A 144179-nucleotide genomic window follows, 5' to 3' on the forward strand; every position below is an offset into this window, starting at 1 on the left:
TATTGCCAACCCAGACAGTCTTTCCTGAGACATGGTGCATTATAGGCCTACAGTGAGGGGGAAAAGTATTTGATCCCCTGCTGCTTTTGTACATTTGCCCACTGACAAAGACATGATCAGTCTATACTTTTAATGGTAGGTTTATTTGAACAGTGAGAGACAGAATAACAAACAAAAAAATCCAGAAAATAGCATGTCAAAAATGTTATAAATTGATTTGCATTTTAATGAGGGAAATAAGTATTTGACCCCCTCTCAATCAGAAAGATTACTGGCTCCCAGGTGTCTTTTATTCAGGTAACGAGCTGAGATTAGGAGCACACTCTTAAAGGGAGTGCTCCTAATCTCAGCTTGTTACCTGTATAAAAGACACCTGTCCACAGAAGTAATCAATCAATCAGATTCCAAACTCTCCACCATGGCCAAGACCAAAGAGCTCTCCAAGGATGTCAGGGACAAGATGAAGGCTATTCCATGCGAGAAATTGCCAAGAAACTGAAGATCTCGTACAACTCTGTGTACTACTCCCTTCACAGAACAGCGCAAACTGGCTCTAACTAGAATAGAAAGAGGAGTGGGAGGCCCCGGTGCACAACTGAGCAAGAGGACAAATACATTAGTGTCTAGTTTGAGAAACAGATGCCTTACAGGTCCTCAACTGGCAGCTTCATTAAATAGTACCCGCAAAACATATCTGGAGCATCAGCAATTGTCTCAAAACACCAGTCTCAACGTCAACAGGAAGAGTGACTCGGATGCTGAGCCTCTAGGCAGAGTTGCGAAAAGCCATATCTCAGACTGCCCATCTAAAATATTTTATTTTTATTGGCCAGTCTGAGATATGGCTTTTTCTTTACAACTCTGCCTAGAAGGTCAGCATCCCGGAGTCGCCTCTTCACTGTTGACGTTGAGACTGGTGTTTTGAGACAATTGCTGATGCTCCAGATTCTCAACTAGTCTAAAAAAGGCCAGTTGTATTGCTTCTTTAATCAGCACAACTGTTTTCAGCTGTGTTAACATAATTGCAAAAGGGTTTTCTAATGATCAATTAGCCTTTTAAAATGATAAACTTGGATTAGCAAACACAACGTGCCATTGGAACACAGGACTGATGGTTGCTGATAATGGGCCTCTGTACGCCTATGTAGATATTCCATAAAAAATCAGCCGTGTCCAGCTACAATAGCCATTTACAACATTAACAATGTCTACACTGTATTTCTGATCAATTTGATGTTATTTTAATGGACAAAAAAAATTGCTTTTCTTTAGAAAATAAGGACATTTCTAAGTGACCCCAAACTTTTTAACGGTAGTGTGTGTGTATATATATATATATATATATATATATATATACACACACACACACAAGGCCTGAGGCACTTTTTCATTCACATTCCTGAAGCCCAACAAACAAACACTTTTGCTTCCTAGTACATACCTATGGAAATTAAAATGTTAATATGAAATACTTTTTTGAGGGATACTGTCAAAATGATTGCTTAAATTAAAGAAAATAGACAGACTACTTTGAGCCAGGAGAGACTGACATACATGTTGTTGATGTTAGCCCTCCTTGTACATTTAAGGGCCAGACATGCTACTCTGTTCTGGGCCAACTGTACTTTGCCTATGTCCTTCTTTTCAGCACTTGACCATATAACTGGTATGAATCGTATCAACCTTCATCAATTTTTAAGGTATAAAGCAAGCAGCTGTCTCAGTGGATGGTTAACCATTGATATTCTCTCATGTCTCCTGTTAGGTTCCTGATGATAAACTACACGAACCTACCATTTACTCATTCAGGACACAGGAGCAGGACACCGCAGCCACGGGCTTCCAGCGCTTCCTCAATGTCCTCAACAAAGGGGTGGACATCAACAAGTTCTCAAAGATTGTCAACAACGTGAATGAATTACCCCCTATGCAGGAGGGCCATCCAAAGACTACCTACAGGAGTGAGAATAAGGGGGCCCCAGCACAGAGCTCTCAGGATTGCTTGGGTCCCCACAGTAGAGCTCTGCCACAGGACCACAGTCACTCACACATTCGTGGAGAAAGGAGGCCGGGTCTCCCACACGGCCAGCTCCAGAGCCTGCTGGAATCCATCGGGCTAGACCTGGGGGTGGAGGAGTTGGGCCGACTGTCAGACCGGACCAAGGAGAGGCTGTACGGGATGAAGAGAGACCAGGAGAGGAGTCCCTTGACGTCAGACAGATCCAGCCCCTTCCCCCTTCGCCACCAGCACTCAAATCTGACCTTTGATTACAGCCATTTTAGTACCAGAGACTGGGATAGAGAGGGAGACAGAGACAACTCTGATAGAGACCGAGACAAATATATGAGAGACAGGGAGGGAGACAGGAATAGGCACTCTAGTACTAGAGACTGGGACAGAGAACGAGACGAGGACACAGAGAGGGACGAATCTAAGAGAAACAGAGACCGGGACAGAGACTGGGCCAGTTCTGAGAGAGACCGAGAGAGAGACGGGGACAAATCTGAGAGAGAGAGGGACAGGCGCTCAAGTACCAGAGACAGGGACAGGCACTCTGGTACCAGGGACAAGCGCTCTGGTACCAGAGACAAGGACAGGCACTCAGGTGCCAGAGACAGCGACAGGGACAGGCGCTCTAGTACCAGGGACAGCGAGAGAGACAGGCACTCTGGTACCAGGGACAGGCGCTCTAGTACCAGGGACAGAGACGGGGACAGGGACAGGCGCTCTAGTACCAGGGACAGAGACAGGCGCTCTAGTACCAGGGACAGAGACAGGCGCTCTAGTACCAGGGACAGGGACAGGCGCTCTAGTACCAGAGACAGGGACAGGCGCTCTAGTACCAGGGACAGGCGCTCTAGTACCAGGGACAGAGACAGGCGCTCTAGTACCAGGGACAGAGACAGGGACAGGCGCTCTAGTAACAGGGACAGGCGCTCTAGTACCAGAGACAGGGACAGGCGCTCTAGTACCAGAGACAGGGACAGGCGCTCTAGTAACAGGGACAGGCTCTCTAGTGCTAGGGACAGAGACAGGCGCTGTAGTACCAGGGACTGGCACAGAGATGGCGACTGGGACGAAGAAAGCGACAGGGATAGGTATAGGGACAAGTCCAGGGAAAGCTCAGTTGAGCTCAACACATACTCCAAGGACCCTATGTATCCTTTTTCCCACCCCCCTAATGCATCTATGATGGCAACCTTCTCCACCACCCAGTTCTCTCTGTATACCAGCAGCCCCTACGCCAATGCCTTCCCTCCAGGTTGGGGTTATCCCCCTGGCATTATGCCCCCTGGTACCATGCACCCTGGTATTATGCCCCCTAGCCGCATGCCCCCTGGTATTATGCCCCCTGGTACCATGCCCCCAAACCTTATGCCCCCTGGTATCATGCCCCCTCCCCCTGGTATTATGCCCCCTTCCCCTGGTATTATGCCCCCTCCCCCTGGTATTATGCCCCCTGGTACCATACCCCCTGGTATTATGCCCCCTCCCCCTGGTATTATGCCCCCTGGTACCATGCCCCCTGGTATTATGCCCCCTGGTAACATGCCCCCTGGTACCATGCCTCCCTTCCCATACCCCCCCCCTGGGTATCTACCTTACCCCAGCGCCCCACCGCATTACTCTAATAGCACAGCAGCCTTAAGCCAGACATACACATATACCCAGCCTACTAGCAACCTCCAGCGCTCATCTACCCAGCCTGCCAGAAACCACCAGTTAACATATATCCCGCTCACAAACAACCAGCCTACTGGCACCCTCCAGCAGCTAAACACCAAGTCCACTGGCAACCTGCTCCAGCTCATGAACCTCCAACTCCCAAACAGCAAGCCCGCTAGCACCCGCCAGCTTACATACATCCAGCCAGCTAGCAACCCCCAGGTCAAATCTACCCAGTCTGGTGGGACCCGCCAGCTTACATACATCCAGCCCGCTAGCAACCCCCAGGTCACATCTACCAAGCCCGCTAGCACCCGCCAGCTTACATACATCCAGCCTGCTAGCAACCCACAGGTCACATCTACCCAGCCCGATAGCGAACTCAAGTTCACAAGCTCGGCTGTACTCACGCCAGCACTGAAAGTGTTGACCCCAGACCCAATCTCCTTGAGCAAGGCCCAACAACTGAAGGAGCCGTCACACCCCCGCTGTCTGCAGTACGTTAAGACGGTGGTGCCCAAGGGCGGCAACCGCCGCGTAAGACGGCTCACCAAGTCAAGAGTCAAGAGAAACAGCCAGGCATTTGGAGAAAGGTGTAAGAAATACAGGAAAGAGGTTCTGAGAAAGAGGAGAATATATCGAGATCTCCAAGAGAAGAGAGATGGACTGATTGCAAGAGCTGCAGCGAAGGTGGCCGCTCAGGTGGCTGCAAAGTATCCCAGGGCCCTCTCTGAAGCGGAAGCAGAGAGCGATGTTGAAGGGGACAAAAAACCAATGCCAGAAGAAGCGATTAAGGGGAAACTAAAGAAAAAGGTTTGTGTAATTACTTCTGGAAGTACAGTATTATCTTTGGTATGAAAGACCTTTGCTTACTTTTATGCTGTTCTCACTTTGTCATTATTGCTTGTCTTTTTACTAATGATATTATACACCATTCAGTCATATTTGTATTGACATGCGAGTGTATACCCTTTCTCAGCTTGAAGAGTTCAACCTGAAGATGAAGCGGAAATCGACACAACAAACACCAACATAAACTCAAAGGCAGTTTGTTGTAAGTAAAAGCAGTATAAATACTCCATCTATTTCAGAATGCGTATTCACTCCACTTTGGTGAATTTTGGAAAATGGAGTTAAGTTAATGAGCCTGGAATATTTTATTAGGGTCAGTTATGCAATGATTCTCTTATCAAATCAAGAATTATTGTTTTTCTATCATAGCGAGTCATTGGTCTGAACTCTTTCTCTTTTCTGCAGATCTTCACTGGGCATCATGAGCTCATCTCCCACTAGACTAGAACCTTCTGCTGACCCATCCAGACCCTATGGACATCAGTTGGCTTACATTCTTAGCTAGCAACCATTTATAGATTTGTAATGACACTAGCAAAGGATTTGTTATCATCCTTTAAGACTACATATTGAAGATTTTTTTTCAGTGTATGTTCAGATTGGATTTATCTGTACTAGCATGGGTACGGCCAGGGGCTTTTCTTGACGACTTGATCTGACTAGCAAAAATGATTGCCTATATAGGCTTTAATTAGGGCCTGAAGGTTTTCCTAGGCTGGTCATTTGGTCAGGAAAAACTCCTAACCCATTTCTGTGGATCCTCTTTCACTGTGTATATATACAAATAAATAGTTATTTTATTTCTTTCTTTTTCTCAATAAAAAGTAACTTCAATATGGAAGTCATGCTGATGCTCGTCACTATGCTTCACACTCCATCCTGTTGGGGCAGTATTGGAATTTCAATCATAAGAAGGTGAAAAAATTATACTACAGAAGCAGGTACAGCAGAAAAATACAATACTTTTTGTCTTTGGCTAGCTAGATAGTTGCTTTTGTACTAGCTAATGTATATATTTTTATGCAATTGTATTTCAAGTCAAGCACTCTGTCAGTCTTTGGTAGCGTGCGTGGAACTTGACGCCTCAAAATCCAAAATGACATAGCGAACATAATGAGATGGTACCATCTTTCAGGCCTAAGACAAGAGCGCGGGTGAGGTTGCAGACGGGAGGTAAACAATCGTTTTATAGTCACTGCTTGCACATTATTTTAAAGAATAAGGTAATGTGTTTGGTTATGATAAAAAAAAAAAAGGGCTATATGCTTCTGTCACGCTCACAGCCTGTTCTGAAAATGACATAGCTAAAAGCAAACGTTATCTACCTAGCTTAGTAGCAGAGGTTCTGCATCAGATTCATGCAGCTTTGGTATTCTGATCATAGTTATGATCATGGAATTCTGAACGCGTCATGCATCTACACCTACATTTAAGTGCCCACAGTGTGTCCGGATTCCCTTTTCCTACGCTATATTCAAATGCAAGTATGCATTCTACAAACGGTGGAATAGGCAACATGATAACACAACAACTAATTACTGAAGCTAGCTAAAGGGATTGCAAACAAGTTAGCATAACTCTAGCCAAACAAAAAATAGCTGTCTAGCATTTATGTGGCAAGTAATCACGTTCCTCACATGCTAGGAACGTATTTCCTCCAACGTTATAATGAAAAAGTGCCCGTCGGCCCCAAAACACAAATTTTATGGAGACAGTGGTAGGAGTACTGATGACGTCGCCCACTGTATGCGCTTTCGGTAACCTGATTGCGTCCAGACTGAGGTCCGCAATGCAGCCCTGACCACGTCCTGAAGTGGTCAGCCAGATCTGAACACAATCAAACCACAAAGCGAATTTTGTGCGTCTAGACCCGTCTTCCCAACGCGATCTTCGTATTCTAATCGCCAGGGGCGCAACTTTGCTTTTAGAAGTGAGGGGGGATATAACCTGGCGGGGGGTCCTCCCTCAGCATTTTTTGGGACATCTAAAACTCATTTCCTGCATTTCTACACAATCTAATACGACCCTTTTGGGGTCATTTTGTGGTCACTTATTGTAAATAATAATAGAATACAATATCGACACGATACATTATTTACCAATTCATTTCTATTGGGCACAAAATAATCTGAAACAAACAGCAAATGCATCCAACAAATGTGTAGAGTCACAAGCTTGATGTAGTCATTGCGTGCTATGAATGTGGGGACCAAATACTTCACTTTTTACTACTTTAATACACATAAGTGAATTTGTCCCAAGTCTTTTGGTCCCCTAAAATGGGGGGACTATGTACAAAAAGGGTTGTCATTTCTAAACAGTTCACCCGATATGGATAAAAAATAACCTCAAATGAATGCTGACAGTCTGCACTTTAACTTCATAGTCATTGTTTGATTTAAAATCCAAACTTTTGGAGTATAGAGCCAAAATAAGAAAAAATGCTTCACTGTCCCAATAATTACTGAGGGCACTGTAATACTTATCTTCTGACATATTTTCATTTTTATAAGCGAATTCATACTTTCTCATCTTTTGGTTTGCTAAAGACGCGACCCCGTCGTTCATTTCGATTAGTTTGATATTTACAGAGCGTCCTACTCATTCATTCTTTATGTTCTGTTGCCATGCTCTGTGGCAACGTTCTTATCCCTTGCTTGCTGCTAGCTAGCCAACTAGCTACGGCTACACAGTCACTATTTGTACCGGTAAATGTGTGCTTTCATATTGTTTTCATTGGCAGCTGTGGTATAAGCAGGATAAACGCCTCCGTTCTGTACATTACCTTGGAAAAAGGAACTCCGCAAAGAGACTCGGCTCCACCTCGTCCCGCTGCATTGTCCATTATTTCCAAGGTAATGTACAGAACGTCTGCATTTATCCCTTACGTATACCACAGGTATGACAACATTTATTTTGACTCTTCTAATTACATTGGTAACCAGTTTATAATAGCAAAAAGGCACTTTGAGGGTTTGTTGTATATGGCCAATATACCATGTCTAAGGGCTGTATCCAGGCACTCCGCATTGCGTTGTGCTTTATAACAGCCCTTAACCATAGTACAGTGCATTCGTAAAGTATTCAGACCCCTTGACCTTTTCCACATTTTGTTATGTTACAGCCTTATTCTAAAATTAATTAAATAAAAACATTTCCTCATCAATCTACACACAATGACCCCCCCCCATACCGTATTTACATAAGTATTCAGACCCTTTGCTATGAGACTCAAAATCAAGCTCAGGTGCATCCTGTTTCCATTGATCAACACTTGAGATGTTTCTACAACTTGATTGGAGTCCACCTTTGGCAAATTCAATTGATTGTACATGATTTGGAAAGGCACACACCTGTCTATATAAGGTCCCACAGTTGACAGTGCATGTCAGAGCAAAAACCAAGCCATGAGGTCGAAGGAATAGAACACATTGGCCTCCATCATTCTTAAATGGAAGAAGTTTGGAACCACCAAGACTCTTCCTAGAGCTGGCCACCCGGCCAAACTGAGCAATCGGGGGAGAAGGGCCTTGGTCAGGGAGGTGACCAAGAACTCGATGGTCACTCTGACAAATAAAAATATTCTTATCCATAATAATGTCATCATGTAAGACTAGCCTACCAGCACAGCCTACCTGCTGTATCTGTGAGCTGTTGGCTAGAGTGCATGTGCCTAAACCAGAGTGGGCACATTTGCTATTTTACTCAACAGTTTTTGTGCCAAAACTATCGGTAGAGTTGAAAATGCGATAACTTTTCATGTACTGAATTCTAAGTGAAAAAGTACATTTTGTGTCCACTATATCATCACACACTGATTTTTGTCCTCAACAAGTCCATTTGGTGGAAACACACCACTGGTGGGAAAATGCGAATATTTTCTTTATGCGGATTCTAGAATATTCGCATAAATCTGTCTCAAATTGGATGGCAACCTAGCTAGTGACTGACATTATTGACGTCGTTTGTGGTGATGTCAAAATGAGGGGTGTTATACAAAACCGTAGTCAGCGATTATATCATTTCTAACCAATCAGAGTATCAAAGCCAATAACGCATTTTCAAATGTGTTCTGGCCCAACCGATCGGTTTCTGGGACCAATCAGAACGGTTAGAATGTGTTCTAGAAATCGTCGGGGAGGTACATAGATCCAGACGGTCGTCACTAGTGACCACAGCCACAAAATAAACCCTGCTTATTTCAAACATGTATTTAAATCTTTAAACCTTACCACACTGCTAACCTCATGCCTAACCTTAAATTAAGACCAAACAGCTTGTTTTAGTTTTCTTGAATTTTTACGATATAGCCAATTTTGACTTTGTGGCTGTGGTAACTAGTGACAACCGATCCAGACTCGTTGCAGATAAATAAATTAACGTCCTTGGGCATAGCGTTTGGCAGGAGCAAGGAGTTTGGGCAGCCAGGCAACCTAGCACAACATCTAGCCTACATTAACCTCACCACTGTCTTCTTACATTTTTATTTTATGCTGCAGTGATCCTGAAGAGTCTTCCCAGTTCAGGCACGCTGGAAGACAACATACCCAATGGATCCAGAGAGGTACAGTCGGCGGTTGCAGTATGGAGAAGCTAGTGGGGGTTGGGAGGAGTATGGTGCCTCTGATACGAGCTACATCCTGGATCCATCATCCAGAGAGTGCAGCAAAGGCTCATTGAGGGGTAGCGGTGCTCCTGTCTCCCCAGACACAGATGGGGGCGTTGATGGAGATCCTGTGCAGCCCAGTGTGGACCTGGAACTCGCTCGTAAGAAGAAGGAGTTGGAGGTCATAGAGGAACAGATAGCTCGCAAGAAAGCTGTTCTTGCTATGCGAGAGCTTAAACACAGAACTAAGGACATGCCTAAAACACAGATTGCGTCCGCAACAGTGACTGGCATGTCTAAACAGACCAAGGTGAACAATACAATAATCAAAACATATAACAATGTCGCGGACAAGTCGTCACGCATACCTCTTAAACGGAGGGTGCTGGACATTGTGAGTAAGCTCAGAAGAACACCGGTATGTTACCTACATCGTAAGGTATGTACCTATTAGTTCTGTATTTATTGATCACAGTTGGGGTCAATTCTGAATTTAGTTTGGGGATTTGAATTGAATTGGCCACACACCACAGGAAGCAGAATTGAATTTGAATTAAAGGGATAGTTCATGCAAAATCTAGATTTGGGTCAAATTCCCCTTTCAGTTGTCTGTAGAATTCAATGAAATTCAAATAGATAATTTATTCCATACATCATTATTCATGTTGACATCATGCATGGTTACCAATACTATGTTTGACATGTTCTAGCCCTACAAGCTCGTCGTCATGTATACGCAGCCGGCCGCGACCGGGAGACTCATGGGCGGCGCACAATTGGCCCAGCGTCGTCCAGAGTAGGGGAGGGAATGGCCGGTAGGGATGTAGCTCAGTTGGTAGAGCATGGCGTTTGCAACGCCAGGGTTGTGGGTTCGATTCCCACGGGGGGCCAGTATAATTTTTTTTTATATATATATATATATATATATATATATATATATATATATATATTCACTAACTGTAAGTCGCTCTGGATAAGAGCGTCTGCTAAATGACTAAAATGTAAAATGTAAATGTACAGTGGGGGAAAAAAGTATTTAGTCAGCCACCAATTGTGCATGTTCTCCCACTTAAAAATATGAGAGAGGCCTGTTATTTTCATCATAGGTACACGTCAACTATGACAGACAAATTGAGGAAAAAAAATCCAGAAAATCACATTGTAGGATTTTTAATGAATTTATTTGCAAATTATGGTGGAAAATAAGTATTTGGTCAATAACAAAAGTTTCTCAATACTTTGTTATATACCCTTTGTTGGCAATGACACAGGTCAAACGTTTTCTGTAAGTCTTCACAAGGTTTTCAGACACTGTTGCTGGTATTTTGGCCCATTCCTCCATGTAGATCTCCTCTAGAGCAGTGATGTTTTGGGGCTGTCGCTGGGCAACACAGACTTTCAACTCCCTCCAAAGATTTTCTATGGGGTTGAGATCTGGAGACTGGCTAGGCCACTCCAGGACCTTGAAATGCTTCTTACGAAGCCACTCCTTCATTGCCCGGGCGGTGTGTTTGGGATCATTGTCATGCTGAAAGACCCAGCCACGTTTCATCTTCAATGCCCTTGCTGATGGAAGGAGGTTTTCACTCAAAATCTCACGATACATGGCCCCATTCATTCTTTCCTTTACACGGATCAGTCGTCCTGATCCCTTTGCAGAAAAACAGCCCCAAAGCATGATGTTTTCACCCCCATGCTTCACAGTAGGTATGGTGTTCTTTGGATGCAACTCAGCATTCTTTGTCCTCCAAACACGACGAGTTGAGTTTTTACCAAAAAGTTATATTTTGGTTTCATCTGACCATATGACATTCTCCCAATCCTCTTCTGGATCATCCACATGCACTCTAGCAAACTTCAGACAGGCCTGGACATGTACTGGCTTAAGCAGGGGGACACGTCTTGCACTGCAGGATTTGAGTCCCTGGCGGCGTAGTGTGTTACTGATGGTAGGCTTTGTTACTTTGGTCCCAGCTCTCTGCAGGTCATTCACTAGGTCCCCCGTGTGGTTCTGGGATTTTTGCTCACCGTTCTTGTGATCATTTTGACCCCACGGGGTGAGATCTTGCGTGGAGCCCCAGATCGAGGGAGATTATCAGTGGTCTTGTATGTCTTCCATTTCCTAATAATTGCTCCCACAGTTGATTTCTTCAAACCAAGCTGCTTACCTATTGCAGATTCAGTCTTCCCAGCCTGGTGCAGGTCTACAATTTTGTTTCTGGTGTCCTTTGACAGCTCTTTGGTCTTGGCCATAGTGGAGTTTGGAGTGTGACTGTTTGAGGTTGTGGACAGGTGTCTTTTATACTGACAACAAGTTCAAACAGGTGCCATTAATACAGGTAACGAGTGGAGGACAGAGGAGCCTCTTAAAGAAGAAGTTACAGGTCTGTGAGAGCCAGAAATATTGCTTGTTTGTAGGTGACCAAATACTTATTTTCCACCATAATTTGCAAATAAATTCATTAAAAATCCTACAATGTGATTTTCTGGATTTTTTTTTCTCAATTTGTCTGTCATAGTTGACATGTACCTATGATGAAAATTACAGGCCTCTCTCATCTTTTTAAGTGGGAGAACTTGCACAATTGGTGGCTGACTAAATACTTTTTTCCCCCACTGTATACAGTTAATAAAGTGTAAGTAAATGTATTCAACATTCCGTCTTGGGGCATTCAGTCTTAGGGCGTTCAAGTTAAGTCACGCTGAAATCTGTTTTAGCGGCGCGTGTCTGACATTGAAGATATATCCAGAGTCGGAACACAGTTCTTATTAAATCGGCATCCCTCACGTTACCTGTGCACAAGAAAGTTTTAAAATCAAACATGTATGTCAATGTTTGCGCGCACACACTCCGTTCTACTTCCTGTCTGTTGCAGCACGGCGCCTGTATTGCGAGGCTGATTAGTTAGGACAAACAGGTGTGCGCAAAGCAATAACACAACATGGAATCCATGTTTGATTTGGAGGGGAGGGGGGGTAGCTTGGGAAGTAAGACGCAGGGTGGGTAAGTGCTATACTGCTAGACCCCTGGGCTAAACTCATCCTCCTAAAACATGTTATAATTACAGTGGTCTGGAGATATTTAAAGATTATTTTGTAGGTTGTCTCCCTTATACACTGAACAGAAATATAAACGCAGCATGTAAAGTGTTGGTCCCATGTTTCATGAGCTGAAATAAAAGGTCCCAGAAATGTTCTGTACACACAAAAAGCTTATTGATCTTAAATGTTGTGCACACATTTGTTTGCATCCCTGTTAGTGAGCATTTCCCCTTTGCCAAGATAATCCATTACCTGGTTAAACAGCATGATCATTACACAGGTGCACCTTGCGATGGGGACAATAAAAGGCCACTCTAAAATGTGGAGTTTTGTCACACAACACAATGCCACAGATGTCTCATGTTTTGAGGGAGTGTGCAATTGGCATGCTGACTGCAGGAATGTCCACTAGAGCTGTTGCCAGATAATTGAATGTTAATTTCTCTACCATAAGCCGCCTCCAATGTCGTTTTAGAGAATTTGGCAGTATGTCCAACCGGCCTCACAACTGCAGACCACGTGTATGGCGTTGTGTGGGCTAGCGGTTTGCTGATAACAACGTTGTGAACAGAGTGCCCCATGGTGGCGGTGGGGTTATGGTATGGGCAGGCATAAGCTACGGACAACAAACACAATTGCATTTTATTGATGACAATTTGAATGCACAGAGATACTGTGACGATCCTGAGGCCCATTGTCGTGTCCTCTGTAGCTCAGCTGGTAGAGCACGGCACTTGTAACGCCAAGGTAGTGGGTTCGATCCCCGGGACCACACGTACACAAAAAAATGTAGGCACGCATGACTGTAAGTCGCTTTGGATAAAAGCGTCTGCTAAATGGCATATTATTATTATTATTATTCATCCGCCGCCATCACCAATTGTTTCAGCATGATAATGCACGGCCCAATGTCGCAAGGATCTGTACACAATTCCTGGAAGCTGAAAATGTCCTTGTTCTTACATGGCCTGCATACTCACCAGACATGTCACCCATTGAGCATGTTTGGGATGCTCTGCATCGACGTGTAAGACAGCGCGTTCCAGTTCCCGCCAATATCCAGGAACTTCGCACAGCCATTGAAGAGGAGTGGGACAACATTCCACAGGCCACAATCAACACCCTGATCAACTCTGCATGAGGCAAATGGTGGTCACACCAGATACTGACTGGTTATCTGATTCATGCATCTACCTTTTCTTAAAGGCATCTGTGACCAACAGATGCATATCTGTATTCCCAGTCATGTGAAATCCATAGATTAGGGCATAATTAATTTATTTCAATTGACTGATTTCCTTATATGAACTGTTATGTTTATATTTTTGTTCAGTATAATTCACAATTCACTTTACATGTTATTAAATACAATGATAGAAAAACATCAATTTCTCAGAATGCATTAGATCAAACACTCCAGAATGGAAGGGAACATTTCATGACAAAAATACAAACAAAATACTGTTTGACATCATTGAGTTATAATCAAACTAACATTTAAAATGGTATCTGTATTCTTCAGTAAGAGGTGGCAGATGATTTTGGCAAAGGATTTGTCAAAGGATTGACACTCATATATTCAAGTCTCAGTTCAATTTCTTTGAATTAAATTCTACTTCCTTTATTTCAAATTCTGCTTCCTGTGGGGTGTGACAAATTCCAATTTCAATGAATGTGTTGAATATAATTTTAATTCCGAATTGACCTCAGTCCTGTTATGAATAGATCTTTCCTGATAGATCAAAAAGAAGTTGATGCTAGATAATAAATAATGCCCAAAAAAAAGCATTTGTGCAAAACATTTCCAGAATTAATCAATTTTCCGTGTAGTGGAAAAAAGTAACGCCTTTATTGTTTACGGTTTATGCATATCAAGAATAAAAAAGAAAACACCATCAGGGTGACCACCAGATCTTTCTTGATGTTTGGATTCTGATGTTTCTACTACATGGACTTAGCAGTAGAAAAACCTGGTTCTTACATTAACTATTAAGGGGTAAATAAAAACTGACCTTGGATCACTATCCAGGGGCAACTTCATTACACATACTAAAATGGTCCTTTTAGTATTACATTTACATAATTTAGCAGACGCTCTTATCCAGAGCGACTTACAAATTGGTGCATTCAACTTATGATAGCCAGTGGGACAACCACCTTTTCTTTTTTTTGTGGGGGAAGAAGGATTACTTTATACTATTCCAGGTATTCCTTAAAGAGGTAGGTAGTATGTGGTCTTTTGTAGCTCAGTTGGTAGAGCATGGCGCTTGTAACGCCAGGGTATTGGGTTCGATTCCTGGGACCACGCATACGTAAATTGTAGGCACGTATGACTAAGTCGCTTTGGATAAAAGCGTCTGCTAAATGGCATATATTCTATTAAAATATTCTCTATTTTCCTCCAGGATACCCCTGCCAAGCGGAAGAAACAAAACAAGATGCGAGCATTGGAGCTGATGATTAGCGCTTCCCTAGAAAATGAAGAGGCCCATCCTCTGAGATTGAGAGTGAGGGCTTTAACGAACCAACGACGCTATCCCAACAATGAGGAGGTATGTAGCCATAACAAAACATAGAGACTGGCAAAATAATCATAAGGAGGAAGTCAAGAAAACCATGGCCCCCGATTAATACAATGGATTTGTGCCATTGACACCCATTCCAAATAGGCTAGATATAAAGTGTCTACCTACTTGTATGCTTCATAATATTTGTTGTGTTCTTATAGGCCTATAGTGTTGTCTAGAATGTCACGGCTATATTCGTGTCATCTCCGTCAACCACCTGCATGAAAATGTTGTTATCCTTTCAGATGCATCAATTGCTACCTATCATGCTAGCAGTCATTGAGATGGACTTGTAGCATAGCTAGTCAGAAAACAGCCAATCATTGCTGAATGAGTAATTATGAGTAAAATGCAGTTGACAGAATGCAACCAAATACAGTGCCCTCTGTAAGTATTGGGACAGTGAAGCATTGTATCTTCTTTTGGCTCTACTCCACAAGTTTGAATTTGAAATCAAACTATTTTCATCCATATCGGGTGAACCGTTTAGAAATTACAGCACTTTCTGTACATAGTCCCCCATTTTAGGGGACCAAAAGTATTGGGACAAATTCCCTTATGTCTATTAAAGTAGTAAAAATGTAAGTATTTGGTCCCACATTCAGAGCTCGCAATGACTACATCAAGCTTTGTTGGATGCATTTGCTGTTTGTTTTGGTTGCGTTTCAGATTATTTTGTGTCCAATAGAAATGAATGGTAAATAATGTATAATAATTTTGGAGTCACTTTTATTGTAAATAAGAATATAATGTCTAAACACTTCTCCATTAATGTGGATCCTACCATGATTATGGATAATCCTGAATGAATCGTGAATAATTATGTGAGAAAGTTAGAGATGCACAAATATCATACCCCCAAGAAATGCTAGCCTCCTGTTATTGTAATGGTGAGAGGTTAGCATTTCTTGGGGGTATGATGTATTTGTGCGTCTTTAACTTTCTCACTTATCATTATTCATGAATCATTCAGGATTATCCGTAGTCGTGGTAGGATCTACATTAATGGAGAAGTATTTAAAAACATATTCTACTCTTATTTACAATAAAAGTGACTCCAAAATGACACAATACATTATTTACCATTCATTTCTATTGGACACAAAATAATCTGAAACGCAACCAAAACAAACAGCAAATGCATCCAACAAATTTGGAGTCACAAGCTTGATGTGGTCATTGCGTACTAGGAATATGGGACCAAATACTTAATTTATTATAACTTTTTAATACACAAGTGAATTTGTTTTGGTCCCCTAAAATGGGGGGGACTATGTACAGAACGTGCTGTCATTTCTAAACGGTTCAGCGGATATGGATAAAAATAATTTACAGCTGACAGTATGCACTTTAACCTCATAGCCATTGTTTGATTTAAAATCCAAACTTTTGGAGTATAGAGCCAAAAGGAGAAAAAATGCTTCACTGTCCCAATAATTACGAAGGGCACTGTACATCTATCGTGACATTCAGATGAACAGAGCAAGCCCATGATAACACCAAGGTAGTGTGAAATGCACACATAAGCGATACGTAAATGAAGGCTACGTTTGATGGGCAGTCTTGATGATGCAAGCAGATCAAACACATGTTGTTTCTTTATAGCTGAAGTGGATAGATATTCATTGATATTTCCTCATGTCTCCTGTTAGGTGGTCCCTAATGATAAACAACATAATCCAACCATTCAGAGACCAGTTCACTCACTAAGGACACAGGAGCAAGACATAGCAGCCACAGGCTTCCAGCGCTTCCTCAATGTCCTCAACGAAGGGGTGGACATCAACAAGCTCTCAAAGATCGTCAACGATGTAAATGAGTTACCCGTTGTGGGCGAGGAGCTACCACAAGTTTGGCCCACTCTGCTCGAGGGTAATGTTGACTCCAGCAGTAGATCCAAGTCTTCTCCGGTTGAGGAGACGAAGGTGGTGAGGCTTGAGGATGAGCAGCGGTACGAGCGGATGCAGACCCTGCTGGAGATCGTTGGCCTGGACCTGGGGGTTGAGGAGTTGGGTCGGCTGACAGACAGGACCAATGATAGGCTGTACGGGAAGATGGGAGACTTGAAAAGGAAGGAGAATGGAGAGGAGAGAGAGCCCTCATTTAAACATCTCAGTACTTCCTCATTACCATCAGACAGCGCCAGCCCTAGCCCCCTTCTAAACCAGCACTCAAACATGACCGTTGAATACAGTAGCTCTAGTAACAGGGTATGGGACATAGAGAGACACAGGGACAGATCTGAGAGAGACTGGCACAGACACTCTAGTACCAGAGACCGGGACAGAGAGAGGGAGGAGGATATAGTCAGAGAAAGGGACAAATCTGAAAGAGATGGAGAGAGAGATGGGCACAGACACTCTAGTACCAGAGAGAGAGACAAGGACCTACCAGTAGTCAGAGAAATGAAGAGATCAGAAAGAAATGGAGAGAAAGGCAGATACAGATCTGAGAGAGACAGGGACAGATACAGATCTGAGAGACACAGGGACAGAGACCCAGAGAAATACCGGGACAGATCTGAGAGAGACAGGGACAGATACAGATCTGAGAGAGACAGGTGGCTGCAAAGGGACAAACGTTCTAGGACCAGAGACTGGGACAGCGAGAGCAACTGGGATAGCAACTCTAGTACTAGAGACAGGGACATAGAGAGATCTGAGAGGAATAGGTATGGGGATGAGTCCAGGGAAAGCTCCATTGAGCTCAACTCATACTCCATGAACCCTATAAACCCTGTTTCTCATCCTCCTCATGCATCTATGATGGCAACCTACTCCACAACCCAGTACTCTCAGTATATGGCATACCAGAGCAGCCCCTACACCATCGCCTTCCCTCCAGGGTGGGGTTATCCCCCTGGTACCATGCTTCCTGGTATTATGCCCCCTGGTACCATGCCACCTGGATTCATGCCACCTGGATTCATGCCACCTGGATTCATGCCACCTGGATTCATGCCCTCTGGTGCCATACCGCCTGGTAAAATGTCCCTCCTACCTAGCCCATATTACTCTAATAGCATAGCAGCCTTAAACCAGACATACGCATACACCCAGCCTGCTAGCAACCTCCAGCTCACATCTACCCAGCCTGCTAGCAACCTCCAGCTCTCATCTACCCAGCCTGCCAGCAACCTCCAGCTCACATCTACCCAGCCTGCCAGCAACCTCCAGCTCACATCTACCCAGCCTGCTAGCAACCTCCAGCTCTCATCTACCCAGCCTGCCAGCAACCTCCAGCTCACATCTACCCAGCCTGCTAGCAACCTCCAGCTCTCATCTACCCAGCCTGCCAGTAACCTCCAGCTCTCATCTACCCAGCCTGCTAGCAACCTCCAGCTCACATCTACCCAGCCTGCTAGCAACCTCCAGCTCACATCTACCCAGCCTGCTAGCAACCTCCAGCTCTCATCTACCCAGCCTGCCAGCAACCTCCAGCTCTCATCTACCCAGCCTGCTAGCAACCTCCAGCTCACATCTACCCAGCCTGCTAGCAACCTCCAGCTCACATCTACCCAGCCTGCCAGCAACCTCCAGCTCTCATCTACCCAGCCTGCCAGCAACCTCCAGCTCTCATCTACCCAGCCTGCTAGCAACCTCCAGCTCTCATCTACCCAGCTTGCTAGCAACCTCCAGCTCTCATCTACCCAGCCTGTCAGCAACCTCCAGCTCTCATCTACCCAGCCTGCTAGCAACCTCCAGCTCTCATCTACCCAGCCTGCTAGCAACCTCCAGCTCTCATCTACACAGCCTGCTAGCAACCTCCAGCTCTCATCTACCCAGCCTGCCAGCAACCTCCAGCTCTCATCTACCCAGCCTGCCAGCAACCTCCAGCTCTCATCTACCCAGCCTGCCAGCAACCTCCAGCTCTCATCTACCCAGCCTGCCAGCAACCTCCAGCTCTCATCTACCCAGCCTGCCAGCAACCTCCAGCTCTCATCTACCCAGCCTGCCAGCAACCTCCAGCTCTCATCTACCCAGCCTGCCAGCAACCTCCAGCTCTCATCTACCCAGCCTGCTAGCAACCTCCAGCTCTCATCTACACAGCCTGCTAGCAACCTCCAGCTCTCATCTACCCAGCCTGCCAGCAACCTCCAGCTCTCATCAACCCAGCCTGCCAGCAACCTCCAGCTCTCATCTACCCAGCCTGCCAGCAACCTCCAGCTCTCATCTACCCAGCCTGCTTGCAAACTCCAGCTCTCATCTACCCAGCCTGCTAGCAACCTCCAGCACTCATCTACCCAGCCTGCTAGCAACCTCCAGCTCTCATCTACACAGCCTGCTAGCAACCTCCAGCTCTCATCTACCCAGCCTGCCAGTAACCTCCAGCTCTCATCTACCCAGCCTGCCAGTAACCTCCAGCTCTCATCTACCCAGCCTGCTAGCAACCTCCAGCTCTCATCTACCCAGCCTGCTAGCAACCTCCAGCTCTCATCTACCCAGCCTGCCAGCACTGCAGCAGTCTTGCCCCTCCTACTTAACCCCCCAATTTGTCACAAGAAACTAGCTCCCTGGTATACAGAAAATACCCGAGCCCTGAAGCAAGTTTGCAGAAAATTAGAACGGAAATGGTGCTCCACCAAATTGGAAGTCTTCCGACTAGCTTGGAAAGACAGTACCATGCAATATCGAAAAGCCCTCACTGCTGCTCGATCAGCCTACTTGTCCAACCTGACTGAGGAGAATAAAAACAATCCAGAATGTATTTCTGATGCTGTCGAAAAGCTAACTAAAAAGCAGCATTCCCCAAGTGAGGATGGCCTTCACTTCACTTCAGCAGTGATGAATTCATGAAGTTCTATGATGCTTGGCACTCCTATGTTGAAAATAATAAATGGCTCCCTATCCTCCGGATGTGTACCAAACTCACTAAAAGTGGCAGTAATAAAGTCTCTCCTGAAAAAGCCAAACCTTGATCCGGAAAATCTAAAATATCGAATATCCCATTCCTCTCAAATGTTTTAGGAGAAAGTCCCCCTCTGAACCATGGTCCATGAAGAAATCAAAGGGGGGAAACCAATATATTCTTCACAGGTATATTCATGAAGAGTTATCACAGTCATCTAAGGAAGTGTCAATATAAGTTGAAACGGCTTGTGAAGAGGAGGAATAAGGCTCACCAGCACAAAAGAAAGCGATTGCTTGCAGAAGCAGCAGGGAAAGTGGCCCCTCAGGTGGCTGTAAAGGATTTCACCTTTGAACCGGAGCCCAAGACCCAGAAGGAGTAGCAATGGGGAGAAACTACATGCTGACACGGTAGAATAAGTGGTCCCTCAGGAAGCTATATTTGTAATGAAACTAGCAAAACATTTGTTATAGTTTAACCTCATCCTTAAATGCTTAATGTTGAAGCTATTTTCAGTATAATGTTTTTGTATTGTGTGTTTATGTGGTATGGGTAGGGCCAAGAGTTTTTATTGACTATGATATCTGCTCAGCATATGCATTTTCACCTCCTTTTATAAACCAACTAATAAGGGCGTGGAGTTTACTTGGTCTGGTCATGTGGTCAGGAAAACTCCTGGCCCTGGGCATAGTACATGTGTATCAATGTGATGAAAAGACCATTGAAGGCGTCATGTTTATAAGTTCTCGTGCATGATAGCTAAAAGCAAGAAAACTGCCCATGGTTCACTCCCCAGTCCAGTCTATAGATCATCTTTCATTTGTATATATTTAATTGAATAAAATATGTATAATATTGTAAGTGTGGAGTATGTTAAAGTAATTTATTGGTTTAGTATTAGAAAATTCCATGCTCTTTGTACTCCTTCCTATTGGTGGCAGTATTGCAATTTCGATCCTATGAAGCTGAAACCATAGAACTATAGACGTAGTCGACTGAGGAAACGAGTTTATGTTGGTTAACCAGTTGCCTTTTATAATACATTGAATCTATACAATTTATATTAAAGTCAAACCACTCCGATTTTTAAGAGAGACTGGTAGTGTGCATGCAAGTTGTTTGACCCCTCAAGAGCCAGAACGAGACGGCGAACGCAAAGGCCTGCGCGAGGGTAGCATCAGCGCAGGAGAAGGGGCCAGACTCGAGGTAGACCATCATTAGCTACAATCAATGTTTGCCACTTATTATGGAAAATGTGCAATGTAACAATTTCAGTGTGGCAATTTCATATATTTTTGTCGATATTCTATCTTGCATGCTTACATTTACAATAGTTAGCAAGGTATATGCCAGCCTGCTCTGAAAATTACATTACAAACTAGCTACGTAGTTAACTATAGCCAGCTGGCTAACGTTAGCACATTTCAACTGGCATTCAAAACAACGTACAAGCAAGCTAGCATTATAGAAGTGAAATGCAATTACCTACATATTGGAACTCAACTTGTTTGTTTAGAAGCCTGTTAATTAGTTTGAGTCCTTATGTATTGCCTTGAACATGCATATCGGGGCAAAGAACATCAAATATAGCATAATCAACCACATCACATACTTACTGTTATATAGTTGTCACCCAGACACACAGTAAAGTTCCCCACCCCTTTGTCTGCAGTGAATCTGGAGTGTCAGCCCAGCTCAGGCACCTTGGCAGGATATACCCAATGGATCCAGAGAGGCACAGTCGACAGAGGCAGTATGAAGAACCAGAGAGGTACAGTCGGCGGAGGGAGTACGGAGAACCGAGCTCAGGACAATGGGACGATGACCTTGAAAAGAGAGGCAACGGCCAGGGTATGGCCAGAGAGCCCTACAGTGAATACTCCAGCATGAGGAGGACTAGAGAAGGTTGGGAAGAGTATGGTGCTTCCTCTGCTATGAACTACAGCATGGACCCATCGTCCAGAGACTGGAGCAAAGGCTCATTGAGGGGTAGCGGTGCTCCCTTCTCCCCAGACACAGATGATGGAGATCCTGTGGAGCCCAGTGTGGAGGACATGGAGCTCGCTCGTAAGAAGAAGGAGCTGGAGGTCATACAGGAAAAGATAGCTCGCAAGAAAGCTGTTCTTGCTATGCAAAAGGTTAAACAGGGAGCTAAGGACAATAATGTTGCGGACAAGTCGTCACACCTACCTCTTAAACGGAGGGTGCTGGACATTGTGAGTAAGCTCAGAAGAACACCGGTAGGTTACCTACTTCGTCAGGTATGTATGTATCTATTAGTTCTGATTTTATTAATCAGGTTTGGTGTCAAATCTGAATTATATTGCTAATTGGTCATTAATTCCCATAAAATTATTGGATTTGAATTGGCCACACCACAGGAAGCAGAATTGAATTTGAATTAAAGGGAAAGTTAATGCAAAATCTAGATTTGGGTCGAATTCCCCTTTCAGTTGTCTGTAGAATTGAATTCAATGAAATTCTAATAGATCATTTATTCCATACATCATTATGTTCATGTTGACATCATGTATGGTGACCAATACTATGTTTGACATGTTCTAGCCCTACAAGCTCGTCGTCATGTATACAGTTAATAACTTGTAAATACATTTATTTAACATTCGGTCTTGGGGCATGGCATTGGAGAAGCGTGTAAGTTAAGTCACGCTGAAATTACTAACTGTTTTAGCAGCGCGTGTCTGACGTTGGTAGATGTATCCATAGTCGGAACACAGTTCTTATTAAATCGGCATCCCTCACATTACCTGTGCACAAGAAAGTGTTAAAATCAAGTATGAATGTCAACGTTTGCGCGCACGCACACCCTTTCTACTTCCTGTCTGTTGCAGCACGGCGCCCTTATTGGAGGCTGATTAGTTAGGACAAACGGGTGTAAAACACAGACAAAAGTGTGCACAAAGCAATAACACAACATGGAATTCGTGTTTGAGTTTGATTTGGAGGGAAGGTAGCATCCATCAATTGAATTGAATTGAATTGTTTCCTGGGCACTGCTCGGCGACGCAAATCAGAACCGTCTACCAACCACGGAAATTCCCTCCGACGTGGGAAACGGGCACAGTCTAGGGTCGGGAAATAAGACGCAGGGTGGGTAAGTGCTATACTGCTAAACCCCTGGGCTAAACATGTTCTTAAAACATTTCATTTTTAAAACTCATCCTCCTAAAACAAGTTATAATTAGTGGTCTGGAGATATTCTAAGATAATTATGTAGGGTGCCTCTAATAATTTATCATTCACTTTAAATGTTATTAAATGTAATGATAGAAAAACATACATTTCTCAGAATGCATTAGATCAAACACTCCAGAATGGAAGGGAACATTTCATGACAAAAATACAAACTAAATACTGTTTGACATCATTGAGTTTTAATCAAACTAACATTTAAAATGGTATCTGTATTCTTTAGTAAGAGGTGGCAGGTGACTTTGGCAAATAATGTGTCAAAGGATTGAGACTCATATGTCCATGTCTCAGTTGAATTTATTTAAAATTCTACTTCCTTTATTAAAAAGTCTATTCAAATTCTGCTTCCTGTGGGGTGTGAACAATTACAATTTTAATTTCAAATAATGGGTTGAATTTAATTACATTCCGAATTGACCTCAACACTGTTATGAATAGATCTTCCCTGATAGATCAAAAGGAAGTTGCTGGATAGTAAACAATGCCAAAAAAAGCCTTTGTGCAAAAAATCAAGGCACTAGAGTGTAGTGGAAAAAAAGAAAAAGCCTTTATTGTTTATGGCTTATGCATAGCAAAAATAAAAAAAATTCACCAATGCCTTCATCAGGGTGACCACCAGATCTTTCTTGATGTTTGGATTCTGATGTTTCTGCTACATGGATTTAGCAGTAGACCCCCCCCCCTTTCCCCAAACACAGATCTAGGATCAGTTACCCAAAACCTGGAACTTACATTAACCATTAAGAGGTAAATAAAAAGTGACATTAGATCACTATTCAGGGGCAACTGCATTACACATACTAAAATATTGTCTCTATTTTACTCCAGGATACCCCTGCCAAGCCGAAAAAACGAGCCCCGGAGATGATGATTAGCGCTCCCCTAGAAAATGAAGAGGCCCATCCTCTGAGATTGAGAGTGAGGGCTTTAACGAACCAACGACGCTATCCCAACAATGAGGAGGTATGTAGCCATAACAAAACATAGAGACCGGCAAAATAATCATAAGGAGGAAGTCAAGAAAACCATGGCCCCCGATTAATACAATGGATTTGTGCCATTGACACCCATTCCAAATAGGCTAGATATAAAGTGTCTACCTACTTGTATGCTTCATAATATTTTTTGTGTTCTTATAGGCCTATAGTTTTTTCTAGAACTGCTATGTTAGTGTCATCCCTGTCAACCACCTGATGCATCAATTGCTACCTAGCATGCGAACAGTCATTGAGATGGACTTGTAGAATAACTAGCCAGCTAAAAGCCAATCATTGCTGACTGAGTAATTATGAGTAAAAAGCAGTTGACAGAATGCAACCAAATACATCCATTGTGACATTCAGATGAACATAGCAAGCCCATGAAAACACAAAGGTAGTGTGAAATCCACACTTAAGCGATACGTAAAGGAAGGCTACGTTTGATGGGCGGTGTTCATGATAGAAGCAGATCAAACCCCCCCCTTTTTTTTTTGTGCTGAGCGATTAGTGCTTTTTGATTTCAGTGTCGATTGTTTTTTTTAAACATGAAATGCATCGTGCATTATGTGGGTTGAATGCTGTAACACAGAATAAAACAATTAATAAAAGTCCCATGATGGTAGTGACTGCCAATTACTGCTTAATACTTATTAACCATCATTTATTCACATTACTTTAATGTAATAAAATATTTCAGTTGTGTATATTACTTTTGTTTTATTTTATGACTTTATTATTTCATTCCAAGTCATCTCATCTCTATAGAGCTGCTGTCTGACAAAATCACTATTTTGTAGTTCTTAAAAGTAAATAAGGCATACTTTTTATGACTGCTGAATACCAACTATCAATCACTTAGGTCATGTATTTTCAGGTAGAGATACCTTGCGAAGCAACAGGTGCTCTCTATATCACCTCATGATCTCACATTCGTTTCTCTTCAGTATCAGGCATAAAAGAAACACAGACCGGACAAGTATATGCGTAATGGATTATTGTAATTGTAGTTAATTACCACGTTTTATGCGCTAAACGATGTAGAATATTGGCCTGTCGGAAACTACATCGCACAGTTCAGGCTGGATTTGATTTATCTCTGATTTAGGCAATGTGCGCATTGAGCTCACAGGAAAAAACAACGAAATGGAATTCAAATAATTGAAACTACGTCGGTCAAATAGTTGTTTAAAAAACAAAAAATAACTGAAATGTCGGTTAATCGCCCTGCACTAGTTTGTTTATAGCTGAAGTGGATAGATATTCATTGATGATTCCTCATATGTTTCCTTCTAGGTGGACCCTAATGATAAACAACATAATCCAACCATTAAGAGACCAGTTCACTCACTCAGGACACAGGAGCAAGACATAGCAGCCACAGGCTTCCAGCGCTTCCTCAATGTCCTCAACGAAGGGGTGGACATCAACAAGCTCTCAAAGATCGTCAACAATGTAAATGAGTTACCCGTTGTGGGCGAGGAGCTACCACAAGTTTGGCCCACTCTGCTCGAGGGTAATGTTGACTCCAGCAGTAGATCCAAGTCTTCTCCGGTTGAGGAGAAGAAGGTGGTGGGGCTTGAAGATGAGCAGCGGTACGAGCGGATGCAGACCCTGCTGGAGATCGTTGGGCTGGACCTGGGGGTTGAGGAGTTGGGTCGGCTGACAGACAGGACCAATGATAGGCTGTACGGGAAGATGGGAGACTTGAAAAGGAAGGAGAATGGAGAGGAGAGAGAGCCCTCATTTAAACATCTCAGTACTTCCTCATTACCATCAGACAGCACCAGCCCTAGCCCCCTTCTAAACCAGCACTCAAACATGACCGTTGAATACAGTAGCTCTAGTAACAGGGTATGGGACATAGAGAGACACAGGGACAGATCTGAGAGAGACTGGCACAGACACTCTAGTACCAGAGACCGGGACGAGGATATAGTCAGAGAAAGGGACAAATCTGAAAGAGATGGAGAGAGAGATGGGCACAGACACTCTAGTACCAGAGAGAGAGACAAGGACCTACCAGTAGTCAGAGAAAGGAACAGATCAGAAAGGAACGGAGAGAAAGACTGTGACAGATCTGAGAGAGACAGGGACAGATACAGATCTGAGCAACACAGAGACCCAGAGAAAGACAGGGACGGAGGCCGAGAGAAAGACCGGGACAGATCTGAGAGAGACAGGGACCCAGAGAAAGACAGGGACGGAGAACGAGAGAAAGACCGGGACAGATCTGAGCGAGACAGGGACAGATACAGATCTGAGAGAGATAGGGACAGAGAACCAGGGAAAGGCAGGGACGGAGGCCGAGAGAAAGACTGGGACAGAGTGAGAGATGGGGACAAATCTGAGAGGGACAGGAACCGATACAGATCTGAGAGAGACAGAAACCGAGAGATAGACAAGGACATAGACAGGTGGCTGCAAAGGACCAGAGACGGGGACAAACCTTCTAGGACCAGAAACTGGAACAGCGAGAGTGACTGGGACAGCTACTCTAGTACTAGAGACTGGGACATAGAGAGATCTGAGAGGAATAGGTATGGGGATGAGTCCAGGGAAAGCTCCATTGAGCTCAACTCATACTCCATGAACCCTATATACCCTGTTTCTCATCCTCCTCATGCATCTATGATGGCAACCTGCTCCACCACCCAGTACTCTCAGTATATGGCATACCAGAGCAGCCCCTACACCATCGCCTTCCCTCCAGGGTGGGGTTATCCCCCTGGTACCATGCCCCCTTGTACCATGCTTCCTGGTATTATGCCCCCTGGTACCATGCTTCCTGGAATCATACCCACTGGTGCCATGCTGCCTGGTATAATGCCCCCTGGAATCATGCCTGCTGGTGCCATGCTGCCTGGTAAAAAGCCCCTCCTACCTAACGCCCCTGGGGATCTACCCTACACCAACTTCCCCCCATATTACTCTAATGGCACCACAGCCTTAAACCAGACATACGCATACACCCAGCCTGCTAGCAACCTCCAGCTTTCCATCACTCCAGCAGGTAACCGCAAGGAAAGGAGACGGAAGAAGGCAGAAGCCTTAGCGAAATTGTCCTGTCAGATGGCGACAAAGAAGTCCCCCCCCAAATTGCAAGTCTTCCGACAAGCTTGGAAAGACAGTACCATGCAATATCGAAAAGCCCTCACTGCTGCTCGATCAACCTACTTGATCAACCTGACTGAGAATAAAAAAAATCCAAAATGTATTTCTGATGCTGTCGAAAAGCTAACTAAAAAGCAGCATTCCCCAGCACCCAAAATGGAAGGGGAGGGAGGAACGACAGAAGGTGAGGAACTGCTTGCAGACACAATAGAGAAACTGCTTCCTCAGGTGGCTACAAATGACTCTGGGCTTCTCTCTGAACCAGGGCCCAAGAAAGAACCAGAAAGAGAGGAAGAAACTTAGTTCGAAGAGGAGAAACTGCTTGCAGATCATGTGGAGAAAGTGTCTGTAAAGGGCCCTCGCGTCCTCTTGGAACCAAAGGCTGAGAAAGACCGAGAAGGAGAGGACGACGCAATTATAGATGGACGCTGTGGAGAAAGCGGCTACAACGGGCCCTGGCTTCCTCTCTGAACCAGAGGCTGAGAAAGAGACAAGGGGAGAAACAACCGCTAAGTACCTTTAGCGCCTATTGACGATAGTATCTTCTGGCCGGGGCACTAAACGTTAACACGCATTGCTTGCAGTACGATTTTGGAAACATAAGTAACTATCTTTCATATCGGCGAAAAAAAAGTAAAAATACAACGCACCTTTATTGGGTTAGGGTTCCCACATGGCCATATTTTCATGTTACAGTGCTTGTTTACGGAAAACAGACGGAAGACAGTCGACTACCTGTGCTAGTTAGCTATCTGCGTCTCCAAACACCTGTGTGTAAACGGAAGATGGACACCACAAACGTGTTGTCACTGAAAAATACTGTCGGCTGCAACTCTTTTAAAAGCGGTTATAACAGTAGAGTAAGTGTATATTTTGCATATGAAAGTAGATGGCTTTGTTTCAGGCTCCCGTGTGGCGCAATGGTCTAGCTGTGCCACTATAGATCCTGGTTCGAATCCAGGCTCTGTCGTAGCCGGCCGCGACCGGGAGACCCATGGGGCGGCGCACAATTGGCCCAGTGTCGTCCAGGGTAGGGGAGGGAATGGCCGGCAGGGATGTAGCTCAGTTGGTAGAGCATGGCGTTTGCAACGCCAGGGTTGTGGGTTTGATTCCCACAGGGGGCCAGTATGAAAAATTTAAAAAATGATGTATGCACTCACTAACTGTAAGTCGCTCTGGATAAGAGCGTCTGCTAAATGACTAAAATGTAAATGTAGAACCATACCGCAATTGAGAATCGAATTGCATTTAGATGGAGTATTTGGCTGCCAGAGACAATTCGCCTCAAACAGTATATGTATGGTCCTTGGACTATAAGGTGTAAAGTTAGGCTCCTTTAGTCCATTATTGGGCTAGGGTAGGGCCAGGAGTTTTTCTTGACCATGATATCTGATCAGCAAACACATGTTCTCTCCTGTTATAAACCAAATAAGGGCGGGGAGTTTACTTGGTCTGGTCATGTGGTCAGGAAAAACTCCTGGCCCTAGGCATAGTACATGTGTATCAATGCGACTATTGACGGCATTATGTTTGTAAGTTCTCATGCCTGAAAACTGCCCATGTTTCACTCCCCAGTTTAGTCGGACCTCCTATTTCTATAGATCATCTTTCACTTTGTAAGTATGTAATTGAATAAAATATTCTGTCTAATATTGTAAGTGTGTAGTGTATCATATTTCAAAGTAACTTCACCAATGCATTGAGCTTCACATTCCTTTTCAGGGACAACTTCCATTGGTTTTGTATTAGAAAATTCCATGCCCTTTCGCACCCTGCCCTATTGGTGGCAGTATTGGATTTTTGATCCTATGAAGCTGAAATCATTTAACTATAGAAGTAGGGGACTGGAAATGAGTTTGTTGTTTGATCAGTTGCCGTTCTAACAAATTTAACCTCATCTATACAATAGTATTTTCAAGTCAAAGCACTCAGATTTTTCAGAAGTTGTTTGAACCCTCAAGATCCAGAATGAGACGGCGAACACAAAGGCCTGCGCGAGGGTACCATTAGCGCAGGAGAAGGTGGCAGACTGGAGGTAAACAATCATTACAATCAATGCTTGCACCTTTAAGTGGCAACGTTACTTTTTCGATTTGGCTATTTTATATACACTGCTCAAAACAATTAAGGGAACACTTAAACAACACAATGTAACTCCAAGTCAATCACACTTCTGTGAAATCAAACTGTCCACTTAGGAGCAACACTGATTGACAATAAATGTCACATGCTGTTGTGCAAATGGAATAGACAACAGGTGGTAATTATAGGCAATTAGCAAGACACCCCCAATAAAGGACTGGTTTTGCAGGTGGTGACCACAGACCACTTCTCAGTTCCTATGCTTCCTGGCTGATGTTTTGGTCACTTTTGAATGCTGGCGGTGCTTTCACTCTAGTGGTAGCATGAGATGGAGTCTACAACCCACACAAGTGGCTCAGGTAGTGCAGCTCATCCAGGATGGCACATCAATGCGAGCTGTGGCAAGAAGGTTTGCTGTGTCTGTCAGCGTAGTGTCCAGAGCATGGAGGCGCTACCAGGAGACAGGCCAGTACATCAGGAGACGTGGAGGAGGCCGTAGGAGGGCAACAACCCATCAGCAGGACTGCTACCTCCGCCTTTGTGCAAGGAGGAGCAGGAGGAGCACTGCCAGAGCCCTGCAAAATGACCTCCAGCAGGCCACAAATGTGCATGTGTCTGCTCAAACGGTCAGAAACAGACTCCATGAGGGTGGTATGAGGGCCCGACGTCCACAGGTGGGGGTTGTGCTTACAGCCCAACACCGTGCAGGACGTTTGGCATTTGCCAGAGAACACCAAGATTGGCAAATTCGCCACTGGCGCCCTGTGCTCTTCACAGATGAAAGCAGGTTCACACTGAGCACGTGACAGACGTGACAGAATCTGGAGACGCCGTGGAGAACGTTCTGCTGCCTGCAACATCCTCCAGCATGACCGGTTTGGCGGTGAGTCAGTCATGGTGTGGGGTGGCATTTCTTTGGGGGGCCGCACAGCCCTCCATGTGCTCGCCAGAGGTAGCCTGACTGCCATTAGGTACCGAGATGAGATCCTCAGACCCCTTGTGAGACCATATGCTTGTGCGGTTGGCCCTGGGTTCCTCCTAATGCAAGACAATTCTAGACCTCATGTAGCTGGAGTGTGTCAGCAGCTCCTGCAAGAGGAAGGCATTGATGCTATGGACTGGCTCGTCCATTCCCCAGACCTGAATCCAATTGAGCACATCTGGGACATCATGTCTCGCTCCATCCACCAACACCACGTTGCACCACAGACTGTCCAGGAGTTGGCGGATGCTTTAGTCCAGGTCTGGGAGGAGATCCCTAAGGAGACCATCCGCCACCTCATCAGGAGCATGCCCAGGCGTTGTAGGGAGGTCATACAGGCACGTGGAGGCCACACACACTACTGAGCATCATTTTGACTTGTTTTAAGGACATTACATCAAAGTTGGATCAGCCTGTAGTGTGGTTTTCCACTTTAATTTTGAGGGTGACTCCAAATCCAGACCTCCATGGGTTGATACATTTGATTTCCATTGATAATTTTTGTGTGATTGTGTTGTCAGCACATTCAACTATGTAAAGAAAAAAGTATTTAATAAGATTATTTCATTCATTCAGATCTAGGATGTGTTGTTTAAGTGTTCCCTTTATTTTTTTGAGCAGTGTATAATGGCACTTCAGAAACCTTTTTCCAGGCATACACCCAGGCCACTGGCAACCCTCAGTTCACAAACATGGATGTACAAGTGCAGGACCCAGACCCATCCCTGAACAGGACATAAACTGTGTGGCCCAGACTTGTCGATCCCAGCATAAACCAGGACTCAAAACCTGTTGGAATAAACCAGTTGAGTATAAACAAGTGTATAAAAGAGGCAACGCTATAAGATTAATTAGAGATATATTGAGACAGCTTAAAGACACTCCTCAGGTGGCTGCCAAGGAGCCCCCCTCTGAGTCAGGTACCAAGAAAGAGCCAGAAGAAGAAGCAGTCATAGAAGGGGAGAAACTGCATTCTGTGGTCCCTCCGGTGGCTACAAAGGATTCTGAGGCACCCTCTAGAACAGGACCCCAAAATAGAAAATGGAGAAAAGGGAAAACACTGGAAGAAAAAGGATATACAACCCAGGTTTATCCATCAGGGTAAACAGAACCTATATGACAAGGCGGAAACTGCCCTGTCATACAGAGCCAGAAGCAGAGGACAAATCATTGACAGAATGGCAGAGACTGTTTGCAGACTCTGTGGCGAAAGTGGCTGCAACGGACCTATTTGCCCTCTCTGAACCAGAGGCTGAGATAAAGCCTGACGGGGAGACAGAGCAGAAAATGACAGACGAAGAGATGAAGGCGAAATTAAAGAAAAAGGTTTGTGACATTTAGAGTTTGAGACTACATTTGCTCTAAAGAATCATACTTTTTAACTCTGCATTGTTGGGGAAGGGCTCATAAGCATTTCACGGTAATGTCTACACCTGTTGTATTCGGCGCATGTTGCCAATAAGATTTGATTGATTAGAAAATGTTTGCCTTTTAAAGACAATAATTCTGGGGGTTTTCCAGCTTGGCGAGTTCAACCTGAAGATGAAGCCGAAATCAACACATTTAAAAGAAGCCCCAACAGAAGCCCCAACAGAAGCCCCAACATAACCTGAAAGGGCAGCTGTTGTAGGTAAAACAGTTTCATATCACACCTTAAAAAGTAAGATGTCACTAATAATACCCATAGTCTTTTATTTGTGACACTTATGCAATGATACGCTTGTCAAATCCAAAGAACATTCATCTCAACTCTTCTTCTCTTCTGCTGATCTTCACAGTGCGTCATGAGCTCACCTCCCCCTCGAACCTGCTGCTGACCCATCCAGACCCTGTGGACATCCATTGGCTATAGGGGTGTAACGATCCATCTACTACATCGATGTATCGATTTATATTCATATGATCCAACTACATCGATCTGTGCTCGGCGAGTTGGCCTTTTGGACAACATATATCGATCTAACATCGTTTTAAAATGTAATAAATCGATTGTATCGATACTAGGAAATAACCCATTGGATTTAAGCACGTCAGACTTTATATGCAGGGGTGCACATAACTGGTACGCAGATACGCAAGCGCGACAAAAATCAGGAATGCGTAATGCCACTTGTGTTACTACGCGCCTTTGCGTACTTGACCGATCTTCTCATCTAACCTTACACATGACATGTTGCTTGTCAACTACTGTCAGGGATGTCCAAAAAGCAACAGACATTAAGCAGCTTCTTTGGCGTTTCGCCACCTACAAAGAAACGCCAACTGGAGCCAGAGCCGAAGAAAATAATTTTTTCGGAAAAGTGCCTCCAAGATGTGCAGTGGCTTGAAGCTAACGATGAGCGCACTGAAATGTGGTGCAAGATTTGCCGCTCAACTCCACATCTAGCAGACAAAACAGGTGCATTTTATAAAGGCTCAAAGAATTTCAACCATCCTTTATTTGACAAACATGAAAAGAGCAAGGAGCACACGAATGTGGCGCAAGCCATTGCTAAAAGCTAGCCGAGAATAAATGTCCAGTCGCCCACTTGCCAGATGGCGAGACAAGCTGAATGAAGAACAGCGGCAAGCTCTGTTTAATATTTTTCTCTTTCCATAAAGCTAAACACGCACGTCCCATGTCTTCCTATTCTGAGGATGTTCCTTTACTGAATGCTTTTTGATGGATCTGAGGACATCACAAAAACTGAGCAGGAAATAGTTTACATTGTGTCTGTGTCCAGCAACGGAGAATTTACTTCGGACTTTATTGGACTGATTGAATTGGGTGCTGACCGAACCGCACAGGCCATAACAGACGGACTTGTGAGACTTTTCCAGGACACAGGCTTGGATGACTGGACAACAAAGTTGGTCGCTGTGTGCACAGACGGGGCTGCTGTCAACGTAGGTATCTACAACGGCGTTGTGCCAAAACTCCGGCAACATGCTGCGGTTGGAGACTCCCTTGTGCACATTCTGTGCACCGCACACACACTGGAGAATTGCGCGAAATCAGCTGATCGCAACGTTCCTTACTGTGAGACATTTCATCGCTCTGTGGTCAAGCTGCTGCAGTTTTATTTACAAAAAGGTGGAGCAAAAAAAACTGCTGCACTGAATAAAGCTATGTGAAGAAAATGGGATCTCCTTTGTGGAACTGGGTAAGTTTCATAATACCAGATGGTCTGCATGGAGGCATGAAACACTGTTAAAAATATCAAGACTATTGCCAGCCATTAAAATGCAACTGGTTACCAGGTATTTATTTCAGTCACACTGGTTTGATTTTTGGCTAAAAGGTTACTGAATCGATTTCAAGTCACTGAATCGTTTCGGATCGTATCGTTCTAAATGAACCAATATCGTCCTTGAATCGTATCGACAACCACGAATCGTGATACAAATCGAATCGTTGTTAAAACGAATCGTTACACCCCTAATTGGCTAACATCCTTCTTATCTAATATACACTCACTGGCCAGTTTGTTAGGTTCGGGTCGGACTCTCCTTTGCCCATTCCATCTCATCCCAAAGATGCTCTATTGGGTATGAGGTCTAGGGACTGTGCAGGCCACTCAAGTAAACTGGACTTGCTGTCATGTTCCAGGCAATGTTTTTCCACTCCTCAATTGTCCGGTGTTGATCACATGCCCACTGGAGCCGCTGCTTCTTGTTTTTAGCTGATAGGAGTGGAACATGGTGTGGTCTGCAATAGCCCATCCGTGACAAGGATCGACAAGTTGTGCGTTCCGAGATGCTGTTCGGCACACCGCTGCTGTACTGCGCCATTATTTGTCTGTTTGTGGCCCGCCTGTTAGCTTGCACGATTCTTGCCATTCTCCTTTGAGCTCTGTCATCAACAAGCTGTTTCTTCGCCAACAGGACTGCCGCTGAATGGATATTTTTTGTTTGTCGCACCATTCTCGGTAAACCCTAGACACTGTCGTGCGTGAAAAGCCCAGGAAGGCGGCATTTCTGAGGTACTGCAGTGCCTGGCACCGTCGATCATAACATGCTTAAAGTCGCTTAGGTCACTCGTTTTGCCCATTCTAACGTTCAATGGAACAGTAACTGAATGACTCGATCCCTGTCTGCCTGCTTTATATAGCAATTCACGGCCACGTGACTCACTGTCTGTAAGAGCGATCCATTTTCGTAAATGGGGTGGTGTACCTAATAAACTGGCCGTTGAGTAGTGTTTGGGGGGTATCTGTACTTTACTTCACTATTTATATTTTTGACAACTTTTACTACGCTACATTCCTAAAGAAAATAATATACTTTTTACTCAATACATTTTCCCTGACACCCAAAAGTACTCGTTACATTTTGAATACCTAGCAGGACAGGAAAATGGTCCAACTCACACACTTATCAAAATAACATCCCTGGTCATCTCTACTGCCTCTGATCTGGCAGACTCACTAAACACATGCTTTGTATGTAAATTATGCCTGAGTGTTGGAGTGTCCTGGCTATCCGTAAATTAAGAAAACACATGCCGTCTCGTTCGCTTAATATAAGGAATTTGATATATATTTTTTTTTTTGTTCTTTTTGATACTTAAGTATATTTTAGCAATGACATTTACTTTTGATACTTACAGTGCCTTGCAAAAGTATTCATCCCCTTTGGCGGTTTTCCTATTTTGTTGCATTACAACCTGTAATTTAAATGGATTTTTATTTGGATTTCATGTAATGGACATACACAAAATAGTCCAAATTGGTGAAGTGAAATGAAAGAAATTACTTGTTTCAAAAAATTCTAAAAAATAAATAGCGGAAAAGTGGTGCGTGCATATGTATTCACCCCCTTTGCTATGAAGCCCCTAAATAAGATCTGGTGCAACCGATTACCTTCAGAAATCACATAATTAGTTAAATAAAGTCCACCTGTGTGCAATCTAAGTGTCACATGATCTCAGTATATATACACCTGTTCTGAAAGGCCCCAGAGTCTGCAACACCACTAAGCAGACGGCACCATGAAGACCAAGGAGCTCTCCAAACAGGTCAGGGACAAAGTTGTGGAGAAGTACAGATCAGGGTTGGTTTATAAAAAAATATCAGAAACTTTGAACATCCCACGGAGCACCATTTAAATCCATTATTAAAAAATTGAAAGAATATGGCACCACAACAAACCTGCCAAGAGAGGGCCGCCCACCAAAACTCACGGACCAGGCAAGGAGGGCATTAATCAGAGGTAACAAAGAGACCAAAGATAACCCTGAAGGAGCTGCAAAGCTCCAAAGCGGAGATTGGAGTATATGTCCATAGCACCACTTTAAGCCGTACACTCCACAGAGCTGAGCTTTACGGAAGGATGGCCAGAAAAAAGCCATTGCTTAAAGAAATAAATAAGCAAACACGTTTGGTGTTCGCCAAAACACATGTTGAGACTCCCCAAACATATGGAAGAAGGTACTCTGGTCTGATGAGACTACAATTGAGCTTTTTGGCCATCAAGGAAAATGCTATGTCTGGCGCAAACCCAACACCTCTCATCACCCCGAGAACACCATCCCCACAGTGAAGCATGGTGGTGGCAGCATCATGCTGTGGGGATGTTTTTCATAGGCAGGGACTGGGAAACTGGTCAGAATTTAAGGAATGATGGATAGCGCTAAATACAGGGAAATTCTTGAGGGAAAGCTGTTTCAGTCTTCCAGAGATTTGAGACTGGGACGGAGGTTCACGTTCCAGCAGGACAATGACCCTAAGCATACTGCTAAAGCAACACTCAAGTGGTTTAAGGGGAAACATTTAAATGTATTGGAATGGCCTAGTCAAAGGCCAGACCTCAATCCAATTGAGAATCTGTGGTATGACTTAAAGATTGCTGTACACCAGCGGAACCCATCCAACTTGAAGGAGCTGGAGCAGTTTTGTCTTGAAGAGTGGGAAAATCCCAGTGGCTAGATGTGCCAAGCTTATAGAGACATACCCCAAGAGACTTGCAGCTGTAATTGCTGCAAAAGGTGGCTCTACAAAGTATTGACTTTTGGGGGAGGAGGGGGGAATAATTATGCATGCTCAAGTTTTCTGTTTCTTTTGGTCTTATTTCTTGTTTGTTTCACAATCAAATTAATTTTGCATCTCGTGTAAATCAAATGATACAAACCCCCAAAAATCCATTTGAATTCCAGGTTGTAAGGCAACAAAATAGGAAAAATGCCAAAGGGGGTAATACTTTGGCAAGCCACTGTAAGTATATTTTAAAACCAAATACTTTAAGACTTTTTACTCAATGAGTGTTTTACTGGGTGACTTTCACTTTTACTTGAGTCATTTTCTATTAAGGTATCTTTTACCTTTACTCAAGTTTGATAATTGGGTACTTTTTCCACCACTGATTGCATTCTACCACCTGGAATGTCATTGCATTCTACCACCAGATTATTTCTAGATTTGTGCACTGAACAAAAATATAAACGCAACATGTAAATGCTGAAAAAGAAAATCCCAGAAATGTTCCATTTGCACAGAAAGCTTATTTCTCTCAAATGTTGTGCACAAATTTGTTTACATCCCTATTAGTGAGCTTTTCCCCTTTGCCAAGATAATCCATCCACCTGACAGGTGTGGCATATAAAGAAGCTGATTAAACAGCATTACACAGGTGCACCTTGTGCTGGGGACAGTAAAAGGCCACTTTAAAATGTACAGTTTTGTCACACAACACAATGCCACAGATGTCTCAAGTTTTGAGGGAGCATGCAGTTGGCATGCTGACTGCAGGAATGTCCACCAGAGCTGTTGCCAGAGAATGTAATGTTAATTTCTCTACCATAAGCTGCCTTCAACATTGCTATAGAGATTTTGGCAGTACGTCCAACCGGCCTCACAACCGCAGACCACGTGTAACCACTCCAGCCCACGACCACCACATCCGGCTTCTTCACCTGCGGGATCGTCTATGAAATCCATAGATTAGGGCCTAATGAATTTATTTCAATTGACTTATTTCCTTATATGAACTTTAACTCAGTAAAAAATTAGAAATTGTTGCATGTTGCTATTATGTTTTTGTTCAGTATAATAATACTACCATAGGATTTGTTGTCTTCTGGCCATGTCCTCTGAGGCTTCATATTGACGTTTTTTTCAGTGTACTGTAAGTTCAGGTTGCTTTTATGTTATTATGGAATTGGCAGAGCCAAGAGGTTGTTTTAGTTATAAAAGACAGGAAACTGTCTGACTATTTTCAATTCCGAGCTTCTATTTCTATAGATCCTGTCCTGTTTCACTTTGTATATATTTAACTTAATAAACTGATTTCTTTGTATCTCAGGACTAAGTGTGGAGTAATGTATAATTTCTACCTAATGGGGTTAAAAATGTATGATGAATTAAGTTATGGCTAGACATAAAACACATTTGAACTTAATATTAGATAATACATCTTTGTAAATTAATGTACATTATATTTGTGTAGATAGTGTATAGTTAGAACTTTAGATTTGTGTGTATTCTGTGTTCCTCTGTTTTCAGGAAGAGATACAGTCTGAAGCACATGGCATGGAACATGTCATTTCAGATTTTCTACAACTCAAGAAGACAAATACAAGATTGTATTGTAGTATGTCTTTTTTTTGCAGATTTAAAAAATAAACCCAACAGTTGTTGCAAATATACAGCACTTGTTCTGTTAAACAAAACCTAGTAAAACACACCTCCAAATAAATTACACAAATAGCCAAAATAGGAGTCTTTTGAAAAAACCCTAATCAAGTCGCATCTCCAGCAGTCATTTGGAGTGAAATATCGTCCCATATTACTTGGTGAATAGGAGAGCCGTGTGTGTGTTTATGTGCGTGTGTTTGTATGTGTGTGTGCGTGCGTGCATGCATGCATACGTGAGTGTGTGTGTGTTGTGTGCATATGCGAGTGTGTGTGTGTGTCTATAATCCTAATTTAAAGCTCATCCCTCTCCTCTCCTTCACAGAGGCAGGCTTCTCTCTGGCTGTTCATGTAGGGCCTGCAGCCCAGAGTCCAGACTGTGTTGAACAGGGTGTCTGCTACCGTCTCACAGGCTAGACGGTAAAGAGGGACATGGGGATGAGAGTTAATTACTGGCCTATTTAAACATCTTGAACAAAATATCAATAGGCCTGATGAAAGTGCAATGAAGTTCAGGTATAGGGCTGTAGGTGTAATGTGTGGCTCTGTATGAAAAGTGTACAAGCTGTCAAATCTTTGATTTTTCCTTAATTCCTTGCCCCCCCCTCAAAGTTATTTGGAGAAGGAGGTTTGAGGGGAGGGACGTTGGAGCCTCCTGCAATGGACTTTGAGAGGGAGTTGAGGAACAGAGGTATCAAGGGCTTGACGGCTTCTACACTTTTCAGACTGTGGAACTTTCCATGTACACTGCATCAGGTTGACTGACCTTCGACCTTTGACATGAAGCCCAGGCTCTTCTTAAGGTCAGAGCAGATGCTGTGGAGACACCAGCGGAACTTGGAGTCGCAGCGGTACTTGTTGGAGCCGCAGGTGTCGTAACATATGTCCAGCTGGTTGCAGCACTTAGTCATGGCAGGGATACCCAGGTCAACCTTGATGGAACAGGACAAGGGTGGTGAGTATGTGTGTGTGTGTGCGCTATGATGGTGTTATACACTGAGTGTACAAAACATTAGGAACACCTTCCTAATATTGAGTTGCACCTCCTTGTGCCCTCAGAACAGCCTCCATTTGTCGGGTCTTGGACTCTACAAGGAGTCAAAAGCGTTCCACAGTGATGCTGGCCCATGTTGACTCCAATGCTCAAATTGGCTGGATGTCGTTTGGGTGGTGGACTATTCTTGATACACACAGGAAACGGTTGGGCATTTAAAAACACGGCACCTACTACCATACCCCGTTCAAAGGCACTTAAATATGTTGTCTTGCCCATTCACCCTCTGAATGGCACACATACACAATCCATATCTCAATTGTCTCAAGGCTTAAAAATCCTTCTTTAACCAGTCTCCTCCCGTTCATCTACACTGATTGAAGTGGATTTACAAGTGACATCAATAAGGGATCATAGCTTTCACCTGGATCCACCTGGTCAGTCTGTCATGGAAGGAGCAGGTGTTCTTAATGTTTTATACACTCAGTGTATGTGTACACTTCAATCTGTATATTATTGGAGTTGTATGACCAATGTACTATTTTGATTTGCATTCTATAAAAATACTTGATTGTGGAAATGTTTCACTGAGCATTAATGTGTGTGTGTGTGTGTGTGTGTGTGTGTGTGTGTGTGTGTGTGTGTGTGTGTGTGTGTGTGTGTGTTTCCAATCATCTACAAATGCATACACTATTGGGTACCGGAAGGCCTAGGAAGTAGGAGCTGCATCCATTGGGCTCTTGCATCTGGTAGTCAGGGCGAGGAATAGCAGCTTTACCTGAGGTAGAAAGAATGTTGGAGACAACATTAGTTCCCTTCAATTCAAGAAATGCAATGAAAATAGGAACTGGAATTTGAGTTTACTTCATCAATTGACTGAATTGACTTGAAATGGAACTGAACCCAACCTTGATCGCCATCCACACTTGATTGACCAACCCAGCAAAGGGAGCCCACTGGGCACAGATGTCAATTCAAAGTCTAATCCACATTGGTTCAATGTAATTTCATTGAAATGATGTGGAAACAAAGTTGATTTAACCAGTGTGTGGGAGGTTGGATGTCCGTCAGACGTTGTTGGGAAAGATTATCAGTTCATCAATGGTGGTAACCAAAACAGGGTCCAAGGTCAATACAGGTAAAGTCCATGGACATGTGATATCATTGGTGAAGACTACAGCCTAGCTGTGAATCGCAGAGTTTTTGACACTTTACCTCATGACACCTCTGCCAGCTATCTCTCCCTTGCTCATAGTCCAGTGACTGAGGTGCATTATCAGATGTGAGGTGATAAAGGTTATTAGTAATGTCAAAGGAATTCCTGGTGTAAGCTTTCCCTAATCAGTTATATGGTGTTGTTGCATTAAAGAGTTTAAATGGCTTTAACATGACGATGTGTTAAGACTTCCGAAAATCTTAATGTCCATGTGTATCTCCATTGTGTACCATCTCCCTAATCTATAATGGATCTACCTGCCGGATAATCATTACACAATTTGAACTATAGGATCACATTGAAGCGGTCTGTACAAAACAGAATATCTCGGCTAACTAATCACTAGCCTGATCTAGATCTAGATGGGCTTGTTTAGCTAACTCCTCTGACTATCGTTGGCATGCCACGCATATGATACATGTATGATAGGCTAGCCAGAGGAGTTGGTCATGTTCTTACCATATCGACAGCGGTACTGACACACTCCATCGCGTCCGCCCATAAGCTCCAGCATGGAATCAAAGTATCCATTGACGGCTTCGAAGCTTCCCCTAACGGAGTTCAGTCCCCACTCGTCCTCATCCTCTGCCTGGGAGGGGTCGACAGGGGCCTGGCTTGGGTCCACTGGTGCAGGTTCCTCAGCATCCTGGGAGAGGGTCCCCTGGATGGAGAGGCCCAAAACCAGAAGGAGGGCAAGGGAGGCCCAGTGTGTCATATTGAGGTTCAGAGAAGCAGAGGGGCAGCTAGGGACACAGCGTTGACGATCCACAGAGTTCAGCTGGGGGAATGAGAGAAGCACAAACACACACAGAGAGGGAGAGAAAGAGACGACTCACTCTGTCGCGTCAACCGGCACCCTGACCTGGACTTTGAGCTAGACACCGGGACAGCCTCCACTGTGGAGGAACGAAGGTCAGCGCCTATCTAGATTGTATTTATGTTTTAAAGGTGCCCAAGGTGTGCTATATTTATCTGTTAGTGATCTTAATGTGTTTTGTTGTAATCATATTGGTATTCGATGTTTTGACTATGCTCCTATAAAGACTGATGTTCTGTCACCAATTTTGACTATATCAATAGACTGATGATTATGGCATGAAACAGTCAAGTAACTGATTGTACTTCACACTTGTTGACTATTCACATTTCTTACAAATTATGATTAGAAAAATAATCAATGCATTGCATTACTAGACATGACTTATTGAACAAATTCAAAGATAATATTGGTAAAGCTTGGCCCAGAGACCTAAAGGTGTCATGAATTCTACTGATAAATTATCTTTCAACATTTACTAGTGTAAATTGACTAGTGCCCTTTGATTAGTACTACCGTTACTGTTTCAACCCGTAGTAAAACGTTTAATAAACTGAACGTATCCTTTTGACGTAGCCAGCGACAGACAAAACGTTTCAAAACGCTAAACTTATGAAGGAACGCAGTTGACAAATAGTCGGCGACGTAGTGCGCACGTGCTCGGAAGTAAGCAAGGAAAACGTCATGCCGTTCTCTAGTGAGCTGTCTGTTTGGTGAGAGCACTGGCTTCGTTATCGAAATTATATATTTGAGTGTGCTTATTATGGAAACATACAAAACGTATTAGTGCTGCTCGCTCATCTAACAAGACGAAACGTTTGCAAGTGAAGTGTGAGAGCCTCAAGATAGCGTGGTGCAGGTGCGCGAGCCAACACGCGCTTGTAACGTTGTCTGCAGTGAGCAGCAGCACGACTAGTAGCCACGCTACATTAGCTAACTATGACCTCGAAAGTTTGCCATCTACTGTTTTAAACAGTTAGCTGGCTAGCTACTTTTTGCTGTATATAGCTATGACCTAGACACATTTTGTAGTGGTCATGAATGAATAACCACTCATTTCTATTTTGAGGAGAGAGTAGTAGGTCTACCCTACTCAACATTGTATGTCAGCAACATGGCATTCACCAGCCTTTTTTCAAGTCTTCCAAACAAAGAATTTGACACGACGCCTTGTGAGTCGAGAGAGAGGTAAGCTACTAACGTTAGCTATAATACAAATAGTAATTATTTCTACTCTCTTTTCTACTGTGCTGAATTAATGTAACTTGGCTAACGTTAACTAACTTAGTCAAGTGTTTCAGCTTTGAATTGGAGTACATAGCCAACTGTGAGAATTGATTGATAAAAGAAATTTTCTCAGATTTCAAAGGGATGAAAGGCAACTGGAACCAGTTAAGCTGGAGAAGGAGAACGAAAGGGATGCCCAGTCCAGAAAGAGGCCATTGCAAAGGGGTCAGCAGAGTGGCCCCAGGAAGAGAAAAAAAGGGGACCAACAGGTGAACTTGTCATGTACTAAACAGATGCTGAATAGGCCAATTCAGAATGGAGATGTTTTTAACGTTTTTTACTAAACATTGACGTAAGCCTAACTAACATAGGCCTGTAATTGTGTGTTTTGTGCAGTGATTTACACTACTAGGCTAATTGCACACCACATACCTGTAGATCAGGCCTCTCCAACCCTGTTCCTGGAGAGCTGCCCTCCGGTAGGTTTTCGCTCCAATCCCAGTTGTAACTAACCTGATTCAGTTTATCAACCAGCTAATTATTAGAATGAGGTGCGCTAGATTAGGGTTGGGGTGATAGCGCTCCAGGAACGGGGTTGGCGAGCCCTGCTGTAGATTATGTTGGTATAGAAACAGGTCGCAAACTGTTACGATTTGGTATTGCCCCTTTCCTTGTGATTTGAGGTTATAACGGTACCCTTTCGTATTTTTTCCACAGGAGCAGTCTGGCCAGGCCAAGAAAAGTACGATTCATAAAGGCCCACCACAATCTTATAAAGACTTTGACTCTGTGGACCGAGACTACAACATGGTGAAGTGTGATTACGAGCAACCAAGCCTTGACTTCAGTAGAGAACTGGACTTCTACAGCCATAGCAAGGAAGGTGAACACCCAGGACACGATACAGAGAAGTCGGGTAGGAAGAACATGAGGCCCGGAGAAGCAAAGAGTGGGTTTTTATGGATCATTAACCCTTTACTATTAGCATTCAGACATTAAAAGGAGTGTAGGATTTTAATTTCATTTAACCTTTTCCACAGGTCCTGATCAGAAAAAGGATGTTCAAGGTATAAACAGGAAGAAAGGACGGAAGCAATGGGAGCCTCATCAGCAGAGACTTGACAACCAGGCCAGAGGCAGAGGGGGAAACTCTGCCAGGAGGGGTGGGGATTTTACCGGAATGGGTGGACGTGGCACTAACCAGCCCAGAGACTTCTCCATCAGGGGTGGAGGTGGTTCCAACAGGGGTGGAGGTGGTTCCAACAGGGGTGGAGGTGGTTCCAACAGGGGTGGAGGTGGTTCCAACAGGGGTGGAGGTGGTTCCAACAGGGGTGGAGGTGGTTCCAACAGGGGTGGAGAGTGGAACAATAGAGGCCCGGGCTGTGACAGGAGGGGCGATTGGTCAAAGCGAGGCACTGACCGGTCACGTAGAGGTGGACGACATTTCCCAGATGGACGTTTAACACTAGTAAATTAAATCATGCAAACTTCCTTGTCAATATCCATAGAAATGTCATTTGTAGCTTTATGATGTGCTCGGTTACAGCTAAGTAACCCAAGCCAGTGATTTCAGTCTTATGTACATTTTAACAGCTGATTCCAACCTCTTCCAGGAAACTTTGACTGGAAAGGGGAAAAAGAACATGACAAAGGAATTCAAAGACCAGAATGCTTTGGAGATTGACGGAAGGTTAATCTGTCGACATTTCCTCAGGGGAAAGTGCATCAAGGCAAGTTTCTATATATTTTATTATTAGAAATTGTAACAATATTAATGGTCCCTTGTTATTGAACTTAAACCCAATATATTCCAATGATAGTCAGGTATGTTGATGTTGACATCTTTTACAGTATATACTGTCAGTGGCCTGACCCATCTGTATAGAGACCCCAACAACCTATTTTCTGTGTGTTTTGCAGGGTGATGACTGCCAGCTAGAACATGCTCTGGACGTCAACTACTCTATCAACGAAGTGTGTAAATTCTACGTCCAGGGATCCTGTTCGAAAGGACAGAGCTGCATATACATGCACAATATCCTTTTCTCAGCTTATTCTAAATGTCCCTTATGTAGTGGTTGCCACAGGGTGGGTGAGTGGGAAATGACTGTACTCTGGTTATGTTTTTATACTGTATCCTTGTGTATTTGTCTTTCTCCCTCTTGCTATATTTTGTGGGAAAAAATAGAATTTGATCGCAAAATAATACCTTAACGACCCATAGCGGACAGTACCTTAACAACAAAATGGCTGCCGTAGGGGTAGATGCAGACATTTTTTCTTTCTCTCCTTGACCAAGTACCCACAGAGTTTCCCCTGCAAGTTCTTCCATACCTATGGGAAGTGCTACCAAGGAGACCAGTGCAGGTTTTCCCATGAACCCCTGACTGAGCTCACCAAACAGCTACTGGAGGCGGTCAGTAACTATCTCCACCCTGAGATGACACTCCTGCCCTTACACTGACATATTGTTGCTCCCTGTTATCTACAAACTAGGGGTTATTTCTCCTATGCAGGCATTGAAGAGGGACAAGGACATTGAGGAACTGGCTAAAAAGGACGAGCCAATCAGCATGGAGGAGCCAGTGTCCACAAAGGAGTCAGCAACAGCTGAGGAGACGAAGCCTGTTATTGACATATTCCTGAATCCACTAAGGTTAAGAACGCGAGTGCACGCGCACACACGTTTGTTTTTCTATCCTTGTGGGGACCTAAAATGTATTTCCATTCAAATTTTCCCTAACCCTTAACCCTAATTGTAACCCTAAACCTAACCCCTAAGCTTATAATAGCCTTAGTCCTCATGGGAACCTGAGAAATGTCCCCACAAATGTTCCTTGTTTTACTATCCTTGTGAGGACTTTTGGGGATTTCCCGTATCCACGAGGATAGTAATACAAGGCCACACACCACAGTGCTGTAATAGAATAGTAGTGTATGTATGTGGTTGAGCTTGACATTTTACACTGTTGATAGTAAATAAGTTATTCACTAGTGTTTTATTGACTCTATTTTTGTCTGGATTTCAGGCCTAACTTTTACAACAGCTCATGCCCCTCTGAGCCACATGCTGAGGAAAGTTCCCCCATGTGTCAGAATGAAGTGTCATCTGAGGTCGTGGAGAAGGAAATTGCCCGTTGTGCAAACTCCATTCGGTCTCCTGATCCTCCCCCAAGCTCTCCTGGCTTTAAGGAACTGGTTTCTTATTCAGTTGAGGCTGTGCTTGGGTCCCATAGGCCCCTGGAAAAACCCTTCCGCAGCTTCTTTGCAGCCTCTATCAGCCAGACCTCACAGACCCAACCAGATCCCCCTGCAACTACATTAGTTCCTCCAGACTCTATCTGCCCGCCTGATCCAACCCTAAACTCTACATGTGGCAAGATAAATGTTCCTTATTCAGTCGAAGCTGTGCTTGGATTCCAGAAGCCTGTAGAAAAAGCCTTCTGCAACCAATTTTCAGGATCCATCACCCAGACCTTCCCACCCCCCACACAGATCCGATCAGATCCCCCCAGCAATACGTTAGTTTCTCCAGACCCCATTCGGTCATCTGATCATCGTATGAATAAGAGGCCGGCTCCTTATTCAGTTGAGGCTGTCTCTACGGCCCAGAAGCCGGTGAAAAAACCCTTGTGCAGTCTCTTTGCAGGGCCGATCAGCCAGACCTCCACTACACCTTCCACACAGAAGTCTGCTAATTCTCCCATAAACACCCCAGGCTGTAAGGGACCCGCTTCTTATTCAGTTAAGGCTGTTCTTCAGTCCCACAAGCTTGTGGAAAACCCTGTCCGCAGCCTCTTTGCAGGCCCCATCACCCAGTCCACTCGCCACCCTGATATACAGACCCAACTAGATCCTCCTAGCACTACATTCAATCCTCCAGACTCCATTCGGCTCCCTGATCCTCCTTCAGTCTATAAGAGGCCGGCTTATTATTCAGCTGTGCTTGGGTCTCCTAAATCTTTGAAACCATCCTTCAGCAGCCTCTTTGCAGGCCCCATCAGCCAGACCTCCTCTCCCCAACCTCCCACACAGATCCAACCAGATTCCCATAGCACTGCATTTGGTCCTTCAGACTCTGCTCCTCCTGCAGGCTGTAAAAGGCCGGCTTTGTATTCTGTTACGGCTGTGCTTGAGCCCTGTAAGCCCGTGGAAAACCCCTTCTGTAGCCGTATTGCAGGAACCATCAGCCAGACCGCTCCTGACCCTCCCTCACACACTCTGAACTCCCCAGGTTGTAAGGCACCAACTTCTAAAAAGCCCATGGGAAAACCCTTCCGTAGCCTCTTCGCAGGTCCCATCAGCCAGACTTCCACTAACCACCCTCCCAGACAGACCCGGCCAAATCCCCCCAGTACTACATTTGGTCCTCCAGACCCCATTCGGTCTTCTGAGCCTCTTCCAGTCTGCAAGAGATGGACATCTTCAGTTGAGGCTGTCAGTGAGTCCCAGAAGTCCATGGAAAAACCCTTCCGTAGCCTCTTTGCCGGCCCCCTCACACAGACCTCCACTTCCGGCCATCCAACACAGATCCAACCAGATCCCCCCAGAAATGTCACTGGCTGTAATAGACCAGCTTCTCATTCAGTTGAGGCTGTGCTTGAGACTCAGAAGCAATTGGGAAAACCCATTCGCAGCCTCTTTGCAGGGCCCATCAGCCAGACAACCCCCCTGACCCTCCAACACAGACCCGGCCGTATCCCCGCATAGTCGAGCCTAAACATGAGGTTCCAGACCCAACACCACTCACTAGTAAGGGCCTGCTTTACTCAATAACAATACTTGAATTGTCTCTTTGTGTGAAATGCATCTTGCTATTTTTCATCACCACTTCGTACCCTCCTTGAATTAATGCAGTGCCTCCAGAGCCAACCTCAACCAATTCTGTTCTGAGGACCCTCTTCCTACGCCTGAGCCCATGCCGCCAGGAGGGGGAGCAGGTGAGCAGTAACGGCTGCAAAGATCCAGGTACTGTCAGACACATCATGCTAGAAGTAGTGCATTTGTATTTTTTCAAAATATATTCAAAATATATTCAAAATATATTCAGGATTGTGTCCATTACTGCTGAAAGTGTGTCTGACCTGTTGTGACCCCTTTCAGGAGGCAATGTCCTGTGTTCCAGTGATGAGGACCAAATCACCAGAGGATCTACTTCTACAGGACAGCAGAGCCAGGAAGTGGAGGAGGAGGAGGAGGAGGTTGATGAGATGGAGAGTGAGCCGGAGGAGTGCGATCTGAGAGATGAGCTGTTGGTAATTCCATTAGAACCGTTAGTACCTTACGTGACACTCGGTGACCCTCACCACCATCGCCAGGTGGACATCACCCTGCCACGGTCCGCCTTGGCCCAGGACGTGGTGTGGTCCCTTGAAGACCTTGCCCCTCTTCCTCCCATCTCCCTCTCGCTCAATCACCAGCCGTCTGTCCCTCTGGCCTCCCCCTCTACTGAAAGAACATCAGGTCCTGCTGTTGGACTCTCCAGCCCTGCAGGACTCAGGCCACAGCTTTCCCCACAGGACTCCAACTCCCAGGAGGCTGCAGGAGAGCATCTCATTCCCTCCAGGAATTCAGGTAGGAGTCAGGTCCAGGTGGATACCCCCGGCGTTCACAACCTACCAATCCAAGCGATGGTACGGATGACTCCACCTCACACTGATGTACAACCAAAGCGACTGTCTGGACAAATGAGGAGCAAAAGTGGGAACTTAAGTGACAAAAAAACACTGAAAGACCTTTTTAAGACATTTGACCCCACATCATCTCCCTTCGGACAGTAACTGCATTTGGAATATGGCTCATATTGTATGCACTGTCGGTCAATGGACTACGCACCCAAAGACTTACACAAACACTTAGCCTTCATATGAATGCTTTTGCTCTAGTGTATTTTCCCGCTAACAGATCAGAACAGCAATTCATTGCAAAATGATTGTATAAAATGCAGGAAACCATTGTGCGCGCACACACAAAACCCTCAACTCAATTTGATAAAGTGTTACTCATATTGATATCATTACTTAGTATCAGCTAATGTTACTGATGAATAGTCAGCCTAGTCTGTCTCTGTGTGAATTGATTTAGGGATTTTCTTAGATGAGGCATACAGCTCACAAATGTTGATGTTATTTTACATAATATATCATCAATCATGTACATTAAGGTTCAAAAATCAAATTGTTTTATTTCATTTTATTCAAGCAGAAAGTAACCTTTTGGAACACTTAGTCAGTTAACTAGTAACAATTAACCGTTGCCCTCATCCTCCACTCCTGCCGACTAAATTTCCTCTTATTTGAGTGAACAGTGGGTTATTACACTCAACTGATTCTTATTACCATGTGGAAAATGTAATTATTTAAACTAATGCCACACCAGTTCTGCTCTATGTGAATGTAGTGCTTCTCCCTCCTTATAGTAAAGTGCTGTGAAAAAAGTTTTTGCCAACCCGTTCTAAGTTCCTCTACTTCTGCATATTTTTTATACTGATTATTAGTGCCTTTGGAAAGTATTCAGACCCCTTGACTTTTTCCACATTTTGTTAGGTGACAGCCTTATTCTAAAATTTATTAAATTGTTTTTTCCTCCCCAATCTGCACACTACCCCATAATGACAAAGCAAAAATAGCATTTTAGAAAATGTTGCTAAAACTGAAATATGATATTTACATAAGTATTCAGACCCTTTACTCAGTACTTTGTTGAAGCACCTTTGGCAGCGATTACAGCTTTGGGTCTTCTTGGGTATGATGCTACAAGCTTGGCACACCTGTATATGGGGAGTTTCTCCCATTCTTCTCTGCAGATCCTCTCAAGCTCTGTCAGGTTGGATGGGGAGCGTTGCTGCACAGCTATTTTCAGGTCTCCAGAGATGTTAGATCGGGTTCATGTCCAGGCTCTGGCTGGGCCACTCAAGGACATTCAGAGACTTGTCCCGAAGCCACTCCTGCGCTGTCTTGGCTGTATGCTTGGAAGGTGAACCTTTTCCCCCAGTCTGAGGTCCTGAGCGCTCTGGAGCAGGTTTTCATCAAGGATCTCGCTGTACTTTGCTCCGTTCATCTTTGCCTCGATCCTGACTAGTCTCCCAGTCCCTGCCGCTGAAAAACATCCCCACAGCATGATGCTGCCACCACCATACTTCACCGTAGGGATGGTGCCAGGTTTCCTCTAGAAGTGATGCTTTGCATTCAGGGCAAAGAGTTCAATCTTCGTTTCGTCAGACCAGAGAATCTTGTTTCTCATGGTCTGAGAGTCTTTCTTTAGGTGCCTTTTGGCAAATTCCAAGCTGGCTGTCATGTGCCTTTTACTGAGGAGTGGATTCAGTCTGGCCTCTCTACCATAAAGGCCTGATTGGTGGTGCTGCAGAGATGGTTGTCCTTCTGCAATCCTGTCTCGGACCTCTACGGACAATTCCTTCGACCTCATGGTTAGGTTTTTGCACTGTCAACTGTGGGACCTTATATAGACAGGTGTGTGCCTTTCCAAATCATGTCCAATCAATTGAATTTACCACCGGTGGAATCAAAGTTGTAGAAACATCTCAAGGATGATCAATGGAAAAAGGATGCACCTGAGCTCAATTTTTAGTCTCATAGCAGGGTCTGAATACGTATGTAAATAAGGTATTTTTGTTTTAGCTTTGTCATTATGGGGTATTGTGTGTAGATTACTGAGGATTTGTATTTATTTAATCTATTTTAGAAGAAGGCTGTAACGTATTTCAAAGTGGAATAAGTCCAGGGGTCTGAATACTTTTCGAAGGCACTGTATCGGAACTTCAACCAAAACCTAATATTAGATAAAGGGAACCTGAGTGAATAAATAACAGATTTACGTACTTATTTCATAAACAAAGTTATGCAACACCCAATACCCCTGTGTGAAAAAGTAATTGCCCCTAACACTCTAACTGTAGGCCTCCTGTAGCTCAGTTGGTAGAGCATGGCGCTTGCAACGCCAGGGTTGTGGGTTCGTTTCCCACGGGGGGCCAGTATGAAAAATGTATGCACTCACTTAACTGTAAGTCGCTCTGGATAAGAGCTTCTGCTAAATGACTTAAATGTAAATGTAACTGGTGTACCTTTAGCTGCAATGACTCCAACCAACGCTTCCGTAGTTATTAAGCAGTCTCTCACATCGCTGTGGAGGAATTTTGGCCCACTCTTCCATGCAGAACTGCATTAATTTAGCGACATTGGTGGGTTTTCAAGCATGAACTGCTCATTTCAAGTCCTGCCACAACATATCAATTGGGATTAGGTCTGGACTTTGACTAGGCCATTGTAAAACTTAAAATCTGTTGATTTTTAGCCATTTTCATGTAGACTTGATTGTGTGTTTTGGATTATTGTCTTGCTGCATGACACAGCTGTGCTGCAGTTCACAGATGGATGGCCTGACATTCTCCTGTAGGATTCTGATACTGAGCAGAATTCATGGTTCCTTCTATTAAGGCAAGTCGTACAGGTCCTGAGGCAGCAAAGCATCCCCAAACCATCACACTACCACCACCATGCTTGACCGTTGGTATAAGTTTCTTACTGTGGAATGCAGTGTTTGGTTTTCGCCAGGCATAATGGGACCCATGTCGTCCAAAAAGTTGACTATTGAATGTTCTTCTAAGAGTATTGATGATCTTCCAGGTGCTTTTTGGCAAACTTGAGTCAACTTTTTGGATGAGATGGGTCCCATTATGACGCAATGTGTATTGGTGTGCAATGAACACTTTTAATTTTTCTTAATATATGTATATGCTAGGTCTTGAATATACTACCCCTGTATACTCTACACACTTGAAGTTTAAATAAAACAACTGAAATGTACAACTGAAAGTAAAGGTTTGCATGTATGAATGAGAGATATGGTGTGGAGTGTAACGTGATAAACCTGGCAAGAGTTAGTGTCCACATTCCTTCACCAAATTAAACAAGAATCAATCAGCCTAATTGTATTTATTCAGTGCTCATAAGTATACAATGAATGTGTATTCTGACCTTTAATTTAAGCATGAGAACAGCATGCTATTCACCTGCTATTCCTTCGGGGTGGAGATCTAAGAAATAATGGCGTGGAGGTGTGTATAAAGATACGCCATCTTCTGACCTTTACTTAATGCCACCGCCTTTACGCAAGAGGAAACATGTGGTCCTCTGTAGCTCAGCTGGTAGAGCACGGCGCTTGTAACGCCAAGGTAGTGGGTTCGATCCCCGGGACCACCCATACACAAAAAAAATGTATGCACGCATGACTGTAAGTCGCTTTGGATCAAAGTGTCTGCTAAATGGCATATTATTATTTATTATTTATGTATAAGGTCGAGCGAACCTGCCGTTTCTAAGTGGAAAAAGAATATACTTGATTATTTTCAATATAAATAACAGCGTTCTCCATGCACTGTAATTGATAAATTGATAAGAGCTAGGTTAGTGAGTAATCAGCTTGGAGAAGGGGATTGTAAATACACATAGCAATTGTTTTAGATTATTTTTCCCTATGATCACTGGAGACTAATGTGAAATCAGTCATTTGGAAGCAAACTGAAAATCATGTCAACATGACATGTATTGCGTTCCCTTTTCTACAATAAATATCCATTATTCAGAATTGTAATTGTGTGCCCTTATTTGCATAGATTAAATTAAGAGACCCAAGCTTTATGCCTCATGTCCACCAGATGCATCAAACTCTTTGGATTCTGACAGAAGTCATTAATTGTCAATGGAGCAGTCCGCAACGCTACGTTGGGGGTGTCACACTAGGCTGCGGTGCGTTCTGTGTACCGCATGCGTTCAATATTTTCACCTCGTGCGTTGCAAACGGAAGTGCAAACACAGACTTCAACTAGCTAGCTTTTAGTTGAAAAGCGAAGCATGTGCGTCAAGTATGGAAAATGCGGACTAAACATCCGGTAAAACAAAACGCATATGCATCTGGTGGACATCGGGCATTAGGTTTCTGTAGGGCTGAACCAGCCGAGTTGATGTATGCACTTTAGAATGTTTTACTTACAGTGCCTTGAAAAATATTCGGCCAATCCCGTCTCACAGCCTGGGATTTTGATGCATTAGATTGGGAATTTTTATTTGTGAGTCACATTCTTCTTCAGAGTTCCCCCCACAAAAGAAAATAGTAAACAATTTATTTATTTTATGAAATTCCAGTTCATTGTTAAATTAATCCCCCTAGGTCAATACTTGGTTGAACCACCTCTGGCAGCTATTACCGCCAGTAGTCTTTTCGGTTAACTAACTTTGCACACTGTGATGGAGCAATATTTGACAATTCCTCCTTGCAAAATGCCCCAAGCTGTGTGAAGTTAGTTGTGGAACAGTGGACTGCAATTTTGAGGTCTTTCCACAGATTTTTAGATGGGATTAAGGTCAGCAGTCTGACTGGGTCACCCAAGGACATCTATTTTCATCATTTTAAGCTACTCCACTGTTGCTCTGGCAGTGTGCTTTGGATCATTGTCCTGTTGAAAAACAAACTTCTTCCACAGTTTGAGTTTTTTGGCAGAGGGGTGCAAGTTTTAATCCAGGATTTCTATGTACTGTGGCCATTCATCCTCCCATCAATCCTGACAATATTGCCAGTCCCTGCTGCTGAAAAGCCACACATACCGCTTAGTGTTCAGGCCAAAAAGTTCCACATTTAGTCATCAGATCACCAGACATTCTGCCACAACTGCAGTATCTTCTAGGTGACGTTTTGCGAACTCTTTGCGGGCAAGGATGTTCTTCAGCCAGGGCTTCTTCCTTGCCACTCTCCCATAAAGACACTTTTTGTGGAATGCCTTGGAGATCGTTGATACATGAACATCATCATCCATTGCAGCCACTGACTAATGTAACTCATTCAGTGTCAGTTGGCCTCACAGTAGCTTCCATAAGAAGTGCCCTTCTTGTCCGGCAATGAAGTTTAGAGTGGGGGCCTGATCTAGGCAGTGTGGTGGTAGTTTCTTATTTTTTCCACTTGGAAAAAGACATTACAAAAGGCACATAACTACAAAGTATTGATAATTTTGATCATCTCAAAGTTCAAGTAATAACAAATCCAGCCAAACAAAAAAAGAAAACAAAGAAGTGATCCTCCACCCTCACCCAGCCAAGATGTGCAATCATTTGGGAGCCTGGTGCATGGTTCAGTTGCCATTCAGTAGTTCAATTCATTAAATATTGGATAATATTTACATTAGATAAATGTACTGAAAACCCTATTGAATGAAAACTCCATGAGAAAATCTGTTGGCCAACAAGTGGGAGGGTTTTCAGCGGTTTAATTAAATGTATTCAATGCGCATAAGGGAGCAACATAAGGTGCACACCTACAGTTGAAGTCGGAAGTTTACATACACCTTAGCCAAATACATTTAAACTCAGTTTTTCACAATTCCTGACATTTAATCCTAATAAAAATTCCCTGTCTTAGGTCAGTTAGGATCACCACTTTATTTTAAGAATGTGAAATGTCAGAATAATAGTAGAGAGAACTATTTATTTAAGCTTTTATTTCTTTCATCACATTCCCAGTGGGTCAGAAGTTTACATACACTCAATTAGGATTTGGTAGCATTGCCTTTAAATTGTTTAACTTGGGAACATTTCGGGTAGCCTTCCACAAGCTTCATACAATAAGTTGAAATAAAATAATTCAATTTTCAGCCATTCCTGAACCTGAGTCCAGAAACAGGCTACCTGAGGGCAATACCAAAACAAATGGTCTATTGATTATGTATGCTCACAACTAAATCTGCAGAGCTGCGATGATTGTACGCCCCAAATATTCAACGTGTTGTTGTTGGCAAGAATTCTGTACAATAATTTTAGCTGAAAAGCACAAAGTCTTGAATCTTGCGTCGTTATATATATCAACTCATACACACTGTACCATGGAATCGGTACATTAAAAAACATCTTCCCAACTATTTAGCAATCTGTATGGCACAGCTGTCAACTTCCTGGTCCTCAAATGAAACTGGTATACTTTCCTATTTATGCTATTTTTATTCCTCTGCCAGTTTGGATCCTTTATATTGGGCAGACAGACCAGTTCCCTACCTCCTCCCACCGCCACCTAACTCCTCCATTTTGGGGATAATGCTGTAATCAATTGGTTGTAATCTTGGATTGAGCAGACCTTCCCATACAATTCTGATAACTCAATGAAATACATAATTGTCAATTCCAATTTACAATATCATTTAAGATACCCTTTTCAAACATTTAAAATACCCTTTTCAAACATATTTTCCATAAATACAGGTTTCAGACTACTACTCCTTTAGCCTGCTTCTGACTCTGACACATCCTGTTTCTCTTTTGGTCCCTCCCCTACCGCCTCACTGCTAGTTGGGAAGCCATTGTTTTCTGTCTGACTGTCGTCAAGGAGAGGTTTTGACTCCACTGCTCCACTCTCAGGCTCTCTCTCAGGCTGTGGCTGCTTCTCTGATATGTTAGCACAGATGTTGTTAGGCTGAGCAGCGTCATCTTGCTCACTCTATTCCCCTTCATTATCAACAAGCGTTTTTCTCTTGAAGCATCCCATCTGAGAAGAAAGGAAAGGGAAAAACAATGTTGAACAGTTCAACAATCAAAGTGTTGGTCCTTTACAGTGCAGAAGCAAAGTGTCTGTCGCAGCATTGGTACTCACCATATACATGGCCACTGTGACGATGATCAGGAGGAAGATTCCTACTCCAACTCCTGTCCCTATTATCAGCTGTCTATGTGGAGGAATGATGATCTCAGCCTGAACATCAATCTGGAGGAATATATTTTGAGACCATGATTGTTTAGTGATGGAACAAGGATCTTTTTTTTTTTTTCATCTCATACTGTAAATCAGTTTAATTCCACAAACAGAATAACCTGAGTTTGGTGGAAGCTCGTAGAGTCCCCTTTATCCTGAAAAGCAAAGAAGCATATAATAAATTGAAGATGCTTTTGTGAATCTTTTCTGGATAAATATTTTGTTCTTTGTTGGAGAGATTTTGTACAGGAGAATTACCTCTGTCTCACTCGCTGTCTGGATGTATCGCTTTTTGTCATAGCTGAGTTTGACAAAACTGCTGAAATGGACTGTTTCTCTATCCCCAGTGTATTTCTTTGGCAATGGCATGCTCTTTAGAGTGAGATATTGTTAGTAGAATTATTAGCATGTTGTTACTCTGCACCATAATTTGTTAAACTTGTCTTGATACAGACCCTTGCATGTTGTTCAAGGTCCTTGAAGGCTACATTTCCAGACAGCACAAATGTAACTGTCGAAAACTTCTCCAAAAGGAAACTTTCACACTCGATGGACTTGCAGTATTTTTCTGGAGAGCAGTACTGTAAACACCGCCAGAAGCAAAGTGTGTGTTTCAGTAACATGATTACTATACTGAGTTGTAACCTGATTGGATAGGTTACCAACAATGTCAAGAGTGAGTGGTATATTTGAATACTCACCTCTGTTGTTGAATTGATAACCTTTCCACATTGAGTATGGTTCTTCAAAGAAAAGAAAGGAAACTTGTGTTAGGCTGTTTCCTATTGAAAGAAATTGTGGCAGTAATGTGTCAGCATTTTCATAAGCAATGTGAATAGTTTACCTGTAAGACAGATATTTGGTAGTCCTTCATTTCAAATTTGTGCTCAAGCTTAGTTGGGAAAGTGAATGCGACTGTGACGGGTACAGACTTAAAACCCAGGTTCTGCACCTGTAAACAGTGGGACATTTAATCATTCGACCAATCTAACAATAATCTTTGTATAAAGATTTTATACAAAGGCATTTGTCACAGAATGTGTAACAAAACATAGACCTTAACTCCTAAAAGAGCAAGCCTAGTGCGACAGTGTAGTTATTTTTTTGTTGTTTTTGGAGTATAAAAAGATCTAGCACATTACCCCCACATCGTGTGAATCACACTTTTAAGATCAGTCACAGCAATAGCAGTTGATTGTTTGTTTACCTCATATACATTCACCAGTGTTTTGGGTAATTTATTCTCCAGAGTAAAGTTAATGTAAGTGATGGAGTCTTGAGGAAGGCTTAAAAAAAAAAGTAGATATATATAAGTCACCTTGATTTTATTAAATTAACTTGATGCAGTCATTCTCAAACAAAATGTCAAGTATAGGCCTATAAATACTTACGCTTTTGCTACCAGGTCAACTGCAAATTGAACAGGGATGGTCCTGGTAAGGGAACTATTGGTTGAGTTTCCATTGTCGCTGTAAATAAAGCAAAGGCAAATGCATGTTTTGTGTTCATAAATGGAATGCTATGAAGTCCTTCATCTAACTGAGTAGAAGGTATTGAGGTTGTGCAAAACGAGTTCGTTTTAAGCAATGTATGTGAACTACTTCAACTGCATGGGGAAATTAATGGAGTTTCCTGGACTGATTCTAATATCTCTTCTAGCTACTTCTCTAACATATTCACATTGGAAGCAGGTTTCTACCTCAGTCCGATGACGGTCATTTCCATTGTGTCATTCCAGTCGTATGTATTCAAAATATGGAATTTACTGGTGAACACTGCCTGAAAATGAAAATGCATAGTTGACAAGAAAAAAGTCAGATTTGATTGAAATTGGATCATAAAAACTGTGAAAGTGGGAAAAAAATGGAAGGCATGCCTTCAGAAAGTATTCATACCCCTTGACTTATTCCACATTTTGATACAGCCTGAATTCAGAATGAATGAAATAGATTTTTTTTCTCACCCATCTACACACAACACCCCATAATGACGAAGTAAACACATGGTTTTAGATTTTTTTGCAAATGTATTGAAAATGAAATACAGAAATAGCTCATTTGCATAAGTATTCACACCCATGATTCAATACTTTGTAGAAGCACCTTCAGCAGCGATTACCTTTAAGTATTTCTGGGTAAGTCTCTAAGAGCTTTCCACACCTGGATTGTGCAACATTTGCCCATTTATTATATTTAAAATTGTTCAAGCTCTGTCAAATTGGTTTTTCATCATATCATTGCTAGAAAACCACTTTCAGGTCTTTTCATAGATTTTCAAGTAGATTTTAGTCAAAACGATAACTCAGTCACTCAGGAACATTCACCGTCTTCTTGGTAAGCAACTCCAGTGTAGATTTGGCCATGTGTTTTAGGTTATTGTCCTGCTGAAAGGTGAATTCATCTCTCAGTGTCTGGTGGATAGCAGACTGAACCATGTTTTCCTCTAGGATTTTGCCTGTGCTTAGCTCCATTCTGTTTCTTTGTTATCCTGAAAACCTCCCCAGTCCTTAACGAATACAAATGTACCCATAACATGATGCAGCCACCACTATGCTTGAAAATATGGAGAGTGGTACTCAGTAATGTGTTGTATTGGATTTGCCCCAAACATAACACTTTGTATTCAGGACAAAAAGTTAATTTCTTTGCCACAATTTTTGCAGTATTACTTTAGTGCCTTTTTGCTAACAGGATGCATGTTTTGGAATCTTTTTTATTATGTACAGGCTTCCTTCTTTTCACTCTGTCAATTGGGTTAATATTGTGGAGTAACTACAATGGTGCTGATCCATCCTCAGTTTTCTCCTATCACAGCCATTAAACTCTGTAACTGTTTTAAAGTCACCATTGGCCTCATGGTGAAATCCCTGAGCAGTTTCCTTCCTCTCCGGCAACTGAGTTAGGAAGGACCCCTGTATTTTTGTAGTGACTGGGTGTATTGATACACCATACAAAGTTTAATTAATTACTTTACCATGCTCAAAGGGATATTCAATGTCTATTTACCCATCTACCAATAGGTGCTCTTCTTTCCGAGGCATTGGAAAACCTCCCTGGTCTTTGTGGTTGGATCTGTGTTTGAAATTCACTGTCCGAGGCGCTACCCCTGTTGTAGCGAGCTCATTCGCGCGCACATCTACAATTGCTTTTGTTTGTTTGTCTTGCGTATAACAGTTTGTTTTGTGGTTGTACTGACGGCACTAAGAAGATGGAGTACTGGAAGTATTTGTTTACTCTGCTGCTAGCCGCGGTGAGTTTAGAGACTGCACTCGGATAGTGCAGAGACCTTGATAACGTGCAGCCGGGATGAACTCCATGCCCTACAGCCAAGTAAAGTTGGCCGACTACAGATAGAGCCTGATGAAAGGAATGAAAAGGGGATGCAGTGGAGGTGTACGACTACGAAACAAGAGGAGAGGAAATAAGCTCCTTCTCCATTATCATGGGAAACGTCCTCTTGCTTGTAAAAAAGATGGAGGAACTATAAGCAACAACTTTGTATATATGAGGTTACATCGGCAAACAAATCTGGTATGATTTCAACCACTGTTTGCTGTCCGCGACACTTCCTACCTTCAAACAGTATGTTAAAGTTCCAACTCGTCTGGACAAGACCATTGACCTTCTCTACTCCAATGTGAAAGATGCCTACTGCTAGACTGCTCTGCCTCCGCTGGACAGTCTGACCACAACCTTGTCCAGCTGCTACCAAAGTACCACCCACTGGTCCAGAGGCAACGCGTCACTCAGGCGGGGATTCACGAATGGACACACAAAACTGGAGAATCTATTTATAGACGACTGGGAGGAGGATCTTAATGGTCTCTCTGAATGCATAACAGACTATGTTAACTTCTGTACTGACAATGTTGTGCCAAGCAAAACGGTGAAATGCTATGCAAATAATAAGCCATGGGTCACAAAATAAATCAAAGAGGCACTGAACAGGAAGAAGGCTTTTGAAACAGGAAATAGGGATGAGTTGAGAGTAGTGCAGAAGGAAATTAAAGGGCTGATCAGGAAAGGCAAACAAGAATACAAACTGAAGCTAGAACGCAAGCTGCATGCGAATAACATGAAGGATATCTGGGATGGTATGAAGAAGAGAGCAGGTTACAGCACCAGAGGACAACTACAGAGTGATGAAGGAAGGGACAGAGCCACAGAGTTTATTTTATTTAATTTTTTACCAGATTTTACCAGTACGATTTCTCAGCAGAGCTACAGCAGATAGGGGAGGTGCTGGACTCTGATCTGGGAAGCACTGAGTCCATGAGCATCTCAGAGGAACAAGTGGTGAAGCGGTTGAAGAGGATCAATCCCAGTAAGTCAGCAGGGCCTGATGGGGTTAAAGCCAGATCACTCAAGGTATGTGCTAATCAACTGGCTTTCATACTGCAGTATATTTTCAACCTGTCCCTAATGCTCTCAGATATTCCTACTAAATGGAAAATATCCTGCATAGTGCCCATCTCAAAGAAAGCAGGAGGGACTGCACTGAAAGACTTTAGACCAGTGGCTTTGACATCACAAGTCATGAAAAAAAAAAGCCTTCCACCCAAAAACTGGTGTTGAATATGCTCTGCTCTATCTCCTCCACAGAGTATATGAGCACCTGGAGAAGCCAGGCTGTGTGGTGATAACAATGTACTTTGACTTTCCAGTGCTTTAAATGCCATACAACCCCACCTTTTGGCCCAAAAGCTAAAGGACATTCACATAAACCCACACACAATCAAATGGATTGTGAACTACCTGACCAATAGACCACAGTTCGTAAGACTGAACCAGGCAGTATCAGATCGGATATGTACAAACACGGGGCCGCCGCAGGGGACTGTCCTGTCACCTTTTCTGTTTACCCTTTACACAAATGACTTCACACACAACAATGAACTGAGCCAATTACAGAAATTCTCTGACTGCTATAGTAAGCTGTGTAATGAGAGGAGACTATGCTCATCACAGAGATACAACTGAGTCCTTTGTGAAGTGGTGTGAGGCCAATTACTTGGACCTGAATGTACTGAAGACCAAGGAGCTAGTGGTAGATTTTTTGTAAAAATACATATGTTTTTAAGCCCATTTCTGTTAATGGTGAAGAGATTGGCACTGTTGACTCTTATAAGTACTTAGGTGTAATACTGGACAACAAACTGAACTGGAAGGAGGATTCTCAGTGGCTACAAAAAAGCCCAATCCAGAATGTACTTTTTAAGGAAGCTTAGATCTTTTAATGTATGTAACAAAATGCTTTGTATGTTCTATAGCAGTGTCGTGGCGAGTGTAGTGACCTATGCCATTGTGTGCTGGAAAGGGAATTTAGCTAAGGAGGACTTAAACAAGCTTGACAAAATCATTAAGAAAGCCAGTGCTACAATTGGCTGCAGCCTGCAATCAATGCAAGACGTGTTCATAAAAAGGCTGCAAGTAAAAACCCACATGATCATGGACAATGACACACACCCACTCCACGGGGCTCTAATGCAACACAGGAGCAGCTTCAGTAGCAGGTCCATCCTGCCCAGATGTTCCACAGAGAGGTTTAGGTTTTTATCATGTGTTGGTCATTGTTGCGTGTCCTGTCATTTTAAGTCATTGATGATGCATGCTGTGATAAAACAATTTCCCAAGTTGGGATTAATGACTTGTTAAGAACATTTTCACTCCTGAACGTATTTAGGCTTGCCATAACAAAGGGGTTGAAAACTTTTTGAGTCAAGACATTTCAGCTTTTCATTTTGTTATTAATTTGTAAACATTTCAAAAAACATAATTCCACTTTGACATTTTGGGGTATTGTGTGTAGGCCAGTGATAAAAAAAATCACAATTTGATCCATTTTTAAATTCAGGCTGTTACACAACAGAATGTGCAAAAAGTCAAGGGGTGTGAATACTTTCTGAAGGCACTGAATCACTCAAAGATCAAAGCTGTTTTAATTAGATTGAGTTACTGCTTTGTCACTGCTTTTAGCTCGAGTCTTTATCATTTAAGGACAACATTTTAAAGCTTTACCGGTGTATTCACAGTTGAGCACAGCTGGTATATCTAAGTAATCACTCACTGTAGTTTTACTACGGTAGACAGGTATGCTGACACTGCATGTAGTTCTGTCCATTTCACCTTCCAGGCCACCACAGCTGAACACAGTTCTCCTTGTAGACTATGGAATACAGACAATACGTCAATTGTGTAAATAATTCCAGTTTGTACATCTGAGTCACTGACATAGTCTAAAATAAACAAGCGAGCATGTAAAACATTTACCACTTTAAGGAATTAATCAATTCAACACTTAAAGGTGCACTATGCATAAATCGCCATATGTACGTTTTTGGGCGACCCGAACAAATTCACATAGAAATGGGAGTTATAGATCTGTCATTCTCATTGAAAGCAAGTCTGAGAAGGGGTAGATCTGTTCTATGTGCACTATTTCTGTTGTTGTACTCTAGCTTGAAGTGAGAAGAAATCTCTGGGAGGGGGGCCAGAGGGGCCCACCACAACGACCCTCTTACCACAGTCCTATCTCACACACATACACTTCCATGCCCACGAAGGTTCTAGCATCAGGTAGGGCCATGACTACACCAGTGAGAGGAGCCAGTTAAGTTCCTGCCTTGAAACAGAAATGCATTGGCTGTCTAGATGTATAAGGAGTTGACCATGCCTAGTAGGAGGTTATAAATATATATATGCTTGTGTAATCATTCCTTGTCTTTGCAGCTGTATGACCCAGTGGGTGAATAAACTTGGTTTGAGCTTTTCCAAGTCGTCCGTTTGAGTTTTTACTCTGTTTTTTAGGAACCTCACACTGTGCTTCCCGTTAAGTTTTGTTTTTGCGTCTTACTTTTGGTTTCGTACACCAGCTTCAAACAGCTGACAATACAATATTTTTGGTTTTGGAAAATATATTTCTCAGCGGTTTAGATGGTACAATGATTCTCTACATTATACTTGCTTGTTTGGTCACAAACTGAAATTAGGCTAACTATTACAATTTTAGTAACCAGGAAATGGTGGAGTGATTTCTGCATAGTGCACCTTTTAATATTGAACTTTTATGAATAATTAGCACATGTAGTGAACATTTAAATGTTTGGCGGCAAACTAGTGTTTAAGTCAATGTTCTCCTATACTAGTCCTGCAGACCCACAAGATGTGCAAGGCAAGCTTTTGTTCCAGCCCAGCACGAACACCCCTGATTAAACTAATCATCAAACCCTTGATTGGCTGAACATGTTTTAGGTCTGCAGGATTGAATAACACTGGTTTAGATGAGAGCAAGAAGAAAACATCAGAATGAATTACACAATAGATGGAGGGGTGTCGGTTTTACCTTCAGAAGATGCATCATGGAGAATGAGAGGCCAGGAGGGTAGAGGAGGGTTAGACTGGTGTTGTAGGAGTCATCCCCATGATTGGACAATCTTATAGTCACGTTGAAGTAACTCTGGTCCACCACTAATAAAGTTGAGGTGCTGATAAGAGACAAGACCTTACAGTCAGAAAACATGCTTTTTTTTATCCGTCAGTAATTATTATACCTACAAACAAGTTACTTTATGTTGCCTCCGTTTATCAGATACTTACATAAAGTTGAAGTCCACCTCAAGCTCTGCCACACAGGTTTCATTTTCTTTGCAGTTCTTTTCAAAGGGTACCTATGACGAATTCAAGACAACTGTGAATGTGTTTAGATTACCTGTTTTCACATGTCTTTGGCAAAATTACAGTACTCAGTCCACAGTCATTGCTAGTACTGTTGGACATTGTAAGTGAACAGGTTTTAGTCAGACACAGAATGTTCCCTCGTACCTCGACCACAGCCTGTGTAGGACTATCAGTATTCAGAATGGCAGTAGGACCCTCTTGTTGGCTTTCAGATTGAGAAAAATTAAGTTGGATGATAATGGGCGATAATGTGTCGATCACACATTGCTGGAAGAAAAGACAATGTGGCATTCATTTCCCTATCCATAGTCATGCAAAACCCTAATTCTTCTCATCACTGAATAAGATCGACACACACTAACAATTCAATAATAATTAAACAACCTAACAACTTGTTAATCATTAAATCCCCTCCCTAGGAGATACAATACGGTTGTTGTATTGTTGCATAGCTACAGTTTCTTATTGATCATACTGTCATGTAGACTGAGTGGTTGAAGCAGGTCCGCTCCTTTCTCAGCTCCACAGTAGAGCCAAGTCTTCTGGCCCCTTTGTTCGTGTCACTGTAAAAGGCTCGGCTCCTCTGTCTCACTGGATCCACATCCAGCGAGTAAGAGATGTTCATCCCTGCACTCAGCGCTCCTGGAAAAGTACACAATAAATCTTAAATGGCCTCCTTATCAGGGAGAGAAGTTCTGAACCTTATAGTTGCCTGCTGATGGACAGCATTGAAGTAGAAAGCAGAGATGGAGTCAAGACCTTAACTCTTGAGACCCAGATCCAGACCAAGGTCCAAACTTTCGATACACTAGGACTTCATCTGGGTCTTCACCACAGGTTGGTGGCACCTTCATTGGGGAGGATGGGCATGTGGTAATGGCTGGAGCGGATAGGTGGAATGGTATCAAACACATGGTTTCTTTGTGTTTGATGCCATTCAATTTGATCCGTTCCAGATATTATTATGAGCCATCCTCCCCTCAGCAGCCTTCACTGGTCTTCAGACAGGGAAGAGACCAAGACCCACTTATGGTGGTCAGTGATTTAGCTATACACTGAGGCTCCGACCTAGACCACCAAGGCCACAATTATGTGGTCTTAGATCAAGACTCCATTTCTGTTGGAAAGCAAAAAGCCATCAGTGTTGCAAAAGTTCTGAGAGATCTTACCAGCTTTACTCTTTGTTGCCTCTGCCATGTTAAAGCAGGCTGTTAAAGTGACCACGGGGGAAATGGTCTCTCTTGCAAGACAGTCAAAGTTATCAGTGCTGATCTCCGAGGGATGGAAGTGGAGATGAGTGGACACGCTGAGGACCGGTCTGGACCTGTGAGTGATTGAGATAAAGATTGGGATGTTAGCCTACATTGTATGATGTTGGGTAGCTCCGCCCACACCTCATTGAGCGCAGCCCCCATTCAGGGTGGATCGCACACTAGTGGGATATTTTTACTGGTTAAACAATTATGCGTTTAAACCAGCTGTCTTTTCTTATCCTTTTTATGGACTCATACCTCAAGACGACAACTGCGCCACGCGCTCCTACTACGATGTCAGTCAGTCCATCCTCACCCAGGTCCATCTTCCCATCAATCGTCTGGCCAAAGAACTGGAGCTTAGATCTTATCATTGCAGCTGAGATGTGCTGTAGTAAGAAGACATACACATTTAACAAAAAGGCATTGATTTTGATATACCAGGAGGGATGTCTGTTTTCTTTGAGCATGAAGGGCCTCTTTGAATGATATCCATCATCGTCTGCCTCACCTGGCTGAATTCAGGGCGGATCCCCCTTAGCTTTTCACCCAGGTAGATGTACACGGCCCCCCTGCTATCGTCCTCAAGTGGAGCGCCCACAGCTACATCCTTCAGGCCATCTCCATTCAGGTCTGTGAGAGAGGAGATGGAGGAGCCGAATCTACCCTGAGACGGCACTGACACATTCATCTCCATCCTCAGTTCCAGCTAAGAAAGGAAGGGTGAGGAGAGATCACATGAAGATCAATCCGAATTATACTGTATTTTGTGCAGTATTATTGAAGATGATGGATATTCATATCCAAATGAATCCATTTCGGCTTCCAGATCACTTTGTCCCTGATGAACATATTCAACCACAAATTGCAGCATTTGAATCTGTTGTTCAGAGATTCCCAGTTAAGCCCACCTTATCGGTCAGTGTGTAAACGTAGATCCTGCCCTCTCTCGGAGGTTGGTGAAACATTGGTGCACCCACCAGGAGGAAGTCTGTGTTGCTGTCTGAGTCTATGTCCACAGAACACAGCTCTGCCCCAAAGTAGGAGCCCATCTGAGAACATCAAAACTTACATTCATACAAAAATAGTTTTGAAATGTTTAAAGAAGCCTTCTGGTTTTGAATGGAACTCATAACTAAATATAAAAAGTGATATCATGTAACTGTGTTCCTATGGGAGTAGTGATTCAACCCTTTGAAGTAACCCCAAAAGCTAGTTTCATGGTGTCCCTCGTGTATGATATAAACTTGATTGATATACCACACTGCTTACAGAACTAGCTAATGTTACCAACCTGTTCTCCAGACAATCTTTGTGCCACAGTCCAGTTGTTGTTAACCTTGTTGAAAAGTAGGATCTGTCCCATGTGTTCAGATCTTGGTGCTCCGGTAAAATATAGAAGGTTCTCTTTCTTCTTCCCAACAGCTACAGAGTATCCTATAAGAACAATAAAGCAATGTAGGTCCATTGTAACTACACTCCCTTCACTGAAACATCTGAACTAATGGAGCCTTGAAATTAGTGTTAGTTCAAATTCACTTTTGAGCAATATATTTATTTTAGCTTAATGTTCCATTACCCATATAGGAGTCTTTGTCCAAGGTGGGGTCCTGAATTTCCCTTTCCTCTGATCTCAGACCCTCAGTCTCAAAGAGGGATCCACGCCAGTTGTTTGATCCCACTGAGCCCAAAACCAAGGTGTCCTGTAGAGGATATAAAACAATAGATCATATTTTGACTTTTTCATAAATAAGCATTAATCAACTTATTATTGCGTCCAAAAACTAGTTGCAATTGTGGTCAGTACATTTGATGATAAAACATAGTGGACATACTATCGTGATATCTCACCTTTTTACTGTAGACAGCACTGAACCCACTCTGAGACATCTCTTTAGTCAAGTTTCCAGCCAGAGCAGTCTTGGAACCTAGAACATACGGACACTGATATTAGCGATACATTGATACTTCTACTGTGGAATGTTTTGAGTAAGGTGTTATCACCAGAAATAAATACCAGTACATTTCAGGAGATGACCAGTATCGCCACTTCAGGAATCTTACGGAAGTATTTTTTTATGAATAACAACACTCACTTGACAGGGACTTTACTGAAAAATAAATAAGTAGTACTAAGAGATTTCAACTGAATCTGGAGTTGTACCTTCAATGTTGAAGATCTTTTTTTGAAAGTTGTCTAGGATTCCTTTTAGTCCGTTGTAGTCCTGGATGAGGAAAGTGTTGTTCTCTTTTGGCTCTGATGCCAGGGACTTGAGTTTCTTCAAATCGACATTCTTGACCTGCCAAGAAATATATCACTTGAGGGCAGGAATTATAAGTCTAATTTCCTTTTCAATATGAATGATATTTAAAAATCCACATCATAACTGGGAAGTTGGACTGGACCCTTGAGACTAGTAATAATAATAATAACTATTTTTGTATAGGGCTTTTCAATACAAGTAACCAAGTGCTTCACATCATAAAATAAAAGTACTAGCAAAGTAACAAAGACTGGAGGAAGGAGAAGGAAAAAGAAAGCTAATTAAAATCATACATTAAAAGCATCTTTATAAAAGTGTTTTCAGCAGGGATTTAATTCTCTATTGACTCACCCGTGTGTCAATGTATGTAATATCAAAATCCGTCAATTTAAACTAGAGATCAGTTTTTTTGTATCGCACTATCGACCGCATACGCCTATGTTGGCATTCCGCATCTGCGGTGGAACGTGGCCGAACTACAATGATGTTTGTCAGACCATGAGACATCCCGAAAATTGGTCTTCTCACGAAAACGTCCGTAGCATCCGAACGGTTTGGCCTACAAACTAATATGACCACTCTATGGAAAGAGGAGACTCTCACAAACGTTAAGGTAACCTATACAAACTAATGGAAGTATGGTAGTTTTGTGCCAACAAAAATAAGGGGTTAAATATGTGTCCAAAAAACCACAATATTTCCTGAGCTTTCTTATATCTCCTAGATATAGGACTGACACTTCAAATCCTTATGATTTGTTTTTTGACTGTCTTTTTTTGCCATTTATGAATGTGTTATTCAAAGCATTTATATGGGCTATAGTAGTAAAGGCCAAATTCAATATCTTATCAAATTATTTTTGTTTTGTTTTTTTGGGATAGCTAAAGGAAAAATAGCTAAAGCAAAATCAAATAGCTAAATAATACATGGTATGACCATCTTAAAACAATTCCATATATTAACTTAGTAGAACCCTGGGTCTGATCAGTAAATAAAGATGTGGACTACAGCGAAACCTTCCATCCCTGGATTGAGGTACATTTGCAAACCTTTTAACTTGAAGTTCACAGAGATGCAAATATATTGGCATTTAGTCATTTCAACTAGGAGGAGAGCATACCTTCTAGTCTAAATGTTTTGGCTAGTGATCAACCAGCTGTAGTTATGGGAATGAAACAGTTGTAATGGAATTAAGTCATACAATTGTGTGTTGTTGTGTTGGGGGTATGCAGGCGCTCCCCTTTTAAGGACTTACCCCGATGACGAAACGGATTATGTTTTTCTCATCACTTCTTTTGATAGAGTTATAATTTCTATCAGTATCACTGGGATTTCCATCTGTTATTACGACCAGTACTTTAGTTGCATCTGCGGTGGCGCCGGCAGCTTGGTTTTCAAAAATGTTTTTCCTGAAATAGATGTATACAAACAACAGTTCAAGCAATCTTTCTTACACCACAATCCCCTTTGATCAGATTCCGAGTATTCGGTCAGAACTTTGAAAGTAAAACTGATTAATAATGATCAACTGTGACCTACAAGAGAAAGTCTATCGCCTGATGTGTATTGGTTAGAAGAGCCATGTGCTCTTCTTCCATAAGATTAGTCAAGGCTCTCCCCTCTCGGTAGTCATTGAAGTCGAAAACTGTCCTGGCTGTTGATGAGAACTGAACCGCTGCGAACTGTGGTTTAAAAAAAGAGGAAAAGATAACTAATTTTGATTTCATTCCATACTTTCCATGCAGCAACCTGGGTATAGCACACACTCTTAGAATTAGTGGTGACTCGAGGAACCATGAAGATCCTCAAGGAACCATTGCTAGTCATATTTGCACCTTCCGTTAATTGAGGGATTCTTGGAGGAACCTTTAATGGTTCAATGTAGCATTGGGTTCCTGGAGGAACCCTGGAGTGGAGGCGTGGCTTAGTAGGGGTGTGGCTTTAACATATATATTTTTTGGGTCAACCATTAGAGTAATTGTCATTCCTGTTCATCTGATCTGTTGTATTGTAATCACATGTTAAGGTTGAACACTGACAGTTTTTTAGCTTCAATGAGGCTTACAGAGGTGTATGAGTTCCTCAAGAGCCTATGCAAATCCTGAAGTTAGAATAGTTACCACTTTATTACTATATGTAAACAGAAATGTTAATATTATTGATATTATATTAGAATAAATAATATGCATAAATATTCAAGTAAATTTTTTTGCAGTGCACAATCTTAACATGATGAACAGGAATTACATTTACGCTAACGGGTGGCCAAAAGAACAATCTGAAAGCTACACCTCCAATAAACCACTCATCCAATCTGATAGGCTGCCACCTCTACAATATATTTTTTTAAAGGTTCAAAATGTAATCCGTCCCATCACAAACATTTTCTGCTTTGAACCTTTACACAGGGGTTCCTCGAATACCCTTTTCAGAGCCAAAAGTTTATTCTAGGCACCTTTACTTCTAACATAAACAGATGTATGTTCAGCAACCTCACAAGCATGATTCAAGTTATGAACTTTAAAAGGGAAGTTTACCTTGATTGAGGAGTTTTTTAGGGTTGTCATGATATTGTTTATGAAACCTTTGTTCTTTTCAAATTCGTCCTCTGTCATGCTTCCTGATCCGTCAAAGAGGAAAACGAGGTCCACTATTTTCTTAGTACATTCTGGAAGAGAAAGTGAATTAAAGAAATGTATATGATGGATAACACACAATATTCTTCACATATTCAGGAATCCAGATCTTATCATTCACAATTCATATTTTGTGACCTAATCCTAATGTAATTTAGCATTACATGAATAAACAGTCAATATATACCTACAAATCTTGGGTTATGTTATTAATATCGACAATTGTCTTCCAATTTCACTGTTATACCTTGGAAGGCAGGCGTGAAGTTAGAGGTGATCTGGAGCTGGCTGTTGAACTGATAGCAGATACTGTTCAGATAGGAGTTCCCATCGCACTCGTGTGCCAGGCCAGGGCTGCAGGCCTGAATGAGGATAATAAGTAATTGTAAATTAGATAAAATAATGGCTTGTCTGGTGGACCTCAGATGGCTTCAAAATAGATTTACAGGAATTTGCCATGATCATTTTTAGATTGTTGAGCTATTGTTTCATGACTCAAGTGAAACAAGTCATTTATGTTTACACAGGCAGCCCAATTCTGATCTTTCTTTCCACTTATTGGTATTTTGACCAATCACATCAGGTCTTTTTCAGATCTGATCTGATTGGTCAAAATACCAATTAGTGAAAACAAGATCAGAATTGGGCTGCCTATGTAAACGCAGCCAAACACATATATTACACATGTATACTCACATGGAGTATTTGAAAACAAGAATATGATCAAATTAACTGTTTGGTGTTTATCTTACAGTGAACGTTGGAGGAGAAGTAGATTGTCCAGCCATAGACAGTCCAATGTACTTGATTGTGTCAGTTTCTGTTGGAAGGGAAAAGGCAGACTTGCAGAATCAACTAGTGTTTCTCATTTTCAAGATCTTGTTGACATTTCAACAATATTTTAATGCTCTGACAAATATCGATTAGCCATGGATACCGTGATAGGTGTTACATGTTCTTATAATTATTCATTTTGTTAAGGTAACCACCTTTCTAAATTGCAGTCCAGTAAGTACAGTATAGTGTATCATCAACTTCCATCTTTACCTTCAGGAGTGTAACAGTCTGTACAGTTTGTTAGGTCTTGAGCACATCTACAGATTCCACCAGATCCATTCTTCTGATGTGGCGCACTGACCATTACCCTGTGGGTGAGAAATTACAGTATAGGTTTGTCGATTTAGATGAGCCTGTGTCACTACTTATATATATACTCAGTTTATTAGGTACACCCATCTAGTACCGGGTCAGACCCCCATTGCCTACAGAACAGCCTGAATTCTTCGGGGCATGGATTCTACAAGGTGTCGGAAATGTTTGTTGCTCAATTGGTACCAAGGGACCTGACGTGTGCCAGGAAAACATTCCGTTTTCACACCAGTACACCACCTCCACCAGCCTGTACCGTTGATACCAGGCAGGATGGATCCATGGATTTATGCTGTTTACGCCAAATCCTAATTCTGCCATCAGCATGAAGCAACAGGAACCGTGATTCATCGGACCAGGCAATGTTTTTCCACTCCTCAATTGTCCAGTGTTGGCGATCACGTGCCCACTGGAGCCGGAGTCTTGATTTTAGCTGATAGGAGTGGAACCCGGTGTGGTCGTCTGCTGCAATAGCCCATCCGTGACAAGGATCGACGAGTTGTACGTTTCGAGATGTCGTTCTGCGCCATTATTTGTCTGTCTGTAGCCCGCCTGTTAGCTTGCACGATTTTTGCCATTCTCCTTCGACCTCTCTCATCAACAAGCTTTTTTCACCCACAGGACTGCCTCTGACTGGAGGTTTTTTGTTTGTCCACCATTCTCAGTAAACCCTAGACACTGTGAAAAGCCCAGGGGGGCAAACATTTCTGAGATACTGGATCCAGCATGCCTGGCACCGATGATCATGCCACACTCAAAGTCACTTAGGTCACTCGTTTTGCCCATTCTAACGTTCAATGGAACTGTAACTGAATGCTTCGATGTCTGTCTTCCTGCTTTATATAGCAAGCCAAGGCCACGAGACTCACTGGCTATAGGAGCAATCCATTTTCGTGAACAGGGTGGTGTACCTAATAAACTGGCCACTGAGTGTATGACAAACTTCAGACTAAGAGTGGTTGCAAAACATTTGTTACAATGTTACAATAACAACTGCATGGTGAAGGTGGAAAGCATAGGCAGGATGTTATCAGAGGTGTGATACTACGAAGCACAATTCAGAATTTCCATTCCAATCAACGTATGCATAACTAATACACTGATGCACATTATGTCGTTTCCCTGTGTAATAATCATGGGCATTGGAAGCAGCTCACATAATTTAAGAAACGTAAGTAAATGTGCACTGATGAATAATGTCTTACAGATATATACAGAGCCATATATTTTCTAAATACATGGCTATGGATACATATAGTGCATGTTTGCAGACACAGGTGCTTTTTTCAGATCATTTTTGTTTCCTCAGGTGTGTGACACTGTTTAGCAGATGAAGTTTGTAACATAATACTTTGCATTTTTCATTATGATGATAACAATAACACTTGCCCTTTCTCCTTGCCAGATATGAATTGCAGGACTTTGTATCCAAAGAAATCCTGTTCCTCCCCTTTGTAGATATTTGGGTTTGTTTCATCAATGTTGAAAGCCATTGAAGAGACAGCTGACAAAGAAGGGTAGAGAAGCACAATCAGATGATTAGCTAGGTGTCCATCCAATTGCGACAAATTTACATGCGAATATTTTAAAACCTCATAAAAACAATACACACCCTTTCTCACCAGATATGTTTCCATCAAATGTACTTGTAAAAGGCTGTGCATGATGACGTAGTGCACATAAAAATACCTTTTGCAGTTAAATTCCCAATTTAAATGGGTTTCCTTAGCATTTTCAACTCTACTGATGTTTTTCTCACAAGAAAATAGCGTTATATAGCGAGTGTGCCCACTCTGGTATTGGCATGTGGGCTCTTGCCAACAACTCGCAGATACAGTGCGGGTAGGCCTATATCCTACATGATGAGATTATTATGGACAAAAAAGCGAGATTATTTTACTTGTCAAACGGCAGCCAAGCATAGAATAAGACCCTCGATATTTATTGGAAATTATCATCAAGCTCATCACCATGCACTTTCACCACCCTGTGAAGTTCATCATCATTTATTTAATCAGTAGCCTAATAAACTGTATGCTTTCCCGGCGAGTCATAGTGGGAGGACCACGCAACATGTTATCACGTGACTCCAAGTTTACTTCGGATACGATGATTATTATATACATATTTGTGCATAAAAGCGTTTGCACAGACTTTTTTTTGTTTTGTTTTGTTGACATTTGGAAAGTTTACCGCCCCATTTCTGTTTCCATCAGGCCTGTCATAAACAACAAAAATTATCCAACGTACTTTACTCTCATAAAAGGTTGGACGGAAACGTGGTTACAGACATAGACATATTTGGGTTAGATGCATAAGAACATTATTGGTAAATATTTGTCTAGTAGGCCTAATCCACGATGTACAATAAAATGTATAATTTAAAGAGCATTTCACACATTTTAGATATCCGATCTTCCCTGCAACATGGGAAATTGGCATTGGATAACACAGGATAGCCTAAAATATTAAATAATGCTCAGTGAAAATCAGTACCGGCTGTATTGGGGGGCAAATGCCTCCCTAAATTGACTTTTGTGCTACCCCAAAAAACATTATATCTACAATTGAATATTTATGTATTATTTATATAAATATTAAACATGTTATTTCCAAATGAATTCATGGGTTAAAATTACAGATGATAAAATCATGGCCAGAATAGATCAATTAGACCCTTATGGCATTTTGAATGATAGTGCAATTCAAATCTTACTGCACCGATGGATATGTTAACATCACGCATCACTAAAAAGCATCACCCACACCAGCAGAGGTTATGTGAATTAATTAATGAATTTATAACTGTCTGTCCTGTAGCCTACATTTGCAATGCATCATTGCAGCAATTTAGACTATCAATTTATCACCACCAGCCAATCACACTACACCAGAGCCACACGCTAGCCATTCAAACTTCCCGCCAGTTCTCATTGCCAACGCTGTAGCCTATTTTATACTCAGTAAGCAAACGCAAGCTGCTTATCCCCTCGAATATTAGTTTTAAAAATTGCTCAAAATAAGTGAACAAACTATATTGTTATTCCTGGGACTCGCATTGAGCTAACCAGCTCATACAAGAGCTATTAGGAATAGAGAGAGGAGAGGGGAAGAGAGGTCAGTGGAGCTGATGCCAGCAGAGATGCATGAATTGTGCAGGACGGGAACAGTTAAAACTGAGAGATGTTTAAATTAGAAATTAGGGTAATTCATATATTAATTTTGGAAGTATGTTTGGGGTCATTGACCATTTGGAAGACCCATTTGCGACCAAGCTTTAACTTCCTGACTGATGTCTTGAGATGTTGCTTCAATATTTCCACATAATATTCCTTCCTCATGATGCCATCTATTTTGTGAAGTGCACCAGTCCCTCCTGCAGCAAAGCACCCCCACAGCATGATGCTGCCACCCCTGTGCTTCACGGTTGGGATGGTGTTCTTCGGCTTGCAATAACCCCCTTTTTCCTCCAAACATAACAATGGTCATTATGGCCAAACAGTTATATTTTTGTTTCATCAGACCAGAGGACATTTCTCCAAAAAGTACATTATTTGTCCCCATGTGCAGTTGAAAACCATAGTCTGGCTTTTTTATGGCGGTTTTGGAGCAGTGGCTTCTTCCTTGCTGAGCGGCCTTTCAGGTTATGTCGATATAGTACTCGTTTTACTGTGGATATAGATACTTTTGTACCTGTTTCCTCCAGCATCTTCACAAGGTCCTTTGCTGTTGTTCTGGGATTGATTTGCACTTTTCGCACCAAAGTACGTTCATGTCTAGGAGACAGAACGCATCTCCTTCCTGAGCGGTATGATGGCTGCGTTGTCCCATGGTGTTTATACTTGCATACTATTGTTTGTACAGATGAACGTGGTACCTTCAAGCGTTTGGAAATTTCTCCCAAGGATGAACCAGACTTGTGGAGGTCTACAATTTCTTTTCTGAGGTCTTGGCTGATTTCTTTTGATTTTCCCATGATGTCAAGCAAAGAGGCACTGAGTTTGAAGGTAGGCCTTGACATACATCCACAGGTACACCTCCAATTCACTCAAATTATGTCAATTAGCCTATCAAAAGCTTCTAAATCCTTGAAATCATTTTCTGGAATTTTCCAAGCTGTTTAAAGGCACAGTCAACTTAGTGTATGTAAACTTCTGACCCACTGGAATTGTGCTACAGTGAATTATAAGTGAAATAATCTGTCTGTAAACAATTGTTGGAAACATTACTTTGTCATGCACAAAGTAGATGTCCTAACCGACTTGCCAAAACTATAGTTCGTTAACAAGAAATTTGTGGAGTGGTTGAAAAACGAGTTTTAATGATCGAACCCACTACCCTGGTGTTACAAGCGCCATGCTCTACCAATTGAGCTACAGAGGACCACAAAACAGGTGTGTGCCTTTCCAAATCATGTCCAATCAATTGAATTTACCACAGGTGGACTCCAAGCAAGTTGTGTAAATAAGGTATTTTATTTTGTTATTTTTTATACATTTGCCAAAATTTCAAAAAACCTGTTTTCATTTTGTCATTATGGGGTATTGTGTGTAGATTGATGAGGATAAAAAAAGCATTTTAGAATAAGGGTGTAATGTAACAAAATGTGGAAAAAGTCAAGGAGTGTGAATGCTTTCCGAATGCAGTGTACATTTAGGCTGACAGTTGGTTAAATACGTTCTTGCCCTGGGCCCCAAGATTGGTTAGTCCAGCCCAAATAAATGCCTCTGGTCCCGTGCGTGTTGGAACGTTCATTGTTAATGCTTTGCTTATTGGTAATGTGGTGCATTGGCACAAAACCATGTAGGTGGAAGATTCATTGCATATATTATATATAGCCTAACTATAAATATAGCATCAAAGCGGGCCCTCCTTAGAAGAAGAAAAATGCCCCGCAGCTGGTCATAGTCTGGTGTAAACAAGGTTCAGTCTGTAATATGTGCACATGCATGAAAAGGTGCGCAAACGTATTTTGAGAAATCATAATTTCAACAATTCTGAGTAAACATGGGTGTGCTAGGTGTGTTGTTCAGCCAGAACTGCCCTCAAAAAGGTAATGCAGCTGTAACATTGTACATATCTTCATTATTACTTTTTCACTATGACAAATGTGTCCAATAGGTCATGCTTAGCATTGACTGTCTCAAAAACATGAATGCACAATAAAGTATTATCTAGGTTTAAAAGGTTCCAACCAACTATTGCCTCAAAACCAAAAAGGTTTTTAGTGGAAGTGGGTTACCGTTATTGACATAAAACCGCAAGTAAAGATATGACTAGTTCTGTAAATTAAATTTAGAGCATTCGATTTTATTGGCCGACGCTGATGGCAACATTAGGCACCTTCCTTTGACATAAATGATCCCTGTGCAAGTTAAGCATCCATTTTGAAAACATATCCTCCTCTACTTCAACTATACTTTTTGATTACAGTGGTGTGAACAATTTGATATATTTGGGTATTTCACACTGTCAGGAATAGCAAAACAAAAACTAAACTGTAATTTACAATATGTAGTACTGAAAGTAATTTACTTTTTTTTACGAGTTGAGCTGATGTTTTATCCAACCCCCCCCCCCAGGTAGCTTAGTGGTTAAGAGCGTAGTGCCAGTAACCGAAAGGTCGCTGGTTCTAATCCCCGAGCCGACTAGGTGAAAAATCTGTCTGTGCCCTTGAGCAAGGCACTTAACCCTAATTGCTCCTGTAAGTCGCTCTGAATAAGAGCGTCTGCCAAATGACGTAAATGTAAATATGTAATTGAATATTAAGCTGAGGTCAGCGCTTACCAATGGCTGCCATGCAGGTGAGCAGGGAGAGGGTTCCCTGCCCGGACATCTTCTCCTTCGCTTTGTTCACTAGCATGCAGTGAGGGGGAAAATATTGCAACACTCAACCTTTGCAAATGAAACTTACTTTGTTTCCTGTGTGCCTCTTCTTATAAGAGTGTGTCTCCACCCCCAAAAGTAGCTGCGGTAGAGAATGTGGATGTACATTGCCTTCAGAAAGTATTCTCAACCCTTGACTTTTTCCACATTTAGTTGAACAGCCTGAATTTAAATGTATTCAATTGAGGGGGGGTTCACTGGCCTACACACAATACCCCATAATGAGTACGGTTACATGCACACAATAATTTGATTATTGTGGATATTCAGATTAAGATAATAGTTTGATTAAAACATTTACATGCTTTGCAAGAAGAACAATTTCCTTAATAATCCAGTTTAAATGGACACATCTGAAATCAGGCTACCTTATGGCACTCTGATAAATGCAGAAAATCGGCAATCAAAATAAACGTTATTCCACAGCGACCATGTTATTTTTGGGAAGCATATTTGATTCTGAATTCGAACATATAAAGTTTGCGTGAAATTCATACAAAATGAAAAGCTGAAATGTCTTGAGTCAATAAGTATTCAACCCTTTGTTATGGCAAGCCTAAATACGTTTAGGAGTACAACAGCCTTCATCAGGGTGACCCTGAGCTTATTTGGATATTCAGTTGAGTTTCATTTTATTTCACATATGAATATATCACATTTTGTCCCAATTGCCACATTGAACACATTGACATTTGCTCTAATAAGATAAGTAGACTATGTCAGCTCAGCACACAAATAGTCTGTGGGAGGAAGGATTTAGGTATTCTTTTAACCACAATGCTCTATGGCTATGCAGTGACATCCTTTTGACACTGACACGTACAGTGTGAATTGTTGCTGAGGTTCAACACCCTCATGTTTGCTGTTTGTGCTGTTTAGCATTTTGTAATTGCATTTTATGTGTCTATCTTTGTAATTACAGGCCTCATTTGCAAAAGAGAACTTGGTCTCAATATGACTCCCTGTCAAAATATGGTTAAATAAATTTTTTAAATCAAATAAATATGATATAAGAAATCTTACATTAGAGCGATGAAATCCCCCTGTGTTTGGACTGTCAGTGCACATCTTATTGCAGTGTGTTGCAGAGTGCAAAGTTCAGACGACGTCCTCTGGGGAGGGCAACATTTCCGTTCTATTTTTAACTATCTACACACCATCTAGAAGTTTTTGTTTGTGTTGTCTCTTTCTTCCCGCCTCCTCTTCTACCCTATCCCAGGTCATTTGTTGCTTTTATGTGTTGGTTTTTCTTATATTTACTTATTGTAGAGTCTTTGGGTTTTAGAAAAGCTCTATAGAATCATATGTATTAAACGAAAAGACTCATTTCTGCAAATTAATAATTGCAGAACTGTAGTTTCATTTAGGCCTACATCTCTACTGATCTGGTTAGAAATAACAGAACTAAGTAGTGCCATTCTGTTTCTGTGACTCTGTGTGATCCAGACACTTTTAAGTATATTCTAAATCCTGTCATTCCTAGTTTTTTGGTAGCATTATTGATATCACAATATGTTTTCTCTTATAGGTCAAGCAGCCTGTAGACTATAGAATTTTATCAAAGGTGATGTGGCCACTGAATGAAACCACCATGCTACCCAACATTTGATTACTGAACTTAACTTAGAACTTTCTCTTTACTAGTTGCTATTTGTGGCAAAGTTTCATCATAATCTATGTATAAACTTCCAGTCATTTATTGGGTAAGTAGTGCCATTCTGTTTCTGTGACTTCTGTATTCTCTGTGTGATCCAGACACTTTTAAGTATATTCTAATTCCTGTCATTCCTAGTTTTTTGGTAGCATTATTGATATCACAATATGTTTTCTCTTATAGGTCAAGCAGCCTGTAGACTATAGAATTTTATCAAAGGTGATGTGGCCACTGAATGAAACCACCATGCTACCCAACATTTGATTACTGAACTTAACTTAGAACTTTCTCTTTACTAGTTGCTATTTGTGGCAAAGTTTCATCATAATCTATGTATAAACTTCCAGTCATTTATTGGGTAAGTAGTGCCATTCTGTTTCTGTGACTTCTGTATTCTCTGTGTGATCCAGACACTTATAAGTATATTCTAATTCCTGTCATTCCTAGTTTTTTGGTACACTGTAAACCCTAATAAGTTCACATAACTCAAAAATTATTTTGTAACAGATTACACAAAAATATTTTAGTGATGTTTTTAAATGTTTTAAGTTTACATAAAATAAAAATTACATTTACAGTTGCCTTAAATTATCTCAATGTTATCTTATAAATATTGATATTCCTCAACTTATAATTAGGGAGTAATTCACTCAAAATTTTCAATATTTTTCAACTCATATAATGTGGGAAATACACTCAACATTTTCAATATTTTTCAACTCATATAATGTGGGAAATACACTCAAAACGTTCAATATTCTTCAACTCATAAATGTGTGAAATACACTCAACATTTTCAATATTCTTCAACTCATAATGTGGGACATGCAATCAAAATTAATTCTAAACTGAAATACTGATGTCGGTCCATTACACAATTATAATCAGCGAATAATGTTAGAAAACATGAAAGTGACACCACAGTGACAATTTAACTTTTTTTTTATTCAACACAATGTGCTTTTAAAAAGGCACGAATCAAAAGGAGCTCAGTCAAAACAAAGTGCTTATCATAAATTAAAACAAAAAAGGAAAAGGAAATGACTCCATAAAAACAAAATGTGTTTTAAAGTACATTAAGTGTTAATAGTTCCATATTCTGATAGTGGTCATTGCTACAGAGGGTAGATTCAGTATTTTGGGTCTCCATATCACATTATTCAGTAAACATTATGATAAAAACTCACAAAGGCTTCATGATCAAATTCAATAAGATTCTAATTATAATCCATCCTCAACAGCAATGACAACTATTAGAATGTGGAGCCATTTAAAACGTTTTGGCACTTACTGTACCTTGAAGGCTGCAACTCACTTTTTAAAATAAAACATTCAAATAAAAGTACTGGTTTCTACTGTGCCGTACTTCAACTGGCAACATCAAGGTAAGCATTAGGTCACACAACATTAAACATGTATAGTGCATGAATTCAACAGTCGTTTCCCACAAGTACAGTACAAAAACTTGGGCTTGGCAATACGTCAATGTTGTGATATTTATCTATTAACAATCAATGTATTAAATCTGAGGTAGAAGAGGCAAACAGTGTAACATATTAATCTTCAGTGTAATAATATGAAACGTTTGGGTGTCAAGAGCAATCTTCCATCTATGTTGTAAGCGCAGAGAGGTGTTTTGTCATTTAGCTCTGATGGGGTGTAAACAGCCAGATTGTTTGGGAAAAGTTCGTAAGATCTCAGGTGTTCAATGTAGTGTGATGTGTGCTCTTGGCAAAGAAAGACAACACTACTGTTAACCAGGAGAACCTGTTCAATTCTACAGTAATTAGGCAGTCCTCCCTCTTGTCCCACGGACAAAAACATTCCTACATCATAATCAGTTCCATCAATGCAGACCTTTGATGTGCTGTAAATAACATTGCTTGCTGTTATTTGTTCAATGTATGTCTTGGCAACATTTGGAAGCATTGATACCAGTACAGAAGATACATTTGATGTCTGCTGGTGAGGTTTGAAGAATCCGGAGGCACTGAGATGGTATGCTACCATGTGCTGATGCCTGTCTGCAAGTGTTTTTAACACATTTTTAAAGTTTTGTGTGTCGTGTACAACTCTCTTGAAAAAACGGTGTTTACCCTCAAACCTCATTGTCCACAAGTGTACAAGGGGCCCAAAACGGCGTACAAGGTCAGGATAGTGCTCAATGTAGTGATGCTTAGGACGGAGTTTGAAATCTGGAAAGGCTTCTTTCAGCATCTCTCTATGATCCTGTATCTTGGACTGTAAATACTGGATGGACTCCTCTGTGAATTCTGTGCACAGCGATAACTCTACTACCTCTTTTAAGTCCATTAGCACAGTCCATGCTCCATCCTCTTCAGGAACTGAAGTCCCAATAATCAAAGGGAGCAGTCTAAGCAATGTGGCATTTTCATGGCCGTTACCACCAATGCTTTTCTTTACAGCGAAGGTCTGTGGTATTTTATGAGGTTTGTCAAGCTTGTCTGTGTGCTGGTATGGAAACGATAGAATTCTCTCGTTCAAATATTCAAGGGTGAAGTATTTGCAACGGATCATCTCTCCGATACACAGGGCGAGCACTACGGGCACAATGCCCTCAAAAAGATCGTGGAGGGCATCAGGTGGAAAGCCAGTGACCGTATGAAAATGCTCTAGATGCTGGCTCAGGACACAATCTGCCTGAACACCATTCTGACTCTGACTACCCCCATGCATTACAGCATGCGCATCACTATTATGGCTGTCTTTTGTCCTAAGACTGAACTCGCCACTTGCAACTTCATGAGTCTGAAGTTTAGCTTGTGTCGCTGTGCAGAATCTGCAAAAATATTCTGCTCTAAAAGACTTTGAAAAAGCCTGCCAAATCATGGGCTGCAAGATTGTCAGACACCACACACATGACTGTTCCTTGAACTACCTTACCAATAGACTCAATGAATACCCCATCTTGTTCAAGGGTACGGAGGTCTCTCAACAAAGGACCAAGTGCTTTTTCATAGCCAAATGTCTGTATGTCAGCCACTTTACATAAAGCTGCAAGCTGAATTACATGCAGGGCTGATCGGTATTTACTGGCAAGATCAGCAAGAGTCCAGTATACTGAACAGATTTTGTGTATTTTCCGTGATGTGCCAAGTGGATTGGCTATTTCCAAATCATCAATGTACAAAATGAGTGTTATCGTTAACTCATCTGAAGACAAGAATGTGTTCTCTTTGAAGAACAAGCCATCTTGGTGGCTTACATTATGACTGTTTTGTGCCACTTTTGTTTCTTTAATTTTGTCCAGAATATCTGTATGATTGAAGATTTTTTGTATCATCTCCAGAATGGGAACATGCACTGCTGTGTGTCCTGGCTGTAGCAGATACTGTACAGGCTTTACCACAGGGTAATTATTTTCGATGAAGGTTTTCCTTCTCTTGGTTGAGGATAACTGCTTCCCCTTAGCTGTGGCACTGACAATAATATTACTGTCCATAACAGTACTGACAACATCATTTAGAAGTGTTTCACTGACAGTGATGTCATGACTCTGTAAGACCTCTCTAATATCTTGTTTGAGTATCGGTTGGGACAAGGAAAATATCTGAGTCAAATGTTCCACTATCTCCTGAGATGCCATGTCAGATACATGAAGAATAGATTGCATCTTTAGGAATAACGATGCCAAGTTATGCTTCAACTGGGCTCTTAAAGTGTCTGTGTCACACTGACCGTTCACCTCATCAAGATCAAATGTGTCCGCAGACCCTGCACTGTGACTTTCAGCGTGTTCCCCAAGACTTTCTGCTGCAACTACAACTGGGGCACTATCATTGTCTGCCAATACAACACATTCACCAAAGTCTGAATCACCACCATGTTTTCTACTTTTGTGTGCATTAAACGCTGAGTAGCTATTTGTTCTGTAATTACAATTCTTGAATGGGCATGCTACCATCTCATGACTTCGTAAATGACTTCTCAAATGACCCAATAGAATTTCCTCAGAAAAGGGCTGCTTGAAGTTACACAAAGGACATGTAAAAAAACCACATGCTCCTTCAGTTGCATCTACTCTACATGAATCATTATGACATCTTGACAGATGAGCTTTCATCGCTTCGAATGATGGAAAAGTACAAATGCAACTGTCATAGAGACATGGCAGGGGGGACACTCTTGAATATTGGCTATGCAGTACAGTATAGTGCCAAAATAATTGTCCCCGGGTATTTGAAGTTGCAGAACACAACTTGCACTTCCACTCCATTGGGCCAACTTCAGCCTGCAATTTAAATATTTTCGATTAAAGTCTAAACCCTTTCAGCCCTGTTTTGCACTTTTGGCTATTCAAAAGTTGATTTAAAAAAGTTAACACATCAGTAATTTGATTAAATCTGTTCTGCTGCAAAAAAAAATCTAAACATTGTAAATAACTCAAGGCGAAAATCTTTTATTTTATTTTTTATTAGTACACAATTTACAAAACTCACCTATTAGCACCTGTCTGATGGTGAAACGCTGGCTCTCTGTAGCACTCTTTGTAGTCCGATATCTGTACACAACATGCGCACAAAGATGATTTGTTAATGTTCAAAAACATTTTTTTAATAATAATGTGAATATATAGATAAAAAGTTTCCAAATCTATCAAAAACATTAATTGTACACTAATTATAGTAAAAATGAAAATGTTAAAAGATAAGCAAGTTAGTTATTAACAAGCAAAGCATCAAAGTTGTGTGCTTATAGATCTGCTATTTCTGTTGTTGTTCTTTGTATTTAACAAAGTATTAATAAAGGGTTCAATTGATCAACTGTTGACCCCACAGTTGAGATAAAAACATTTAGAGAAATAGCAAAAGAATGACTGTGGAAACACATAAAATAAAACCAATTATTAGTGACACTATTTCATAATACATCCTACCTGAACTGTTAAAAGGATTTCGAGATGATCTCACAACCACACACTTGAGCCTAGGAAGAAATACAAACACAGGCCTGGTTAGCATCATGATAACACACTCACATTATGTTGTTTAGCATTGTTCGTTTCACGCTAGCACACACGTACACACAGCTCGATAACGTAAAATATTTACTGTGTAAGGCAGACACTTATTGAAATAAGTATACTCACAGTACGCACTTTCATTACCGGCGAACAGTGAAAACTCATGGACCTTCCTCCACCGTCAATGTCCCGGGCAAACATGCATTATGGGAAATGTAGTTCATCCAGGAAACCCGCTGATAACGTTACACCGTTGTAAGATGAAGTAACGTAACGTATTTGTCACATATTTAACAACTTCTAAAGTTACAATTACTTGGATTTTTTAACTATTTACAACAAATATTCACTGTGCACATTGTACAAATGTATTCCCAGTTCCACATTTAAGACTATCGAAATTCAATAAAAAAAAACACAAAAAAACCAACATTAGAGTTACTTACCAAATCAGAGGTGATGATAAGATGGCGCTTAAGAAAACGAGGGCAATAAGACTAATGATAAAAACGGAGGTGGTGGTGGTTTCAAGCGGGCAGCATAAAAGTGCGCATTGCAAACAAATTAAAACAAATTAAACTGTGTTCCACATCCACACGGGCGGCCCAAACATCCCTGCATCAAGGCAAATTCAAGATGGCTGACTCAGCTTTCCTGAGGGAGAGATGACCCACCCACCAGAACGTCATGATGTCGATAACGTCATGACACTACCTAAACTTTTTGAGCGTTCCACACAAATTACCTATAAAATATTGAGCCCTCTTCAATTAAAGTGGCATAAATCTCAACAGAGCTCAACACTTTATAGTTTGGTCAACTGCATAACGACATTTGACTGTTATGACCTTATTACTTATGAGCTAGTACAACTGTTTGGGATGACAGTGTAGCATTATTGATATCACAATATGTTTTCTCTTATAGGTCAAGCAGCCTGTAGACTATAGAATTTTATCAAAGGTGATGTGGCCACTGAATGAAACCACCATGCTACCCAACATTTGATTACTGAACTTAACTCAGAACTTTCTCTTTACTAGTTGCTATTTGTGGCAAAGTTTCATCATAATCTATGTATAAACTTCCAGTCATTTATTGGGTAAGTAGTGCCATTCTGTTTCTGTGACTTCTGTATTCTCTGTGTGATCCAGACACTTTTAAGTATATTCTAATTCCTGTCATTCCTAGTTTTTTGGTAGCATTATTGATATCACAATATGTTTTCTCTTATAGGTCAAGCAGCCTGTAGACTATATAATTTTATCAAGGGTGATGTGGCCACTGAATGAAACCACCATGCTACCCAACATTTGATTACTGAACTTAACTCAGAACTTTCTCTTTACTAGTTGCTATTTGTGGCAAAGTTTCATCATAATCTATGTATAAACTCCCAGTCATTTATTGGGTAAAACACCACCAACGTTTCGGCATCACTGTGCCTTCTTCAGGAATTACTGGGAGTTTATACATAGAGTGTACGACTCTCTTTATTTTTTATAGCTTACAGTTTATTCACCGTTACACTAAATAAGTTCCCCTGGGTGTGCGCCAGCTCATGCTTTTTGTTAAAGTTTCATCATAATAACAGTTCTTTTTTTTTAATAGACTCTGAACCAGCTTGGAATATTATTTTAATTGATTGATTTTCATCCTGTCTTTCCACTGGATTTGTGTGCTTTTTGTGTCTTTGTTTTCTTAAAATTGTATTTTGACACTCTTATCCAGAGCGACTTACAGTAGTTAGTGAGTGCATACATTTTCAAACTTTTTTCATACTGGTCCCACGTGGTAATCGAGTAACCCGTGGGCTTACCAAGTGTTATGACTGGGTGAGTCCTCTTTTTGTAACAGGATCCACCTAATGTTGCAGAAAATAGGAATTGCAGAATTCTGACAAGTGGAGTACTTCTCTGTGTTGTAAGTATGATGAAAGGTCACACAGACAGTGCTACCCCTGGGTGCCACAAGACCATAGTAGCTTGCTAAATTAAAGGCTAATTATCTGTGCAACTGTAAGCTAGCTTAATAACGTGTTAGGAAGACATTTTCAATGCCAATAGAATTCAATTTACATTGAGAGTAATTTTTTGCATATCAATGAATATCAGTATTTCATTGTTTGTGTTGATTTATTTTACCCCTCCACCCCCACCAGGCACCACCCTTTCCCCTGTTTGAAGGATAACTTTTTTGTTGGGCATACATCCACCCCAACTTAATGTGGTACAGAAATACAACTACATTGACAGACACTAGTTTGACAATGAGACAAGATACTGAGGACACACATAAATATTTACAAACAAATAGACAGCATATCAACCCATCTGAGGAGATTTACATCCAATTTACAAAAATACATCAAATGACAAATGGGTGGAGTGAATGTTTTGGGGTAATGTATATCAATATCTACACTTACTAAACCCTCTTTGGCTACACCTATTCTACACCTATACTACACCTATGTTACACCTATACTACACCTATTCTACACCTATACTACACCTATACTACACCTATTCTACACCTATACTACACCTATACTACACCTATACTACACCTATACCAAGAGGTCAACAAACGACAGATGAGTGAGAAAATAAATTCACACCACCATATTTACATTTCAATCTAGAATAAATAATCACATTTCAATGTAATCATATAGCCTACTGTGCAGGATTTACAAAATCCCAATAGTGTACCAATGTCATATTTAGGCTACAATGACCTAGTTCACACGTTAAGTTTGTATGCACAAACATTTAACACAACAATTGTGGATTGTTTTTCTCTCAGACAAACCCATTAAAAGGATCCTTAAATTGTATCACAACTGATGCATGAGATGCATTGTACATACCACTCCCATGTTAGCAGGCCAGTCCCATTTCTTGATCACCCTGTTTGCACAGACAAGATAACAATGTATTTTCATGTGTTGTCAATAATCACACCCTTTAGCGTGGGTGGGTGGGTGTGTGTACTAGGGCTGTCCCCGACCAAAAAAAATCTTGGTCTACAGAGAGTCGTCTGTCGAAAATGTAAAATGTGTATTTTTTCATATGTAGACACACCTTCTGTGTCTTGAACTGCTGAACCGTTAATCAAATGGCTACCCGGACTATTTATATTGACCCCCCTTTTATTTTTGCACAGACATTCTTGTACACACTCCTTGGACTCTACCCACACACTCACACATACTACACTGACACTCCAACACACACATACACACTCACACACTACATACGCTCACGCACATAAAACACACTCATGCATATTGACGCCACACACACACATTCACACATAGACACACTTTCTCACGGTAGTCTACACCTGTTATATTCGGCACATGTAACAAATAAAATGTTATTTGATTATATGATTTGATAATGAAATCAACTATATGCACTAAGCTTGTCTGATGCTTTAAGCACACTGTTTGATTAAATAATTAAGACACACACAAATGACTCAAGAGGGAGCCAGAGAGGAAGATAACCAGAAAAAAACTGTTCCCGACTCTGCTCATGCCGCTCCTGCTGGCCATTGCAGATTCTGCCTTTACACTCCTGAAGTTGCCAGTAATAGGTTACACCAGGGGTCTTGATGTAAGACAGGTTTTTTTCTTTGCTTTCCTAGCTCTCTTTCCTCCTATCCTTTCCTAACTCCCTTTCATTTCCTCCTATCCTAGCTTCCTTTCCTCCAGTCCTTGTTCACTTTCCTTCCCTAGCTTCCTTTCCTCTCCTCCTTTACTTTTGCTCCCTTTCCTTCCCTGGATTCCTCTCCTCCTTTCCTAGCTCACTCTCCTAGCTTCCTTTCCTTGATCTTTCCTATCTTCCGTTCCTTATTTCCTGGCTTCCATTCCATGATCCCTTTCCTTCCTTTCCTCACCTCCTTTGCTTGAATCCCTGAAGACAACCGGTGCTTGTTTGAGACGGGCTTCTATTTGAAATTTCTTTAATGCACACATTCTTTGCTCAATAAAATGTTGAAAAGACTACAACAATGTTTATTGTGACCATTATATACATTATTATAACAAATCCATCACAGATCAGACTTGCAAAGACTAGGCTGCCGATCATACACCCCCGATTTTGCGCTTCTTGATGTCGTGTTTTCTTTTTGGTGGTGCCATGGCTAGCAACGATAACAAAATTAAAAAATTGTTTTAATGCACATCACTGTGGGAAAATCAGATCTGTGTCCATGGTAACTTTGTAAACAATTCATTTAGACCCAGCGTTTATTTGAAACAGGTGTTTATTTGCTGAAATGTGTGCCGTTGCCCGGATATTAAAAGGGACTCTGGGGCTATTTGAGAATCTCAGTTTAATTGCAGTTTTACGGTAAGTATAAGTACTGTAATTACATGCATGTTTTTTCAAAAGTCAAAAGTGGACTTAAGTGTAGAAAGTGACTTTTTTTGGGAAAAAGTAATTTCTCCAAGGTCTTTACGGGTAATGTTGGTATATTAGGATGTGGATAAGTGTGGTTGTAAGGAATTTTAGATGAATTTCTACATTGAATGGGATCCTATGGGAAAATGGAATAACATGATATGCCTATAAAGTATCTATATCTGGGATATGGACCACAAACTGTCTTGGGATATCAAACAACAGTATAGGTAAGTGCTAAAACAGGTACACGTCAAAATGGGGGATATCCTCCTTTAAGTGGCGGGATTGCTCTTTGCTGAAACTCCAGATTGTGGCTTTAAATAAATCTAATGGGGTTTATACAACCATGTTTCTTGATAACCCCCACTTAATCAAATAACTGATGTTTTACAAAAAACATCTATACAATACAGTAAGTGGTAAGCAGTGGTCCTAGTAAATAAAGTTATCAGAACAGCACACCATTTAGGCTATACATTATAATTAGCTTATTATCCAGGGATTTCTTTTGCTGCGGATTTTTCGGGTCTCCTAATTCCAAACAGTGTTTTTGTATACATTTTTGGGATGGAAAAACGCTTTCAGTTAAAATTTTAACGACTAAAACCAGATAAAAAATATGTAGAAAAGACAATGGACCAATATATTTTAGTATAATCTAATCTTTGAGAACTAAGAATTACCTAAATAAAAGCTAGACGGTCATGGAGAATTCAACATTCCAAAAACAATGAATTTAGAATGAATTATTTTATTATTATGTTTGAGCAAAAGATGGGGGCCTCTAAAATTCAGTCACACTGATGTGCAGATTGTGTTTATGCCACGCCCCCTGCCACGCCCACCACCTAAGCCCCTTTTTGATGCAGAAAACCCCCCTGATATTATCATTACCGAAATTAAGGTTCTCATTACCAAAACGGACCTAAAAAGGATGTGATAATGAGACATTTGTGTTTCGGTAATGAGAGGCCCTTAGCTCAATCTGCAAGTAATAGGAGACAGCCATAATGAGTCAGCAAACAATTGACCACATATCTAAAGCCCATTCATGCCTCCATGTTGGTAAGGTAATGGTTCTCTAAGTTTTTCCCAATTTGAGCTTTTTAGTCATTTCGGTAATAAGGTCAAGTGTCGTAAAGGGGGTGTTTGAGAATAAGATCCTCATTCTGAGAGCATACGTGAAGAAATTAAATACACTTGCACTGATCTAAGGACTAATCCACTAGATGATGCATCATGGGTGAATACAACTTTATTTAGAAAATTATTGGAGTTTTACAGCTACTTAACATTTTTTTACAGTAATGAGAGACATGTTGTTTTTACACTGCGATTTTACGTAATTCATATTATAGTTCAATGTACACTTTTTCTAATTTATGGATCAACTACAGAAGCATATGTTGTGTTTTATTCAAATAAGTTATGTTTTTCTAAAGTAAAATTGTGTAATATGACCCAAGAATTTAATCCGGATGCATTTCAGTAATGAGAATTTGGGGTGAAAATATACAAAATGCATGCTAAAATTGTAAATGTATTTAAAATAAGAGACTGTGGCATAAACTAGGCATCTTAGTCTTCAGAATGATAGTTGATCGTCGCAGATGCATCATGATGCACTCAATTTGTTACTGCCATGGTTAAAACTGGTTTCATGAATCACCCAAGTGCAACAGGCCTGAAGTTGTTAAGGCCCTACCCCTTGGTGTTTTGGGGAACAGGCACAATGCAGGAGGATTTCCATAGTGTAGGTACAGTAGAGGTAGACAATGACTGCATGAAGATAAAGTGCAGGATCCCGCACAGCTGCTCAGCACAGTCCTTGAGCACCCGGGGTCTGACTCCATCCGGTCCTGCAGCCTTCCTGGTATTGTTCAGTTTTAACTGTTTCCTCACCAACAGTCAGAGTAATAGCAGGACCAGTCCCAGACTTTGCTGCTGTAACCTCTCCATAGACCTCCTGTCTTTCTGTGGAGAAATCACATTTGTCAAAGCGTGCAAAGAACTGGTTGAGCTCATTAGCTGGTGCCTCCACAATTCCCTCAGCTGAATGCCCACCATATCCAGTTATGAGCTACATCCCCTTTCACACCTCCCTGATGTTGCGAGCAAACTGTTGCTCAATCTTGTTCTTTTAGTTCCTCTTACCAGCCCAGATCATTTGTTTTAGTTCCTTCTGTATCCCTTTCACATTGACAATGTCACACCTCAGGAATGCTTGTTTTTTCATAGTGAGTGTGTTCTTAGTGTTTCTTGTAATCAATGGTTTGCTATTTGGGTAGCACTTCACAGCTCTCTGTGGAACAACACTGTCCACACAGAAGTTGATATAGTCAGCAGGACTGTTGAATAGAAGGTCTATATCACCACCAGAGGCATCAATGAATGTATTACACTCGGTACACTCAAAGCATCCCGTCAGCGTTTCACAGCTGTCCTGTGACCATTTCCATACCATGATGGTTTTGGGCTTCTGGCGTTGGTCTGTACTTGGGTAGGAGGTTAATCATATTGTAGTCAGCCTGGCCCAAAGGGGGGAGGGCACTGAATAAGTATGCATCCTTTACATTAGCATACAACAAGTCAATAGTCTTATCATTACGAGTGGGGCATTTAACAAATTACCTGATGTTTGTGAGAACAGATTGCCTGTATACTAAAGATTGGCTGTATACTATCCATGGCACACTTTGAAAAGCGCAATCACATTTGTGAACTCACGGGGAAGTTAGTATGGTCTGCATAAAAACCGACTCCGCCCCCCACCTTTTTACCTTTACTGTGGCAGTCTCTATCCAAGCGCACGAGAGAAACCCCGTCCAAAGTCATTGATTCAACAGTTGTATCCTCTCCAAGCCGAGTTTCTGTGAAACAAAACAAGCTCCCATCACGAAAGTCCCATTGGAATGTAAAGTTCGCGGACAGCTCATCTACCTTGTTGGGCAGTGAGCGCACGTTCCCCATGATAATAGATGGAAGGTAAGGCTTGCATTGTCTCTGTCTGTTCCGCACTCTCACAACTCCTCTGCGGCTCCGTCTCCGCTGCTTTATCTCCAGTTGTAAATCCAGTCAAGAAACGGCGATACGCCAGTGGATATATGTAATGGAGAATTGACACTAACAATCAAAGGGCAAACAATTCACAGAATGAAGTTATGAAACAATGAATGTGCACGAATTTGCGCGTTCTGAAAAGATAGACACGTCTCGTGCGTCTAAGCCACACTCCCCTTCTTCTTAACTCCACTCAACAGGACACATTAGCTTCACACATACTGTAGGCCTAAGGAATACTTTCACAAACAGTGTCAGTAGCCACTTATGGAAAAACACTCAAAATTTGAAATTAATGCAATATTAATTCAAATGGTTGACGTTTGTGATGAGATCTGGAAGATCCTGGAAGACGAGAAAATATTCCAAATCAGAATTGTCCTCCCTGTCAGAGGCCTTCAGAGCCCCCCAATAAACTTCCAAGGCCGTAAGGAACCAGCTTCTCATTCAGTTGAGCATGTGCTTGAGCCCCACAAGCCCCTGGAGAAACCCTTTCGCAGCCTCTTTGCCCCATCACTCAGACCACCACTCCCCACCCTCCAACATAGAACTAACAAGATTCCCACAGTGCTACATTAGGTCCTAAGGACTCCATTGAGTTGTCTGATAAGCTAGTGGAAAAACCCTTTCATAGCCTCTTCTCAGGCCCCATCAGCCAGACACCCTCCTCTGACCCTCCAACACAGACCTGACAGGATCCCCCCATAGCCAAGCCTAAACAGGAGGTGCCAGAAAAAACACCAATCAGGAGTAAGGGCCTGCTTTACTCAATACGATATTATACTTGAATTGTCTATTTGCATGGAAATTCAATGCTTATGCAAATTGCCATGTTGACATTTCATGACCACTTTTACACTTAATGCACTCCTTAAATTAATGCAGTGCCAGAGTTCTGAGGACCCTCCTCCGACGCCTGAACCCATGCCGCCAGGAGGGGGAGACGGAGAGCAGTAACAGCAGCAATTCGGTGCGTTCCTGAATGGATGAATATAGCTCATCGTGTATGCGCTGTCGGTCAATGGACTACACACCTAAAGACTTACACAAACACTTAAGCCTTAATATGAATGTTTCACTCTAGTGTTTCTGGAACCGTGATAATCATCAAAATATGAATTTGCGGGATTTTATCGCTAACTTATCAGAACAGCAATTTATTGCACAATTGTGTAAAATGCTGAAGGAAACCATTGCGCGCACACACAAAACCTGGTTTTCACTATTTAACAGCCATAAAGTCATAACCCCCTGCCTATTTAAATGTAGACCAAAAAACAAATGTTTGTGTTCATGAATTCTTATGATAGCCAATTTCGACATTGTGGCTGTGTTATCTAGCTACGTGGAAACCACAAAACCCTTAAACCCATTTGATAAACAGTGTTACTCATATTGATATCATTACTTAGCAACAGCTAATGTTACTGATGAATAGTCAGCTTAGTCTGTCTCGGTGTGCATTGTTTTGGGATTTTACGTTAGATGAGGCTTACAGCTCATAAAAATGTTGAAATGTTTTTTGACATAATTAATCAACACTACTCATGTTCATTTTAATGTTCATTTGATTAAAGCAGATAGTAACATATTAGAACACTTAGCCAGTAAACGAGTAACAACTTAACCTTTCTCTCTTCCTCCTGCCGACTAGATTTCCTGTTATTCGATGAATCAACAATGGAGTGTTATTACACTCAACTGATTCTTATTCCCATGTGGAAAATTATATACAAAAAAATAGCATGTATTGGTTCTTCTTCCTTATAGTAAGGTATATTATGTTGAGCCTTTTAAGGATTTGGCTGTGATTAGTATTAAACGTTTGTTTTTATGATCTGATCATGAATTATTTGTATAATTAATTTACAGTGCCTCAAAAGTACATTGGAGTGCAATTAACAAATACACAAGATCTTGAATAAACAGTACTTCCCTTGTATACTCTACCCACTTAAAGTTGAAATAAAACAAGTAAAATGTACAACTGAAAGTAAAGTTTTTCATGCATTCAGAAAGTATTCACACCCCTTTACTTTTTCCACGTGTTACAACCTGACTTTAAAAATGATTCCATTGAGATTTTGTGTCACTGATCTACACACACTACCCCATAATGTCAGTGGAAGTTTGTTTGTAGAAAATGTTTAGCAATTTATTTATTTTTTACAATGAATGTCTTTAGTCAATAAGTATTCAACCCCTTTGTTACGGCAAGCCTAAATAATTTAAGGAGTAAAAATGTGCTTAACAAATCACATAAGTTGCATGGACTCATTCTGTGTTCAATAATAATGTTAACATTATTTTTTAATGGCTACCCCATCTCTGTACCACCTAATTGTACTCATTCAGTGCTTATACATTTACAATAAATGCATTGATTTGTACAACAAGAATGATAATTTATTTTAGTTGACTGTGCAAGCAGAACATTTTGGAATCATGATTACCTTTAGCTTATTTCCCTACTAGCTAACACACAGCTTATAAGCAACAAAATGCCCTTTGTTTTCTACAAGAAAATACACTACATGACCAAAAGTATGTGGACACCTGCTTGTCGAACGTCTCATTCGAAAATCATGGGTATTAATATGGAGTTGGTCCTCCCTTTGCTGCTATAACAGCATCCACTCTTCTAGGGAGCCTTAGTGAGGTCGGGCACTGATGTTGGGTGATTAGGCCTGACTCGTAGGTGGCGTTCCAATTCATCGCAAAGGTGTTCGATGGGGTTGAGGTCAGGGCTCTGTGCAGGCCAGTTAAGTTCTTCCACACCAATCTCGACAAACCATTTCTGTATGGACCTCGCTTTGTGCACGTTGGAAGTACAGAATCATCTAGAATGTCATTGTATGCTGCAGCGTTAAGATTTCCCTTCACTTGAATTAAGGGCCCTAGCCCGAACCATAAAAAACAACCCCAGACCATTATTCCTCCTCCACCAAACTTTACAGTTGGCACTATGCATTCGGGCAGGTAGCGTTCTCCTGGCATCCACCAAACCCAGATTCGTCCGTCGGACTGCCACATCGTGAAGCGTTATTCATCACTCCAGAGAACGCGTTTCCACTAATTTAGAGTCCAATGGCGGCAAGCTTTACACCACTCCAGCCGACGCTTGGCATTACGCATTGTGATCTTAGGCTTGTGTGCGGCTGCTCGGCCATGGAAACCCATTTCACAAAGCTCCCAATGAACAGTTCTTGTGCTGACGTTGCTTCCAGAAGCAGTTTGGAAATTTGTAGTGAGTGTTGCAACTGAGGACAGAAGATTTTTACGTGCTTCAGCACTTGGCGGTCCCGTTTTGTGAGCTTGTGTGGCCTACCACTTCGCGGCTGAGCCATTGTTGCTTCTAGTCGTTTCCACTTCACAATAACAGCACTTACAGATGACCGAGGCAGCTCTAGCAGGGCAGAAATTTGAGGAACTGACTTGTTGGAAAGGTGGCATCCTATGACGGTGACACGTTGAAAGTCACTGAGCTCTTCAGTAAGGCCATTCTACTGCCAATGTTTGTCTATGGAGATTGCATGGCTGTGTGCTTGGTTTTATTCACCTGCCAGCAACGGGTGTGGCTGAAATAGCCGAATCCACTAATTTGAAGGTGTCCACATACTTTAGTTTATATAGTGTATATCTTACAGTATAATGTGAAACGCATCCAATAATTAAGCTCTTCGCCAATGTACATATCACTAGCAAGAACATAGTAATTTAAATTAATAACATTACAGCAATCATACAAAAATAACAATGTTTGCCTTGACATAAACATTGAAACAGTATCGTATGTATAATACTGAATCACTTTGGTCACATTTGATCAAACATCAATGTCCATGAAACATCTATTTTTGAAAAAGTATTTCAGAAGTGCCGTGAAAAGAGTTTCTCAACTCCTTTAGCCTGTTTCTGACTCTGACACATCCTGTTTCTCTTTTGGTCCCTCCCCTACCGCCTCACTGCTAGTTGGGAAGCCATTGTTTTCTGTCTGACTGTCGTCAAGGAGAGGTTTTGACTCCACTGCTCCACTCTCAGGCTCTCTCTCAGGCTGTGGCTGCTTCTCTGATATGTTAGCACAGATGTTGTTAGGCTGAGCAGCGTCATCTTGCTCACTCTGTTCCCCTTCATTCTCACCTTCCTGTGCGTTATCAACAAACCTTTTTCTCTTGAAACATCCCATCTGAGAAGAAAGGAAAAACAATGTGAAGAATGTGAATCAAAGGGTTGGTCCTTTACAGTGCAGAAGCAAAGTTTCTGTCGCAGCATTGGTACTCACCATATACATGGCCACTGTGGCGATGATCAGGAGGAAGATTCCTACTCCAACTCCTGTCCCTATTATCAGTTGTCTATGTGGAGGAATGATGATCTCAGCCTGAACATCAATCTGGAGGAATTCATTTTGAGACCATGAGTGACGATGGAACAAGCATTTTAAAAATAATTATTATACAGTAAATCAGTTTAATTCCACCAACGGAATTACCTGTGTTTGGTGGAAGCTCGTAGAGTTATCCTAATGAGCAAAGAAATAAATACAAAATTAATGCTTTTGTGAATCTTTGCTCAATAAATATTTGTATCTTTGTTTAAGAAAGTTTTCTTTACAGGAAACGTACCCCTGGGTCACTCGCTGTCTGGACATATCGTTTTTTGTCAAAGCTGAGTTTGACAAAACTGATGAAATTGACTGTTTCTCTATCTCCAGTGAATTTCTTTGGCAATGACATGCTCTGTAGAGTGAGATATTGTTAGTAGAACTAGATGGTAATTTTACATGAAGTAAAATTGTGTACCTTGCATCAGTTCTTTAAAAGTATTTTGTGGTAGTAGAAGAAGTGTTCTGATTTCAGATTTAAATAGCAGAGAAGTAAGACAAAGCTCTACATTTTTGTCTAACTTGTTGGGAAAGTGGTCAAGACAAAAAGTAGTTGATGTGGTTACTAGAACAGCTGTCTGACTTCAGATTTGAATAGCAGTAGCAAGTAGACCAATATGTCATAACTTCTAAATTGTGGTATAAAATGCTCGGGAGAGTGGTCAAAATTTCATTTGTTTGTAAAAGTTGACAGAAAATGTAGTCGATGCAGTAACAAAGCTACATCGTTTGATCGGTTGAGGATATTTATGTTCTGATTTTAGATACGAAAAGCAGAGAAGTAGACCAAGTTTTTGTCTAAGTTGTTGGGAAAGTAACAGATTTGTCAGTCACCGTTTACTCATTGTCTCATGCTTAGAATGTGTTCACCCAGTGCTATAATTTATGTAAAAAAAAAAAAATATATACCCCTTTTTCGTGATATGCAATTGGAAATTACAGTCTTGTCCCATCGCTGCAACTCCTGTACGGACTTCGGAGAGACGAAGGTCGAAAGCCATGCGTCCTCCGAAGCACGACCCCCCTGCCAAGCTGCACTGCTTATTGACACACTGCTCGCTTAACCCGGAAGCCAGCCGCACCAATGTGTTGGAGGAAACGGCGACCGTGTCAGCGTGCATGCGCCCGGCCTGCCACAGGAGTCGCTAGAGCGCGATGGGACAAGGACATCCCGGCCGGCCAAACCCTCCCCTATCCCGGACGACGCTGGGCCAATTGTGCGCCGCCTCATGGGTCTCCCGGTCGCGGCCGGCTGCGACACAGCCCGGGATCGAACCCGGATCTGTAGTGACGCCTCTAGCACTGCGATGCAGTGCCTTAGACCGCTGCGCCACTCGGGAGGCCCCAGTGCTATAATTTGAAAGTTCTATGGCAGTTAATAAGCCATGCAAGTGACACACTCCTACGTCATACTTCCGTGTTCATGTCCCTGGTCTTTTGCATGGGCTTCAAGTTTATATCATAAAATCAGATGCTTTTTATGACGTTTTTGCGCTGAAGACTATTGTGCTACGATTTTGCCCATTGAAGAGCATTCAAAAAGCCTACAAAAGTTCAAGAACTAGTAGGCTACTTGCCGAGTCTCTTGCATGGCGTATTCAACAGTGGGAAGTTAGCTTAATAAGATGCGGTTATTAAAACATCTGTATCTCTTGATTTGTATAATAGAATGTTGGAATTCATGGGAGTCTGTAACAATGGAACCTTTAGAATGTTGAAGAAATCCCATGGAAGTGGATGGAGGACAAAAAACTCAAGAGTTTCAAAAGTATAACATACAGTGCCTTGCAAAAGTATTCATCTCCCTTGGCGTTTTTTTCCAATTTTGTTGCATTACAACCTGTAATTTAAATGGATTTTTATTTGGATTTCATGTAATGGACATACACAAAATAGTCCAAATTGGTGAAGTGAAATGAAAAAAATAAATAACAGAAAAGTGGTGCATGCATATGTATTCACCCCTTTTGCTATGAAGCTCCTAAATAAGATCAGGTGCAACCAATTACCTTCAGAAGTCACATAATTAGTTAAATAAAGTTCACTTTTGTGCAATCTAAGTGTCACATGATCTGTCACATGATCTCAGTATATATACACCTGTTCTGATTGGCCCCAGAGTCTGCAACACCACTAAGCAAGGGGCCCCACCAAGCAAACGGCACCATGAAGACCAAGGAGATCTCCAAACAGGTCAGGGACAAAGTTGTGGAGAAGTACAGATCAGGGTTGGGTTATAAAAAAATATCAGAAACTTTGAACATCCGACGGAGCACCATTAAATCCATTATTAAAAAATGGAAAGAATATGGCACCACAACAAACCTGCCAAGAGAGGGCCGCCCACCAAAACTCACGGACCAGGCAAGGAGGGCATTAATCAGAGAGGCAACAAAGAGACCAAAGATAACCCTGAAGAAGCTGCAAAGCTCCACAGCGGAGATTGGAGTATCTGTCCATAGGACCACTTTAAGCCGTACACTCCACAGAGCTGGGCTTTATACGGAAGAGTGGCCAGAAAAAAATGTGGTGTTCGCCAAAAGGCATGTGGGAGACTCCCCAAACATACGGAAGAAGGTACTCTGGTCAGATGAGACTATAATTTAGCTTTTTGGCCATCAAGAAAAACGCTATGTCTGGCGCAAACCCAACACCTCTCATCACCCCGAGAACACCATCCCTAGGTGAAGCATGGTGGTGGCAGCGTCATGCTGTGGGGATGTTTTTCATCGGCAGGGACTTGGAAACTAGTCAGAATTGAAGGAATGATGGATGGCGCTAAATACAGGGAAATTCTTGAGGGAAACCTGTTTCAGTCTTCCAGAGATTTGAGACTGGGACGGAGGTTCACCTTCCAGCAAGACAGTGACCCTAAGCATACTGCTAAAGCAACACTTGTATGGTTTAAGGGGAAACATTTAAATGTCTTGGAATGGCCTAGTCAAAGCCCAGACCTCAATCCAATTGAGAATCTGTGGTATGACTTAAAGATAGCTGTACTCCAGCAGAACCCATCCAACTTGAAGGAGCTGGAGCAGTTTTGCCTTGAAGAATGGGCAAAAACCCCAGTGGCTAGATGTGCCAAGCTTATAGAGACATACCCCAAGAGACTTGCAGCTGTAATTGCTGCAAAAGGTGGCTCTACAAAGCATTGACTTTGGGGGGGTGAAAAGTTATGCACCCTCAAGTTTTCCGTTTTTTTGTCTTAGTTCTTGTTTGTTTCACAGTAAAAAATATTTTGCATCTTCAAAGTGGTAGGCATGTTGTGTAAATCAAATGACACAAACCCCCCAAAAACCAATTTTAATTCCAGGTTGTAAGGCAACAAAATAGGAAAAATGCCAAGGGGTGTGAATACTTTCGCAAGCCACTGTATATCAATAAGTTGTGTGCAAGCACACTGGTCCTGACGACTCTTTACGTTTTAAAGTTTGAATGGCGTTTCTAGCTTAAATGGTGTATCATACTAAAGAATAATAAGAAGTATGACAAAGATTAAAAGTGGGATGTTTGCTGTCCCAAAGTCTCATGAATTATTAGCATGTTGTTACTCTGTACCATCATTTGTTAAAGTTGTCTTAATACAGACCCTTGCATGTTGATCGAGGTCCTTGAAGGAAACATTTCCAGACAGCACAAATGTAATTATCGAAAACTTCTCCAAAAGGAAACTTTCACACTCGATGGACTTGCAGTATTTTTCTGGAGAGCAGTACTGTAAACACAGCCAGAAGCAAAGTGTGTGTTTCAGTAACATGATTACTATACTGAGTTGTAACCTGATTGGATAGGTTACCAACAATGTCAAGAGTGAGTGGCATATTTTAATACTCACCTCTGTTGTTGAATTCATAACCTTTCCACATTGAGTATGGTTCTTCAAAGAAAAGAAAGGAAACTTGTAATAGGATATTTCTTACTGAAAGAAATTGTGGGAGTAATATGTAAGCATTTTTGTACCAAATGTGAACAGTTTACCTGTGAGACAGATATTTGGTAGTCCTTCATTTCAAATTTGTGCTCAAGCTTAGTTGGGAATGTGAAGGTGACTGTGATGGGTACAGACTTAGAGTCCAAGTTCTGCACCTGTAAACAGTGACACATTCAATCAACCAACCTAACAATAACATTTATATTGAGATTTTATACAAAGGCATTTGTCACAGAGCGTGTAACAAAACATAGACCTAAACCCCCAAAAGAGAAAGCCTAGGGCGACAGAGACAGTGGAGGCTGCTGAGGGGAGGATGTCTCTCATAATAATGTCTGTAATGGAGCAAATGGAATGGCATCAAACACATGGAAACCAAGTGTTTGATGTATTTGATAGCATTCCACTGATTCCGCTTCAGCCATTACCACGAGCCCATCCTCCCCAATTAAGGTGCCACCAACCTCCTGTGGACAGATAATACGTTTATATGCACACTAATAATTCAATATTAAACTGATTATGGAAATTAGTCATGTAAACACCTTTCTCTGATTATCTTAATCGGCGTAAGGTCATGAGCGAAGTAAGCACCTCGATTTTATTTGCAATCTTTTGAAATTATTGTAACATGTAAATGCATTTAAAGGGATACTGTGAGAGAGCAATGCTACCGTACCTGTAGACTTCCATTCATTGCGCTAGCTAACGCTAGTTAGCATTGGCTCGCAAAACAACCACTAACTTCCTTCGTACTGCACGCAGAGACATAAAAATGATTTACACAAGTTCATCCGACTCTGGGGAAGTAGAACAGTATCCCTTTAATGGTGTATCTGTATCCTGCAGTGTGTCTGATCTGCGCATTTGTTATCATGAGCAACGTGAGCCTCCCTCTTTGGCGCGAGTGACGCGAGTCCAGAAAATACTAAAGTATGCATCTTAGTATTACTTTTCACATACAAACTTTATACACTGAGTACAAAACATTAAGGACACCTGCTCTTTCCATGACATAGACTGACCAGGTGAATCCAGGTGAAAGCTATGATCCAGGTGAAAGTAAGATTGAATCGTACTACACTGGCTCTGACGCTCGTCGGATGTGGCAGGGCTTGAAAACTATTACAGTCTACAAAGGGAAGCACAGCCGCGAGCTGCCCAGTGACACAAGCCTACCAGACGAGCTAAACCACCTCTATGCTCGCTTCGAGGCAAGCAACACTGAAGCATGCATGAGAGCACCAGCTGTTCCGGATGACTATGTGATCACGCTCTCCGTAGCCGATGTGAGTAAGACTTTTAAGCAGGTCAACATTCACAAGGCCGCAGGGCCAGACGGATTACCAGGACGTGTACTCCGAGCATGTGCTGACCAACTGGCAAGTGTCTTCACTGACATTTTCAACATGTCCCTGACTGAGTCTGTAATACCAATATGTTTCAAGCAGACCACCATAGTCCCTGTGCCCAAGGACTCTAAGATAACCTGCCTAAATGACTACCGACCCGTAGCACTGACGTCTGTAGCCATGAAGTGCTTTGAAAGGCTGGTCATGGCTCACATCAACAGCATTATCCCAGAAACCCTAGACCCACTCCAATTTGCATACCGCCCCAACAGATCCACAGATGATGCAATCTCTATTGCACTCCACACTGCCCTTTCCCACCTGGACAAGAGGAACACCTACGTGAGAATGCTATTCATTGACTACAGCTCAGCATTCAACACCATAGTGCCCTCTAAGCTCATCACTAAGCTAAGGATCCTGGGACTAAACACTTCCCTCTGCAACTGGATCCTGGACTTCCTGACGGGCCGCCCCCAGGTGGTAAGGGTAGGTAACAACACATCTGCCACACTGATCCTCAACACGGGGGCCCCTCAGGGGTGCGTGCTCAGTCCCCTCCTGTACTCTCTGTTCACCCATGACTGCATGGCCAGGCACGACTCCAACACCATCATTAAGTTTGCCGACGACACAACAGTGGTAGGCCTGATCACCGACAACGATGAGACAGCCTATAGGGAGGAGGTCAGAGACCTGGCCGTGTGGTGCCAGGACAACAACCTCTCCCTCAACGTGACCAAGACAAAGGAGATGATTGTGGACTACAGGAAAAAAAAGAGGACTGAGCACGCCCCCATTCTCATCGACGGGGCTGTAGTGGAACAGGTTGAGAGCTTCAAGTTCCTTGGTGTCCACATCACCAACGAACTATCATGGTCCAAACACACCAAGACAGTCGTGAAGAGGGCACGACAAAGCCTATTCCCCCTCAGGAGACTGAAAAGATTTGGCATGGGTCCTCAGATCCTCAAAATATTATACAGCTGCACCATCGAGAGCATCCTGACTGGTTGCATCACCACCTGGTATGGCAACTGCTTGGCCTCCGACCGCAAGGCACTACAGAGGGTAGTGCGTACGGCCCAGTACATCACTGGGGCCAAGCTTCCTGCCATCCAGGACCTCTATACCAGGCGGTGTCAGAGGAAGGCCCTCAAAATTGTCAAAGACTCCAGCCACCCTAGTCATAGACTGTTCTCTCTGCTACCGCACGGCAAGCGGTACCGGAGTGCCAAGTCTAGGTCCAAAAGACTTCTCAACAGCTTCTACCCCCAAGCCATAAGACTCCTGAACAGCTAATCATGGCTACCCGGACTATTTGCACTGCCCCCCACCCCATCCTTTTTACGCTGCTGCTACTCTGTTAATTATTTATGCATAGTCACTTTAACTCTACCCACATGTACATATTACCTCAACTACCTCAACTAGCCGGTGCCCCCGCACATTGACTCTGCACCGGTACCCCCTGTATATATAGCCTCCCTACTGTTACTTTATTTTACTTCTGCTCTTTTTTTTCTCAACACTTTTTTTGTTGTTGTTTTATTTGTACTTTTTTTGTTAAAAATAAATGCACTGTTGGTTAAGGGCTGTAAGTAAGCATTTCACTGTAATGTCTGCACCTGTTGTATTCGGCGCATGTTGCCAATACAATTTGATTTGATTTGATTTGATCCCTTATTGATGTTACTTGTTAAATCATTGAGTCATCAGTGAGTGCATCCCTCCCTGTATGTTTGTAAATAATACATGTACACTGGGTGTACAAAACTCTTTCCATGACATAGACTGACCAGGTGAATCCAGGGGAAAGCTATGATCCCTTATTGATGTCACTTGTTAAATCCACTTCAATCAGTGTAGATGAAGGGGAGGAGACAGGTTAAAGAAGGATTTTTAAGCCTTGAGACAATTGAGACATGGCTTGTGTGTGTGCCATTCAGAGGGTGAATGGGCAAGACAAAAGTTTATAGTGCTTTGAATGGGGTATGGTATTAGGTGTCAGGTGCACCGGTTTGTGTGAAAAACTGCAACGCTGCTGGGTTTTCACGCACCACAGGTTCCTGTGTGTATCAAGAATGGTCCACCACCCAAAGGACATCCAGCCAACTTGACACAACTGTGGGAAGCATTGGAGTCAACATGGGCCAGCATCCCTGTGGAACACTTTCGACACCTTGTAGAGTCCATGCTCCGACGAATTGAGGCTTGTTCTGAGGGCAAAAGGGGGTACATGCAACTCATTATTAGGAAGGTGTCTTTAATGTTTTGTACACTCAGAATCAAATGGGCTTCCCAAAAATGATATGATCGCTGTGATAGAACGTTTATTTTGATTGGCGATTTTCTGAATTTTTCAAAGTCCCATCAGGTAGCCTGATTATCAGCTGTCCATGTAAAACAGATTGTAAGGGAAATTGTTATTTTTGCAATGCATTTAAACGTTTTAATCAAGCTATTATATTAATAAGAGTATTCACAATAATCTTATTATTGAATGCATGTAAATGGCTTGAGTAACAATAAAAGTATGTTTTGTTTTTAGAGTATAAAGACAACACATTTCCCTCACATAGTGTGAATCACAATTTCAAGATCAGTCACAGCATTAGCAGTCGATTGTTTGTTTACCTCATACACATTCACCAGTTTCTTGGGTGATGTATCCTCCAGAGTAAAGTTAATGTAAGTAGTGGAGTCTTGTGGAAGGCTTCAACAAAAAAAAATATATAAGTCACCTTGATTTTATTCAATTAACTAGATGGAGTCATTCTCAAACAAAATGTCAAGTATAGGCTTATAAAAACTTACGCTTTTGCAACCAGGTCAACTGCAAATTGAACAGGGATGGTCCTGGTAAGGGAGCTATTGGTTGAGTTTCCATTGTCACTGTAAATAAAGCAAAGGCAAATGCATGTTTTGTGTACATAAATGGAATGCTATGAAGTCCTTCATCTAACTGAGTAGAAGGTATTGAGGTTGTATTAAACTAGTTCTTAGTTTTAAGCAATGCCCTGGACTGATTATAATTTCTTGTCTAGCTACTTCTCTAACATGTTCACATTGAAAGCAGATTTCTACCTCAGGCCGATGACGGTAATCTCCATTGTGTCTTTCCAGTCGTATGTATTCAAAATATGGAATTTACTGGTGAACACTGCCTAAAAAGGAAGATGGCATAGTTGAGAAGAAAAAATAAAGATTATTTGAAATTAGATCATAAAAACTGTGGAAGTGGAAAGAAATAAGTACAAGGAATGGCTTCAGAAAGTATTCAGACCTCTTGACTTATTTCACATTTTGTTACAGCCTGAATTCAAAATTGATTAAATTGTATTCCTCACAAGGCATATATCACTCAAAGATCAAAGCTGTTTTAATGACATTGAGTTACTGCTTTGTCACTGCTTTTAGCTCTGAGTCTTTATCATCTAATGACAACATTTTAAAAGCTTTACCGGTGTATTCACAGTTGAGCATGATTTACTGGTATATCTAAGTAATCACTCACTGTAGTTTTACTACGGTAGACAGGGAGGCTGACACTGCATGTAGTTCTGTCCATTTCACCTTCCAGACCACCACAGCTGAACACAGTTCTCCTTGTAGACTATGGAATACAGACAATATGTAAATAATTCCCGTTTGTACATTTCAGTCACTGACATCGTCTAAAATAAACAAACGAGCATGTTAACAGTTTAAGGAATTAATAAATTCAACACTTAATATGTTGCTACATTTGATGAATAATTAGCACATGTAGTGTACATTTAAATATTTGACGGCAAACTGATGATTAAATCAATGTTCTTCTATCCTGCTTCTGCAGACCCATCAAGATGAGCAAGGCAAGCTTTTGTTCCAGCCCAGCACGAACACCCCTGATTAAACTAATCATCAAACCCTTGATTGGCTGAACATGTTTTAGGTCTGCAGGATTGAATAACACTGGTTTAGATGAGAGCAAGAAGAAAACATCAGAATGAATTACACAATAGATGGAGGGGTGTCGGTTTTACCTTCAGAAGATGCATCATGGAGAATGAGAGGCCAGGAGGGTAGAGGAGGGTTAGACTGGTGTTGTAGGAGTCATCCCCATGATTGGACAATCTTATAGTCACGTTGAAGTAACTCTGGTCCACCACTAATAAAGTTGAGGTGCTGATAAGAGACAAGACCTTACAGTCAGAAAACATGCTTTTTTTTATCCGTCAGTAATTATTATACCTACAAACAAGTTACTTTATGTTGCCTCCGTTTATCAGATACTTACATAAAGTTGAAGTCCACCTCAAGCTCTGCCACACAGGTTTCATTTTCTTTGCAGTTCTTTTCAAAGGGCACCTATGACGAATTCAAGACAACTGTGAATGTGTTTAGATTACCTTTTTTCACATGTCTTTGGCAAAATTACAGTACTCAGTCCACAGTCATTGCTAGTACTGTTGGACATTGTAAGTGAACAGGTTTTAGTCAGACACAGAATGTTCCCTCGTACCTCGACCACAGCCTGTGTAGGACTATCAGTATTCAGAATGGCAGTAGGACCCTCTTGTTGGCTTTCAGATTGAGAAAAATTAAGTTGGATGATAATGGGCGATAATGTGTCGATCACGCATTGCTGGAAGAAAAGACAATGTGGCATTCATTTCCCTATCCATAGTCATGCAAAACCCAAATTCTTCTCATCACTGAATAAGATCGACACACACTAACAATTCAATAATAATTAAATAACCTAACACCTTGTTAATCATTAAATCCCCTCCCTAGGAGATACATGACAGTTGTTGTATTGTTGCATAGCTACAGTTTCTTATTGATCATACTGTCATGTAGACTGAGTGGTTGAAGCAGGTCCGCTCCTTTCTCAGCTCCACAGTAGAGCGAAGTCTTCTGTCCCCTTTGTTCGTGTCCCTGTAAAAGGCTCGGCTCCTCTGTCTCACTGGATCCACATCCAGCGAGTAAGAGATGTTCATCCCTGCACTCAGCACTCCTAGAAAAGTACACAATACATCTTAAATGGCCTCCTTATCAGGGAGAGAAGTTCTGAACCTTATAGTTGCCTGCTGATGGACAGCATTGAAGTAGAAAGCAGAGATGGAGTCAAGACCTTAACTCTTGAGACCCAGATCCAGACCAAGGTCCAAACTTTCGATTCACTAGGACTTCATCTGGGTCTTCACCACAGGTTGGTGGCACCTTCATTGGGGAGGACGGGCATGTGGTAATGGCTGGAGCGGACAGGTGGAATGGTATCAAACACATGGTTTCTATGTGTTTGATGCCATTCAATTTGATCCGTTCCAGACATTATTATGAGCCATCCTCCCCTCAGCAGCCTCCATTGGTCTTCAGACAGGGAAGAGACCAAGACCCACTTATGGTGGTCAGTGATTTAGCTATGCACCGAGGCTCTGACCTAGACCACCAAGGCCACAATTATGTGGTCTTAGATCAAGACTCCATTTCTCAATTTCTTTCCATTTACAATTTGTAAGTCGCTCTGGATAAGAGCGTCTGCTAAATGACGAAAATGTAAATGTAATTTCTGTTGGAAAGCAAAAAGCCATCAGTGTTGCAAAAGTTCTGAGATATCTTACCAGCTTTACTCTTTGTTGCCTCTGCCATGTTAAAGCAGGCTGTTAAAGTGACCATGGGGGAAATGGTCTCCTTTGCAAGACAGTCAAAGTTATCAGTGCTGATCTCAGAGGGATGGAAATGGAGATGAGTGGACACGCTGAGGACCGGTCTCGACCTGTGAGCGATTGAGATAAAGATTGGGATGTTAGCCTACATTGTATGATGTTGGGTAGCTCCGCCCACACCTCATTGAGCGCAGCCCCCATTCAGGGTGGATCGCACACTAGTGGGATATTTTTACTGGTTAAACAATTATGCGTTTAAACCAGCTGTCTTTTCTTATCCTTTTTATGGACTCATACCTCAAGACGACAACTGCGCCACGCGCTCCTACTACGATGTCAGTCAGTCCATCCTCACCTAGGTCCATCTTCCCATCAATCGTCTGGCCAAAGAACTGGAGCTTAGATCTTATCATTGCAGCTGAGATGCGCTGCAGTAAGAAGACATACACATTTAACAAAAAGGCATTGATATTGATATCCCAGGAGGGATGTCTGTTTTCTTTGAGCATGAAGAGCCTCTTTGAATGATATCCATCATCGTCTGCCTCACCTGGCTGAATTCATTGCGGATCCCCCTTAGCTTTTCACCCAGGTAGATGTACACGGCCCCCCTGCTATCGTCCTCAAGTGGAGCGCCCACAGCTACATCCTTCAGGCCATCTCCATTCAGGTCTGTGAGAGAGGAGATGGAGGAGCCGAATCTACCCTGAGACGGCACTGACACATTCATCTCCATCCTCAGTTCCAGCTAAGAAAGGAAGGGTGAGGAGAGATCACATGAAGATCAATCCGAATTATACTGTCTTTTTGTGCAGTATTGTTGAAGATGATGGATATTCATATCCAAATGAATCCATTTCGGCTTCCAGATCACTTTGTCCCTGATGAACATATTCAACCACAAATTGCAGCATTTGAATCTGTTGTTCAGAGATTCCCAGTTAAGCCCACCTTATCAGTCAGTGTGTAAACGTAGATCCTGCCCTCTCTCGGAGGTTGGTGAAACATTGGTGCACCCACCAAGAGGAAGTCTGTGTTGCCGTCTGAGTCTATGTCCACAGAACACAGCTCTGCCCCAAAGTAGGAGCCCATCTGAGAACATCAAAACTTACATTCATACAAAAATAGTTTTGAAATGTTTTAAGACGCCATATGGTTTTGAATGGAACTCATAACTATATGTAAAAAGTGATATAATGTAACTGTGTTCCTCTTTACTATGGGAGTAGTGATTCAACCTTTGAAGTAACCCCAAAAGCTGGTTTCATGGTGTCCCTCTTGTATAACTTGATTTATATACCACACTGCTTAAAGAAATAGCTAATGTTACCAACCTGTTCTCCAGACAGTCTTTGTGCCACAGTCCAGTTATTGTTAACCTTGTTAAAAAGTAGGATCTGTCCCATGTGTTCAGATCTTGGTGCTCCGGTAAAATATAGAAGGTTCTCTTTCTTCTTCCCAACAGCTACAGAGTATCCTATAAGAACAATAAAGCAATGTAGGTCCATTGTAACTACACTCCCTTCACTGAAACATCTGAACTAATGGAGCCTTGAAAATAGTGTTTGTTCAAATTCACTTTTGAGCAATATATTTATTTTAGCTTAATGTTCCATTACCCATATATGAGTCTTTGTCCAAGGTGGGGTCCTGAATTTCCTTTTCCTCTGATCTCAGACCCTCAGTCTCAAAGAGCGATCCACGCCAGTTGTTTGATCCCACTGAGCCCAAAACCAAGGTGTCCTGTAGAGGAAATAAAACATTAATAAGCATTAATCAACTAAACTCAGCAACAACAAAAAAACGTCATTTTTTCAGGACCCTGTCTTTCAAAGATAATTCGTAAAAATCCAAATAACTTCACATATCTTCATTGTAAAGGGTTTAAACACTGTTTCCCATGCTTGTTCAATGAACCATAAACAATTAATGAACATGCACCTGTAGAACGGTCGTTAAGACACTAACAGCTTACAGACGGTAGTCAATTAAGGTCACAGTTATGAAAACTTAGGACACTAAAGAGGCCTTTCTACTAACTCTGAAAAACACCAAAAGAAAGATGCCCAGGGTCCCTGCTCATCTGCGTGAACGTGCCTTAGGCATGCTGCAAGGAGGCATGAGGACTGCAGATCTGGCCAGGGCAATAAATTGCAATGTCCGTACTGTGAGACACCTAAGACAGTGCTACAGGGAGACAGAACAGACAGCTGATCATCCTCGCAGTGGCAGACCACGTGTAACAACACCTGCACAGGATCGGTACATCCGAACATCACAACTGCAGAACAGGTACAGGATGGCAACAACAACTGCCCGAGTTACACCAGGAACGCACAATCCCTCCATCAGTGCTCAGACTGTCCGCAATAGGCTGAGAGAGGCTGGACTGAGGGCTTGTAGGCCTGTTGTAAGGCAGGTCCTCACCAGACATCACCGGCAACAACGTTGCCTATGGGCACAAACCCACCGTCGCTGGACCAGACAGGACTGGCAAAAAGTGCTCTTCACTGACGAGTCGCGGTTTTGTCTCACCAGGGGTGATGGTCGGATCACGAAGGAATGAGCGTTACACCGAGGCCTGTACACTGGAGCGGGATCGATTTGGAGGTGGAGGGGCCGTCATGGTCTGGGGCGGTGTGTCACAGCATCATCGGACTGAGCTTGTTGTCATTGCAGGCGATCTCAACGCTGTGTGTTGCAGGGAAGACATCCTCCTCATGTGCAGGGGCGGTGTGTTCATTAGGGCGATATGGGCGACGCACTGCCAAACGGGAAAAGGAAGGGATTTTTTTTCTAATCAATTATATCACGGCAACAGTAGTTCAGTGTTCTAATCTAGACGCCTGATCTGCCAATAAATGTCCAATCATGCTAAAGTCGTGCTTCAAATGTCCCCGCCCGTTTTGGGGCGATTTCAGTCAGGTTGAAAATCGCCCAGAAGTCTCTCATAGCCTCTAATGTAAAATATTTTTTTTTCAAATATCTGACCTTTCAATACAATCTCTATGGGTTTCTGAGGGCTTGCACTTACGCGCTTTCGTCATACGTAACGTAACGATGAACGTAACTAAGAAACTACTCTTTCACCCTGAAGGCGGCAAGGCAGTAACGGACATGCACCATCTTTCAGAAAAGATTAAGAAACATGAGCTGTCAAAGACCCACATGGATAGCTGTTTGAGATTGTCTGCTTTTGGGAGAGTGAATATTGCCACTCAACTGGATGAGGGATACAGGCTAGCTGTCCGCCGCCACAACTGTAGCACATATAGCCATTCCAAGATGGCGAAGTAGTGCAGTCTTGTTTCTGTCGTGTGTCTGTAAATAGCCTGTAAATACCCAGTTTTTTGTATTTTTCGTACATATTTCCCTATCAGACTTTTCATCCTTCTACAAAATATACTTTCCTGCAACCTGCCTCACTCAATGTGGAACGGATTCTATTATTGACTTACCTTTTATCCAGAATCTAGAATCTCCAGTTGAAACTAGCTAGCCAGCTAACTAGCTACTTGCTATTAGCCACGGCTAGCGGTGTTTCACCCAGAACATAGGATTTTTTTTCCGCAGGATTAATTTTAATCACTGGACATTGATCACCGGATATTCGGCCAGTCTGCACAGCGCGTTATCGACCCAGAACATATCAGTTTTTCCGCGGAATCACTGATTCACTGGAACTTTAACTCCGGATTCATCGCTTCCAGCTGGCTACAACAAAACGGACGCTGTGGTCTGGCTAATCAACCTGAGCTAGGCCCATCTCCCGGCTATCTACCTCTCTATCAACTGGACGGGACCACCTAGGATTGACGCGGAGCCCCGCCGATCCTACACGACTGGTCTGCCGACGAAATCGTCTGATGTGGTTACGACGTAACCACGAAGATTCCATCCATCTGCTAGCCCTGGCCCGTTAGCACACGCTTACTCACTAAACTGAACTAGCTACTTGCTATTGGCCACAGCTGGCGGTGTTTCACCCAGAACATTTGATTTTTTTTTCAGCGGGATTGGTTTTAATCACTGGACATTGATCGCCGGATATTCGGACAGTCAGCACTGCGCGTTGTCGACCCAGAACATATCAGTTTTTCCGTCGCTACCAGCTGGCTACAACAAAACGGACGTAGCACACGCTAGCCGTGGCCTCTTGCTCACTGGCGCTTCACCACCGGACCTTGTGATAACTCAGCTATACAGCTGATATCTGCTGGACTGTTCCTTTTTACGGTACTACATCCTGTTTATGTTTAGCCTCAGCCCAAACATGGTTAGTTTATTGTTGTTTCGGTTATTTCTAATTGTACTATATCACTGTAGACCCCCAGCCTAGCTGAACCTGCCTTGGTTAGCCCCTTTGTCCCTCCACCCATACACTCAGAGACCGAATCAATTTATGCCTCTAGAGATACTATCTCTTTCATTGTTACCCAACGCTTAGGTTTACCTCCACTTTACTCATATCCTTCCATATCCTTGTCTGTTCATAATGCCCTGAATCTTTTCTATAACACCCGGAAATCTGCCCCCTTTATTCTATGTACCCAACGCACTAGAAGACCAGTTCTTAAAGCCTTTAGCCGTATCCTTATTCTAGTCCTCCTCTGTTCCTCTGGTGATGTAGAGGCTAACCCAGGCCCTGTAGCCCCCAGTATCACTCCTACTCCCCAGGAGCTATCATTTGTTGACTTCTGTAATCGCAAAGTCTGGGTTTCTTGCACATAAATATCAGAAGTCTACTTCCTAAGTTTGAGTTATTCACTGCGTTAGCACACTCTGCCAACCCTGATGTTCTAGCAGTGTCTGAATCCTGGCTCAGGAAGGCCACCAAAAATTCTGAAATTTCCATCCCCAACTATAACATTTTCCGTCTAGATAGAACTGCCAAAGGGGGTGGAGTTGCAATCTACTGTAGAGATAGCCTGCAGAGCTCTATCATACTATCCAGGTCTGTGCCCAAACAGTTTGAGCTTCTACTTCTAAAAATCCACCTTTCCAGAAATAAGTCTCTCACTGTTGCCGCTTGCTACAGACCCCCTCAGCCCCCAGCTGTGCCCTGGACACCATATGTGAATTGATTGCCCCCCCATTTATCCTCTGAGTTTGTACTGCTTGGTGACCTAAATTGGGATATGCTTAATACCCCAGCCATCCTACAATCCAAGCTAGATGCCCTCAACCTCACGCAAATTATCAACGAACCTACCAGGTACAACCCTAAATCCTTAAACATGGGTACCCTCATAGATATCATCCTGACTAATATACCCTCTAAATACACCTCAGCTGTCTTCAACCAGGATCTCAGCGATCACTGCCTTATTGCCTGCGTCCGTAACGGGTCCGCGGTCAAACGACCACCCCTCATCACTGTCAAACGCTCCCTAAAACACTTTAGCGAGGAGGCCTTCCTAATTGACCTGGCCCAGGTATCCTGGATGGATATAGATCTCATTCCGTCAGTAGAGGATGCCTGGTTGTTCCTTAAAAGTAATTTCCTCTCAATCTTAAATAAACATGCCCCATTCAAAAAATACAGAACTAAGAACCGATATAGCCCCTGGTTCTCCTCAGACTTGACTGCCCTTGACCAGCACAAAAACATCCTGTGGCGTACAGCATTAGCATCAAATAGCCCCCGCGATATGCAACTTTTCAGGGAAGTTAGGAACCAATATACACAAGCAGTCAGGAAAGCAAAGGCTAACTTTTTCAAACAGAAATTTGCATCCTGTAGCACTAACTCCAAAAAGTTTTGGGACACTGTAAAGTCCATGGAGAATAAGAGCACTTCCTCCCAGCTGCCCACTGCACTGAGGCTAGGAAACACTATCACCACCGATAAATCTACAATAATCGAGAATTTCAACAAGCATTTTGCTACAGCTGGCCATGCTTTCCATCTGGCTACCACTAACCCGGCCACCAACTCTGCACCCTCTGCTGCAACTTGCCCATGCCCCCCCGCTTCTCCTTCACACAAATTCAGACAGTTGATGTTTTGAAAGCGCTGCAAAATCTGGACCCCTACAAATCAGCTGGGCTAGACAATCTGGACCCTTTCTTCCTAAAACTAGCCGCCGAAATTGTCGCAACCCCTATTACTAGTCTGTTCAACCTCTCTTTCATAACGTCTGAGATCCCCAGAGATTGGAAAGCTGCCTCGGTCATCCCCCTCTTCAAAGGGGGTGACACTCTAGATCCAAACTGCTACAGACCTATATCCATCCTGCCCTGCCTTTCGAAAGTATTCGAAAGCCAAGTTAACAAACAGATCATCGACCATTTCGAATACCACCGTACCTTCTCCGCTATGCAATCCGGTTTCCGAGCTGGTCACGGGTGCACTTCAGCCACGCTCAAGGTCCTAAACGATATTATAACCGCGATTGATAATAGACAGTACTGTGCAGCCGTCTTCATCGACCTGGCCAAGGCTTTCGACTCTGTCAACCACCGCATTCTTATTGGCAGACTAAATAGCCTTGGTTTCTCAAATGACTGCCTCGCCTGGTTCACCAACTACTTCTCAGATAGAGTTCAGTGTGTCAAATCGGAGGGCCTGTTGTCTGGACCTATGGCAGTCTCTATGGGGGTGCCACAGGGTTCAATTCTTGGGCCGACACTTTTCTCCGTGTATATCAATGATGTCGCTCTTGCTGCTGGTGACTCTCAGATCCACCTCTACGCAGACGACACCATTTTGTATACATCTGGCCCTTCATTGGACACTGTGTTAACAAACCTCCAAACGAGCTTCAATGCCATACAACAATCCTTCAGTAGCCTTCAACTGCTCTTAAACACTAGTAAAACTAAATGCATGCTTTTCAATCGAACGCTGCTAGCACCCGCCCACCCGACTAGAATCACCACTCTCGACGGGTCTGACCTAGAGTATGTGGACAACTACAAATATCTAGGTGTCTGGTTAGACTGTAAACTCAACTTCCAGACTCACATAAAGAATCTCCAATCCAAAGTTAAATCTAGAATCGGCTTCCTATTTCGCAACAAAGCCTCCTTCACTCATGCTGCCAAACATGCCCTCGTAAAACTGACTATCCTACCGATCCTTGACTTCGGCGATGTCATTTACAAAATAGCCTCCAACACTCTACTCAGCAAATTGGATGTAGTCTATCACAGTGCCATCCGTTTTGTCTCCAAAGCCCCATACACTACCCACCACTGTGACCTGTACGCTCTTGTTGGCTGGTCCTCACTACATGTTCGTCGTCAAACCCACTGGCTCCAGGCCATCTATAAATCACTGCTAGGCAAATCCCCGCCCTATCTTAGCTCATTGGTCACCATAGCAGCACCCACCCGTAGTCTGCGCTCCAGCAGGTATATCTCACTGGTCATTCCCAAAGCCAACACCTCCTTTGGCCGCCATTCCTTCCAGTTCTCTGCTGCCAATGACTGGAACGAATTGCAAAAATCTCTGAAGCTGGAGACTCTTATCTCCCTCAATAACTTTAAGCATCAGTTGTCAGAGCACCTTACCGATCACTGCACCTGTACACAGCCCATCTGAAATTAGCCCACCCAACTACCTCATCCCTATATTGTTATTTAATTTGCTCTTTTGCACCCCAGTATCTCTATTTGCACATAATCTCTTGCACATCTAGCATTCCAGTGTTAATACTATTGTAATTATTCTGCACTATAGCCCATTTATTGCCTTACCTCCATAACTTGCTACATTTGCACACACTGTATATATATTTTCTGTTGTATTTTCTGACTTTATGTTTTTTTTTTCTTTACCCCATATGTAACTCTGTGTTGTTTTTATTGCACTACTTTGCTTTATCTTGGCCAGGTCGCAGTTGTAAATGAGAACCTGTTCTCAACTGGCTTACCTGGTTAAATAAAGGTGAAATAAAAAATAAAAAAAAATAAAAAAACGATGAGGTTAGCAACAGCAGAGTCGTGAACACTGTCTACGAGAATCGAGACGACCTCATAGAATGTTTTGAAGCCATCCGGACGGGTTCATTGGGTTCATTTGACCAGCACACCTTGAGAGAGGCAGCTGGCTACGTGAGGATACTACATGATGAAGATTTAATTTTTTTCCCTGCGGCTTTTTCACAAAATCATGCCCCACGTCGACATTCTGTACCAGAAGCTACAGAAGAAGGACATCGATGCTGTGTTTATCAAACGTGCCCTCGACAGCTTCACAAGCAAGTGCAGGCCATAAGGTAAGATTAAACAATATCAAAAAAATGTGGTAAAAGCTCTTGTTGATCCTGCAATCTGAACAAATACCAAGATGCTGTATTTTCAGCTGATATTTCATTTGTTTATGGAAATGCATATTGTTTATGCAGTGTTGAGGAATGTGAAAGAACACCCTTGATTATTTTTACTGTGATAACTTATTTTGCTTTTGTAAGCCAACACTTTTGAGATCAGTCAATAAATGCTTCTGGTATTGACTTATATGCTGCCCCTGTCTTCATGTTGTTGCTGGACATATCTTTTTAAAAATGTGTGTAGGTCACCTAAATCATCAGAAAAATTGCCCCCCCTGAGAATTTTTTCAGGAGCCGCCACTGCTCATGTGGTACCCTTCCTGCAGGCTCATCCTGACATGACCCTCCAGCATGACAACGCCACCAGCCATACTGCTCGTTCTGTGCATGATTTCCTGCAAGACAGGAATGTCGGTGTTCTGCCAAGGCCAGCGAAGAGGCCGGATCTCAATCCCATTGAGCACGTCTGGGACCTGTTGGATCGGCGGGTGAGGGTTAGGGCCATTCCCCCCAGAAATGTCAGTGAACTTGCAGGTGCCTTGGTGGAAGAGTGGGGTAACATCTCACAGCAAGAACAGACAAATCTGGTGCAGTCCATGAGGAGGAGATGCACTGCAGTACTTAATGCAGCTGGTGGCCACACCAGATACTGACTGTTACTTTAGATTTTGACCCCCCTTTTGTTCAGGCACACATTATTCCATTTCTGTTAGTCACATGTCTGTGGAACTTGTTCATTTTATGTCTCAGTTGTTGAATCTTGTTATGGTCATACAAATATTTACACATGTTTAGTTTGCTGAAAATAAACACAGTTGACAGTGAGAGGACGTTTCTTTTTTTGCTGAGTTTATATATTGCGTCCATAAACTAGTTGCAATGGTGGTCAGTACATTTATAAAAAATATTAAGATGATGATAAAACATAGTGGACATACTATCGTGATATCTCACCTTTTTACTGTAGACAGCACTGAACCCACTCTGAGACATCTCTTTAGTCAAGTTTCCAGCCAGAGCAGTCTTGGAACCTAGAACATACGGACACTGATATTAATAGCGATACATTGATACTTCTACTGTGGAATGTTTTGAGTAAGGTGTTATCACCAGAAATAAATACCAGTACATTTCAGGAGATGACCAGTATTGCCACTTCAGGAATCTTACGGAAGTATTTTTTTATGAATAACAACTCTCACTTGACAGGGGCTTTACTGAAAAATAAATAAGTAGTACTAAGAGATTTCAACTGAATCTGGAGTTGTACCTTCAATGTTGAAGATCTTTTTTTGAAAGTTGTCTAGGATTCCTTTTAGTCCGTTGTAGTCCTGGATGAGGAAAGTGTTGTTCTCTTTTGGCTCTGATGCCAGGGACTTGAGTTTCTTCAAATCGACATTCTTGACCTGCCAAGAAATATATCACTTGAGGGCAGGAATTATAAGTCTAATTTCCTTTTCAATATGAATGATATTTAAAAATCCACATCATAACTGGGAAGTTGGACTGGACCCTTGAGACTAGTAAAAATAATAATAACTATTTTTGTATAGGGCTTTTCAATACAAGTAACCAAGTGCTTCACATCATAAAATAAAAGTACTAGCAAAGTAACAAAGACTGGAGGAAGGAGAATGAAAAAAGAAAGCTAATTAAAATCATACATTTATAAAAGTGTTTTCAGCAGGGATTTAATTCTCTATTGACTCACCCGTGTGTCAATGTATGTAATATCAAAATCCGTCAATTTAAACTAGAGATCAGTTTTTTTGCATCGCACTATCGACCGCATACGCCTATGTTGGCATTCCGCATCTGCGGTGGAACGTGGCCGAGCTACAATGATGTTTGTCAGAGCATGAGACATCCCGAAAATCGGTCTTCTCACGAAAACGTCTGTAGCATCCGAACGGTTTGGCCTACAAACTAATATGACCACTCTATGGAAAGAGGAGACTCTCACAAACACGATTGGAATCGTCTGAAGGTAACCTATACAAACTAATGGAAGTATGGAGGTAGTTTTGTGCCAACAAAAATAAGGGGTTAAATATGTGTCCAAAAAACCACAATATTTCCTGAGCTTTCTTATATCTCCTAGATATAGGACTGACACTTCAAATCCTTATGATTTGTTTTTTGACTGTCTTTTTTTGCCATTTATGAATGTGTTATTCAAAGCATTTCTATGGGCTATAGTAGTAAAGGCCAAATTCAATATCTCATCAAATTATTTTTGTTTTGTTTTTTGGGATAGCTAAAGGAAAAATAGCTAAAGCAAAATCAAATAGCTAAATAATACATGGTATGACCATCTTAAAACAATTCCATATATTAGCTTAGTAGAACCCTGGGTCTGATCAGTAAATAAAGATGTGGACTACAGCGAAACCTTCCATCCCTGGATTGAGGTACATTTGCAAACCTTTTAACTTGAAGTTCACAGAGATGCAAATATATTGGCATTTAGTCATTTCAACTAGGAGGAGAACATACCTTCTAGTCTAAATGTTTTGGCTAGTGATCAACCAGCTGTAGTTATGGGAATGAAACAGTTGTAATGGAATTAAGTCATACAATTGTGTGTTGTTGTGTTGGGGGTATGCAGGCGCTCCCCTTTTAAGGACTTACCCCGATGACGAAACGGATTATGTTTTTCTCATCACTTCTTTTGATAGAGTTATAATTTCTATCAGTATCACTGGGATTTCCATCTGTTATTACGACCAGTACTTTAGTTGCATCTGCGGTGGCGCCGGCAGCTTGGTTTTCAAAAATGTTTTTCCTGAAATAGATGTATACAAACAACAGATCAAGCAATCTTTCTTACACCACAATCCCCTTTGATCAGATTCCGAGTATTCGGTCAGAACTTTGAAAGTAAAACTGATTAATAATGATCAACTGTGACCTACAAGACAAAGTCTATCGCCTGATGTGTATTGGTTAGAAGAGTCATGTGCTTTTCATTCGTAAGATTAGTCAAGGCTCTCCCCTCTTGGTAGTCATTGAAGTCGAAAACTGTCCTGGCTGTTGATGAGAACTGAACCGCTGCAAACTGTGGTTTAAAAAAAGAGGAAAAGATAACTAATATTGATTTCATTCCATACTTTCCATGCAGCAACCTAGGTATAGCACATCTTATAATTAGTGGTGACTTGAGGAACCATGAAGATCCTCAAGGAACCATTGCAAGTCAATGGGTCATATTTGCACCTTCGGTAAATTGAGGGGTTCTTGAAGGAACCTTTAATGGTTCAATGTAGCATCGGGATCCTGGAGGAACCCTGGAGTGGAGGCGTGGCTTAGGAAGTGCGTGGCTTTAAGATACTGTATATATTTTTTAGGCCACCTGTTAGAGTAAATGTCATTCCTGTTAATCTGTTCTGCTGTATTGTCATCACATGTGAAAGTTAAACACTGATAGTTTTACAGCGTCAGTGAGGCTTACAGAAGTGTTCCTCAAGAGCCTATGCTCTTCCAAAGTGGGAATAGTTGTCACTTTATTACTATATGTAAATAGAATTGTTAATATTATTAACATTATATTGAAGTATATAATATGTATAAATATTCAAGGATTTAGTTTTGCAGTGTAAAACATAACATGATGAACAGGAATGAGATTTGCGCTAATGGGTGGCCAAAAATTGCCTATCTGAAAGCCACGCCTCCAATAATAGGCTGCCACCACTTCAATATATTATCAAAAAGGTTCAAAATGTAACTCCTCCCATCAGAACCTTTACACAGGGGTTCCTCCAAGACCCTTGAACTGGAAAGGTTCCGCAGGTGTGGCAACCCAAAAGGTTATTCTAGGCACCTTTACGTCTGTGGTCCTCTGTAGCTCAGCTGGTAGAGCACGGCGCTTGTAACGCCAAGGTAGTGGGTTCGATCCCCGGGACCACCCATACACAAAAATGTATGCACGCATGACTGTAAGTCGCTTTGGATAAAAGCGTCTGCTAAATGGCATATTATTTATTTATATTATTTAAGAGTGTAGATAAACAGATGTATGTTCAGCAACCTCACAAGCATGATTCAAGTTATGAACTTTAAAAGGGAAGTTTACCTTGATTGAGGAGTTTTTTAGGGTTGTCATGATATTGTTTATGAAACCTTTGTTCTCATCAAATTCGTCCCCTGTCATGCTTCCTGATCCGTCAAAGAGGAAAACGAGGTCCACTATTTTCTTAGTACATTCTGGAAGAGAAAGTGAATTAAAGAAATGTATATGATGGATAACACACAATATTCTTCACATATTCAGGAATCCAGATCTTATCATTCACAATTCATATTTTGTGACCTAATCCTAATGTAATTTAGCATTACATGAATAAACAGTCAATATATACCTACAAATCTTGGGTTATTTTATTTATATCTACAAATGTGTTCCAATTTCACTGTTATACCTTGGAAGGCAGGCGTGAAGTTAGAGGTGATCTGGAGCTGGCTGTTGAACTGATAGCAGATACTGTTCAGATAGGAGTTCCCATCGCACTCGTGTGCCAGGCCAGGGCTGCAGGCCTGAATGAGGATAATAAGTAATTGTAAATTAGATAAATAATGGCTTGTCTGGTGGACCTCAGATGGCTTCAAAAGGGAGAGTTACATGAATTTGCCATGATAATTTTTTGATTGTTGAGCTATTCTTTTATGACTCAAGTGAAACAAGTAATTTAGGTTTACACAGGCAGCCCAATTCTGATATTTTTTCCACTAATTGGTGGAGCTGATCTGATTGGTCAAAATACCAATTAGTGAAAACAATATCAGAATTGGGCTGCCTATGTACTGTAAATGCTGCCAAACACAAGTATTACATATGCACAGTACACTCACATTCACAACAAGAATATGATCAAATTAACTGTTTGGTGGTTATCTTACAGTGAACGTTGGAGGAGAAGTAGATTGTCCAGCCATAGACAGTCCAATGTACTTGATTGTGTCAGTTTCTGTTGGAAGGGAAAAGGCAGACTTGCAAAATCAACTAGTGTTTCTCATTTTCAAGATCTTGTTGACATTTCAACAATATTTTAAAGCTGTCAAATATTGATTAGCCATGGTTACCGTGATAGGTGTTACATGTTCTTATAATTCTTATAATTATTCATTTTGTTAAGGTAACCACCATTCTAAATTGCAGTAAGTACAGTATAGTGTATCATCAACTTCCATCTCTACCTTCAGGAGTGTAACAGTTTGTACAGTTTGTTCGGTCTTGAGCACATCTACAGATTCCACCAGATCCATTCTTCTGATGTGGCGCACTGACCATTACCCTGTGGGTGAGAAATACCAGTATAGTTTGGTCGATTTAGATGAGACTGTATGACTTCTTATATATATGACAAACTTTAGATCAAGAGTGGTTGCATAACATTTGTGACAATGTGGTCAATTACTTTTGTATATCCATTTTCTATTGGTTACTAAGGTTACAATAACAACTGCATGGTGAAGGAGGAAGGCAGGATGTTATCAGAGGTGTGATATGATGAAACACAAGTTAGAATTTCCCTTCCATCAATGTATGCATAACTAATACACTGATGCACATTAGTCATGTGCATTGGATGCAGCTCACATAATTTAAGAAACGTAATAAATGTTCAAGTATTGTAAATAAGAATAGAATATGTTTCTACATTCTTCTACATTAATGTGGATGCTTCCATGATTATGATAGTCTTGAATGAATCATGAATAATGATGAGTGAGAAAGTTAGACGTACAAATATCAAACCCCAAGACATTCTAACCTCTCACCATTATAATAACAGGGGAGGTTAGCATTTTTTAGGGGATATGATATTTATGCCTCTGTAACTTTCTCACTCATCATTATTCACGATTCATTCAGGATTATCCGTAATCATGGTAGCATCCACATTAATGTAGAAGTGTTTAGAAACATATTCTGTTCTTATTTACAATAAAAGTGACTCCAAATTGACACAATACATTATTCTATTAGGCACAAAATAATCTGAAACACAACCAAAACAAACAGCAAATGCATCCAACAAGTTTGTAGAGTCACAAGCTTGATGTAATCATTGCGTTTTAGGAATATGGGACCAAATACTAACATTTTGACAACTTTAATTCACATAAGTGAATTTGTCCCAATACTTTTGGTCCCCAAAAATGGCGGGACTATGTACAAAAAGTGCTATAATTTCTAAATGGTTCACCAGACATGGATGAAAATACACTCAAGTTAATGCTGACAGTCTGCACATTAACCTCACAGTCATTGTATCATTTCAAATCCAAAGTGCTGGAGCACAGAGCCAAAACAACAACAAATACATTTGGAGCTCACTGTATATACAGAGCCATATATTTTCTAAATACATTGCTATGGATATACAGTGGGCTCCAAAATTACAGGCACCCCTGACTGGCAATGCACAAACAATACTTAAAAAAATATAAACAATATAATTATAGAGAAACTCAAAATAACAACATGTGAGAAATACTGTACTATATTAATGTTCCAATGGAACCCACCAAAATCAATTATTGATTTAATTAAAAATCAATGTCCTCCAAATCAATGTTTTACAATTAATGGCACCCTTAAAGATTATTGTAAATAACATCGAACCAAAATTAAACCACTAATTAAATTCCACTTATTTAAGTTTATCAAAGTCTTAATGAACTATATTGAGCCATTACATCACTTCCTATTTCACTAGGGTATAAAAATGAGGTACACGCATGCAATATCCCTTTGTCATCCAACACCATGAAGAAAAGAAAATAACTGCCAGTTCAAAAGAGACAGATGTTTGTAGACCTTCATAAATCTGGTAATGGCTACAAGAAGATCCACAAACGATTGAATATACCACTGAGCACTGTCAGGGCAATTATTAAAAAATGTAAAAGATATGGAACAGTTGAAAACCTCACGGGTAGAGGACGCAAATGCATTTTGCCCCCCATGATAGGGAGGAGGATGGTGAGAGAAGCAACAAATTCCCCAAGAATCACTGTGAAAGAATTGCAGGCCTTGGTGGCGTCTTGGGGTCATCAGGTTTCAAAAAGCACCATCAGACGTCACATCCACAACCACAGGCTCTTTGGAACGGTTGCCAGAAGAAAGCCCTTTCTGACCCCAAGACACAGACGCAAGCGCTTGGAGTTTGCCAAACGACATTTAAATTATGACTGGAAGAAGGTAAGACCAACATTGAACGTTTTGGTCAGATACAGCATCGGCATGTTTGGTGTCAAAACAGAGATGCATACAAGGAGAGGCACCTCATACCCACGGTAAAATATGGTGGTGGATCAGTGATGTTTTGGGGCTGTTTTAACTCCAGAGGTCCAGGGAACTGGATAAGATTGACGGCATAATGAATTCCACCAAGTATCAGGCAATTTTGGCTGACAATCTGGTTGCCTCTGCCAGAAGGCTGGGACTTGGCCGTAGGTGGACTTTCCAACAAGACAATGACCCAAAACATACCTGAAGATCCACACAGAAATGGTTCTGTGACAACAAAATCAATGTTCTGCCATGGCCATCTCAGTCGCCTCAATCCAATCGAAAATTTGTGGGCTGAGTTGTTGAGGGCAGTTGACAAGCGCAAACCCAAGAATGTGAAGGATCTTGAAAGGATCTGCATAGAGGAATGGTCCAAAATCCCTCCAAATGTGTTCCTTAACCTTGTCAAACGTTACAGGAAAAGACTCCATGCTGTTATCCTTGCCAGAGGTGGTTGCACTAAGTACTAAATGAGGAGTGCCAATAATGATGAAACCTTGATTTTGGTTACATTTATTTTGCATTAAATAATTGTATGATTTTGGTTGGTTCCATTGAAACATTAATAAAGTACAGTATTTCTCACATGTTGGTATTTTGAGTTTCTCTATAATTATATTGTTTATATTTTTTAAAGTATGGTTTGTGCATTGCCAGTCAGGGTTGGCAGGAATTTTGGAGCCCACTGTATATAGTGCATGTTTGCAGACACAGGTGCATTGTTTTGGTAATTTTTGTTTCCTCAGGTGTGTGATACTGTTTTGCAGATGAAGTTTGTAACATAATACTAACCAGAACCACACATTTCACTATGATGATAACAATAACACTTACCCTTTCTCCTTGCCAGAAATGAATTGCAGGACTTTGTAACCAAAGAAATCTTGTTCCTCCCCTTTGTAGATTTGTGGGTTTGTTTCATCAATGTTGAAAGCCATTGAAGAGACAGCTGGCAAAGAAAAGAAAAGAGTGGTAGAATCGGATGACAGACAACTATTTGGGTTAAATGCATAAAAATGATATTGGTAAATATTTGTTGTCTAGTGGGCCTAATCCACGATGTACAATAGAATACATAATTGAATCAGCATTTCACACAAATCTTAGATATCCGATCTTCCCTACAACACGGGAAATTGGCATAATTTAATATTTAATATTTTAGATCATGGTCAGTGAAAACCAGCGCCGGCACTATGGGGGCATTGTGGGGGCAATGCCTCCCTAAATTTACTTTTGTGCCCACCCAAAAAACATTCTACCAACATTTGGATATATTTATTTATTGATATAAATATTACTACACCAGAGCTACATGCTCTAGCCAGTCAAACTTCCCGCCAGTTCATTGCCAACCCTCTAGCCTATTTTATATTCAGCAAGCAAGAGCAAGCTGCTTCTCCCTATTAGTTAAAAAAATTGCTCAAAATAAGTGACCAAACTATATTGCTATTCCTGGGACTTGCATTGAGCTAGGCTACTCGTACAAGAGATATTAGCAATCGAGAGAGGAGAGGGGAAGAGAGAGAGAGAGGCCAGTGGAGCTGATGCCTGCAGAGATGCATGAATTGTGCAAGACGGGAACAGTGAAGACAGAGATGTGTTAGAAATGAGGGTAATTCATATATTAATCTATCATTCGTAGGTCTATGCTGCCATATCACTTGACCTGTGCTATGCAAGACCAGGGCAAAGTATATCCACCAGAGACAGATTTAAATATCATATAGGCCTTCATAATATAGGCCTGCTATCGCATAGCTGTCTCTCTCCCCCTTCAAACTTTCCTTGTCAATTCATTTGGTAGGCTACATTGTTTTAGCATTATCCAAGGCCTAGGTTTTTAATAGCCAACGTTTTTAGGAAAGGAGAAATGTGATTTGCTCTTGTGTGTTTGAAATGCGCTGTTGGCTTTAAATGGTGGGTCCTTTTGACGAGTGGAAGATTCATTGCATATATTATATATATAGCCTAACTATAAATATAGCATCAAAAAGAGTGCCCCCCAGCTGATCATAGTCTGGCGCTGGCTCTGGTGAAAACAACTAAATGTTTAGTCTGCATAAACGTATTTTGAGGAATCATAATTTTAACATGTTTGACTGAACATAGGTGTGCTATAGGCTACTGTTGTTCAGCCAGAACTGCCCTCAAAAGTTAATGCAGCTGTAACATTGTAAATAACTTATTTATGACCTTTTCCACTATGAAAAATGTGTGATAAATGGCCAATAGTTAATGCTTATCATTGACTGTCTCAAAAACATGAATAGACAATAAGGTGGTATCTAGGTTTAAAAGGTTAAGTGGCCTATTGCCTCAAAAACAAAAAAGTGGAAGTCGGTTACCGTTATTGATGTGAAACCACAAGTAAAGATATTGTATGACTAGTTCTGTTTTCTAAAAGGCCCCCAAAAAATTACAATGGAGCATCTAACAAGTCAATTACATTTAGAGCATTAGATTTTTATTTTTATTGGGATTCCCATTAGTCGACAGCAATGGCAACATTAGGCACCTTTCTTTGACATAAATGATCCTTGTGCAAGTTAAGCATCCATTTTGAAAACATACCCTCTTCTACTTCAAGTTTGCCTATTGATTACAATGGTGTGAACAGTTCAACATATTTGAGTATTTTAGATTCAGTCAGGAATAGCAACAACAAAAAAACTAAACTGTAACTTAAAACGTGTAGTATTGAAAGTAATTGACTTTTTTTTTTCTAGTTGAGCTGATTATGTTTTTTCCAACCCCTTTAATATGTAATTGAATATTAAGCTGAGGTCAGTGCTTACCAATGGCTGCCATGCAGGTGAGCAGGGAGAGGGTTCCTTGCCCAGACATCTTCTCCTTCTCTTTGTTCACTAGCATGCAGTGAGGAAAATATTGCAACACTCAACCTTTGCAAAGGAAACTTACTTGTCTTCCTGCACTTTGTTTCCTGTGTGCCTCTTCTTATAAGAGGGCGTCTCCACCCCCAAAAGTAGCTGCGGTAGTTCACTATCATCTGGGTGAGAATGTGGATGTTTTTTGCAATTTCCTCTTTTGCATGATTGGAATTGGTACATTGCCCCACCCTCTTCTTTTACACTTTCCCAGTGAGAAGTATCAAATGTGAGAAACCCGGCAAGAAAAGAGTTACAGACTACATACTACACCCAATCTATAACAATGTCTTATTTGAGTCAGAACAGGTGTCTGGAAGTGGTGTTTTGAATGAGGCAACAACAAACATGTGAGAAAGCTTATTTGGCTATTCAGTTGAGTTTAATTTTATTTCACATATGACTATAGTTTAGTTTTATTGATTGTGTTTGAAATCACATAAGCCTAGTAGCAGCTCAAGAAATGATCTTTGTCTAACCTCAGATACTTCTGGAGACCAGTTTGATTGAGATTCTCCTTGCTTCAGTGTTACATAATCATTTTAACCCAATTTTGTCCCAATTGCCACATTGAACACATTGACATTTGCTCTAATAAGATAAGTAGAATGTGGCAGCTCAGCACACAAATAGTCTGTGGGAGGAAGGGTTTAGGTACTTTCTTTTAACCACAATGCTCTATGGCTATGCAGTGACATCAGTTTGACACTTGCGTGTACAGTGTGAAATGTTACTGAGTTAACACCCTCATGTTTGCTGTTTGCATATTGTAATTTTATTTGATTTTTGTATCTTTGTAATTACAGACCTCATTTGCAAAAGAGACATTGGTCACAATATGACTCCCTGTGAAAATAAGGTTAAATATAAAATATAAGAAAACATTAGTGTTGGGAACCCCCTGTGTGTTTGGACTGTCAGTGCACAACTTATTGCAGTGTGTTGCAGAGTGCAAAGTTCAGAGGATGTACTCTGGGGATTGCAACATTTCCGTTCTGTTTTTAACTATCTACACACCATCTAGAAGTTTTTGTTTGTGTTGTCTCTTTCTTCCCGCCTCCTCTTCTACCCTATCCCAGGTCATTTGTTGCTTTTATGTGTTGGTTTTCCTTATATTTACTTATTGTAGCGTCTTTGGGTTTTAGAAAAGCACTATAGAATCCTATGTATTAAACAAAAAGCCTAATTTCTGCAAATTATGAATTGCAGAACTGTCGTTTTATTTAGGCCTACATCCTTGCCACTGGTTTAAAACCCTCTAGAGCAGGACTGCCCAACCCTCTTCCTGGAGATCTACCGTCCTGTGGGTTTTCAGTCCAACCCTAATTTAACACACCTGATTCTACTTATTAGCTGCTCGACAAGACGTTAACTAGCTGAATCAGATATGCTACATTAGGGTTGGACTGAAACCTACAGGACAGTAGATCTCCAGGAAGAGGGTTGGGCAGCACTGCTCTAGAGGCTATTGACGCTCCGATGCGTCAATCTAAGTAACATAATACAAAAATCCACATAAAAATCAGTCAGTTTAAGCTAGAGAGATCTGTTTTTTTTTTGCTTGGGCTGTGTCTCAATCTACCGCATCCACCAATGGCGGCCTTCTGTATCTATGGTGGAAGGTGGCCGAGTTACAGCGTTTTTTGTCAGATCATGAGACGTCCCGAAAATTGGTCTTCTCACGAAAACGACTGTAGCATCCGAACGGTTTGGTTAGTATGACCACTCCATGGAAAGATGAGACTCTCTATGACCCCCACAAGTGTCAGGGGACTCATCTGAAGGTACCAGTTTAAAATATGAATGGAAGTATGAAGATAGTTTTGTGCCTACCCAAAAAAAAGGGTTCAAATGTGTACAATATATATATATATATATATACAGTGGGGAGAACAAGTATTTGATACACTGCCGATTTTGCAGGTTTTCCTACTTACAAAGCATGTTGAGGTCTGTAATTTTTATCATAGGTACACTTCAACTGTGAGAGACGGAATCTTAAACAAAAATCCAGAAAATCACATTGTATGATTTTTAAGTAATTAATTTGCATTTTATTGCATGACATACGTATTTGATACATCAGAAAAGCAGAACTTAATATTTGGTACAGAAACCTTTGTTTGCAATTACAGAGATCATACGTTTCCTGTAGGTCTTGACCTGGTTTGCACACACTGCAGCAGGGATTTTGGCCCACTCTTCCATACAGACCTTCTCCAGATCCTTCAGGTTTCAGGGCTGTCGCGGGGCAATACGGACTTTCAGCTCCCTCCAAAGATTTTCTATTGGGTTTAGGTCTGGAGACTGGATAGGCCACTCCAGGACCTTGAGATGCCTCTTACGGAGCCACTCCTTAGTTGCCCTGGCTGTGTGTTTCGGGTCGTTGTCATGCTGGAAGACCCAGCCACGACCCATCTTCAATGCTCTTACTGAGGGAAGGAGGTTGTTGGCCAAGATCTTGCGATACATGGCCCCATCCATCCTCCCCTCAATACGGTGCAGTCGTCCTGTCCCCTTTGCAGAAAAGCATCCCCAAAGAATGATGTTTCCACCTCCATACTTCATGGTTGGGATGGTGTTCTTGGGGTTGTACTCATCCTTCTTCTTCCTCCAAACACGGCGAGTGGAGTTTAGACCAAAAAGCTATATTTTTGTCTCATCAGACCACATGACCTTCTCCCATTCCTCCTCTGGATCATCCAAATGGTCATTGGCAAACTTCAGACGGGCCTGGACATGCGCTGGCTTGAGCAGGGGGACCTTGCGTGCGCTGCAGGATTTTAATCCATGACGGCGTAGTGTGTTACTAATGGTTTTCTTTGAGACTGTGGTCCCAGCTCTCTTCAGGTCATTGACCAGGTCCTGCCGTGTAGTTCTGGGCTGATCCCTCACCTTCCTCATGATCATTGATGCCCCACGAGGTGAGATCTTGCATGGAGCCCCAGACCGAGGGTGATTGACCGTCATCTTGAACTTCTTCCATTTTCTAATAATTGTGCAAACAGTTGTTGCCTTCTCACCAAGCTGCTTGCCTATTGTCCTGTAGCCCATCCTAGCCTTGTGCAGGTCTACAATTTTATCCCTGATGTCCTTACACAGCTCTCTGGTCTTGGCCATTGTGGAGAGGTTGGAGTCTGTTTGATTGATTGTGTGGACAGGTGTCTTTTATACAGGTAACAAGTTCAAACAGGTGCAGTTAATACAGGTAATGAGTGGAGAACAGGAGGGCTTCTTAAAGAAAAACTAACAGGTCTGCGAGAGCCGGAATTCTTACTGGTTGGTAGGTGATCAAATACTTATGTCATGCAATAAAATGCAATTTAATTACTTAAAAATCATACAATGTGATTTTCTGGATTTTTGTTTTAGATTCCGTCTCTCACAGTTGAAGTGTACCTATGATAAAAATTACAGACCTCTACATGCTTTGTAAGTAGGAAAACCTGCAAAATCGGCAGTGTATCAAATACTTGTTCTCCCCACTGTATATATATATACAGTGAGGGAAAAAAGTATTTGATCCCCTGCTGATTTTGTACGTTTGCCCACTGACAAAGACATGATCAGTCTATAATTTTAATGGTAGGTTTATTTGAACAGTGAGATACAGAATAACAACAAATGGATGGGTATTCCAGCATGACAATGACCCAAAACACACGGCCAAGGCAACAAAGGAGTGGCTCAAGAAAAAGCACATTAAGGTCCTGTAGTGGCCTAGCCAGTCTCCAGACCTTAATCCCATAGAAAATCTGTGGAGGGAGCTGAAGGTTCGAGTTGCCAAACGTCAGCATCGAAACCTTAATGACTTGGAGAAGATCTGCAAAGAGGAGTGGGACAAAATCCCTCCTGAGATGTGTGCAAACCTGGTGGCCAACTACAAGAAACGTCTGACCTCTGTGATTGCCAACAAGGGTTTTGCCACCATGTACTAAGTCATGTTTTGCAGAGGGGTCAAATACTTATTTCCCTCATTAAAATGCAAATCAATTTATAACATTTTTGACATACGTTTTTCTGGATTTTGTTGTTGTTATTCTGTCTCTCACTGTTCAAATAAACCTACCATTAAAATTATATACTGATCATTTCTTTGTCAGTGGGCAAACATACAAAATCAGCAAGGGATCAAAAACTTTTTTCCCTCACTGTGTATATATATATATATATATTTCCTGAGCTTTCTTATATCTCCTAGACAGGGCAGACACTTCAAAACCTTATTCCTTATTATTTATATTTTGACTGTCTTTTTTTTGCCATTTATGAATGTGTTAATCGTGTTACTCTTAAGAATTAAGAGAAGTAGTGCCATTATATTTCTGTAACTTCTGCATTTTCTGTGTGATCCAGACACCTGTCAGTCTATTCTATTCCTAGTCCGTTGGTAGCATTGATATCACAATATGTTTTCTCTTATACAGTGGGGGAAAAAAGTATTTAGTCAGCCACCAATTGTGCAAGTTCTCCCACTTAAAAAGATGAGAGAGGCCTGTAATTTTCATCATAGGTACACGTCAACTATGACATACAAAATGAGAAAAAAGAATCCAGAAAATCACATTGTAGGATTTTTAATGAATTTATTTGCAAATTATGGTGGAAAATAAGTATTTGGTCAATAACAAAAGTTTCTCAATACTTTGTTATATACCCTTTGTTGGCAATGACACAGGTCAAACGTTTTCTGTAAGTCTTCACAAGGTTTTCACACACTGTTGCTGGTATTTTGGCCCATTCCTCCATGCAGATCTCCTCTAGAGCAGTGATGTTTTGGGGCTGTCGCTGGGCAACACGGACTTTCAACTCCCTCCAAAGATTTTCTATGGGGTTGAGATCTGGAGACTGGCTAGGCCACTCCAGGACCTTGAAATGCTTCTTACGAAGCCACTCCTTCGTTGCCCGGGCGGTGTGTTTGGGATCATTGTCATGCTGAAAGACCCAGCCACGTTTCATCTTCAATGCCCTTGCTGATGGAAGGAGGTTTTCACTCAAAATCTCACGATACATGGCCCCATTCATTCTTTCCTTTACACGGATCAGTCATCCTGGTCCCTTTGCAGAAAAAACAGCCCCAAAGCATGATGTTTCCACCCCCATGCTTCACAGTAGGTATGGTGTTCTTTGGATGCAACTCAGCATTCTTTGTCCTCCAAACACGACGAGTTGAGTTTTTACCAAAAAGTTCTATTTTGGTTTCATCTGACCATATGACATTCTCCCAATCCTCTTCTGGATCATCCAAATGCACTCTAGCAAACTTCAGACGGGCCTGGACATGTACTGGCTTAAGCAGGGGGACACGTCTGGCACTGCAGGATTTGAGTCCCTGGCGGCGTAGTGTGTTACTGATGGTAGGCTTTGTTACTTTGGTCCCAGCTCTCTGCAGGTCATTCACTAGGTCCCCCCGTGTGGTTCTGGGATTTTTGCTCACCGTTCTTGTGATCATTTTGACCCCACAGGGTGAGATCTTGCGTGGAGCCCCAGATCGAGTGAGATTATCAGTGGTCTTGTATGTCTTCCATTTCCTAATAATTGCTCCCACAGTTGATTTCTTCAAACCAAGCTGCTTACCTATTGCAGATTCAGTCTTCCCAGCCTGGTGCAGGTCTACAATTTTGTTTCTGGTGTCCTTTGACAGCTCTTTGGTCTTGGCCACAGTGGAGTTTGGAGTGTAACTGTTTGAGGTTGTGGACAGGTGTCTTTTATACTGATAACAAGTTCAAACAGGTGCCATTAATACAGGTAATGAGTGGAGGACAGAGGAGCCTCTTAAAGAAGAAGTTACAGGTCTGTGAGAGCCAGAAATCTTGCTTGTTTGTAGGTGACCAAATACTTATTTTCCACCATAATTTGCAAATAAATTCATAAAAAATCCTACAATGTGATTTTCTGGATTTTTTTTCTCTCAATTTGTCTGTCATAGTTGACGTATACCTATGATGAAAATTACAGGCCTCTCTCATCTTTTTAAGTGGGAGAACTTGCACAATCGGTTGCTGACTAAATACTTTTTTTCCCCACTGTAGTTCAAGCAGCCAGCCTGTAGACCATTGAATTTTATCAAAGGTGAAGTGGACACAGGATGAAACCACCATGCTACCCAAAATTGGCTTGCATAGCTTTTTCCTCCAGTTGTATTGCTACTAGTGGCAAGTTTAATCATTACATTTTACATTTTAGTCATTTAGCAGACGCTCTTATCCAGAGCGACTTACAGTTAGTGAGTGCATACATAAAAAAATTTCATAATAACAGTTCATCGATTTTTAACCAGCTAGGAATATTGTTTTGATTGATTGATTTTCATCCTGTCTTTCCACTTGATTGTTATGCTTTTTGTGTCTTTGTTTTGCTTAAAATTGTGTTTTGTTCCCTGTAGGGCTTTTATGCTATGCTGGATACCACGTGTTATGACTGGGTGAGATTCTTATTTTTGTAACGGGATCCACTCCTAATGTTGCAGAAAATAGGAATCGCAGAATTCTGACAAGGGGAGTACTTCTCTGTGTTGTAAGTATTATGAAGGGTCACACAGGGGTGGGAATGGGCGGATTTCTCAATTCCCTTCTCCGGCCGTTGTATTGGGCAATTCAATGGTGAGAAATGTCTTAGTCGCTGGAGCAAAAACCTTGCGCTATACAGGAGCACGAGTACAGGACATCAATTAGCTGCTCCCAAACATTTTAAGCCAGCATCAGGAAATTGAGTCTATCGTAGTTTGTGTGGGATTCAATGACATTATGAAGGGCAGCTCAGAACAGTTGAAGATGGACTTTAAATAACTGATTGGGTCACTACTTGACACCAACAAACGCCCCATAATATCTGTCCCTCTGCCCTCCCTAAATCATGGCATTGAACGGTTCAGCAGACATTTAGCCCACCATAACGGGTTACGAGACTATTGCAGCTCTGTGGGTGTTACATTTATTGACAATTTTGATACCTTCTGGAAACAAAGCTTGTATTATAAGGAGGATGGGATGCACCCAAATCATCTGGGTTCCTGGATCCTTTCACAGCATTATGAGGCTGCTTGAGTCAATGACTTATCAATGACCCAAGCCCAGCTCATTTAATCCCTACCATTGTGTCGCTGAGTTGTCATAATACTTCAGCAAATGTACATTATCTCAGGGGCACAGGAAGACACAATGTAAGTAACCTAATTTACCGTCCTCTTACAGCTATTGTATGCAGTAATCATGTGCATATGAACCAGAGTTATACTGTTAGCACTGAGGCGGTGTGCCCTAGCAGGAAGTCCACTGTGTGCAGCTCACCCTGCACTAACATAAATAACTTGAGCATGTCTACCTCTGCTACGCTTCCCAGTAAAGCAATAAAAACAATCAAGCATTCCAGAAAAGTGCTAAAAATAGCCCACGTTAACATATGTAGCTTAAGAAAAAAGGTTCATGAAATCAACAATTTGCTAGTAACAGATTACATTCATATTCTGACAATCTCTGAAACTCACTTAGATAATACCTTTGAGGATACAGTGGTAGCAATACATGGTTATAAGATCTACAGAAAAGACAGAAATGCCAAAGGTTGAGGTATGGATGTTTATATTCAGAACCACATTCCTGTAAAGCTTAGAGAGGATCTCATGTTAAATACTGTTGAAGTAATATGGCTACAGGTTAATCTGCCTCACCTAAATCCCATTCTGGTGGTAAGCTACTGTAGACCACCAAGTGCTAACAGTCAGTATCTGGATAACATGTGAAATGCTTGATAATGTATGTGATGTCAACAAAGAGGTATATTTTCTGGGTGATTTAAATATTTACTGGCTTTCATCAGGCTGCCAACTCAAGAGATAGCTTCAAACTGTAACTAGTGCCTGCAACCTGGTTCAGGTTATCAGTCAACCTACCAGGGTAGTTACAAACAGCACAGGAATTAAATCATCAACATGTATTGATTACATTTTTACTAATGCTGCAGAAAGAATGAGAGTAAAAAGCTTTGGAGCACCTTAAATGACATTTTGGGCAAAAACGCAAACTCCGCTCCATCATTCATTGAATCAGATGGCTCATTCATCACAAAACCCACTGATATTGCCAACTACTTTAATTATTTTTTAATTGGAAAGATTAGCAAACTTAGGCATGACATGCCAGCAACAAACGCTGACACTACACATCTGTCACGCCCTGACCTATAGAACTCTTGTTTGTTGAGTCAGGGTGTGGAAATCTATGTTACATATTCTATATTTAGGTTCTAGTTAGTCGACTATTGTAAAGTGGTTATCCCACTGGCTATAGGGTGAATGCACCAATTTGTAAGTCGCTCTGGATAAGAGCGTCTGCTAAATGACGTAAATGTAAATGTAATGTATGATTCCCAATCAGAGGCAGCTGTCGCTCATTGTCTCTGATTGGGGATCATACTTAGGTAGCCCATTGCCTACTGTGTATTGTGGGATCTTGTTCCTCTTAGGCGTGTATGTGTATAGCCTGACGACTTCACGTTACGTTGTTTCTTGTTTTGTTGTATGTTTATTTAGTTAATAAACATGTATGCTTTTCACGCTGCACCTTGGTCTGACCCATCTCTCAACGATCGTGACAGAAGATCCCACCACAAAAGGACCAAGCAGCGTGCCAAGCAGGAGCGAATAGCTTTGTCACAGGTGGGCAAATGGTGGTCATGGGAGGAGATAATTTTTTGGGGGGCTAGAAGGGTGGTCGGGGATCGAGAGAGAAGAGCCCCGACCACTGCACCCGGGGGGGTTCCAGTTGGAGTCCCTACGACCATGGGAACAGGAATGGGAACAGTTTTACACGGAGGAGTCGGAGGATGACGACGACGATGAGGTTCTGTTCCCTAACTCGTGGGGGCTTCCGGAGGAGTCCTCACTGGAGGAGGATTGGTGAGAGAGAGAGAAGGACTGGAGCTGTCTGAGAGAGGAGGCCACCACGTTAGCAGGAGTTATCCGTTCAGAGGGAGGCGCTACAGGCGGCTCAAATGGAGAAGGAAGTAGTGGAGGCACGGAGAAAGGAGCTGGTCAGGCAACAAAAGGAGCGTGTGTTCATTGAGGAACCTAGGTATGCAGAGATACGCACTGTGTCGCCAGTGCGCATACACAGCCCAGTGCGTCCTGTGCCAGCGCCCCGCACATGCCGTGCGAAAGTGGGCATCCAGCCAGGACGGGTTGTGCCGGCACAACGCTCCTGGTCTCCAGTGCGCCTCCACGGTTCAGAATATCCTGGGCCAGTCCTACACACTGTGTCGCCAGTGCGCGTTCACAGCCCAGTGCGTCCTGTGCCAGCGCCCCGCACGTGCCGTGCGAAAGTGGGCATCCAGCCAGGACGGATTGTGCCAGCTCTAAGCTCTAGACCTCCAGTGCGCCTCCACAGTCCGGTACGGACCAAACCAGTGGTGCGTGTGTCCAGTCCAGTGCGGCCCATACTTGCTCCCCACACCAAACCAGTGGTGCGTGTCGCCAGCCTGGTAAGCCCCGTACCTGCTCCCCGCACCAAACCAGTGGTGCGTGTCTCCAGTCCGGCACGAGCCGTGCCTGCTCCTCGCACCAAACCAGTGGTGTGTGTATCCAGTCCGGCACAGCCCGTGCCTACTCCTCGCACCAAACCAGTGGTGTGTGTATCCAGTCCGGCACAGCCCGTGCCTGCTACTCGCACCAAACCAGTGGGGCGTGTCTCCAGTCCGGCACGACCCGTGCCTGCTCCTCGCACCAAACCAGTGGTGTGTGTATCCAGTCCGGCACAGCCCGTGCCTACTCCTCGCACCAAACCAGTGGTGTGTGTATCCAGTCCGGCACAGCCCGTGCCTGCTACTCGCACCAAACCAGTGGGGCGTGTCTCCCAGTCCGGCACGACCCGTGCCTGCTCCTCGCACCAAACCAGTGGTGTGTGTATCCAGTCCGGCACAGCCCGTGCCTACTCCTCGCACCAAACCAGTGGTGTGTGTATCCAGTCCGGCACAGCCCGTGCCTACTCCTCGCACCAAACCAGTGGTGTGTGTATCCAGTCCGGCACAGCCCGTGCCTGCTCCTCACACCAAACCAGTGGTGTGTGTATCCAGTCCGGCACAGCCCGTGCCTGCTACTCGCACCAAACCAGTGGTGCGTGTATCCAGTCCGGCACAGTGCACGTTCACAGCCCAGTGCGTCCTGTGCCAGCGCCCTGCACGTGCCATGCGAAAGTGGGCATCCAGCCAGGACGGATTGTGCCAGCTCTAAGCTCCAGACCTCCAGGCCGCCTCCACAGTCCGGTACGGACCAAACCAGTGGTGTGTGTGTCCAGTCCAGTGTGGCCCATACCTGCTCCCTGCACCAAACCAGTGGTGCGTGTCACCAGCCCGGTAAGCCCCGTACCTGCTCCCCGCACCAAACCAGTGGTGCGTGTATCCAGTCCAGTAAGGCCCGTACCTGCTCCCCGCACCAAACCAGTGGTGCGTGTCGCCAGCCCGGTATGCCCAATACCTGCTCCCCGCACCAATCCAGTGGTGCGTGTATCCAGTCCGGCACGGCCCGTACCTGCTCCCTGCACCAAACCAGTGGTGCGTGTCTCCAGTCCGGCACGACCCGTGCCTGCTCCTCGCACCAAACCAGTGGTGTGTGTATCCAGTCCGGCACAGCCCGTGCCTGCTCCTCGCACCAAACCAGTGGTGCGTGTATCCAGTCCGGCATGGCCCGTGCCTACTCCTCGCACCAAACCAGTGGTGTGTGTATCCAGTCCGGCACAGCCCGTGCCTGCTCCTCGCACCAAACCAGTGGTGCGTGTATCCAGTCCGGCATGGCCCGTGCCTACTCCTCGCACCAAACCAGTGGGGCGTGTCTCCAGTCCGGCACGACCCGTGCCTGCTCCTCGCACCAGACCAGTGGTGTGTGTATCCAGTCCGGCACAGCCCGTGCCTGCTCCTCGCACCAAACCAGTGGTGCGTGTATCCAGTCCGGCATGGCCCGTGCCTACTCCTCGCACCAAACCAGTGGGGCGTGTCTCCAGTCCGGCACGACCCGTGCCTGCTCCTCGCACCAGACCAGTGGTGTGTGTATCCAGTCCGGCACAGCCCGTGCCTGCTCCTCGCACCAAACCAGTGGTGCGTGTATCCAGTCCGGCACGGCCCGTGCCTGCTCCTCGCACCAGACCAGTGGTGCGTGTGCCCAGTCCAGCTCCGGTCAGCGGATCCATTCCGGAGTCAGAGCAGTCCGCTCCACCGGTTCCTAGTCCAGCTCCGGTCAGCGGCTCCTCTCCGGAGCCAGAGCAGTTCGCTCCACCGGTGCCAAATCCATCTCCGGTCAGCGGATCCATTCCGGAGCCAGAGCAGTCCGCTCCACCGGTTTCTAGTCCAGCTCCGGTCAGCGGTTCCACTCCGGAGCCAGAGCAGTCCGCTCCACCGGGGTCCAGTTCAGCTCCGGTCAGCGGCTCCACTTCAGACCCAGAAGTCAGCCCCTCTCCAGGGTCGGGGTCTCCCACACCAGGGTCCAGACAGGGCTTGGTGCATTGTGGGAGGAAGGAGAGGGGAAGCATCGCGCCGAGGTCCAGACCAGATCAGGGGCGCAACGGGGAGGTAGCAAGGAAGAAGACATCACGCCCGGAGCCGGATCCGCCTCCGAGGCTGAAAGCCCACCCAGACCCTCCCCTGTCATGTCAGGTTTGTGCGGCCGGAGTCCGCACCTTTGGGGGGGTACTGTCACGCCCTGACCTATAGAACTCTTGAGTCAGGGTGTGGAAATCTATGTTATATATTCTATGTTTAGGTTCTAGTTAGTCTATTTCTATGTCTGGCCGGGTATGATTCCCAATCAGAGGCAGCTGTCGCTCATTGTCTCTGATTGGGGATCATACTTAGGTAGCCCATTGCCTACTGTGTATTGTGGGATCTTGTTCCTCTTAGGCGTGTATGTGTATAGCCGGAGGACTTCACGTTACATTGTTTCTTGTTTTGTTGTATGTTTATTTAGTTCATAAACATGTACGCTTTTCACGCTGCACCTTGGTCTGACCCGTCTCTCAACGATCGTGACAACATCCAAGTATATCTGACCAAATTATGAAAGACAAGCATTGTAATTTTGAATTCCATAAAGTGAGTGTGTAAGAGGGGAAAATATTATTGTTGTCTATCAACAATGACAAGACACCGGGGTCTGACAACTTGGATGGAAAATTTTTGAGGATAATAGCGGATGATATTGCCACTCCTATTTGCCTAATCTTAAATTACTAGAAAGTGTGTGCCCTCAGGCATGGAGGGAAACAAAAGTATTCCCCTACCTAAGAATAGTAAAGCCCCCTTTACTGGCTCAAATAGCTGCCCAATCAGCCTGTTTACAACCCTTAGTAAACTTTTGGAAAAATGTGTTTGACCAGATACAATGCTATTTTACAGTAAACAAATTGACAACAGACCTTAAGCACGCTTATGGGGAAGGACATTCAACAAGCACAGCACTTACACAAATGACTGATGATTGGCTGAGATAAATCGATGATAAAAAGATTGTGGGGGCTGTTTTGTTAGACTTCAGTGCGGCTTTTGACATTATCGATCATAGTTTGCTGCTGGAAAAATGTATGTGTTATGACTTTACACCCCCTGCTATATTGTGGATAAAGAGTTACCTGTCTAACAGAACAGAGGGTGTTATTTAATGGAAGTCTATCCACCATAATCCAGGTAGAATCAGGAATTCCCCAGGGCAGCTGTCTAGGCCCATCACTTTTTTCGATCTTAACTAACAACATGCCATTGGCTTTGAGTAAAGCCAGTGTGTCTATGTATGCGGCTGACTCAACACTATACATGTCAGCTACTACAGTGACTGAAATGACTGCAACACTTAACAAAGAGCTGCAGTTAGCTTTCAGAATGGGTGGCAAGGAATAACTTAGTCCTAAATATTTCAAAAACTAAAAGCATTGTATTTGGGACAAATCATTCACTAAACCCTAAACCTCAACTAAATCTTGGAATGAATAATGTGGAAATTGAGCAAATTGAGGTGACTAAACTGCTTGGACTAAACTGCTCCGCTAACATCAAGGCGGTGACCCGATCCTGTAGGTTCATGCTTTACAACATTCGGAGAGTTCGACCCTGCTTTACACAGGAAGCGGCACAGGTCCTAATCCAGGCACTTGTCATCTCCCAAGTGGACACACTTGAAACCCCACCTCTTTAAGGAATACCTGGGATAGGATAAAGTAATCATTCTACCCCCCCTTACCCCACCCCAAAGAAAAAAAAGAAGAAAAAAAAAACATATTGTAAAGTGGTTGTCCCACTGGCTATAAGGTGAATGCACCAATTTGTAAGTCGCTCTGGATAAGAGCGTCTGCTAAATGACGTAAATGTAAAATGGACCCTGGATTGTAAACTGTCATGGTCAAAATATATTGATACAACAGTAGCTAAGATGGGGAGGTCTGTCCATAATAAAGCGCTACTCTGCCTTAAAGGCAGTATCAACAAGGCAGGTCCTACTGGCCCTAGTTTTGTCGCACCTGGACCACTGTTCAGTCGTGTGGACAGGTGCCACACAGAGGGACTTTGCAATTGGCTCAGAACAGGGCAGCATGGCTGGCCCTTAAATGTGCACAGAGAGCTAACATTAATAATACGCATGTCAATCTCACTTGGCTCAAAGTGGAGGAGAGATTGACTTCATCGCTACTTGGATTTGTGAGAGGTATTGACATGTTGAATGCAAAGAGCTGTCTGTTTGAACTACTGGCACACAGCTCAGACACCCATGCATACCCCACAGGACATGCCACCAGAGGTCTCTTCACAGTCCCCAAGTCCAGAACAGACTATAGGAGGTGCACAGTACTACATAGAGCCATGACTACATGGAACTTTATTCCACATCAAGTAACTCATGCAAGCAGTAAAATTAGATTTAAAAAACAGATACAAAAACACATTATGGAACAGTGGGGACTGTGAAGCAACACAAACATAGGCACAGACAGATGCATACAAACACACGATAACATACGCACTATACACACACATACACATGGATTTTGTGTTGTAGATATGTGGTAGTAGAGTAGGGACCTGAGGGCACACACTTATTGTGTTGTGAAATCTGTTGTGAATGCATTGTAGTGTTAAAAAAATTGTATAACTGCCTTAATTTTGCTGGACCCCAGGAAGAGTAGCTGCTGCCTTGGCAGCAGCTAATGGGGATCTATAATAAATACAAATACAAATACAGACAGTGCTACCCCTGGGTGCCACAATACCATAGTAGCCTGCAACTTTAAGCTAGCTTAATAACATGAAGGAACACATTTTACATTTTTAATTTTTTATGCTAAGGAGATCAACAGTGGTGTCCCTCAGGGGAGCATTTTGGGGCCTTTGCTTTTTTTGCTCTACATAAATAACATGGACTCTGCCTGTTCATGCCCTCTGTTCCTATATGCGGATGATTGGTTTCACATAAGAATAAGGAGACTGTTGAAAATACCCTAAGCAGTGAACTGACTAAAGTCAGTAAGTGGTTATCTGACAACAAACTGTCTCTGCATTTAGGCAAAACAGAATGTATCCTGAGTGGCGCAGTGGTCTAAGGCACTGCATCGCAGTGCTAACTGTGTCACTAGAGATCCTGGTTCGAATCCAGGCTCTGTCGCAGCCGGCCGCGACCGGGAGACTCATGGGCGGCGCACAATTGGCCCAGCGTCGTCCAGGGTAGGGGAGGGAATGGCCGGCAGGGATGTAGCTCAGTTGATAGAGCATGGCGTTTGCAACGCCAGGGTTGTGGGTTCGATTCCCACAGGGGGCCAGTATAAAAAAAAATATATATATATATATATATGTAAGTCGCTCTGGATAAGAGCGTCTGCTAAATGACTTAAATGTAAATGTAAATCCTGTTTGGTTCCAAACACAAAGTGAAAAACACTTCCAACTTCTCGGTCAAGTGTAAGGGTCTAGCAATGAAGGAGAATTGCTGCATTACATACTTTGGATGTAATCTGGACCAACACATGACAGGTGAACTCATGGCTCTGATGGTCATTGGGAAGGATCTTTCCAGGACAATGTTCCTGGCAAGGGTCGCCAAGTTCCTGGATACGGTGACTATGAGGTCCCTGACAACATCTCTGATCCAGTTCCACTATGTCTATTCTTGTATCTCATGGTTCAGTGGCCCAAAACAAACTAATGGACAGGGTTAGAGAGTAACAGATTACAAAAAAACTGTAATACCAACAAAAATATTGTAACAAGATTACAAATTATTTTGAAAAACTAGATGATTACTTCTAGGATACTTTTACATTCAGAAAGGATGTTTGTGAGAAGAATAAAATCTTTAAAACTTTTCTGTTTTCTCAATGACATTCAAATCAGCATTGAAGAAGGCACAAGTTTAAATTTGTTCTGCCTGAGGGAGTCTGACCACAAGTCAGCAGAAGTTGTGGGTTCGAGTCACATGACTTGAAAATGAGCTCGTGATATAAAATAAAATAACTTGAGACTTGACTTGGAGCCTCAAGATTCGGGACTCGACTTTGATTTGAGACTGATGACTTGAAATTATCTGGCCATGTTTTGTAACGTTTTGTCACTTATTTTGTGGCACAGAGTCCGTGGATTACTCTCCACGCAGCCAGAGACAGTAGCCGCAACATCGCCCTTGCAAAAAAAAGTGCAACAGATTGGCTAGTGAAACGCACACACATCCCTCTGATTGGACTAGCAAACTGTGAATCAACACAGGTCGGGTGAGCTAGCGAACAGATTGCTCATTTTCTGTACAGCTATAGGATCGGGTGCAGTGCAAACGCCAAACTGTAGGGCGAGAGGATTGCCATAATAAATAAATATGCAGCTCCAAAAATGTGGTGATCAACAATATTAACTGTTTACTTTGCAAGCTCACCAGCAATGGGGCATCAAACAACAATTACTAGCATAGGCCTACTGGTCTTTTGTATGTTGAAATTGATAATTTACTTATGAAGTTTGCATTTGGAATTTGTTTAAAATGAATTATTACTGTGGCAAAGACACACCATAGGCATGTCTCTCCACTTGCGCTTTCCAAACTCCTGCCAGTGCAGAGCGTGTTGTTTTCTTGTTGAAATGCTTGCTGTTGCTTTCTTTCACAAGTTAAAATGCTTATGTGGTAAATCTATATTCCATCTAATCCTACAAAAGTTGCTAGCTTTTCATCATTCCATCCCAGTAACGTTTATTGCAACACTTTAGCCTATAATGTCTTACTCTGAGTGGGCGAGATGTTGTTTGTGCACATGAATGTTCGCAAGACTCATGAGGTAGAAGTTCTGTTTATTTAATTCTTGTGTATGGTTTCCTTTGTTAATATTTCCCGGGTTATGTCGGAGTTCCATCTGTGTCATTCTGGTTGTGCATAATAGGAGCGTGCAAGCCTCAGTGCTCATAGAAATAGGCCACGTGACTTGCGCGCCACACTTTGGAATCGGTATGTTGAATAAGAGAAAATTATTATTCCATGTATGAATGGAATCTGATATTTTAAACCACATTTCAAACCACCTTTGTCGATGGTTTGAAGTTAAATACAAATCTGATTCCTGGCCATGCGACTTGTGTCTGAACACTGATTTATGTTTTAGACTGTTATTTGGCATATCTTGTTGCTTGCTAGCTACTCTGTTGACATTTGAACAGGAACATGACATGGTAGCTAACTTGTTAATTGTTAACAAACAAATTACGGAATGTGCTAGAAAGCTAAACAGCTACCTAGCTAGCTAGTTGACTGCTGTGGCTAGCCAAAAATGACTTGTTTTGAAAGCTGGATCATCTTATCCTTTGAGTCTTTAAAAGTGTTTTTACACTATGATTTTTTAACATTCAAAGCAACTGGGAAACGTCCATGGCAGGCATTGTTGTCACCTTAGCTTGCTACATAACTTCTGAGAGATAGGAATCACCAGCAGCACCACCACCAATCAGCCTACACACCCGTCGTTACTATGACAACTAACGTAGCCATGTCGGCAGCAAATGACTGCTGCCTGAACACACATAAATCAGATTTGGTCACTTGTAACTTGCTGTTTGGACCATCAGTATTCTAAAACGGATTTGAAAAACAAAACTGATTTAGCATTAAGGTCTGCAGTGTGAACAAGGCTTTTGCGCTCCTGTTAGACAGATTCCATTTGGTTTCTCAAGGGGTGACTGTGCAGTCTTGCCCTCTACCTGTGTCCGTTCAGATAGGACAGGTTACGCCTGATACAGAGGTTGTTTCTTTTGTGCTATTGCCCTTGTATATTTCGTAAATCTACTTGTATATTTTGTATGATATGGTGCTTTCATCATTGGATCACCAAGACCAGTAAATAAATCTACATTCCGAGCAAGTCAACCTGCCATTCCTTCTGCTGATTCCATGCCCTTATGACTGCTACAAGGTCCCTATTTTACAATTCATAATCAAAATGTGTTGTAGACAAAAAATGAAAAGGCTGTCTGGTAGCCTATGCTCAATAAATAGACAAAGATTTTTAGTTGAACAAGCCATTGCATGTATAGATTTATTTTAGGCTACTTGACTTGAGACTTGACTTGAAAAAACGTGTGACTTGACTTGACTTGCTCTTAGAATGCATGTACTTGACTGGAGACTTGACCCCTTCTAGTCCTACTTGGGACTTGACTTGAGACTTTGACCTTATGACTTGAGACTTGCTTGTGACTCGAATAATAGTGACTTGGTCCCACCTCTGCAAGTCAGAGACCACTATGATGACACACCAAATGCGTTTGATGGATTGCGGGAAAAGAGCAGGAATAAAGGCTCTGCAAGGTCAATCCGACATCTGCTGTGGCCGTACAGCATTTACTGTGATATGGCCTCTGTAGAAGTCAAGGCATTCATGCTTCTTGCGCTTTGCGGAGCATAGCTGTTGTGAAGGAAGTTGTCAAGGAAGTGAGTTTGTGTTTATACATGCCTCAGGAGGCTCCGCAATTGGGTCACACCCTCCATAGAGAGCCTAAGACCACATTTTCAGATCAAGCATAAATTGGTTTATAGGCTACAGTCCAAGCTATGTTTTCCAATGGTGCGACTGCTGTCAGCTTCCAAAGATGATCCAACTTGAATAAACGCTTGGAGGTAAGGACGACAGCAATGATGTAGCCAACGGGCGATACGGATATAACTTATTATTGATATCTACATAGCGCATTGATGTGAATCACACTGCTGCTCTCTCATTTAGCTTTTTGCACCTTACAGATTGTGGTTGTTGTAGACGGCTGTGTTCACAAATGTATATGTGTATTTTAACCCAATAATTGTTGAATTTAAGAAGTTTAAGCTGCCTATCAATCATTGTTTTTGTGACCAGTGGACAGCCAGTGAAAAATGCGCTCTTGCAACCGATGCATAGTGCGGATCCCAGCCTATGGAATAAAGGTTTGAGGGAGTTCCTGCCTTCTAAACTCCTCTGTGGTATTGTGTTTCAAACTGTCAAAAACAAGTTTAATTTAAGAAGACCTCAAGTGGGGCTTTTATTGCTCAATCTAATTCGTGTTGATTAAAAACGATGTCCATAGGATTGACAGACAAATGCTCAAACTCGATAGACTTAAAGTGGCAATCTGTAGTTGCTACATACATTTTTGGACTTATAAATTAATGATATATACCCATTGATTCTTGAAGAATATAACTTATAAATGCCTCATGAGCTTAGTTCAACTGTCACACCCCATGAGAACCCAAATAATAGGCTTGTTGTTCTCCAATGTTTGTAAACAGTGTAAATGTAAACAAACACTGTATATCTTCAGCATGGTTAAAACAATCATTTGTATATCATGAATGGTCAGTCCTTGCATCCATAGCTCTGTCTATTAATCTGAGAGTGGTTACATTTCTCAGGGTCCCAACTGTGGATTCACCCTTTAAACAGCTGCAAATTATTTTTGTCACCAACAAAAACGTTAACAATATGCCTATAGCAAATGTAGCATATGGCATTAATTTTTCACATGCACATAGCACTTTTCGGTAGTGCTCAAAGCATCCCATTAAATGAGAGCATAATTTTTTCCTCATATGAACTGTAACTCAGTAAGATCTTTGAGATTGTTGCTGTAGGCCCAGCATTCAAGACCAAAATTGGTTAAAGAAAATGGTGATGAATAAAAAAGTATACCAGTTTCATTGAAGGACCCCAAAAATGTACAGCTGCACCATACAGGTTGCAAAATCGTTGGGAAGAGATTTTCCATGTACCGATTCCATGGCACATTGTTTATGAACTGATACACAAAACGACGCCAGATATATATATATATATATAGGGGATACAACCATCCCAGCTCTGCAGATTTTGCTGCGAAGAGACAGAATCATTAGATCACTTGTTTTGGTACTGTCCATATGTAGCTTGTTTTTGGTTGCAGGTTCAGGTATAGCTGAAGAATTATAACATTTATCTGGAGCTAACTCTGCAAATAGCACTGCTGAGTGATTTGAAAAGTCCTAGTCAATCGATCAATAATATAATAATACTCTTAGCAAAAAAAAAATCTTTTTTTAACAATCTGTAGAAACTATGAGAATAGAAAGCTTCATGTCCTGTCCATTCCACCCTGTGTGTGTGTGTGTGTGTGTACACTTGTGATGAATGTCCATTCCCAGTCCATCTCCTCTTCTCCACCACACAAGTGTAGATGTTGGAATGGTGCGATGAGATCGATAAGGTCCTGCAAGAAAAATATGGCCAAGACCAGCCTTTATACTAGCTGATTTACAAACATGTCTGTACTGTCTCTTTCATGTTGTATTTAATGGTAGGGTAACAACCAGGGACCATGCTATTTTGAATGACTAGTCTGGGTGATTTTAATATAGGGCCTAATTGTTGAATGGGCTAGAGACAGTTGATATGGCGATATCATGACCTAGTCTGTAACTTACCCTGTTCCTTTTCTCCATTGCCCCTGGGCAAGTGTTGTCTCTCTCTTCATTATCCTGGGGACATTGTTTCTCAAGTTAATGTGTTGTAGACTTTTGGCCCAAATGTTTTGATGCATGAAGTTATATCATGTCATTAACATGAAATGACTGATTATGACAATGTCTGACATAACTGCACAAAATATGCTATCTTCTTCGTGTGAAATTAATGAAAGTATACTTGACAGAAGATTACTTATCTGACAGTGGCATTCCAGCCGGACGTATGTGGCATTCCAGCCGGTCGTATGTGGCATTCCAGCCGTTTGCTTGTGGCTTTTCAGCCGTTTGCTTGTGGCTTTTCAGCCGTTTGCTTGTGGCTTTTCAGCCGTTTGCTTGTGGCTTTTCAGCCGTTTGCTTGTGGCTTTTCAGCCGTTTGCTTGTGGCTTTTCAGCCACTAAAGTTTGTTTGCGCCCTTACGGCCATCAGAAAGGTAGAGTGTAGAAAGAGACGCTCACAGAGAAATAGTAGAAAAAACAATAGTCACAAATAATACTGAGTCTTGTTTTTTTACAACCACACACACACATTACATTACATAATACTTCTTGTACTTTCGTTTTGAACCGTTTTACATCTGCTAGCCGCCTCAGATTACCATAGCACAGTTTCCTCTAGGTCTTGTCAATTGGAGCTTCTTGGTGTTTCTGTAATGAAGCTGGCTGCAGTACAGGAGAAAAATAACCTACTTGGTCCTCTGTAGCTCAGCTGGTAGAGCACGGTGCTTGTAACGCCAAGGTAGTGGGTTCGATCCCCGGGACCACCCATACACAAAAATGTATGCACGTATGACTGTAAGTCGCTTTGGAGAAAAGCGTCTGCTAAATGGCATATTATTATTATTTATTACTTTGTCATTTGCATGTCATGCCACTCCTGGTGGTTAG

The 144179-nt window shown here is 42.1% G+C and overlaps 7 protein-coding genes and 2 long non-coding RNA genes across 15 annotated transcripts; 5 read left to right on the top strand and 4 right to left on the bottom strand.

Annotated features, from left to right (window-relative positions):
• The first annotated feature begins 3518 nt into the window (after positions 1-3518).
• On the top strand, positions 3519-5360 carry LOC123486168 (BRD4-interacting chromatin-remodeling complex-associated protein-like). Its single transcript, XM_045217385.1, has 3 exons — positions 3519-4480; positions 4647-4721; positions 4925-5360. Exons 1-2 carry the CDS (start codon positions 3521-3523, stop codon positions 4701-4703), a joined length of 1017 nt encoding a protein of 338 aa, XP_045073320.1. The 5' UTR covers positions 3519-3520; the 3' UTR covers positions 4704-4721; positions 4925-5360.
• Positions 5361-5437: 77 nt separating this feature from the next.
• LOC123486170 (nuclear speckle splicing regulatory protein 1-like) lies at positions 5438-27898 on the top strand. 5 transcript variants are annotated; one of them, XM_045217391.1, is made up of 5 exons: positions 5438-5460; positions 9019-9564; positions 14573-14667; positions 23707-23758; positions 25069-27898. In XM_045217391.1, exons 2-5 carry the CDS (start codon positions 9070-9072, stop codon positions 27187-27189), a joined length of 2763 nt encoding a protein of 920 aa, XP_045073326.1. In that variant the 5' UTR covers positions 5438-5460; positions 9019-9069; the 3' UTR covers positions 27190-27898. The 5 variants fall into 5 exon arrangements, with proteins under 5 accessions (XP_045073326.1, XP_045073325.1, XP_045073323.1 ...); XM_045217390.1 differs by lacking the exon at positions 5438-5460 and adding an exon at positions 5473-5692; XM_045217388.1 differs by lacking the exons at positions 5438-5460; positions 9019-9564; positions 14573-14667 and adding exons at positions 20534-20788; positions 21255-21843 and having other exon boundaries at positions 23624-23758.
• On the top strand, positions 17358-20443 carry LOC123486171 (nucleoporin NSP1-like). The gene is made up of 2 exons (XM_045217393.1): positions 17358-17596; positions 17627-20443. The coding sequence occupies exons 1-2, from the start codon at positions 17455-17457 to the stop codon at positions 19528-19530; spliced, it is 2046 nt and encodes a 681-aa protein (XP_045073328.1). The 5' UTR covers positions 17358-17454; the 3' UTR covers positions 19531-20443.
• A 2959-nt stretch (positions 27899-30857) lies between the features above and the next one.
• On the top strand, positions 30858-31874 carry LOC123486172. Its single transcript, XR_006659271.1, has 3 exons — positions 30858-31276; positions 31472-31580; positions 31729-31874. It is a non-coding gene; the product is annotated as an uncharacterized LOC123486172 (long non-coding RNA).
• A 5928-nt stretch (positions 31875-37802) lies between these two features.
• LOC121533998 (group XIIB secretory phospholipase A2-like protein) lies at positions 37803-40623 on the bottom strand. Of its 2 annotated transcripts, none has more exons than XM_045217380.1 (4): positions 40227-40623; positions 39253-39329; positions 38324-38489; positions 37803-37970 (listed from the first exon to the last, which is right to left on the bottom strand). In XM_045217380.1, the coding sequence occupies exons 1-4, from the start codon at positions 40480-40482 to the stop codon at positions 37852-37854; spliced, it is 618 nt and encodes a 205-aa protein (XP_045073315.1). In that variant the 5' UTR covers positions 40483-40623; the 3' UTR covers positions 37803-37851. The 2 variants fall into 2 exon arrangements, with proteins under 2 accessions (XP_045073315.1, XP_041696338.2); XM_041840404.2 differs by having other exon boundaries at positions 39241-39329; positions 40227-40621.
• A 618-nt stretch (positions 40624-41241) lies between these two features.
• Positions 41242-48356, top strand: LOC123486169 (zinc finger CCCH domain-containing protein 6-like). Of its 2 annotated transcripts, XM_045217387.1 has the most exons (12): positions 41242-41772; positions 41945-42080; positions 42529-42760; positions 42852-43106; positions 43170-43279; positions 43425-43541; positions 43732-43846; positions 44118-44227; positions 44328-44467; positions 44841-46563; positions 46669-46779; positions 46915-48356. In XM_045217387.1, the coding sequence occupies exons 1-10, from the start codon at positions 41699-41701 to the stop codon at positions 46519-46521; spliced, it is 2970 nt and encodes a 989-aa protein (XP_045073322.1). In that variant the 5' UTR covers positions 41242-41698; the 3' UTR covers positions 46522-46563; positions 46669-46779; positions 46915-48356. The 2 variants fall into 2 exon arrangements, with proteins under 2 accessions (XP_045073322.1, XP_045073321.1); XM_045217386.1 differs by having other exon boundaries at positions 42852-43279.
• A 5101-nt stretch (positions 48357-53457) lies between these two features.
• Positions 53458-75422, bottom strand: LOC123486174 (integrin alpha-L-like). Its single transcript, XM_045217397.1, has 31 exons — positions 75324-75422; positions 70926-71040; positions 69435-69532; positions 69140-69207; positions 68635-68749; positions 68289-68419; positions 67291-67433; positions 67007-67160; positions 65652-65787; positions 65339-65415; positions 65067-65190; positions 64782-64924; positions 64399-64539; positions 63999-64196; positions 63746-63876; positions 63404-63558; positions 62710-62876; positions 62379-62501; positions 62154-62224; positions 61900-62041; positions 60625-60723; positions 56258-56337; positions 55950-56027; positions 55766-55844; positions 55403-55510; positions 55260-55301; positions 55014-55139; positions 54817-54930; positions 54678-54713; positions 54460-54570; positions 53458-54354 (listed from the first exon to the last, which is right to left on the bottom strand). The coding sequence occupies exons 1-31, from the start codon at positions 75397-75399 to the stop codon at positions 54307-54309; spliced, it is 3429 nt and encodes a 1142-aa protein (XP_045073332.1). The 5' UTR covers positions 75400-75422; the 3' UTR covers positions 53458-54306.
• A 5686-nt stretch (positions 75423-81108) lies between these two features.
• LOC123486175 lies at positions 81109-82273 on the bottom strand. The gene is made up of 3 exons (XR_006659272.1): positions 81974-82273; positions 81537-81598; positions 81109-81328 (listed from the first exon to the last, which is right to left on the bottom strand). It is a non-coding gene; the product is annotated as an uncharacterized LOC123486175 (long non-coding RNA).
• A 10814-nt stretch (positions 82274-93087) lies between these two features.
• On the bottom strand, positions 93088-123394 carry LOC123486173 (integrin alpha-L-like). Its single transcript, XM_045217396.1, has 31 exons — positions 123234-123394; positions 121270-121384; positions 118335-118432; positions 118038-118105; positions 117560-117674; positions 117214-117344; positions 116054-116196; positions 115770-115923; positions 114409-114544; positions 114093-114169; positions 106482-106605; positions 106197-106339; positions 105814-105954; positions 105413-105610; positions 105160-105290; positions 104818-104972; positions 104044-104210; positions 103713-103835; positions 103488-103558; positions 103234-103375; positions 102723-102821; positions 102293-102372; positions 102023-102100; positions 101843-101921; positions 97901-98008; positions 97758-97799; positions 97512-97637; positions 94164-94277; positions 94031-94060; positions 93821-93931; positions 93088-93724 (listed from the first exon to the last, which is right to left on the bottom strand). The coding sequence occupies exons 1-31, from the start codon at positions 123307-123309 to the stop codon at positions 93443-93445; spliced, it is 3657 nt and encodes a 1218-aa protein (XP_045073331.1). The 5' UTR covers positions 123310-123394; the 3' UTR covers positions 93088-93442.
• Between the last annotated feature and the right edge of the window lie 20785 nt (positions 123395-144179).

The sequence above is a fragment of the Coregonus clupeaformis genome, unplaced genomic scaffold (genome assembly GCF_020615455.1).
Source record: "Coregonus clupeaformis isolate EN_2021a unplaced genomic scaffold, ASM2061545v1 scaf1047, whole genome shotgun sequence".
Lineage (NCBI taxonomy): Eukaryota > Metazoa > Chordata > Actinopteri > Salmoniformes > Salmonidae > Coregonus > Coregonus clupeaformis.

Bases quoted from the DNA above. Each gene is read 5' to 3' on its own strand.
- LOC123486168 (XM_045217385.1), top strand. From the start codon at position 3,521: ATGCCCCCTGGTATTATGCCCCCTGGTAACATGCCCCCTGGTACCATG. The intron at 4,481-4,646 runs GTTTGTGTAATT...ACCCTTTCTCAG, and splicing joins AGGGGAAACTAAAGAAAAAG to CTTGAAGAGTTCAACCTGAA.
- LOC123486171 (XM_045217393.1), top strand. From the start codon at position 17,455: ATGAACCCTATAAACCCTGTTTCTCATCCTCCTCATGCATCTATGATG. The intron at 17,597-17,626 runs GTACCATGCTTC...TTATGCCCCCTG, and splicing joins AGGGTGGGGTTATCCCCCTG to GTACCATGCCACCTGGATTC.
- LOC123486170 (XM_045217388.1), top strand. From the start codon at position 21,304: ATGGATCCAGAGAGGCACAGTCGACAGAGGCAGTATGAAGAACCAGAG. The intron at 21,844-23,623 runs GTATGTATGTAT...ATTTTACTCCAG, and splicing joins TAGGTTACCTACTTCGTCAG to GATACCCCTGCCAAGCCGAA. The intron at 23,759-25,068 runs GTATGTAGCCAT...GTTTCCTTCTAG, and splicing joins GCTATCCCAACAATGAGGAG to GTGGACCCTAATGATAAACA.
- LOC121533998 (XM_041840404.2), bottom strand. From the start codon at position 40,482: ATGACACACTGGGCCTCCCTTGCCCTCCTTCTGGTTTTGGGCCTCTCC. The intron at 39,330-40,226 runs GTAAGAACATGA...TTTCTACCTCAG, and splicing joins TCAGTACCGCTGTCGATATG to GTAAAGCTGCTATTCCTCGC. The intron at 38,490-39,240 runs GTATGCATTTGT...TGTTCCATCAAG, and splicing joins GCCTTCCGGTACCCAATAGT to GTTGACCTGGGTATCCCTGC.
- LOC123486169 (XM_045217386.1), top strand. From the start codon at position 41,699: ATGGCATTCACCAGCCTTTTTTCAAGTCTTCCAAACAAAGAATTTGAC. The intron at 41,773-41,944 runs GTAAGCTACTAA...AAATTTTCTCAG, and splicing joins CCTTGTGAGTCGAGAGAGAG to ATTTCAAAGGGATGAAAGGC. The intron at 44,228-44,327 runs GTCAGTAACTAT...TCTCCTATGCAG, and splicing joins CCAAACAGCTACTGGAGGCG to GCATTGAAGAGGGACAAGGA.
- LOC123486174 (XM_045217397.1), bottom strand. From the start codon at position 75,399: ATGCTAGTGAACAAAGCGAAGGAGAAGATGTCCGGGCAGGGAACCCTC. The intron at 69,208-69,434 runs GTAAAGATGGAA...CCCTTCCAACAG, and splicing joins AGACTGTTACACTCCTGAAG to AAACTGACACAATCAAGTAC. The intron at 54,571-54,677 runs GTTATTCTGTTT...ATATTCCTCCAG, and splicing joins CGAGCTTCCACCAAACTCAG to ATTGATGTTCAGGCTGAGAT.
- LOC123486173 (XM_045217396.1), bottom strand. From the start codon at position 123,309: ATGCTAGTGAACAAAGAGAAGGAGAAGATGTCTGGGCAAGGAACCCTC. The intron at 103,559-103,712 runs GTACGAGGGAAC...AATTCGTCATAG, and splicing joins CTACACAGGCTGTGGTCGAG to GTGCCCTTTGAAAAGAACTG. The intron at 101,922-102,022 runs GTAAGTTTTTAT...TTTTTGTTGAAG, and splicing joins GTTGACCTGGTTGCAAAAGC to CCTTCCACAAGACTCCACTA.